This window comes from Strigops habroptila, chromosome Z (assembly GCF_004027225.2).
Source record: "Strigops habroptila isolate Jane chromosome Z, bStrHab1.2.pri, whole genome shotgun sequence".
In the NCBI taxonomy this organism is placed as follows: domain Eukaryota; kingdom Metazoa; phylum Chordata; class Aves; order Psittaciformes; family Psittacidae; genus Strigops; species Strigops habroptila.
Genome location: NC_044302.2, coordinates 66,094,060 through 66,204,036, shown reverse-complemented (window position 1 = coordinate 66,204,036; position 109,977 = coordinate 66,094,060). Strand labels below are relative to the sequence as shown.

General features: G+C 38.9%; 1 protein-coding gene across 3 annotated transcripts; it reads left to right on the top strand.

The window, feature by feature from the left end:
- Positions 1-10,934: 10,934 nt before the first annotated feature.
- FOCAD (focadhesin) lies at positions 10,935-108,352 on the top strand. Of its 3 annotated transcripts, none has more exons than XM_030511415.1 (45): positions 10,935-11,250; positions 15,218-15,307; positions 15,747-15,835; positions 18,435-18,509; positions 20,015-20,169; positions 25,004-25,108; positions 30,724-30,825; positions 32,722-32,926; positions 35,164-35,370; positions 35,825-35,912; positions 36,617-36,819; positions 37,979-38,236; positions 47,553-47,657; positions 48,052-48,153; positions 48,655-48,785; positions 49,485-49,611; positions 60,222-60,356; positions 60,749-60,799; positions 61,454-61,537; positions 62,748-62,832; positions 65,555-65,743; positions 65,995-66,116; positions 75,234-75,326; positions 77,342-77,430; positions 79,678-79,719; positions 81,987-82,095; positions 82,580-82,696; positions 84,145-84,383; positions 85,826-85,915; positions 88,514-88,661; positions 90,525-90,644; positions 91,628-91,750; positions 92,557-92,634; positions 93,019-93,090; positions 93,256-93,358; positions 94,500-94,580; positions 95,669-95,797; positions 98,596-98,711; positions 99,939-100,196; positions 100,843-100,932; positions 102,075-102,252; positions 103,744-103,841; positions 104,667-104,918; positions 106,054-106,129; positions 107,607-108,352. In XM_030511415.1, exons 3-45 carry the CDS (start codon positions 15,779-15,781, stop codon positions 107,678-107,680), a joined length of 5,361 nt encoding a protein of 1,786 aa, XP_030367275.1. In that variant the 5' UTR covers positions 10,935-11,250; positions 15,218-15,307; positions 15,747-15,778; the 3' UTR covers positions 107,681-108,352. The 3 variants fall into 3 exon arrangements, with proteins under 3 accessions (XP_030367275.1, XP_030367273.1, XP_030367274.1); XM_030511413.1 differs by having other exon boundaries at positions 62,748-62,883; XM_030511414.1 differs by lacking the exon at positions 10,935-11,250 and having other exon boundaries at positions 15,179-15,307; positions 62,748-62,883.
- The last annotated feature ends 1,625 nt before the right edge of the window (positions 108,353-109,977 follow it).

Sequence of the window (109,977 nt, the reverse complement as noted above, 5' to 3'; positions counted from 1 at the left end):
TAATATAGGAGAACAGAGAGATTGAAATTCTCAGCTAGGTCAACAATTAATAAGAAATGCTACGACAAATGTAGAATTTGAAAGAATATTGCAAAGCCTGAAGAATGTATCACATATGTATTTGCATAAGTCTGGCCTTAGGGACTAGATAGGCGTATTTCAGAAATCTAAACAGAAACCATACGAATGAGATACAGAAACCAAACTGCACATGAGAAAGCTGTAAAGCAAGACTGCTCAACATATGGATGTTTGGGAGCCAGCTAGTAATCACAGCATTGCAAGGAAGCTGAAGGTAATTTTTATGAAGGCACGGAGGGAAGCAAAACAGCATTAAAATGGTGGAAATGCTTTGCCAGCTGCTGGAGGGGGAGCAGTGGAGTTGTAGCCTGCATATTCTGACTTGTCATGCAGATTTCAGAAGCCCTTCCATATAAGCTCTGTGTGGTCCACTGAATTCAATAGATCTTATTAATAAAGCAGCCGCACTCCGTTGACACTCCTTCTAATAGGAGGCACCCCTCAGTGCACAATGAATTTCTGATGAAAATACTTTCCATCGCCATTAATTCCAGATACTTTTCCATATATTTACAGTTTCAAATAAAACTCCCCAGCTGTCCAAATGATACCCATGTAAAAAGCATGGTGTCCTGATCTATTGCAATTTCCACCTTTCAATGCTCCGCTGCCTCTTTTTTACCCATTCCCCATGTATTTGTTCCTCATACAGCATATTTTGAACTGATCAAAGCTATCAATTTTACCTGCTTCAAATTGTAGATGCATACAAATGTATGTGTAAGACATATATACTACATATACATATATACAGAAATTTAGAGAGAGAGCAATAGTTTCCCAGTGCATCATTCATCAGTAGTCTGTACTTGCATCCCCATCTCAAGGAAACCCTTGAGAGACTAGGGTACAAAGGGGCACCACTTCCTACAAAAATGGATGCCAGGTGGCCTGCAAGTACTTGGATCATAAGTCATTTTCTTTCAGAGTCCAGGTCTTGACACAGAGTGGTCAAAATCTACTTGTCCTTAAAGCCTCTCTTCAGCAGGAGTAACTTTCACAGACACTTTGTAGGGATAACTGTTGAGAGATACTAGTTGTTCACCTAAATAATTAAGTTTTAAATAGAATAAGTCAGAGCTATAATACTGTTTGGTTTAGTATTTTGTTTGCTTAGCTTTACTTGCTTAGCGTAGAGTAGCTGGATTTGCTAAAGCCTTAGCCTGCCAGCTGTGGACTTTGGCCTAGATAGGCTTTTGGCTGGAACAGAGTTAATTTTCTTGGTAATTTTCTTAGTACCGAGTTGGTACAGTACTGGGTTTGTCTTTACTATAAGAATGAGAAGGCACTGATGTTTTGGTTGTTGCTGGGTAACATTTATTCCAACTTTAAGACTGTTTTAGTTTCCTATGGTCTGCTGGCAAGCAGGTGCACACGAAGTGCAAACCAGAAGGTAAGGCAGCTACAACCCTCAGCAGAAGCTGCAACTCAACCACAAGATAAAAACAGTTAACAGCCTGCCTATATGGAGATGGAGGAAGAGTCCCATAAATGTTAGAAGACCCCAAGCCAAATATCACCACTGGACTAAAAAGGGATGTGAAGAGCATGTGAGGGGTCAGTGCATAAATCATAAAGGTATGATTGCCCAGGGATTTCTTTGTTTGGGGTCCATTCCCATAGGCACCCAGCTTAAGCTGTCCCAATTGCTGTACCATTCAATTATAAATTATTTTTTTCCTGGAATTGAACATTTGAGACTCCGCTGCAGGAAACCCAGGCTTGAGCAGGAAGGAGGAAGCCCAGCCAAGAGTTAGTGTATGTGTGAATGAGGAGTCAAAAGGGGCACCCATTAGCTTACTGGAGGCACCTGCTGCCAAGGGACTCCGATCCTAGCAGTTAAAGTTTCAGGTGGTGTGTGAATGCTCAGGCAGCAGCTTCTCCCGTAACACCAACAAAAGATGGAATGTTTGGGTTGAGGAAGTGTTTAAACTGCTATAATTGATCTTACTGCAAACACTGGAAATTGTTTCAGTGCAAGTGACTGTATTAATAATGAGATAAAAATCTGGAGGGTTCCAGAATGCAGTTTCAAACAGAACCAGAGGAAATTTTCCAGTGAGCTCAGAAAACATAAGCCATTGGAAGCACAGCTCGAAAAGATCCATTAAGAGTGTAAATTGCAGTAAAAAAGTGTAAGATGAAAAATAGAGCAAAAAGAAAAAATAATTACCAGGCAAAGACAGAAATGCAAAAGCACCTAAAGCAGTAAGAAAAAATTTTTTTTTTCACTGAACATTTTTGCAGTAGTCAGATCACTCATGTCATTAGTCTGGATGGATAAGGAGCTGCTGAGGAAACTTAGAGGGAAAAAAGCAGCTTATAAAAGGTGGAAGCGAGGACAAGCGGCCTGGGGAGAATACAGGAACATTGTCCAGGAAGCTAGGGACCAGGTTACGAAAGCTAAGGCCCAGTTAGAATTAAATCTGGCCAAGGCATGTGGAAGATAACAGGAAAGGCTTCTATAGGTACGTAGCAAATAAAAGACAGACTAGGGACAACATGGGCCCTCTCCAGAAGTTGTCGGGAGAACTGGCTACCCTGGATTTGGAGAAGGCTGAGGTTCTTAATGACTTGTTTGCTCAGTCTTCACCAGCAAATGCTCTGACCACACCACTCAAGTCTTGGAAGGCAGATGCAGGGACTGTGAGAGTGAAGACCTTAGGCCCACTGTAGGAGAGGATCAGGTTCGAGATCATCTTAAGAACCTGAACGTGCACAAGTCCATGGGACCTGATGAAATCCATCTGTGGGTCCTGAAGGAGCTGGTGAATGAAGTTGCTAAACCACTGTCCATCATATTTGAAAAATCGTGGCAGTCAGGTGAAGTTCCCGACGACTAGAAAAAGGGTAAATAACCCCCATTTTCAAGAAGGGGAAGGTGGAAGACCCAGGGGACTACAGACCAGCCAGTCTCACCTCTGTGCCTGGCAAAATCTTGGAACAGTTTCTCCTGGAAAACATGCTAAGGCACATGAAAAACAACAAGGTGGTTGGTGACAGCCAACATGGCTTCACCAAGGGGAAATCCTGCCTGACCAATTTGGTAGCCTTCTATGATGGAGCCACGGAACTGATGGACAGGGGCAGAGCAGTTAACGTCATCTACCTGGACTTGTGCAAAGCGTTTGACACTGTCCCGCATGACATCCTTGTCTCTACATCGGAGAGACATCAATTTGATAGATGGACCACTCAGTGGATGAAGAACTGGCTCGATGGCCGCACGCAAAGAGTTGTGGTCAACGGCTCAATGTCCAGTTGGAAAACAGTAACGAGTGGTGTCCCTCAGGGATCGGTGTTGGGACCGGTCCTGTTCGACATCTTTGTCAGCGACATGGACAGTGGGATTGAGTGCGCCCTCAGCAAGTTTGCCGACGACACCAAGCTGTGTGGCTCGGTTAATACGCCGGAGGGAAGGGATGCCATCCAGAAGGACCTTGACACGCTTGTGAGGTGGGCCGATGCCAACCTTATATCCTTATAGCTAACCTGAACTTCCCCTGTTTAAGTTTGAAGCCGTTACCCCTTGTCCTACCACTACAGTCCCTAAGGAAGAGTCCCTCCCCAGCATCCTTATAGGCCCCCCTCAGATACTGGAAGGCTGCTCTGAGGTTTCCATGCAGCCTTCTCTTCTCCAGGCTGAACAGCCCCAACTTTCTCAGCCTGTCTTCATACAGGAGGTGCTCCAGCCCTCTTATCATCCTCGTGGCCCTCCTCTGGACTCGCTCCAACAGCTCCATGTCCTTCTGATGTTGAGGACACCAGAACTGTGCACAGTACTCCAAGTGGGGTCTCACAAGAGCAGAGTAGAGGGGCAGGATCACCTTCTTGACCTGCTGGTCACGCTCCTTTTGATGCAGCCCAGGATACAGTTGGCTTTCTGGGCTGCAGGCGCACACTGAAGCCGGCCGATGTTAAGCTTCTCATCAACCAAGACCCCCAAGTCCTTCTCTGCAGCGCTGCTCTGAATCTCTTCTCTGCCCAGCCTGTAGCAGTGCCTGGGATTGCCCCGACCCAGGTGTAGGACCTTACACTTGGCTTGGTTAAACTTCATAAGGTTGGCATCGGCCCACCTCACAAGCGTGTCAAGGTCCCTCTGGATGGCATCCCTTCCCTCCAGCGTATCAACCAAGCCACACAGCTTGGTGTTGTCGGCAAACTTGCTGAGGGCGCACTCAATCCCATATCTAAACTAAAAATAAAAATCATAAATGCATGCATTTTAATTCGTATTGGTTCAGCCAAGAGAGCTCAATCAGGTTAAATAATAGACAAGATAAGTAATTTGGGGTTTATTTTTTTTAGAGAAAAGTTCTGCATATTTAAGGTTTAATACCTCACTCTCTTGGTGCTCTCTGCCACTCACTATAATCAAGGGTGACAGTGAAATGCTTCAACAGCGATAGTAATTAGTCTTTTCCAGGGATACATCTCAAACTTTCCACACTACTCTTCAGCAGAGAAAGTGCTGTATAGTTACAGTCATCCTAGCTATTCTGTGGGCCTTGCTTGCACCAATACAAATGGACTTTTTATCTATGAACAGCTATAGGATAAGGTTCAGTAAGGTATTTCAAGCCTAATCTTGTGAGTTGCAGAGCACTCTCTAGCAAGTGTTAAGCAATTTCAATACCCATTAATCTCAACAGGCTTTGAGGATACAAATCAGGGACTTCTTTCTCAACTCCACCCTCACACTGAACTTCCACTGAAGTGCATGGAAGCTCCGTGTGTGTGGAGCAACGGCCCTTCATAGCTGACTACTGTTTGCAGTAAAAGCAGCTGCATGTAAAAGTTTAATGAGTTTCAAATAAGCCTTAATTTTAGTAATAAAGGCTAAAGACCTAGCTGACTAGGCCTATTTGCTAAAACTATATTTCCTTATCAGTCTTTCTAGATTTAAAATAAATAGCAGGCTTTGCTGCTACTGATTTCTACAATATATTCTGAATAGTGATTTTCCTTATTCCTTTCCTTCATTTTTAAAACTAGAATTGCTTTCCGGCTTGGATAAAACTCCATATAAGAAATGAGATATGCAGATTTAGCCATTATCAGTGTGGTTGCTGTATGATTTTCATTTGGATAATAACCTTCACTGGGAGACCTCACAGCACATCACAAAACCTACTAAAAGAACCTTCTGGCATTTCTTGGAGAGCATTATCAGTGCATCGCCTGTCACAGGATGACTGTCCCCTGATAAAATAACTCAGAATGTCCTAGAAAAAGTGAAACTTGAGACAAGGACTCCTGTCTAGTTTCTCTCCTGAAGTAGAATTCAGGGGCCAGTGAGCAGGGCAGTTTTCATGCATTTACTGACCTTTGAAAAAACTCTTTGTCGCAGGAACTGGAGGGTGGAAAGCCCATTTGGCAGCCCAATCCAAGATAACTGAGCTCCACTTCTATTGCTTCCTGTATAACAAATAGGCCACATTAAGACCAACAGGAAATATGTGGCAATATGTGGCACCAGAGGTATCAAATTTCTTACAGATTTGACAAGTGAAAGCAGATTTTGCAGCATAATCTGCAGCTGGTTGAATGAATGAATCAATGAATCAAAGAATGAATTGCTTTGACTCAAACGCAGTTATGACTTTGGCGCTGATACTGCCTTCGTAACTCCGAAGTATTTCTTTTACTTTAATGGAAGACCTTGGAAGATAGGGACATCACTTCAGGGAACTACAGAAAATACATCTGTTTCACAGCCAGACTTTAGAAGAGCTGCAAGTTGAAAGGCAATCGAAAGCAGTATCTGTGAATTTAAGCATGTCCATTAAAAGACAACTTCTGCTTTTTTCTTGCTTCTGAGATCTGGACATAAAAAAAATGATATTAAACCAGATCAAGACCACAGAACAGTAAACAGTTTCATATAGATGAGATAGATTCCTTTTGTCTCAAGCCAGGACTGAGTCTTTGGAGCTACCAAAAGCCCTCTGTGAGAGTGTCTGGGTTATGTACACTCAATGTACTCATGCATCAACGTCCGCAGAAGACCTGCATAAAACTCGGGGGTTTGAAAGAGTGCTGGGAATTAGGCACCAGAGTCAATTAATCCAGAGAATGAACATGATATCCCTGACATCCTGATGCCAAGCATGAAGACACTCTGGTAAGATGCTCCACAGCATGAACAGGATCCAAACTGTCAGCAGCAAAGTATTTCACAAGGGTATATGCTTCCTTACCCTCGAGAGATGTCATTGCAATTTTCATCTAATTGAAATCCATTTTGCTAATGCCCATTTGGGCAATAGCAGACCTAGCACTGTGCTCTACAGATTAGAGGTCTCCTCTCTTGGGCACAAACATGGAGCCAACACATGTGGCACACATGCCACTATGTGGCAACAAACAAAATCAGTCTTTATCAAAGGGAAAAAAGGGAAATAGAACAGCGAAGAAGCATAGCAAACACATCCACATTCCCCATGTCTTCCTACTGTAAGAGTGGATGTGGTGGCAGCTGGGACTGATACACTCTCTGCCCCATGCGAGGCAGGGATCTGACAAGTTATTTTGTGAGTCTTGCAGAAGATACTGTATCTCAGGAGTCAGTGATCTTTAATAGGCCATGTCTGCTCTATTGGGCCTTATGCTTTAGGACTGAGAAGTCTGTATGTTATTTATGTGATCTGTAATCTTTGTATCTTTGAGAAAGGGAATGTGTACATGGATGAAGGGGTGGAATCTATTGATTCTACCAGGAGACTATTGTACATTGAGTCGTCAGAGAACCACATCAGATCTGACCTGAGCGGGTACAGAAGTGCACTGCGCTGCATGTCCAGTGTGCCCTTCAGGCCTGTGTTGTGCTGCACAGGTCACTTTGCACAGGACAAACAACCAATGCATTGTAACTGCAGAGCCTGAAGGCAGCTCCCACTTGCTGCTGTCAATTATGTTATCTGCGTGGCCTTGCCCTTGTCTGAAGTGCTGCATGTTCTCATACAAACATCCTTTATGAATAGAGTTGTTTTCTTGTAAGAAAACTGTACAGTAGCTCAAACAACCAAAAAAGAGGAATCTCTCATGCATGGGATCTGTGCAGTGTGCCCAGGGAAAATCCATCTGGGGTCTGCCCAATGCTGCATGAACACAGGATTCACACTATCTGAAGAGACACAGAAGTTATTTGCTATCTCCATTCCTCTTTCTGTCCTATCAGCTATTTTATTACACCATTTGCTACTGGGCATTTCTTACTGAGATGTAGAAAGAGCCCCACACCACCTCTCTCAGCCACCTCGTCCCCCACTTCCTGGTGCAGAAGGCAGGCACTCAACTTACACCCTCCACTACTGGGAAAATGCTCAACTGTGCAACTCTTCCACCAAGTCAAACTTACTGCGATGGGGGAAACCGACACTAAGATTCCCACAATAAATGCGTCGTTGTCCCTCAATCTGGTCAGCATGTGAGGACCTCAAAACCCTGAAGACAGTCAAATCTACTAAAAGTATTTTTTCATCTGTTTCTAAGTAGAACTAGCAAAGGCCAAAATTATTACGTGGTTTATTGCAGACTCTCCCTCTCTATTCAGTTTTTACTTCTCTAGCCTAACTGAATAATAAATCATACAGACTTTCTAACTATTCAAATATATAGCCATCTACATTTATTTATAAAAAAGATTTTTACACATATTTGAGATTAAGTGATTTCACAGACCAATACATTTTGGGTCTAGCTGTCACTTCAGTTACTGACAGAACAGGGTACCAAGCAGCATAAAGCAGGCCCAAGCCACTTCAGACAACAATGTATGTCCTACTTTGTCTCAAGAACTAAATGGAGACTATGAGGTCCAAAGTATCACACAGCACATCAGTAACAAACCAACCCATCAACAGCAAGATGCTCTTAGATGAAGCAGAAAGGATGGAATGGGAAGAGGAGACTGAATGCTGCATTTTGATTCATGTATTACCTACAGTCACCTAGAGGTTGACTGAAATACATGACTGAAAGGTCCTCCAGGTCCTTTTAGCTGATCTTGGGATACTGCAGCTCCAGCAGCAAGTGGACTTGTGAGTCCATCCTGGGCTCAGTGTATTGAACTGAAAGCCACATCATAAATACTGTACATGCCTTTTACAAAATGTTAATGATGTGGGGAATTCATATGGGGAAAACAAGCAATCTGCATGATCTATGATATCTGAGTATGATATCCTCACTTTGCATGTACACATACAGGCAGCTCAAGTGAATATATTCTCTGAGTCACTTCTGGGTTTTTCTGGCTCTTGAAGTGTCAGTGTGTGCTTTCCCACCAATTCAATGGAAGCAGGGGCAGGACCTTTGGATGCCATAAACTGTGTATGGCTTTTATTGGTGAACCTAGAACCAATACATTAAGATGCTAAGCAATTTCCTAATATTTTAAAAGTAAGAAACTGTTAAAAAAATATACAGACTTGCTTGTATTTACTTTTGTTTCACATTTGTCAGCATTTCACTACTTTCAGCTCAAACCAACTCACAGTACATACTCTCAAGTTACATTAGAGAATAATCTAGCCCTTTTCATGCAAATTCCTTTCAAAATATTTGTGATTTTTTTGAATAAATTTTTAGTGAGAGCCATTCTGATTCAGTTCTACATGTCTCGTAGAAGTTGCCTGTTGCTTCTATGTTCATGAACAGAAATGCTGTTTTGTGTTAAAACAAGAATCTTAACTGAGAATATAACCTTTCTAGCCCCGCTGCAAGGAGCTTTCAACCTGTTGGTAACACAACAGCAGTCATCAAAATATATCACAGCTGAGCTTAAATTGTTCTTCTGCCTTTGAAAAAGCTGCATAACATGCAGCACAGAGAACATCATTTATTTTTCATGTCCAGTGTCCCCCTGATGTTCCTACAGCTTGCTGATCGTTACCTATCGAAATACTAAGATTGAAGAGTTTCACTCTGCAGCAGTTTTGAAGCTCATAAAGATTTGGTTTGGTTGGGATTTTTTCATATTTAGGGAATATATAAGGAACTAACTTATACTTCTTAAAACAAGTTGTATTGCTTCACCAGCAAGAGCTCCAGCCCCACTGCCCAAATCACAGAAGATGGGAGAATGAAGAACCACCCGCAGTAGATCAGGTTTGAGATCTTCACCTGAAGGTGCACAAGTCCATGAGACCTGATGAGATGTTTCTGCAGGTCCTGAGGGAACTGGCGGATGAAGTTGCCATGCCACTGTCCATCACATTTGAGAAGTCATGGCAGTCCAGTGAAGTTCCCACTGACAGGAAAAGGGGAAATACAAGCCCCATTTTTAAAAAAGGAAGACACAGAGAACTACAATCAGCCTTTCCTCAGTGCCCAGCGAGATCATGGAGCAGATCCTCCTGGAAACTGTGCTAAGGCACATGAACAATAAGGGGGTGACTGGTGACAGCCAACACAGCTTTACTATAGGCAAATCGTGCCCAATGTATTTGGTGGCCTTCTACGATGGGGTCATGGTCTTGGCAGATAAGGGAAGAGCAACCGATGTCATCTACCTGGACTTGTGCAAGGCATTTGACACAGTCCTGTGTGACATCCTGGTCTCTAAACTGGAGAGGCATGGATGTGATGGATGGACCACTTAACAGATCAGAAATTTGCTGGATGGTTGCACTCAAAGAGTTGTGGTCAACGGCTCAGTTTCTAAGTGGAGATTGGTGACAAGTGGTATCCCTCAGGGGTCAGTACCAGGACCAACGCTGTTCAACATCTTTGCTGGCAACAGGGACAGTGGGATTGATGCACCCTCAGCAAGTTTGCTGATGACACCAAGCTGTGGGGTGCAGATGACACACTGGAGGGAAGGAATGCCATCCAGAGGGACACTGACACACTTAAGAGGTGGGCCTGTGTGAACCTCACGAAGTTCAAGGTTCTGAACATGGGTCAGGGCAATCCCAATCACAGCTACAGGTTGGACACAGAAAGGCTTGAGAGCAGCCCTGTGGAGGACTTGTGCTGATGAGAAGCACAACATGAGCTGGCAGTTGCTTGCAGCCCAGAAACCAACCATGTGCTGGGCTGCATCAAAAGCAGTGTGGCCAGCAGGTCGAAGGACGTGATCCTGCTCCTCCATTCTGCTGTCATGAGACCCCCCCTGCAGTACTGCATTCAGCTCTGGAGCCCCTAACACAAGATGGACATGGATCTGCTCCAGCATGTCCAGAGGAGGCCATGAAGATGATCAGAGGGCTGAAGCACCTCTCCTGTGAAGACTGACTGAGAGAGTTGGGGTTGTTCAGACTGGAGAAGAGAAGTCTCAGGGGAAACCTTCCAGGGCAGATTCCAGTACCTAAATGGGGCCTATGAGAAATCTGGAGAGGGACTTTTTGAAAGGCATGTAGTGACAAGATGAGGGGGACTGGCTTTAAATTGAGAGGACAGATTTAGATGAGATATTAGGAAAAGATTCTTCATTATGAGGGTGGTGGGACACTGGAACAGGTTGCTTAGAGCTGTGGCTGCCCCATCCCTGGAAGTGTTCAAGGTCAGGCTGGACGGGGCTTTGAGCAACCTGATCTAGTGGCAAATATTCCTGCCTATGGCAGGGGGTTGGAACTAGATGAGCTTTGAAGTCCCTCCCAACCCAAACCATTTTGTGATTCTGTGATTCTATGCTTCCATTTAAGTCTTTGGATTTAAGTCTCCATTTCAATTTGGATGTAAGGAAGAGCCTGAACCTGGCCCAGCACTAGAAAACAAATTCATACCTCACATCCTGCACAGAAGCCTCGGCCCAAAGCACCTGATGCACAAGTGCACGAAAACTGGCCAAACCCCGCGATGGAGGAACGGCGGGCAGGCTCGGCGAGGCAGCCTGGGCAGCGGGCGCCATGCTGACCGCACGGTGCGCTCACACAGGCACGTCCCGGAGGCGCGTCCCGGTGGCCCAGTCCCGCCTGGCTGTGACAGACTCCCACGACCGCGCTCCGGACCCGGCAGTCACCGCTGAGGGACCCCTCACCCTCACCACGCCCCGCCGCGGCCTCCCGCCAGCCAGCGCGCAGGCGCCACCTGCCGCGCAAGCGCCTTCGCCGCTGGGGTGGAGGCCGCGGTGTCACGCTGGCGCTGCGCTCCGTGTTCACTGGGAGCGGTGGGGGCGCGCCCCTGGAGCCGGCCGGGTCGATCGGCGCGGCGCGCCGGGGCGAGGTGAGGGACGCGAGGCGGCGGGAGGCGGCTGGAGGCGGCTGTGCCGGCCGAGCGGGCAGGCCTGGCGCCGGGGATGCCTCTAGTGCAGGGCCTTAGGGCGGACGGTGAACTCCCGCCGCGCCTGGGCGGTGGGGGGCCGCGGCGGGCCGCGGCCTTTCCCCCCCTGCCGGAGCCGGTGTTCGGCGACCGCCGCGATGTGGCCGTACTGGGTCGGGCCGCGAGACCCTCAGGGGATGTCACGGCGGCGGGGACACCGGCCCGGCGTCACACAGCAGAGAAATAACGATTGCTGTAGTTAATAAGTTAGTTGTGTGTGTGTGGTTGGTTTTGGGTTGGTTTTGGGTTTTTCTGGTTGGTTGGTTTTTAATTTATTTTCTTTAAACCTGGTTATTTTGAGGAGTTGTGAATTGCTGCACTTGTGACACACAAGCGGTGGGAGGGAGTGTTTGCATGTGTTGTCACTGCTGGTTTGGTAGGAGCACCAGGTTTAAACTGGAAGTCCTGAACAATGAGCAAAAATCAGTAAACGTAGGAATTGTGATCTCAGTGCTCCCAGTGATCATTTTCTGTTATTTAGCATAGCTTACCTGTCGTAATTACTTCTGATAAGCTGGTATGGACAAGATCTGAAAATGTGATGCAATGACAACTTTTCGTAACCAGGACACCATCCTTGTCTGGTTCAGTCGTGTTAGCAATGTTTGTCCTTCTTAGGATTAGGGTGCTCTGTTGGGTTTACGTGGCAAGGTTTTGGTAGCGTGAGGGCTGTAGGTGAGGGGTGGCTTCTATTAGAGCATGCCAGAAGCTTCTCCCACATTGGATGGAACCAGTGCCAGCTGGCTCCAAGACACACCCACCTCTAGCCAAAGCCAAGCACATCAGTGAGCTTGGTAGAGCCTCTGGGATAACATATTTAAGAGTCGGTAGAAACTGCTGTGCAACAGCAGCTGGCAGAGAGGAGTGAGAATGTGGGAGAAACAACTCTGCAGACACCAAGGTCAGTGCAGAAGGAGGGGGAGGAGGTGCACCAGGTGCTGGAGCAGAGATTCTGTTGCAGCCCATGGAGATCCACAGTGGAGCAGATATCTACCTGCAGCCTGTGGAGGACCCCACACTGCGGCAGGCTCCTGCTGGAGCAGGCTCCTGGCAGGCCCAGTGGAGAAGAGGACTCCACACTGGAAAAGGCTCTGGGCAGGACCTGTGGCTCCCAAGAGAGAGGAGCCCACACTGGAGCAGGTTTGCTGCAGGACTTGTGATGCTGCGGGGGACCCACACTGGAGCAGTCTATTCCTGAAGGACTGTACCCTGTGGAAGGGACACACGCTGCAGCAGTTCATGAAGAGCTGCAGCCCACGGGAAAGACCCGACATTGGAGAAGTTTGTGAGGGACTGTCTCCTGTGGGAGGGACCCCATGCTGGAGCAGAGGAAGGGCATGACCACAACCCTCATTCCCTGTTCCCCTGCTCTGCCTGGGGAAAAGTGGTAGGGAAATTGGGAGTGAGTGAAATTGACCCCACGAGGAAGGAAGGAGTAGAGGGAATGTGTTTTCAGATTTATTCTTATTTCTCATCACCCTACTGTAATTTGATTGGTAATAAACTAATTTCCTGGAGTCAAGCCTGTTTTGCCCATGATGGTAATTGGTGTGATCTCTCTCTGTCCTTACCTTGACGCATAAGCCTGTCTTTATATTTTCTCCTCTTGTCCAGTTGAGGAGGGGTAGTAATAGAGGGCTTGGAGTGCACCTGGTAGCCAGCCAAGTTCAACCCACCGCAAATGCTTACCATTCACATTGAGTAAGTTGGGAAAACAAGCAAGTGCCTCTTTTCTATACCTTGTCTTTTTTAAATTTATCTTATATGCACGCACCTCTGTGTGTGTGTTGGGGGTTTGTTTGGGGTGGGTGTTTTTTATCTCTGTGGTTGATGGTGTAGAGTACCGCTTCAGCAATGAGAATAGGAAAAATAAAGTTTAGGACAGACAAATTAAATGATCTCAGGAGGAGTGAGGTGTAGTTACAGCTAGGTAGGCTGCTGACATACGCAGGGTTAGTTTTGGGATGTTTAGTAGCCAGTGTATGCTTGCTGAGACCAGCTATTTTGGCAGGGCCCTTTGCAGTTAGGAAAGGACTACTATAAGAATCTGCAAGATAATTGTTCCCTTTCATAGTATTCCTGTACTATTTTTTGTTTCTGGAGGCAGGAAAATGAGAAGGAACTGCTTGCATGGAGCTTATTTTGGAGATGGATAGATTTGTGTCAGGGTGATGCTGCTTCCTTTGCAAGGGTTTTATTTTCTATAAGGTTAATAATATCGCTGTCAGCTGCAACATGGAAATAAATTACACAACACTAGAAGTTGTTTATCGTAGAATCATAGCATGGCTTGGGTTGGAAGGGAACTTAAAGATCATGGAGTTCCAACCCCACTGCCACAGGCAGGGACACTTTCCACTAGACCAGGTTGCTCAAGGTTAAAGAAGATTATGCTAAGTGGTTTTTTGAGACAGAATGCTCTTCCAAGTGTTGTAAGCTGTGGTAAAGCTTACCAGTTGTTTTCAAGGCTGTTGTTGATGGGCTGTAAAAACTCTTGCCAGCTCTCACAAGCCTGACCCTCCTTGGTTTTTTGTCATAAAAGACAGTTTAAGAGTAGAAAACATTGTTTTGGTGTTGCTTTTCCAATTCTTGGAATTATTGTGTGGAAATTGTGCCATTCCTGGGAAGGAGGAAAAGGGACTGCAAGAAGTACTGATGCTTACACTTTTGTAGAGAAGGGGCTTGGCATACTGACAAGGGTGTTCAGTAAGCATGGTTTCTAAAAGTAGCAAAACAGATGTTGAGAATCTTAGGTTTTTAATTATTGGAAAGTGATCACCAAATTAATGTAGCTATCTAAACTGAAGAAGGGGGAAAAAACCCTCACCTTTTTGTTTCTTTTCACAGTGTCTTAAGTCTTGACCTAATCTTGATAGCTTTCATATCTTCAGTGCCAAAAAACCAAGACACTGGCTTAAGAAAAGGGTTTGTGTTGTGGGATTCTTTTTATATTATTTTTTTTGTTCCTGCTATCTCCAGATTTAGGGAGTGCTGAGGTTCCGTTTTATAAATCATACTTGGAATTTTCTGAAATTATTTTGACTATCCTTTGGCTTTGCAGTTACTACAACAGTAGCTGCGCTTCTCTTAAACATGTTCTTCTTCCTGGCTCTTTCACATTCTGTGATCACTCTGAGTGCACAAATAATTGTATGATGTTTCCATGCAGGTGATTTGCTATTGGGAACACTGAAAATGACACTTTGAGAAGTGAATAAATAGCATGATGTGGAGGTGTGCCCAGCTCAAGAGTGCATTTAGCAATTCATACCTGTTTTCTGATTCAAGTCTTGAATGGCAAAGTTCAGATGACTCCAAATGCCAACATGAAAGTTATGTGAAAGTGTATCTCTTCAAAGGTTTCAAAGAACATTAGCCACTACCCTTTGACTGGGTACTACTTCCTTAAAGCTTTTCTTTTGGTGATTTTAAATTTGCTGAATGTGTCTGTGAACTTTTTACCTCTTCTCGAAAGAATGAAATGTTAATGGTAGTCTGATAACACTGCCAGTAATCATCTTCCATGACCTGTTTCCTGGGGGGGGGCAAAGTCAGCAGAGAGAAAAGTAAGCATTCCAAATAATTTATAGTGATAAGAAAGGCTTGGTTTTGCACAGATGAGTAACTATGAAATCATATGCGTAGATTAGGAGAACTATGAAACAGCATTTAATGTTTGTATTTTACTAGTAAGTAATAGCATTCGACAGCCTAGTTCCAAAGAGATATTCTATTAAGTATGTATTTGAGATAAAAAGCTTTCTGCTCTTTATACCTGTGCAAAATCCGTGTGGGAAATAGGTGGTAAAACAATGCATTAAAAGTGAGCTTTATTCTCCTTTTTTTTTTTTTCCTCTTCGTAATACTTGAGGTTCCTGTGTTTTGTGGGTGCCTGTATATTCCAAATTAGAAGTGTTTTTGTCAAGTGTTCCAACTACAATTACAACTTACAGTCTCAAAGGTGGGTGTTTTGTTTGTTTTACTTCTGGTTTTGCATGAAATAATTGAAAAATTTGTGGGGAATCTTGCATTTTAAATCATGTTTTAGAAACTCTGAACACTCCTTTTGAGCTGTCTGGTTTTCAAGGCAATGAGATATCCCTAAAAGGCTCTCAAGGATAAATTCTCTTAGAGTACACATGTGCTGTGCCATATGGAACTGTATATTTGCTCCAGCTTCAAGAAATGTCGATCACCCACTCTTTGTGCAAGACCCATGAGTATTCAGCATTTCTTGGGTTAAAGCCCATAAAGCAAGGTGATATGGTAGACTTAAGAGGGGGAACTCTTTAATGCTTACATCTGCTGTTAAGTACAAGATAAATCTTGTGTATTTTTTTTGTGGCAAGTAGCATGCTTTCTTTCCTAGTCCTAAGTATATTTTTAAATTTCTTTTGCAGAGTGAGGGGTAGTGTCATATGACAGAGCCAAAATGCTGGATGACATTAAGAAGCGGTTCGAATTTCCTAATGCAGTTATTCAATCACAGGTAATTTTTTTTAAAGCATTAAACAAATCGAATTGTCTATGGAAACCTTTGTTCCAAGGCCTGCTTCCTGACTGTAAAAAGGTGATAAAGAAGATGTTGGGGAGCGTGGGGGTTTGCTCCAAATGCAGAAAGCCATAGAAGTAGGGTATTGTGAAGTTATAAACAAATGCTAATTGCCTTCTCTGTGTAATCCAGACATTGGACATAGTTGCTCATCACTGTAAGGTGTCTGCAGGAAAATCAGAAACTTTCCATGACTGGAAGGTTTAAGTGGGGACAAATGGTTTTTAGTGACCCTGTGATCTTGAAAGAAGCCAGGAGTTACCAGATGTCATGTGTGAGGTTGAAATACTTGACAGTACTTTACAGAACTGTCTGTAGAACTGATCTGTTTTCTTCCTGTGTGATGAGAATAGATGAACTACTGTAGTCTTATCTGACATCAAAGAATAACTGTGTTCACCTCCACTGTGATCAGCAGACCAAACACTTTTCAGAGCTATGCATTGGCTCCTGATAATGTTCACCTGAAATTTTCTCCTGTGCATCAAGTGTTTACCATAGGATTTTTAATGGACAGTAAGAAAGAAAATAATAGAGTCTGTTTAAAAAATACATGTTCTTTGCTTTGGCCATGTCTCATTTCAGTATTAAAAATGTGTCTCTTCTGCTGTAAGTTCACTGGTAATGTCCCTGTTTTCTTCCTTTTCCCGTTTTGAATTCAGGATTAAATAAGTAGCCATTTGTTTGATGGAATAAGTTGATGTGAATGCAGTCTCTGCAACTGGTGTATCTGTTGCCTTTTCAATTCAGCTCAGGCTACACTGATTTGCAGTAATTAAGTTTGAAAGAGAGACACAGATGTCCTCTTGTGATCAGCTTGGCATTTAGGAGAGGAAGTCATGTCTCTGAGCGCTGGGATTCATCTAAGGTCTAGTGAAGTGTCTTGTACTGAAGATGAGTTCACATCATTACTAGCCTTGAAGCATAGGACTCTGCACCTTTGAACCAGTTCATTTTTCTTTGGCGCGGAAGAATATCACCATGGTACAAGTACTGCTAAAGTGTCTTGGTTCATCACAACAGCTGCACATCATTAAGAGCTACCAGTTCACTTTGGTTGATTTTGTGCCATGCTTTGGTTGTTTTGCTAGTTTCCATTTATATCCTGTGACCCTTGAAAAGCATGCTGTAATCTTCAAACTGTCATCAGGCCAGGATCCAACTTCATGGCAGATGTCTTCTCTTCTTGGGACCAAGACATCTGCTCTGCAGAGCATGTAATCTATACAGACAAGGATCAGCGAAGTGAGGAACTTAAGCATAATTTGTAGGTCAAAAAATTTTATCACTCAATCAAAAATCAAGTTTTTTGAGTGCATTGGACTAATTTACATTTTGACTTTCCTGTATAGTTCACTGCAAAAGCCACTGTATTGATAAGCCCCTTTTCCAGTATAACGAGAACGTTTTAAGAATGTGGGTGTGAATTAATTTCTGAATGTCCTTACAAGCAGGAAAAGTTAATAATAGAAGATTCACTTCGTTAGTGCCCTAAAAAAAACTCATCTGCCTGGGGACCATGTTGCTCTTGCAATGGGATAGCTGCAGAGAAACAGACACACATATCTGACCTTGTCCCATTTTCTCATTTTGTTCTCAGATTCCCAAATAAAACCCCGTCTTTTTAAGTCAAAAGTGATAGAATACATATGCAGACCTTTAAAAGGCATAATCTTCATAATCGAGGAAGGTTTAAAGTGTCATCTTTCCTGGAAATGAGAACTGTTATCTCAAGAGTGCTATTGTTTGTAATGTCAGCTTAGCAACTAGTATCTAAATAAAGTGTAAATAAATCCTGAAAGGAGAAGGAACCTGAAAACATTTAAAATAATGTGTTCCTGTCTTTTTATACACTAAAAATCCAGGAATGTCTCTATTATTTTTTTTCTGGCTGACTTCCTAATGTACTTTTTCCAAAAGTAGGTGTCTGTCCTTACCATAGAGAGTAGATGCAGCTGCTGTTCTGGGTACATTGATAATCTGAAACATTTGTATCCTCTTACTGTAAAAAGATGTCTTTGTCTCTCACAGAAAGGGTTTTCTGTGTAGCAGTATCAATGATTAAGAAACAAGACAGAGTAAGGAATTACAGATGAGTCAGGAAGCAAAAGCCTGGATTTGAACACCTTGAACCGTTTCAGAGTTTTTTGGTATCTCAGTCCACATTTAGATTTTTAAAGGCAGTTTGAGGAAATCATATGTTCCTTCTATCAAAATAGAATGAGGTGCTTACTCTTAAACTTCAAATGAATAAATATATGCTGTTCTGAGAACTGAAAATTTTTTTGGAGGACCTTGAAAATTTAGGTCTTGTTAATGATCTCTGCCACAGAATAGCTTTATGAGGAATACTGTTAAACTTCAGATGCCTTGTTTAAAGTAAATAAAGCATTTCTGGCAGTAGGTGTGCTAGGGGATATGTAAACTGCCTAAGTGAAATGATTGTATGCAACAGCAGTGTAAATTTTTCCTAATTGAGAATTAAAAAATAATGCTTGATCTGCGTATGTTCTGCTTATTTCTTTTTCTCTTTTAGGCAGTAGGTCATCTGATCGCTGCAGTACTGAAAGAAAATGTTTCTGCAGAGAAGATCAGGCAGGCGTCTGACCAGGTCTGTGGAATTCTTTCGCTTCTGTCTCCTCTTCTATCCATATGTGCTTACATTTTTTCTATGTTTTCAAATTCCCCACTGTGTAATAAATCCTGGAAGTTAACTAAGGTAGTTAGCAATATGTGTCTAGGTGGACAGATAGAAATGGTATATTTCTGGGATCAGAAGAGCACTTTTACTTCCATCGGAAGTCTTAATAGCAGAAGTCTTAGTTCTGCAGAATACCAACACCTTGCATTGCCCGGTTTAAGAGAGTTTTATTTGCCTTTATTTATGTTACTGCAAGTGAAGTGCCATATGGTGAGACATTGTCACTTGAGTAGGAAAGTGTTTTACATCACTATAAAAATTTCAAAAAGTATGGCATTTCACATACCTGTATTGGTGTTGTTTTTAACATTAGCTAAGGAGAACTTATATTTCTTTAAGAGAAAGCATAGTGCAAAGGCATACTTTGTATTTTAGATGAGTGAAGCTCACTTAAGTGCCGGTCTTTCGTGTTAACTGAGAGGCATATATAATATTGGCATTTGCAAGTGTTGCAGCAACATAGGAGGAGTATTAGTTAGGATTTGTTCTTCTGTTTTTCCTCACCAAAAGCTGACTTGTACAGAAAAGAGCAGAAGATTATTTGTGGATTTTTCCTCCCAGTCTGAAGCCTTTAAAAAAAAAAGAAAAAAAAAAAAAATCCCCAAACTAGCAAACCCAAACCTGAAAAGTGTTGAGTTTTGATGTGAGGGAATGTTGAGGGGATGTGTAGTTTCTCTAACAGAAACTCCTTTAACAGTCCAGATGAGAATCGTGTTCCCAAATGACATTCTGTTTTGAGGTACAAGCTGACTCTTCCCATTATGCTACCCTATAAAGGTTTTAAAGTGAAATACAGCAAAACCTTCTGAAACGTTAAGAAGTAGAATATTTTGCCACTTAGGCGATAGTCACCCTTTTTAGACAGGAGTATTTTGCAGTGTTCAGGTACTTCAAAATGTTCCTTATTTCTCCATTTGGAAGCTACAAAGTCATCAAATGAACCTGCAAATACAAATTTGGTATAAAAACTAAAGCAGCAGTTTTGATGGATACAGCCAAATCTTTGTGCTTACTAGCAAATGGAGAGAACTTCGTATCACGAGTAAAGACAACTTACCTTTGTATGTCTGCCTCTAGCTGCTTGCAATACATCTTGCTTAGACAGAGCTGACATAGCAGTTCCTGGGTTGTCTCCAATTACATCTTGATGTTTTTAAAGAAAATGAAATTCTTTCTTGCCTTTTCTGAGAGACTTACCCTTTCCTGAGAGACTTCTGTCCCTACTGATGACACAGGCAGGAGGAGGCAGGAAGGTGGGAGCTGTCCTGGGAAAACCTTTCTTGGTGTAGTACCTGTACCCAAGCTTCCTCACTTGTGCTAAGACTTCAGTTTTTATTTAGAAGTGTGTTTAAGATTAATTAAAAGAAATCACTGTCAGCTTTCTCATTGCTTTTGTCTCCTGCTTTTGCCTTCAGACTCCTGCTCTGAACTTACTTTGGGAGAACTGCTGCAGCGAGAATGTTGCCTTGCGAACAGCCTGCTCTGAGGGCTTGGTGGCACTTGTTGCAGAGAAACATGCTGAGCTAGACTATGTTCTTCATGGAGCTCTGAACCTAATTCCCTCAGCAAGGTAATGTTTGGTTGCCTAATGTTGTGTCTTTTTGTCAGCTGGTTATCAGTCATTGCTTTTCTCTTGTAAATACAGGGGAAGAGAAGAGGTTCTGTAAACCATGCTCTTCACATAAGCTGTGGCATTAAGGACTGGCATTGGGCTGTCACTCTGCTGAAGGCTGGTGCTTTCATCTTGGCAGTGTGTCACTGTGGGTCTGACTTAAAAACTCGGAGTAGCCTATGTGTGTCAGCTGAAATTGTTAGCTGTTCAGACTAATGCTCTGAACTCAGAACTCTTGCTCACATACAGTCACCATAAGACTGTGAGTGGGGATAAGGAATGCCATATTTTATTTCCCTGTCTGCTGAGGAAGAAATCACTTTACCCAGCTCTGCAAAATTCTGTAAATATAATGTCTGCGTCTCACAATGGTGTTTTGAGCTAGACTGGCCTGTGCAACATACTGAGAGAATGCAGTTGTGGGGGGAAAAAGGACCCTGCACATAAAATTTAAAATGGGAATTCAAATGGTGATTGGGAAGATGTTTCTATTCAGATATACTAGTCTTATAAAGTTCTTTGGGTTATCTTTGTCTCTTCTGATTTTTGGCAGCTAGCTGGATTTCTGCACTAAGCTTTCTCGTTCGCTTCCTACAGAAAGCTGGAGTTGGTTTTAGCCAAGCCAGCTAATTGGTGCTACACTTGTGATGTATGATGCTGGTGGGCTCAACAGCTGGTTGCAAAAACCATGCTGTTCAAGACATGTATTTTACCTCCTTCAGTCCTCACATCATCAGTTTTAGTCTGAGGTTTCTAATGGTCACTCTGAGCCAGAGGTGAGGTTAGGTTTGACTAAACTAGTGGAATGCTTAAGAAATAAGATATTTTTAAAGAGACTGCTTCTTTCCTTGTGACTTGATTGTTTACAGTTAGGATCTTGCTGTGATGATGCTGACTCTATACTTAGTTTGCAGTAGGTGGTTATGGATCCTTAGGAAAGGTTTTGTAAATATATTTACATGATATGAACAATTTCTGCAAAGCACTGTCCTCCAAAATAGAAAATTTTACTAGGTCAGTTTGGGGTTAAGAGAATAATCTCCATTGTTAACAAAGAAGTAAAAGCACCTGTGCTTAGACTATGGGAACCTGAGTCCTTGGGGTAAAATGGAGGGAAGGTTTATTAGCTGTGGCTTGCAGACTAAGAAATGTGAAAATCCTGTTCAGCTAAGAGTTTGTTACAGCATTAGCGCTTTATAAGGAAATGAAATGCAATACAGTTTTGTACTTGAGAAAATAAAAAGTGTAAAATGGGATATTAAGGATTAAGTTAACCTTAAAAACAAAATCGAAGTTATGTATTGAATGGGCTTGGATATGCCTCATTTCTACACCATTCTTAGATTTTTCCATGTGTGAAACCAACACGTATCACTGATTGCTTAGTAAGTGCTGTCAGATTACGCAGGAACATTTTATGAGTTTTCACCTTCTTTCCATTGCTGTCCCAGCCCCAAGCTGCTATGGGTGTCTGTGGGTTTAAAATGTCTGTAGAATCAGGAATGGACTAAACTTCAGATTGGTTCATTTCAGTGCTGATACTGGGGTTTTTTTGTGTTGACTTTCAGAATTATAGCCTGCTGTTCATCATTCTGTTCACCCTGCCAAATTTTCATCCAGGTTTGCTCTGTGGCTTTGCAGTGCTGTGTGCACAGTGTCTGTAAAAATAAATACGAAATTAGCAGCCAGTGGACAGGCATTTGCAACTGCTGAGCGCCTTTCAGTACTGAATGGAGATAGATGAATGTTTTAGTGGCAAAGACTACTCATGTTGTGTTCTTGATTCTCTTCCATTATGATGAATTTAGCAGGGATTTAGTGCACCTGGTAGGTTTTATTTTGACACATGTATCAAATTCTCTGTGCTAGAGAAGACAGTTTGCTTTGATGGAGGTGAACATGCAGTGCTTATCTGAGTTGACTTCTTATAAGATTAATGCTACCTATTCATTATACAAATGGGAATCCATTCTTACCTCTCTGGTGTATCGTTATACCATAACTGTCTCTTACACTCAGTGTTCAGTTTCCTTTGTTGCCCCAACAGTTTAAACTTCATGGAACATAGTATTTATATGTGTGTTTTTGTGTGTATGCTTGTATACAAAATATGTATACATGTGTAAATACATACATACACATTTTTACACATTTTTAAGGTTGGTCTCCAGCTTTCTATGTAGAAGATGATGGGAAAACTTTGTCGTCTGTATTCAATAAATAATGAGCATAAATAATTAAGTCAGTCTATTAAAAACCTGTGAAACAATGGATTGTTGTAATCTCTAAGATTGTCAGAAGGATTTCTGTGTGTATGTGTGTTTTCAAAATGTTTTTATCACCTGAGCATCCATGCCTGTAGGAGGTGGAGAAATCCTTGCAATATGTCATGACATTGTGCTGCTTGTGTTCAGGAGCTGAATGTAAAGCCTAAAGCAGCCGTTCTCCTCCTGTCTGGGAATTAGGACCATCAATAGAGGAGTGTTTTATGGTTTGTTTTTCCCCTCTCTGCATAGTTACCTAGTTGAAGCTGGGGAATATGCTAGCAAATTCCTATTTAACTGACTTTTCTTGCCATGAAGTATCTAAAAGGTTGTCGTTTTTTATCTCTTCCCTATGCCCATTTAAAAGACTCTCCTTCCTCTTCTGTGTGTTACATATTGGGTTTTGCAAGCCTGCTACATGACTTCCTATTGGTTGCTTTCCAGCAGAGTTCTGTCAAACCTCATGTTTTCTTTTATAGTCAGATTTCAGTGTTTGGAGAGCCAGGTGTCACAACAGCCAGTCATTTTAAAGATTACAGGCACATCTTATAACTGGTCCATTTTTGAAAGAACAAGTAAACAGAAGCATATTCTGTCAGTTTTGTTCTGGAGAGTGTTTTCCAGAACTGTTGGCAAAAGTAGGAAAGGTACAGAAGAGAGAATAGACTATTTTACCTGTATTCAGAGTATGAAACTAAGCATTAAAGCATTTAATTTAAAAAATTTAAAGCATTGTTAGGGAGGTCCACTGTGAGAATCTCCAGACATTCCCTACTGTGCCATGCCAGTTTACGGAAAAAAGTCTGTCTGCAGGGGTCATAAGTGTAGTAAAGGTCTGACAGTTGAAAGTGGTATTTGTGTGTGTGTTCCCATTTTCTTTTATGAATTATGTGAAGCTTTTTTAGGTTATGATTCTATAATCATATGATCCTTTGTCTTTGCAGTTTTTGAATCTTTAGTGAAGTGTTTGTGAATATCAAGTCATGACATTTCTTTGTGATTACATGTTGTTACCACACTTTGTTGTGCTGATGTTGGTCCAGCCTGTTCTTTGACAGAAATTGTTTAAAATTATTCAGACTTTCTGATACAGGCTAAAAGTCGAAATGTATATATATCAATTCATAATTTAGGAATTGTAGAGTATACTGCACTGTATGTCAAACAGCTCATGATGTATCTCAGTTTTCTCATGTCTTAAATGAGGATTATAGTTTGTTTGTCCTGTGAGAGGGTTACATAAATTCTGCATAGCTTCTTGTTTACAGCTTGTCATCTGAGGAGTTCCTGCAGTGTTCCGTTCATTGATAGAGAAGTAGAATTGCAGGCAAAATAGATTTCTCAGATTTTTTTTTCCTGCTAGGAAGAAAAGAAGGGGGAACAGCAAAAAGGGAAAAAAAAGCCCAAACCCAAAACAAAGCAAAAAAACCCCAGCACCCAATTCTCCTTTTCCTTCCTTATCTTGCACTGTGTGATAGAAGTAACTTTTTGTTGGGTGACTATCTCTTATAATTGTATATTGTATTAGCTCTTCCTATTTGTTATGTGAATAAAGTGAGGAGTAATTACAGTTTATTATTGTGAGTAGTAAACTGTCTAATTGATTTTTAAGGGATGATGATGCAATTGTATAACATGTTCTAGATGAAAAGTCGAAGCATTGACCATGACTTTTTTTACTCCTCTGCTTCAATATTTTCGCCTTGTGAAAAGTGTGTTTCATTACAGAATCCAGGCTATTTTCTTGAGGGACTTGAGTTGGATCTGGCATGGTCTGGTTGGAAAGGTGTGAAAAGCCCTTTATGAAGAGGAGAGCAAAATTTCGACAGCTTTTGTCCTTGTAAGCTCAGCCAAGCAGTAATAAGCTCTATACTTGAGCTTTTTACTGCATGGTCACAGAGGCTTTTTTTTCTCCCCTTGTGGTGGACTTCATTAATTTCATTAGCGTCTCTCCAGGAGAATATGGAAAATCCTATCAAAATTTCAGAAATACAGTTTCTTAAATTTTCCTGAATGGTAAATTAAACAAGATAGGAGGAGGAAGATAAAATAGCCATATGTATTTCTTTTTTTGTAGTCCTTGGCTCCTGAGATCAAAAGTCAGCGCAAACTAGGTGTCTCAAGTGTCTTTTCTGACAGTGTGATTTCAGTTGCTTTCACTTGCTAGATAGTGAAATGGTGGAGATTTGTGATGTTTACCTATGTACTTGCATTCAGAGAAAAGTTTTTAACATGTTAAAAGCACCAGTTTCAGTTAAGCTGGAGACAGCAAATGTAAGATATGGTAGAAGCAAACCATCAAAAGTTTTCATTGATGCATTAATTATTCTCTCTGCTGTTTTGCTCATTACATGAAAAGGAGAACAAAGACACATGGATTTACAACTTGTGTAGGCAGATGGGAGGAAGTCCGTAAGGAGAACTCTAGGATTCTTGAGTGTCAGTTTTCTTCCTGGTTCCTTCTTTTATGGAAGAATCAACTAATGTAACTACATATGTGACAGTAATGTATTTCTTTTTGTCAACAGGAATGTACATGGTTTAGTAAAAACTATTTTGAAATTACTACAAATTCAAGCTATTCAACTGGGAGAAGATGGAGATGAGGCTGTCTGGAATCTTTATGGCATCAGGTTAGTTTCACGTTGGTTTTATTTTAGATACCATAATAATTTTTTATCTGATTTTTCACTAGCTTTCTGCCTGTGTTTTGTTTGTTTTGTGGTTTTAGTTGTTTGGGGTTTTTTGGTTGATTGGTTTGGTTTTGGTTGGTTGGTTGGTTTCTGTTTGGTTTTATTCTGTGCAGGTAATTAAGCACTGCACAGGTTGCCCGCAGAGATTGTGGGATCTCCATCTTTGGAGATACTGAAACCTGACTGCATGTGATCCTGAGCCAACCTAATGATTCTCTGATGATGACCCTTCCAAGCTAAATGATTTTCTGATTCTAAGATCTATTTTTTTGTTGTTGTTGTTGAAAGTTTTAAGTAGTTTTTATAGTACAGGGATAAGATTGCCACCATAAGCTCAAAAGGGGCAATGGTAACATGAAGGCTGAGTGTGAGAAAGAACAAATAAATACTGCTACTTGTTCACATGCAGTAGCTTGGTGATTGCTAGTAGTCCTTTTTAATAAGTCCTTTATTTTAAGACTGTGGACCTGTTCCCTCTCACTTATTTTTCCTGCTTTATTCCAGTTACCAAAGTAAGGTTCCTAAATGCTTTTACTCTTAAAGTGGTTGCCATATAAAATAAATTATTTAAAGATGCATCCAGAGCTGTTGTATAAAGCTGCTTGTCAGGTGGTAGCAGCCTTCCTAAGGGGACATCTTGGTGACTTCATCCAGCTCTTGAGAAACCAGCAGTCAGTGCTGACAGTAACAGCCGTTATTGTATCACTTTTCTGGAGAAAGTCCCTACTTGGCAGATGTCATGAGCATTTTTCAAGTTGCTTCTTATGCAGTTAAGAGGTATCATTGTAGCAGGCCATAGCTTTAATGCTTTAAGGATGTAAAAGGAAGGAAGACAGGAATCATGTTTTAAGCAAAATTAAATACTGAAGAAAAGCAAAACAGACTGTGGAGCACTTGATGTGCTTGCATTCCTGAAATCCTGGGTGCCTTTGTTTTTCTAGCTATATCAGTTCTTTCTACAAATTGCACTCTCTTATACGACAGGTGTAACTGAAAAGGCAAGTAGTGAAGGGTAGTAAGGTGGAACACTCTCGGAAACTTTCTTTTTAACAGTAAATAAACTCCTTCAAAGTGTCATGGTAGAAGAGGTTAAGTTAAAGCAATCCAGGCCCTGTGTGAAAAAGAGGGTAGCAGGATGTGGCTGGAATGAAGAAATGGCCTTCACCCCAGCAGGGTGAAGAAATGTTACTACTTTTTGTTTTGTTTTCCCCCAGCTACCAAAAGAAAAATTACTGGAAACAGAAGGTAGGTGAAACTTGATCATCCAGAATAGTTTAAAGTAGCAGAAAACTGAAAATAAGCAGCACACTTACACTTAGACAATACATTTTTGTTTTTCTTTTCGTTTCCGAAGTTGGATTGCTTGGCTTGGTTCTGAATATCTGGGAGATCAAGGCCATGTGATTTGGAGATCAGACTATTGTTTTTTAGTGTACAGAAAGGTCTGTCTTTACTCAGTGACTTGTTACATAACAATGTTTGTAGTTGTGTTCTATCAAATGCTGTTAAAACAGCTGACCCAAAGGGATATTTTATAGCATAGGACATTGTGCTCAGCAATAAAAGCTAAGAGAAAGGAGCCAGGAATATGGAGGGCATTCATTATTAAGACGTTGTTAAGACATGTCCTGAAGCCCATTTCATATCCCAGCAAGTGGCTGGGCATTAGCTGCTGGTGAGAAATAGAGAATAAATCCTTTTGTTTGACTTTGCTTTCATGTGCAGCCTTTGCTTTTTCTTTGTTAATCTGCCTATATCTCAACCTGCAAGTTTTTCATATCATTTTCTCCCAGTTGTGGGAAGAGGGAGTGGGGGAGCAATTTGGTGGGCACCTGTAGACAGCCAAGGTCAACCCACCAGGTGGGTTTTCTGATTTCATGTGGGGAAGCCTCTGTAGTTTTAGTGATGGGATTCTCCACTTTCTATAAGCAAATTAACCATGGAAAATAGGGAATTGATTACCTCTGTTACTGCAGGAAGTGGGAAATGTTCCTTTTACCCATGTAAGTCCGTAGAAAACTGCCTCACATGTCACTGAATTTTGGAATTCCTTATTGTTTCCATAAACTGTGTAAATACAGCTAGTTGTTTTGTTGGGTTTTGTTATGGTTTTTGGGGTTGTGTATTTGTTGTTTTTGGTTTTGTTTGTTTGGTTTTGTTTGTTTGTTGTTGTTGCTGTCGTTGTGTTTGGTTTTCTTTTTTTAATAAGTCGTTTTCCAGTGGTAGATAAAGACCAAAACAAATCTGATGGGATTTTTTAAGGATGCATGAAAAATATTATATGATTTTTAAACTCACTTATGGGATGATCTGCACTGTTTGCTATGAAGTTAGGAGGTGCTGTGGCAGAGACAGAAGTAGTTTGCAAGTTGGTTTCACTGTAGACTAGAACTGAGTGTTCCCAGGGGATTTATTTCTCATATGGCATAAAGTTGTATATTTCATATGTGTATTAATGTAGCTGTCCAGTAACCTAAGCTTAAGCTGAATTGAGTGGGAGGACAGGGAAGAGGGGGTTTTTGAGAGGCGCTTGTCAGCATTTTCAGTGCAGAACTTTGGCTATAAATCTTTGCTGAAAGCTTTTTTTTTTTTTTTTTTTTTTTTTAACGTGAGCTAGTAGTATACATTGTTCTCAATGGTTACATGGTTTTTTTGTCTAAAAACTCTGGAGAGCTGCCAACTTTCTGAAAAAATTAATTCAGAGCAGGTAGAAAAATACTTTCAAAATGCGTATTTGATAAAGTGCTGTTCCATCTTTCTGAAAGGGCCAGGGTCACAGCTGCATACACAGAAAATTATGTTAACAGCAGGCATTGTTTCTTCATACAGAAAAAGCAATCTGACACTGAATTTGTGCTCTAAATCAGATTGGAGTGCTCTTTTGTTCAGAGATCTGACAAGAACACTGAGATGACCTTAAAAGTAATTTTTGTTTTATTGTTGCCCCTTACTTAAGATTTGTTTCCCTAGACGCTTAGGTGTTTACAGGTAGACAGCTGCTGTGTCTGGTTTTGATTTTTGCTTTGTCCTGAACCCAATATTTTGGCAATAATTTAGGGTAGTAGCACTGTAATGTCATTTAAAGATGTGCATTTTACGAATCTACAGTTAGTGTTAATGATAAATTACACCTACACACCTCATTTTTCCTACTGCAAATAGCATTACCAAATGGAACTTTTTCAGGATGCACATTTTAGCGTTTCATTATTAATCGCTGTTCACTATGGAGCTTAGCTTATTTCTTTCACCGTGCAGTTCTATTAGTTTCAGAAGACACAAAATCTGTCATAAAATTCTTGCTTTTTTTTCTGGATAGTAAGTAATTTCAGATTTGATGTGTCTGACTTGTGCTGACTGACTTCAGTGTCATAGCAATACTTAGATGACTGGAGATACATTCCTTTCATTAGGAAAGGTAATTAATTCTTAAAATATGACAAAGCTATTGAAATAAGCTGCTGCTATAACTCTGGATGCCTGTACAAGGCTGTGGACTTTAAAGGTCCTGGCATGGTATGTGAACAGTGTTTCTAGATTGCTGCCTGATAAATGATACTGTCAAAAACCAAAACCGCAACAAAACAAACCAACCAAAAAACACAAACAAAAACAAAACAGAAGAATCTATTCTCCTCCCAAAAAAACCCCACAAATCAAAACCCACAAACAAAAGAGAAAAAAATTTAAAAAGTCCGAGCTTCATGAATTGTTTCAGTGACTGATTCTTCCTCAGTGAAAATACATTCTCTTTTTTTCAATCTGAATTTGCCAGTTTCAGTTACCAACTTCTGATTCTTGTATGGTAACTTGACATTTCTGCTTTATGAAATTTCTCTTCTCAATGAAGGTACTTTGGCTGCGATGACAGCCCTTAATATAATCTTTATTAGCTTGTGCTAATAAGCTTAATAATGTGCATATTAGCATGTGTTTTTCCACGTCTTCATGAGACAGCCGTGAGAAGAATTAAACTTCTCTAGATTTTTAATAACTGATTTGAAAGATGGTGTCCTGATTTCAGTTGTAACAGTTTTTTTTCTTCTCCCTAATAGCTGGTGCAATGCTGTGTTTTGGCTTTAGTCTAAGAACAATGCTGATAAACACACCAATGTTTTAGTTGTTGCTCAGTAGCACTTATCCTGATCAGGGACTTTTCAGCCTCTCATGCTCTGCCAGTGAGGAGAGGCACAAGAAGCCAGGAGGGAGCAGAGACAGGACACCTGACCCAAACTAGCCAAAGGGGTATTCGTATTGCATGCATTTGTTGCCTTTCCATTTATTCATATAGCCCTGCTCTCTCACATGTTTCTAGCAGGTCTGTGGCAGTCGGCAAGACTCTTCCAACTTTTCTCACTTGCTACTAGGAAAGTTGCTTCCATTCTGAGAGCAGGGAAGCAGCATGTTGTCTGCTGTTAAGCTGTTAGTATGCCAGAGAAGAATCTACACTACTCTGCTTGTAGTTGGCTGAAGCAGGAAAGGATACTGGTGGAAAATAGGGACACTGAGGAGGCAGGTCAGAATAAGTGGTCCAGTCATAGCAAGAACAGTGGGTAAACTCCGGAAGGAGGTGATGGAGGTAGTGATGAGTCTGCCTTCACATCACCAGTTCTTCCCAATTTCCCACCTCTCCAAGGAATTTAATGTTCAGATTCTCATGTTCTGTTTTCCTTTCTTATGCTAAGTTACTCTAGTTGAATGACTTTGTTTTTTCTTATGACAAACAAATATAGTTCAGGTTCCCCTCCCCAGCTTTTCCTTCACTTGCTACTGTACAAGGATAGTCATTGTTTGACGCAAGCACCACACTTCTAGGAGGTGTGGATGGCCTTCAGTGATTGACTTTGGAAGTGGGGAAGGCATTGGTGATAGGTTCATTTGAGAAGAACATGTGACTGCTAGGCATCAATGACCTTTTCAAATGGCAGGGCGCTGGCAGTAGAGTGGAGATCTCTCGACTGGTCGTATGCTGGCCTTTCTCCTTCCCCGCTTCTTTCACTGCCTGGAGAAAAAAAAGGAAAACCAAGGAAGCTGGAGTAGGATTTAAAGTAGTATGTGGGATGACTGTCACCTTGACTGCTCTCAGGTGCTGAAGATCTGTACCTGTGCTTGAAAGACCGAACCGGCGTGTTACACGGGGTTCAGATTTTTCTGTGAGTGTTGCTTAGAGCCCACTGCTAGGGCCTAGTGCTGCTGCCAATGACTGGAATCAGGCCGCACATTTGAAGAGTGATCCTTAGACATTTATTCAAAAAATTAGAAAAATCAGACCAAGACTTTTCAAATACAGTTGTTTTGGGGTTTTTTTTGTTTGGTTGGTTTTCTCGTGTGGTGGTGGGTTTTTTTGGTTTTTTTTGTTTTTTTAATTTTGTTTCCTGAAGTTTCTATAAAATATGCTATTTTGACAGCGTAGCAGGCTTGGCAAAGTTGATAAAGGGAGTTAATACAGGGGGGTTAAATTGTCTATTTCTACAGCTGCTTTTATTTTAAAGATAGTTATTTTGCACACTTGCTTTCTGCATTGTAGATCCAAATGTGATTTCTTTGTGTTTCAGGAACAATCCTCATCCATTAATCAATGTCCTTGAAAACAGACCAGATTGCTGGCCAGTTCTACTGCAGCAGATAACAATATTTTTCCATCAGTGTCCAGAGAGGTAAGTAAATGAATAATTAAAAAATAGCAGATGTAGGCAATTGAATTGTATGAGTATAACTTTTTTTTGAAGGCAGCTGCAATGAGCAGTCTTTTGAAAAATATAATTATAAAAATTAATGACACCATTTAAAGGTTAAAAATAGAATATTAATAAAATACTAGAATTATCCATCAAAAATATTTTTATAGGTTTTTTCCTAAACTCTTGATGTAATTTTTATGGATGTGGAAAAATGGGTGTAAAATTCATAACACCTTTGAGCAATTTTGATTGTTTGCTTTGTCAGTATTTTGACTGCTATGTTACGTAAAACTTAATCTATACAAAATGGTGGGATGATAAAGGGGAAGCACAGATGATTGCATCTTACCATAAAGGATGAGGTCTTTAAAAATAATGTATGCTTCTTTATTAAAAAAAAAAAAATAGAAAAAACCAGTGGCACAGCCTTATTGTAAAATATCTGTAACAATGAACAAAGTTACCAACAATTTCAACATTTCTTTGTGCTTATCTCCAATGAACTTGTCCAATGAAGCTTTAGTGTAAGATACCAAATACTGTAGCAGACTAAATGCCAAATGTTTTCAGTGATTTTATATCTATATGTATGCTCTTCAGATAAAAACTCTCTCTTCTGTTTTCTGGAAGACTTGTACAAATCCAGCAGAATAATAGTACAGTGAAACTGACTTCCGTATTCTGTTGCTCTGAGTAAACAAATAAGTTTATTGATCTCTTAAATTTCAGTGGGCTTAGACTACATGATCAACAGTAAAGCTTTGAATCAAAAGTGTGTTTTGTTTAATTTAATTCATCAGATCATTTCAAAATATTGTTTGCAGACTTGTTCTTCCACTCAGCTACTAAATCTGGGACTTGTGAAGAGTCCTGTCAGGTGTCTGAATGATGGAATGAAATGTGGATTTTTTTCTTGGTAGCTTGTTTTAAATTAAAACAGGATTTGTTCTTGCTGCAAAGGAAAATGTCTTAAACTTCCTTTGCTGCTTTTTGTGCAAAGGTTTTTGTGGAATGCATTCTAGACTGAGAATATAGAATCATAGAATCATTTACGTTGGAAAAGACCCTTAAGATCGAGTCCAACTGTAACCTAATACCATGTCTGTAAGCACCACATCAACAAGCGCCGCATATGTTGATGTAGATGCATTATCCGGTTCTTTGTAAAGCTTTGCATCAGGGCTGAGTCTCGTTTAAAACTGACTTCTAATTTTGATTTCCTACATATTTGTTAATGTATTGATCATTAACTTTATTTGATTGTTTTAATAATGTCAGTAACAGCTTGTATTCCTGAAGTGGTTAAGCCAAAAGAATTGCTCTGTGATAAATATTTTTACTGGGAAGCCATCTTGGTTAAAGCAGTTCTTGTTTCATGTAGTCGTTTAAGACCATTGGGCAAAAACTGGAAAGGAATGGATGGCTCTTACTAATTGAAATTAGGTTTTATGTGTTTTTACAAAGGTATTTCTGAGTAGTCTTTTCCAAGTGCTGCTGCAGAATGGCACACTAGTCTTTCATGACATTCAGCAAGGCAAGTAATTTTTCTTGAGTTGATAAGAAAAAAAAACAATGGAATTAAGAGTGTCGTAATCTGTGAGTTCAGATTGAGTAGTGTTCATGCTTCAGTATTGATTCTTTTTACAATTGCACTTCATTGTATGGTTGCTATATAAGGTTTCATGACAGTACTTCATGCTAACAAGCGCTAACAAGTTTTTTGTGAGATTCACTAGTGTCTTCCATAACACCCTTCTGTTTATTGTGTCCTGTAAATTATTTCAGGTAAGGTTACATTGCTTGGGTTTTCCTTGTGTTTTGTTAAGTCTTCAGTAGAAGGCAGTCTTGGCAAACTTTCTTCTTGAACTGCAGGGCACAGAGTTCATGTGTTGGCATAATGGCTCCATTTCTAAGATACCTGTATTGTGAACCATCTCAGTTACGGGAATATGCTCAACTGCGAATGGGTTTACTTAAGATCTTACTTCAGCCCCATCGTCCAAAGCACAAAGAAGCACCCTCCCTGCTGGAATGCCAGATTCTTCAACTTCTGTGGGATGTGGTTCCCCACCTTCAGGTACAGTTGTTGCCTGACCCCGACTTTTACAAAGATAGGCTGTCAAAGTAAAGATAGTATTACTAATATTATTGCCTTTCAAGTGTGCAAATATAGCATTCTCTTTCCTTTCCTATAGGCCTGATATGTTAGATTTCCAGAAATCTAACAAACTGGCTCTTTCTGGTAGAAGATAAAGCTCTTTAATTGTTAAAATCTGATACATCTTATGAGGTGTAAATTGAAACACATCTACTGTAAATATTTGTCACTAGTTGCAACAGTAAACATAAAGTGAAGTTGTAGAGATACCCATGAGAGAGATAATTTTGTTAAATGGTAAGATATTTGTGAAAACATGCGATTTTTAACTTAGCATGGATAATACTAAAATGAAACAAACTACATGAGAAGCATGATTGAAGTGTTCCTAGATACTCCTTTCTCACTCTTGTAACAGAGGAATTAGTGGATCTGAAGACAAAACTTAATCCCTCCAGAATATGCTGAAGTTTGGCAATGTATTTTTAAGTTGTACAGTGATACTTGCTAGGAGCTAGGGATTTAATCTTTTCTGTCCCTTTTGGTTAGGGGTCTGGGGTATTGGTTAAAGTTCATAGCTCTGCTTTGACTCATGCTTTACTGTGACATTGGTTAAGCTTTTTTTGTACCTATATACCTTTTTCTTCCTCTTTAGAGCAACATCTTCAGTGTGAAATATATTCAACCATGAGGTGCAATGATATTACTGCCATAGGGAGATGGTTTATGATATCAATAATGTAAAGCATTTAGGTTTACATCAAACCTTATTGCATTGGCTTGATGAGGATATTTGGTAGAATCTTTCTCCTGAGGAATTTTAATAATAAAGTCTACTTTCCACTAGTAGCTACTTTTCACAACCTTTTTGACCAACAATAACTTGGATTATACACATTTATCTTGGTTCAGGTCTCTTTGTGGTGATAGGTACATGCTGACTTTTTCTAGTCACAGGATATTTCTGATCTTTGTCTTGATTATACCTGAACTTCAGTATAACTTTGTGTCCTGAATGTATGACCAAGCTTCTGACTTGTTAACATTTAGCCATAAAAATGGTACCAAAGACTTGTAAGATTAGTTACAAACCTTTCTGTCCTCCATGCTTGTTGGCACTTTTTTTAGTAGAAATCTGTTTGGTTTTTTTTTTTTTTTTTGAACTTAGATTAATGCTTAAATGTTTTTTGTCTTGCCTGAGAAACAACTTTCACAATGGAAAGGACAATACTTCTTTCAAGAACCCCGTTTGATGGACTGGTTTATAATGTTATTCCTTCTCCTCTTTCTCTGAACCTTAGGTTCTCCTAATCCTTCCTTTAAGCTTAGCCTTATTTAATCCTCTGTGTGGTAATGCTTTCTAGTCATTTTGTCTGACGATATCAGCCAAGCTGTCAAAGGTACAGCTTGTCACCTGCAGACTTTCCTGATGAAGAATTTGGTAGACTTTAGGCTTCTGATTAGGGCAGATTATTCATAGAATTTGTTCCAAGGGACTAAAAATTAGGATGTTTTCCTTAATGCTGGCTCCAGAATTTGGATTGGAACAGCTGGGTTTGTCTGGAACTAGTATTTTCAAGAGCAGAAATGCTCTCATCTAACACAAGAGGATTTAGAGGCAGCCTGCTTCTTGAAGTCTCTTCACTTGGCTTCCAAGTACAGAGATACTGCTTTTGGGTTTTACACTTCAGCTTCTCATTTTGTAGTAGGTAGATTACATGGTGCTCCAGAAGCAGATAACACCACCGGCTTTGTCTTTTGTGACGTATATTGATATATCTTCATTACGTTACAGAGGAAATACCTTGGAGCAGGAAGTTTCCGTTACAAGATATTAAATGCCCACACAATTTGTTTTATGTTGCTGAGAGAACCCTGAGAGCTGAATTAATTTGCTATTGCTTTTGCAGAAAAAGGGATTTTTCTCAACAGCTACCAAGAAATCTTTTTATTCTTTCATGTGTTTCTAATTTTACTTCAAAAATATTAAATAGCAGTTCATCTATTGCTTCTTCAGGGAAGTTGCATAAGAGATTCCTGCATTTAGTTTATAAATGTTTCTTCAAAGCCTTAGTAATATTTGCAATGGAAACATTGCAGAGCTAATACAACTAATTCTATACTTGGGAAATTCTCTGTGGATATGGAAGGGGAACTAAACCAGAATGTGTTTTGGTTTTCTTTTGTTTGTTCTTTTTTTAACTACCTTTCTACAGCATAAAGACTTACTGCAAGTTACAGAAGCCTCATTTTTTCTGCAAGAGCTATTCCTCAGCTTACTGCGCTATCCTGTGTTTTGGAAAGTTCAGTTATCAGAGTTTTGTCTGCAACTGTTATGCTTCTGTGAAGTGTGTTTAAATGTGATGGGAGAATGCTCATCTTTGATCTCCTTAATTGAGGACAACTTTGAGCTCTTAAAAGAGGTAAGAGTTCAGGGGAAAAAATCAGTAGTTGTATTAAATTTAAAGAATGTAATTTTTAAGACAGTAGTGGCATTGTTATATTATGTTCATCTGCAAGTGACCAGTGTTGTTTGAAAAGTTTCCATTTTTTTTCTTTTTCCTTGGCTGAAGACTTTCAGAAGGTGAAAATTTGACTGGTTCTGTATATAGCAGTTAACTATTTAGTATGGGAGTTGATTTAAACTGAGCTAAAATGGTTTGAACGAAGTAAAAAATTAAAATGTGGTACTTATTCAGTTAAAATACAATTTTTACACTATTCATATTCTTCATTGCATGTGCTGTGTCAGTGTGCATGCACTCACTATGATTCATGAAGAAACTCCATATAGAGCTTCATTTGCCACCCATTTGTACTGTTTAATTGCACTGAAAAACGAAGACGGTTCAAACCACTCCTGTTTTTTCCTTGCAGGCATTTCCAGTGGAACAGTGTATAATTGGGCTAGCACTTCTACTGCTGCAAACTCCAAAAAGTCAGCAAAAGTCTGTTTTGAGTCTAGGTAAAGCTCTTCTTGTAACAGAGGAATCTACACTCTTAAGACTGTGTCTTTTGTTTCTTCATATTTGTGTTTACACAAACGCTGTATTCCCCCAAAGTTGGATTGGGTGTTGAAATAGTGGTTTTGTTTTGGGGTTTTTTCTAATAAGCAAGGCTTTTCTTGAATTTAAAAAGCAACATTTCATGTAATGGCAATAAAGATAAATTTTCCTGCTACACTGACTTTTTTTATGAACGTTACTGTATGTTAAGCTGCCTGCTGTCTTGGAGCTAATCTGCCTTGGTTTTGAATCAACAATAGGATATTCTCAGCTGAGATTGATGCATGCTGGATCTTTTGACAGATCTTAAGAGAGCAGGTCTGACAGTCATGGCAATGTTTGGCTGAGCTTTTGATTTAACAGTTTTGATTAGTGGAGTTATTCCAGTAAAAGCAAAGGACTGTGCTGTATTCCATTATTGTATTTCTTGCTGCCATCAGGTACTTTGTTATAAACAACAGAAATGTATGGGTCTCTAAACAGAATTGGAGTTTTATAAAAAAATTTTTTGCACTTTAAGTCTAGTATGCACATACTATAATCCTGTTACTTTGCTTGACCAGGGTGTTTCCTAGAAATGTTTGTGTAGTGCCTTGAAGTACAAATATTGTTAGTTCTTTCTTGCCAACATGATCTTTGTTTTTCCCCACCTTTTCTTAAATAGCCTACAAGCTCCTTTCCTGTTCAGAAACCCAGAGCATATCAACCACAGCCTCTACTTTGGTGATGCCTGTCCTACAGATCTTAACTTCTACAACTGTTGGGGACTGCCTATCAGAGGATGATTCTGGAATTACCAGGCAGCAGCTTGCTGTAAATCTTTTGGAACTAATACAAGAGGAAGCTGTGAAGGATAAAAAGGAATTGGTAAAGTTACAGGCTTTTTTCCTTCTTTTGGGGCAGGTAGTGGGATGGATTTAACAATATTGGCATTATAGCTTGCTGAATTTTTCACATATAGTGATTGTGATGCATAAGTAATGGAATAAGTTGGTTTTAACATTTTTTAAGAGGTCATCTAAACTACAGAGGTATTCTGAATTCCATTAACCAAAATAAATTTACGTTGCATCGAACAGTGAAATTCTGTGATTTTATGGAGAACAGCTTTTGCTACTCAAAATCTCTTTTTCCCTGGTAATTTAAAGGTGAGTTAGCCCTGTGCTGTTGGAGTCTGAATTCCATTTTTAAGGTTTGTTTGGAGACCTCTTTTCAACTAGTTTCTTGACCACGATTTTTATATGAAGATTCTTCATCTGATTACTGCCTGCCAACTACTTCTTGATAACTGAAAAGCATTTCTGAAAACATGGGATTTTCTAAGAAAACAAACAATTGCTAGGAAAGAAATGGTTTGTGTTGGAATAAACTTTATTGTTTTAATTAAAAACTTTTAACTTCTCTATTAATGTGCAGGAGCTTTGTAATTAGTATACTTTTACATATATAAAAATCTGAGTTAGGAGGATTCCTCACTGGTATTTTACTACTTTCCTGCTTATTATGTTACCTTCTCTGACTGCATCTATAGAACATTTTGTTCTGAGAAGTGAAACGGTTAACCAAAAAATGTAAAGTCAGATTACCTTAAACTGAGTTGTTTTATTAAGTACTGTAAGAAGATAGAAGAATTTCCTTAGAACAATGTAGATGATGGTTACACTTTGTGATGCACCTGTCATTGTCAGGAATGGAAGCTTTTAATGTGCTCCAGTTTTATTGTGTCCATTTTAGTGGGGAGGTAGCACTGCAGTTACCATCAGGAACAGGAATGATGGATGCCAAATAAAGGGGGAACTCCTGAACAGGGAATTAGTAACCCATTCAATCATCCTTAATGTGATAATTCATGTAAATAATTGTAAAGAAATGTATTGCAGTTTATTCTTTATATTTATTGTAATAGGACCTTAAAAAAAGGATTTGTTTTGGATAACAGAACTGGATTAGTTGTATTTTTTCTTTGATCTTTCATCAAAGTGCCTTAGTTGTTTGATTGAGAATTTTTTGTTTCACTTGTTCTCAGGTGTCTTGTAAACTCCTTTACCCTATAACCAGCTCTTACAGCTTATTGTTTACAACCTGGAAGATGATAAAGCTCATGAAAGAGAAGTCTGCAGTTATTAACTGGTTATCTTCAGTTAAATCACTGCTGCCTGTTACCACTCAAGTCCCTGCCCATGTTTTTCTTCTACTGGCTTACCTGTTGATCCAGAAAGATGGAGACAGTCTTCGTGATGTACTCCAGGCTACTACAGAAATAGTCAAGGCTGATTGTTCTCAGGTAAAAACTTAGTGTTACTGGATTTTTGTTACAGAAGTTGGGATGGATTGTGCAGTCTGAGAGATACACGTTTGCCACAGCTTCATGACACCAGGTCTAAAAAGTAGTAGGACTGTGCCTGTATGCCCAGTAGCTACATCACATGCACCACATATGTACACCACATACCTCTGCTTATATGTATGTAACGCAGGCACACAGAGCACTCAGAAGAACACAGAACAGCGCCAGAGGTCTTTTCCTGCTCCACTTTCTGGCTGAGCAGGATGGGAGTCTTCTAGTGGGAATATATGTATAGTGTATGGATATGTGCGGTAGGTACAGTATGGAGCTCTCCAGCAATGGAGCATACACAGTTAGTGTGCGCAGTAGGTGGCTCCTGATCTCTGTCTCACCAGTTGCTGGCATCTGGACATAGGAACCTCTGAGGCCGCAGCTCCGTTGCAGTTGCTGGTGCAGACTGTCCCACCCATTGTGCAGACACACACCCATGCACCCCTACGCACACCTCTTGTCCCCAGGAGCACTACTGCTCTCTGGGACTCCCTTGGCAGCTAAGTAGACACTCCCACTGTGTCACTTCTTTAGACACGCATGTATACATGCACATGTATATTCCCCACGCTGGCTGGAACTCTACAGCAAAATATGTATTATGTCTCAGTTTTAGAGTATTTTTTAGGGTTTTAGGTTTAGGAAAAAAGGACTGGATTATTTGTTGATATTATCTAATAACTATGAAAATACAACATGATGAAGTTGAAAAGAGGCTACTAAGCGATTTCTGACTTTTGATGACCTCTTAAGTTATTCTTTGTGTTCTTTTGTGGTTACTGGAACGCTGCCAAGTCCCTTGTGATATTTGTGTCTTGCTTCTTAAAAATGTATGCATAGTCTTTGTCTGCTTTAGTACTGAATTCAAGCCAGAATTATGCATCATGCTTAAACTTATCCACATTCTCTGGAAAGATAAATGGGGATATTTAGAAACAGTAATAGCTAATACAGGAGGCATTATACATAAACAGTCATATCTTATTTGTGAAATTAAGCAAAATGTAGAGGCAGGAGAAGTGTTGCTTCAAATTTCAGATGTGCCATAAAGACAGGCTTTGTTTGCTTGAGTTTTTTCTGTCTCAAAGTGTTACCATACTCTGCAGCACAATAGTTGGATAGAGCTTACAATATATGCGCTTGGTGACTTGCAGTGCTGAGCGCTGTAGCTCTGATCCAGTGAAGCAGTTTAGGATGTGCTTGCTGTTGAATGCATACTGAAATGCTGGGATAAACTAGGCCTGTTATACAGTGCTTTTGGAGAAAACTGTATTTCTTAAGCCAGGGAAGATTTTAAACCAAATGACAGCTTCATCTGTTGTGGGTTGCCTGCTGTTAACCTTTTATGTCTCTTCTCTAATCTCATTCAGGGTAGTCTTTTTTTGTTTTCTTGTATGGGTGTGTTTCATAATGCACTCAAATTGATGCAGTTTTGGGAGCATGTGATTTCTTTAAAATTGTTTTGTCAATTTGACAGAATTTTGCATTTTAACTTTTATCTTTCAAGTATTGTATTCAATTCTTTTGTGTTGTAATTAGGCTTGTAGGGATTAGTAATTTAATATTTCTTCAAAATCTCTTTCTATAAATCAGCAATCATAAGTAGTATGAGTAGTCTCACAGGTTCACTAAATAGCCTGTAACCAGGCCCTGTAAGTGAATTAATTATTATCTAGGAAAAGGGGTAAGTAAGTTACTGAATATGTTGCAACACCTGCAGTAGACATGCATCTGCCCTATCCTAGGAACCTTTTCTTCAATTCTGATCCAGACTGCTGCGAGTAAGGCAGTTTCCTTCTCGTGACTAACTTAACTAGTGGTGTAAAAAGCACCAAGGTAACTCCAGGCTTTTTATTGTGGCTTTCCTGGTTTTGTGTGTAGATTGTCTGTAACTTAGTTTGCTGCATTAGGTCTTTGAGTTGTCTGATGAATCAGTGGTATAGCACAGAAAGAGGAAAGGCATAATGCTTTGTTTATTAACTATTTGATATAGTTATTCGAAGTGCAAATTGATAGTCATTCAGAAAAGCAATAAATTGCTGGCAAAAAGAATTACTGAAGAATATGGCACCTTAGCAGAGTGGCCTGGACTCTCTAGGGAATGAATCTGTTCTGAACTCCCTTGAAGTAATCTGGAATAGCTCCACTGAGTTTAAATGAAAAGTGTTAGAGACAAATTTAAATGCAAGTCAGCAGAGTTACAGAAGCTTTAGACAGATACAGAAGAGGAATTTAACCTGAACTTCTTGATGTTTAGCATGACATGAGTGGATTTACCTCCTTTGTTCTGCCTGTTTGGAAGGCAAAGCTTTCATTCACCAATGCAGTAAGATTGATGGGAGCAGCCTTTTGAGCTAACTGTGGTGCTCTGACTATTTCAGAATTAAGAAGCCCTTCAGGCTGGTGAAAAAGTCCTTCCTGGCTTTGGGAAAAATGGCTCACACCCAAATGCGGTGAGAACTTGAAGTTTGAACTGCGTCATGTTTTCTGTTTCCCTAATGATCAGCAGAAGTCCATGTGAATTAGAAACTTGTTTAAAATGCAGGACTCAAATGACAATCAGTTGATACCATCTAACTGCTCACATTTTGTTTGCTAACAGGGACTGTAAATGATGAACTTTTAGATTTTTTAAATTACTGTGGATACTAAAATGCATTTCTGCAAAATATATAGAGTATTCTCATGTCTTTTTAATAGTATCACATGAAGCAATCAGTATAATTAGTAATACAACAGGAGTTCTGCTGGGTAATTTTTGGAAATTTGGCATGAGAAGAATACTCCGCTTAATTGGGATATCTCCCTTCTCAGTCTTTAGTTAAGTGCATCCATGGACACCTAAATATTCTCCAGTTAGCAGTATCTAATACATTGCTATCTTTTAAATTACATTTTTTATTCCAGAAGATCTTAACAGTTTGAAACTGGGACCTACAGTCTGGCTCAGTTGATCTTGGGATCACCTGGCATCTGTCTTGACTCAGACAAGTTATTTTAGTTCTGAGTCTGCTTAATGGGCCCACAGAGATTATTACAGTGTGGCACAGCACTGCACTGAAAGATTAGCGCATTGTTTCTTGAAGGTGCAATGCTCTCTCTGGGCATGAGGAATTACCTCTGGTCTTGGTCTTGCAGTAGTTAGTACAGGGGGAGAAAGCATTAAAGCTCTTGGATGGGGGAAATAACCAATTACTTTAATAAACTCAATAGGCAGTATGATGGCAACAACTACTAGCATACCGATGGCAAAGTTATACTTCAGGAGTTGCTTTATTTGGTTCTGTCTTTTATTCAGTTCCACATAAATAAATGATGCTTTATAAAAGGTGGGGAAAGTAAGTGGTAAAACAGTGATCAGAGTATCCTTTAAGAAAGTGAAAAGCTCATCACATCAAATTTTTAAAATATTTTGAGTCTTCAGTTCCATAGGGTGCTTTCTGAAGGATGCAGTGGAAGGTGGTCTGCAGTATATTAGTTAGAAAGCTGTTCTGAAGAAGAGAAGAAGAAGGAGGTTGGGTGTGGAAAGAAGAGAACAAAAAATGGCTGTTAATCCCAAGCTTATTTTTAAACAGTCACCTTTATTAACTTGAATCTTTCTTTGGTGTTAGTGGCACTTGAACACTCAATTTAAACCTGAGTGTTTGTAATGGAAGGATGGTCTAACCAAGTGAATAGAGATACATTCAGAATTCCATGTCTTTGATTCATGTTCAAATCAAAGTAAACTTGGGCTGGCAGAATCTCAGCACTTAGCCTTGCAAAAGGTAAGTAAAATGTCTGAAGGGCAAAATGAAAAAGTGTCAACTTTGCAGCCAAACTGTAGAGTGCTTGTACTCCAGCAGTATATGTAAGTGCTGAGATATCATGGTGTGGGTCATAGTATAAGAAGAATTTTGTGATGTTTTTTTTCTTCTTTCTTCTTTCTTTTTTCTTTTTTAAAGTGATCAAGTTAATCAGTAATTCTGCTATTAGTGAAATCCTGTTACTGTGTGGTTCAGATGGTTAGTGGCTCTAGCTGTGGATATTAAATTGAAAATTAAATGAAAGGGTGATTGCCATGCAAAATTTGAGCTGAGGAATTGTGTTTCAAAACAGAACTGTGTCAGAAGAGAATGTGCATTGAGAATAGTATCCTCATTGCTTTCATGTTTATTACAACTCCACAGGGGGGTTCACAAACAGTATCTCCCATTTCCACACTGAATGTGTGGAAGGAGTCTATTTTCTCTGCAGTAAATTAATGGAGCATTTTAAAAACCTTGCTAGGTTTAAAAATAATTACCGTAATTGATTTTGCAGACATTGTTCTGGTTATGCTTTATTTTTGTATTTTCTTACCCTTTCCATGAAGAGAGCATATAGAGGACTCTGTGTATGTATCTCCTCCTTCCCCATTGAGTAAAAGCCTTTTTATGGTGCAAGGTTAATGATTATATTAGATCCGTTTTCAGCTGAGGCATTTTGGAGTAATGATCTGAAACACTATAGAAGAAAATCCAAAAATCTTTTTAAAAGGCTGAGGAATAAAGAGTAGTACATGGCCTTTTAGTCTATCTTAAATCAAATCACTGCAGAAGCTGCACTGACACATGATGTTCATGAAAGACTTAATACAGTCATTCTAATTGGATGAATTTTCTTGTTGTGCAAAAACTGTTATTACACTCTGTGTGAAACCAGCTGTGCTGCAAAGGGAAGAAATTAAATCGTCTGACTGAGAGGTCACTGGTGAATAGTAGCACACGATCTATTACCATTGTTAGAGGATTATGAGGCTCTAGAGGACATCTGGTCTTTTATGGTCTTTCAACTGCTGGAATGAAATATTTTAGTGGTAAATGACACCCTTCTGGGAAATCCATCTAAAGATACATTATTTTGTGCTCTTTGGGGGTTGGGAGTGCGTTTAAAAAAAAAAAATAAAAAAAAAACCAGAAGGTAAAATACATTTTTATTTGGGTAGAAAACATGTTTATATGTTGAACTGGATTTGGCTCACTCAGGTGGTGTCTGATGATATTGTTCTATGTCTGATTATGTGTACTGTGGAGAGTAGCGGTAGGGAAACAATCCCATTATATTCAGATCTTCATGGTTGAAACTTATTGGTTAGGAACCTGCTGGAGTACATGAACCTTTGAAAACCTAGCTTCTGTTCTCTAAAAAATGCTTCTAATTTTTGAAAGCAGTTTATTTTATAGCTTTTATAAACAGAAAGTAAACTTTGTTTGTGCACTTATTTAAAAACTAGTTCCTTCATTTGTGTGAATTGTTTGGTACTTCCCTCTTGTTCATTGGAGCAAGAAATGCCAGAGTACTGAAAGCTTTTGAAAGCCTGCTCATTTCACTGCATTGCCTACTGGGGAACTAGATTGTTGCTGCCTCTCTTCCAGAGCTCAGCCTGACATTTCCCAGAAATAAAACCTGGAACTTTGCAGTGACATTTATTTCCTGCTTTTTGGTTAGCTTTTTGGAGGGGTCCTGGGATGATCTTTTAGTGTTAAAATTGACCCAAATAATTAATATACTGCACACCACCTTCCACTGCATTCTTCAGAAAGTGCCCTATGGAACTGAAGACTCAAAATATTTTTTAAAATTTGCTGTGGTGAGCTTTTCACTTTCTTAATTTAGAGGACAATCCAATCACTGTTTTACCACTTACTTTTCCCATCTTTTATAAAGCACCATTTATTTATGTGGAACTGAATAAAAGACAGAATTAAGACAAGCACGCAAGCAAGGAAAAAAGTATGGTGAGAATAGTGTGAAGTGATAGCCTACATTTAGAATTTAAAATGGGGGCAGCATATGTTAATACGTATTTGGATTATTTGGCTTCTCTGACGCATCCTCTGGGGGCCTAGGGGATGCAGAAGGCAGTGTTGCCAGGCAGCATGCCTCTCCCGCCCCTGGAGCTGCTGCCTACCTACTGGGAGCAAATGAATCGTCATATCTGCGTTTTGGAGCTGTTGAGCCCTTGATGAAGATTTAACATAAATTTAATGTTGAAATTAGTCCCAGCATTATTTATCCATTACATGAAGGAGATGGAGAGAGGAGCAGCTTTGCTGTACTAGAACATTTTGGTCTTCCTCCTAATCTTATAATGTTAATATAAAGGTCAAAAGAAGTACTCTTTAAAAGACAATACCTTTAAGGAAATACATAACTAAGCATGTGCTTAGTCTTTTCCTGAGAATTTTGTAAATCAACCTTAGTATCTGTTTCCTGGATTTTAGAGTAAAAGTCATTGTAGAATTTTCATTTAATACCTGTTTAGTGTAGAATAAAATTTGTAACTGGAAAATTAATGCCAACACAGGACTTGGAATGAACTTACCATCACAGGTGATGAAGGCTAGGCTTGAGCTGACTGACTTTAAAGGGTTTGAATGCTTTTAAAACTAAGGATTATGAATATAATTTATTTTGATTGTATTTTATTTTGAATGTCATTCAGTCTGATTGCCATATGTGTAGTCCAATATAGCTACAACTGAGAATAATATAGGAAGTAGCCTGTTGAATAGAGAACTAGCTTAAGACCAAATGGAGTTGCATAAGACCCTGTCTCTGGCAAAAGGAAGAGTCACTGTGGGGAGAGATCTGAAGGAACGAACTTAGGTAATGAGTTTGATTATTGTAACAACATATCTGACATCTCTACTTATATTTTATGTAGCCTGTTTGTCCAGCAAAGGTAAACCAATGACAGCATTTATCAGGGACGGGTATGGTTTAGAGAATTAACAGAATGTTCTTACCATCTGAGCTGAGAATATTTCAACTGTGCTGCTGCATACAAAACTTTCTGGATAATATTATTAGAAGACATTTCTTCACTGTTCACACATTGTTTTAACGGTTTTATGGAAGACTTATGCATCTCAGTGGGGGAGCATGCATGACCTCCCTAATGATTTTGGGACTCCAAAATGGTGACGCAGGTTGCTGTGTTAGTGTTAATGATTGCCCCCACTCCTAGAGGTGGGGAATGTCTATTGCTTGTTTGTCACCCTGCAATTCACCTTGTGCCATTCATAGATTTAGGTAACAGGAAATCAGGTGATATTTTTTTTCTTGACACTCAAGGTATTAACAGCTGCCCAGAAATAAAACTGCTTCTGTCTCTCAAGTCTCCTAGCTTCAAGGGGATTTTTTTTTTTTTTTCTTGTATTATTTGGTTTCTGCACAAGCTTCTCTTTCCCTAAGGCTTGATTTAACCGTGTTCTGGCTTTGAAGATGTTTAGCCTTTGGTACTCAAGTCTTCGATTCTATTTAATTTAATCAGGAAGTTAATTTTAGTTTTCATCCTACGTACTAAATTAACGTAATTTTCTTTTAGGCATTGCTGTTTTCCCTTTGGCATGGGTAAATCAGGGAATACAACTGCATTGTGCATAGGTTAGTCTGAACAAATCATTATAATTGTGGGATGGGAAGGAAAGGTAAGTCAGTAAATTAAATCTCAAGTTTTGGGTGAAGGTTTCATTTTTCTGTTTTTCAATGTTCAGTTTGGAATAAACAGGTAGGAAAGTAAGCATTGTGTTGAAAGTGCTCCTAGGTGTGAAAGCCTGCTCAGATGAATACTACCTTAAATTGTCAGACATACTTACTGATTTTGCTTTGAAAGATTTACAGTAAAGCCAGTCCTCTGTCTAGAGAGGTTGTGAAGTGATGACTGCCTCTATAAATGGTAGACAGCAACTTTGGCAAACAAGGAGGGAGACGAGTCAATTAGTCAAAAATATGGGGAATAAATAGAATAAAGGGTTTTATTCTATTTAAGAGTGTCAAGTAGTATTTGGAAAACCAAAACAAAATAATGTATTATGGTTAATTCCTTAGGTGTTAAATATAGATTCCAGGACAAAGGTTTTAGGTCTTTGGAAGCCCAAATTTGGATTGCTCAACTGTAAAGATAGTGATGTCTTGTAGAACAAACAGTATTTTCTTTTAGTGTGTAACTTGGAAACAGTAATTACAGAGAGAAGTACACAAAATCACAGAGCTCTTGAATTTTTATTCATTATTCTTGCTCTGCAGTTTCTGTGTACTGAGACAGGCTTGTGTACACTGATATTTTATCATCTCAAGACATCTGCTCATGTAAAAATGCATGTTGAGAGACTGTTGTAGCAGAATTTCCCATTAATAGTTTTTTTTAACCACTACATTTTTAAACCACTCACAGATACATAAAGGGTCAGCTTTACCAGGATAAATTTTCAGAGGTGTAAGAATGTGAATTATAGATTGGATTAAAGGTTGGGTCCAATCTTGTAAATGTTGGGTTTGAGAGTTTTAGTCTTTCAGCTCAGCCCAGTATGTGTAGGATTTAATATACATTTGTTCTCCTGCTTTAAGCTTCCAATCTTGGCCTTACTGAATGAGTTTTCTACAGTTACAGTAATTTGAGATTAAAGAGGAAAAAAACTCTTCCAGGGGTGACTCACTTCAGAAGTAAACACTAGAAATGAAATGAAGAACTCTATACCCTGTTGACCACATGGGGAAAGTAATTTTCTGAAAGCCAGAAGACTCAAAAATAATTGTGTCTGCTTCCTACTGCTGCATACCAAATTTCCTAATTAGCTTTTCTGTTCTTGGGAATGACATTATCTTTTCACACAAATTTTATCTGTGAAAGACTAAGCCATGTGGCTAAGGAAAATCATTAGTACTGCATAAAGGCAGAATGTAAAGCAGTACTGTATAATTACTTCTAAGTATCCATGAAATCAAGTGGCGGGAAAAAGCAAGGCCATCCTGAGTAGTTTTAATTTTACAACATAGTGATGTGAATATGTGCAAGTGAAAACCGAAGGACCTGCAGGTATGAAAATACTGAAAATCTGGTCTGAATAAAAGGTTCCTCTGTAATGACAGAACTGAATTGGAATAGTTCCTTCATTCATTTGGTGTGGATTTTAGTGTACCACTTTCAATCACGTGTTTCTTTCAGTGTGCCTGTAACGTAATTTCAAGTAAAAATTAATTTATTGTGGATTATTGCAGTGATTTCAGCTGAACATACGTAACACGGTGCTTGTGAGATGATAATTTAAAGGGAAATAAATTGTTAATCCTATGAAATCACAAACTTAAGAATTTTCCTTTCTCTTTCCTCTTAGGAGAAAAACTAATGCAAAAGGGTAGGAGTTTCTAATATGTTCTGGCAAGTTCAGAGTCTTAGATATGATATCGTGTTGGCAACCTAGTTCCAAGTTTATTTTCTGCCTTTGTTTTATTTTAGGTCCCAAATCTGATCCCAGTTCTGATCTTTAAATTGGGAAGACCTTTGGAGCCTGCACTTTACAGGGATATATTGTATACATTGCCTACAATGGGTGTACACAAGGTCAGAATGAATGTTTTTAGTAAAAGAAGAACTGTGTCAATAAGAGGTCATTTATTTATAAAAAATTATTTAGACTGAGCAATCCATAGCTTGCTTAAAATAACTCATTTGTAAGCTTCAGCTTAGCTTTCTAATATTTTGGTTGGGATATGACATTCATTTTAGAGTGAAATGTACGTTATGCTGTATTGTCTGTACTGTATCATCATTATATATATATGTCATAAGAAGATGTTCTTGGACTTGCACTGAGGGTTTTCAGAAAATTAATTTGACATTGCAGTTGGACAGTTATCTCCTTGCTGTACTTGGTTGTAAAATAATCATTTTAGGTTAATGTTTGTTCTTGGACATAAAAAATAAGAGTGAAATTTGGTTAAAAATTTTCTTTCAGGTTTGTGTTGCTCAGATTCTACGTGCCATACACATGCTGGGGAGCGTGCCAAAGCTTAGAGCAGTTACTTTGCGGCTGATGACATCCTTATGGGAAAGACAGGTTAGAAAATTCTTAAGTGTCCCGAAGATAAGTGTAGTTGAAAAACTTCGTTGCCCCTTACCAAGGAAGGAAATTAATTTTGTAATATTGCTTATACTAGTAGCTCCTTATCAGCATTATTAAATGAGTGGTGGGGCTGGCGCCTGTACTGATTCTGTTTTAGTGAAAAATTTCAATAGTATGTCTTTCATGAAACTTGCCTTTCATTTCATGAGCTCTCAGACTGGATGTTTGAAGGACAGCTTTCTGCTTTTCATAATGTACAGTAAGAACAAGACCTTAGTTATATGGCATTAACTTGCTTCTATGTTTATAAAGTAGCGACAGACATTAAGTCTGTGAAAGCCATTTAGATCTCAGTGCAGCATTAGATTCTCCTAATGAAGAAAAGCAAGTATGGTATGCAATAAAAGAGGTATTTACAGGTCATGTGTAAGTGCTAACAATGAAAATGCTGTCATCAGCTTTCAAAGGTGTGATGATAACTTTAATCTTTTCTAGGATCGAATTTATCCAGAACTGCAGAAGTTCTTGGCAATGTCTGATGTGCCGCCTTTGTCTGTTGACAAAGATGCTCAATGGGAAAAGCTGATTGCTAAAGCTGCTTGTATAAGAGATATATGTAGGCAGAGGTATGCACAAGTGTAATCCATCTAATGTCTTTGTAAGTGAAACCAACTTTTTTCCCGCCAGAAAAGCTGCAAAATTATTTTTTTCCTACTCTGTTGTATTAATTTTAAGTAATATTTTTCTAGCTGTATAAGATATTGACTCAGGCATTACTAATCTCAGCAGCTAGTAAGATTTGGGGTTTATATTATAACTAATAGAAAACATATAAATTAAGTTAAATTAAAATCTCTTCATCCTGAAACAAAACACACATCTTGTACTGATCCAGAGTAGAAACTTAACGGACTTTCAAATTATAGAAAGAGAGTGTTGAAACATTAGAAGAAACAACTAATGATATGTCTATCTTTTGATCTATTCAAAGAAAGATTGGGTGCTTTTCTGGATTTTCCTTCCAGTCACTTCTTGAATGATGTTATATTTTAGTATACGCAACAGCCTTGGACAAAAACTTCCATAGTTTAATCTCTTGGTGATGTTTTATTTTGAACTTTGATGTGTGCTAATTTAATTCTCCAGGTCAGTCAGCCTTAAGAGCTTTCTGTCATATCCTCCATTGTATGTTTTTTTTACCCTTCAGTTTTAGTCTTGTTTAGTTGTCACTTAAACAAAAGCAACATGTAATGAATTTTGTGTCTAGAACAGAACTTGTGTGTATGCGAGAATATTGGCTTGTATCTTCATGTTTTTTGTTTTAGGCCATACCAGCATGGAGCAGACATGTTGGCTGCAATTTCCCAGGTATTAAATGAATGCACAAAACCTGATCAAGCTTCACCTGCTGCCTTGGTGTTACAAGGTCTTCAGGCACTTTGTGAAGCTGAGGTAAGAATTTGGTTTGTCCATATGTTTTGTGTTCTGCTTGTGGATCATGGACTTTTTGCCTAGTTGACTTCTGTTTTAAGAGTACATTGGATTGTGGCAGATTTGTTTGGTTTTTTTTTTAGCTTCCTTCTGACAAATTTAATTCCTCTTTTCCAAGATCAGTAAATTGTTCCTGGGAAATTGTACTGTGAATTTCTACTACATCAGGTCAGCCTTTCAGTGGATTGGTTGAAATTTTTGGTCAGCTTTGCAGTTAATTTCAGACATCCTTTCATGCATTTTCCATGAGGTTTGAAAAGAACAGCTGTTTGGAGCGTAATTCTTATTGGCTGAAAATTACGTAAAACATCTAATCTTTTGATACCTTCTTACCGGCCTGCCATACTGGGTCTCATTCATATGATGTCGAACTATTTCTAGTGGGGAGGCTTCTGTTTTATGTTTCCTAATGCATTCATTACTTATTGATAAAGAGGGCAAGTAAGCATTGGAACATCCTGCCCAGAGAGGTTGTGTTGTCTCCATCCTTGGAGGTTTTCACATTCCTTTTGGATACAACACTAAGCAACTGAGTCTGATCTCATAGTGACCCTGCTTTGAGCAGGAGGTTGGGCTAGAAATATCCCGAGGTGCCTTCCAACCCACATTGTCCTGTGATCCTATGATATCCCTGAGTTAGGAGCCAAGGGTCTTTTTTTCCACAGTGGCATACCACATGTGGTGATACAGGCAGAGACATGCAGTGAATCCCAATATAGACAAACTGTGGACTATGCAGGCCATCTCAGTTAGTGGACTAATGATAGCCTGCAGGAATATTTAATTACCCACCCTGCCAAACAGCAGTTTTAAGTTTATCCACTTCTTCACTTTTAGAGCAGTGTTTACTGCAGTAAGGCCAATCCAACAAAATCCAACAATTGCCATATTATACGTTTGAAATCACGTCAGCAGTTTAAGAGCAACATGGTAAATAGTTAGCAGTCCATAGACATCAGTATTCAATATAGTTAAAAACCTTCAGACAAAGGCTACTAAGAATCAACTTACTCAATGTAATCACTGTGTTTGCTTTTGGTGTGGAATTTGGCTCTTCTTAATTTTGCACAGATTCTTTGAATGCTGGCCTCAGTATTTAGTATTTAAGCAGATTAGTGTTTAAGCAGGATTTTCTCAGGCTGGATTATATTTAAACTTTATTCTGCAGAGAAGCAGGAGCTAGCCTGTAACAAATGTCACATTCTGCTGTGAAAACCTCATTTGGGAGCACATGTTGTGTACCCCTGTTGAGAAGTGATAGGCTGAGACAGCTCTGGGTACTCAGGAAGGAAGGAAAGAAGGAATCACTTAGTGGACAGGTACCAGTTTTTCCTGTCCTAATTCTTACATGCATCCCTCATCTTGATTTGCTTCCCCATTTTCAGATCTGCCACCTGGGAATACTTAAACTTTAATGCAGAAGTCTCTTGTTGTTTGGTACAGTAGGTAACCAGTTGGGTTAAGTAATGCAGGCTGTCCCTTGTTTAGTAGTTAGACTTTTTTTTTGTTTGCAGTTTGCAGTGCAGAAACCTTAAAGGGCTCAATCATAGAGTTGGTCAGAGAGATTTGCTTTGGTTCTTTCTCTCTCTGCCACTGCCTTAATAGATAACCATGGGAAAAGGTGCAGCTGCTAAGGTGCAGGATTTTTGTGAGCACCTAATTTTCAGTCAGCTTCTGCACCAGCATAACAAATTATGTTTTCATATGTATAGTGTTGATATAGTTGAAGATGGAACCCTATTCTCCCTGTGGCTTTGTCAAAGCTGAGTTAGCTAAGTTCTGAGAGTCTCAGAAAAGCTTCTTTGTGAAACTAATGCTATAATAAAATGTGCTGTAACATTGTTTTGTTGTTGGTTTGTGTGTTTGGTTTTTTTGTTGTGTTTGGTGGTTTTGGGTTTTTTTTGTTGAACAACATCAAGAATATAAGCTTATCTTTAACGGGTCTTACAAGGAGGCCTGCCCTCCCCTCTTTTTCTCTGATAGCTTTTAATGAATAGTGCACAGTGACTGGCATCTCAAAAATGTAAAATACATGTGATTCTTGCCAGGCTACATTTCCTATTGGTGGGCAAATATTTTGTTGGGTTTTTTCCCAGTAATTTCAACAGAAGCCAGTGAACTTCCTATGAGGACATCTATCCTGGCATCTAATCGATTTCTTGTACCAAGTACTGTATGCAAGTCAAGAAACATTCAAGAACAAAAATTATAAGCATATTTTTTAGAAGCACTTTCCAAGCTTTTTCTGGAAGTGGTTTCTTGCTGTTTATTCCATCAGTCCACATTTATTCGTTTTATTGACCAGAAAGAAAACAGCATAGCAGAATAATATAAGGAACTGAAAAGTTGTGTGAGAACAAATGATGTTGACTGAGTTTAACATGAGTAGGAATTACAAAGCTGGATGCTGTTTAAAACCTTAAAACTGTACTCTTACAATGGTGGGTTTGTGTTGAGATATTCTCAGGTCAGATTTACTCTTCATTCTCTTTTTGCCTTACTTTGTATTCTCAGCCTTGTAAGTAATTAATATCATAATACCTATTTGAACTCTTCAGCCAGTAGTGTAGGTGCAATTCCTTAGCTGTGTAGGACTGCTGTTGAAGGAAACTGCCAGACTTTATATAGGTAAGGAGTTTTCCACATACTGAATGAGTAAAATAGGTTGACTTGGAACCTTGTTGGGCTGCATTCAGTCTGACTGGTCTGGTGAACACCTACTGTCAGAATATTTGTCATTTTACTCGCTATTCTAATTACATGCTACTGCTCCTAAAAGTGCTGCTGCTGCTCTTTTTATGTTCCCCCCCCCCCAATCTAAATTGAAAACCATGTTTCCAGCTCCACTTTCAAGTCAGCTACCAAAATCCATTTCAGTGCACCTTAATCACTGGTGCAGTTTCTGGTTTTTGAAAGCTGGAAATGTCAGATTTTGTGGCAATGTAAACGTACTTTTCTCCTTTTACAAATGCGTTGTTATATCATAGAGTCATACAATAGTTTGGGTTGGAAGGGACCTTTAAAGGTCATCTAGTCACAAACAGTTTCTCCTGCTGCACCTGCCTCTGCACCCAAACTGTCTTCATTTTGGAAACATTCACTACAGTGGCAACTTCATTTTCTATCAGTTGATAGAAATCAGTTGTGGCATACTAGTGTAGTCCAAATGGTGCTAACATGTTATTTTCTTCTCCTTCCTTTTCCCAAGCTTTGTCATTTTATGTATTTTGACAGTTCATTTGTTTGCTTTCTCAAGGCTAGAAAAGAATTCTAACTTTGTCTTCTGGTTTGCTAATAATCTCTTGGTTGGGAAGCATGCAAATAAACAAGCCTTATTGTAGCAGAAGAAAATGTAATGATTTGAAGGATGTGTGTTTGTTTTAAGGGCATCCAATGAGAAATTAAACACACAAACATACTCCTGTACTATTTTAAAGTTATTTTTTGATACTTAGAGAACTTTCCTTTTTGCATTCTTGAAGAGCTATAGTTTCCAAAATGCTAGTATTTTGTGATTTCTGGATGTACCAATGCAGTTTTTCAAACATTCTTACCATAGCTGCAGAGAATCAGAATTTGCTTGGGACTTTTTTAGATCTGACACTTGGGTGTTGGGTTATTGAATTAAGTTTTCATGTTTGAGCTGGCAGCTGTCAAAGGCATCTTTACAGGACCATCTGCCTTAGGCTGGAAACTCTATTGCAAGTGTTCTTTGCAAAAGCAGAAACATTCTGGGTGGTGTTGATAAGTTTCTGGATTTCCATCAAATTAAAGGTGTTCTTAAAAGATCAGAGACATCATACAGTAGGAAAATTTTAATTAATTAACCATGCTTAATGGTTCTGAATTGTAATTATCTAATTGAATACCTCTGAACTGAAAATATTATTACTTAAACTATGATAATGTCTTTGTATTCAATTCATGGAATAAAGAGTTTGATGTAGACTGATGCTTATTTTTGTAATTGCATTGAATTGAATGTAAAGCAGGGTTTGAATTCGAAACACTGTGTTCCCAGTGTGGATGTGGCTCCTAGAAATGTGAGCAGTTCCTCAATGCAGAGCTTTTTAACTAGCTGCCAGAGTAGTATGTGCCTTTCTAACCTGAGAAAACACTGGCTTTGGAGAATTCCACTGATTCTTAACTATGTTTAGCTTCATGCACAGCTATTTAATGGAACTGTGGTGAAGATGATCCTGTGTCCAGTAGAGGTCCAGAAGGCCACACACTGAAGAGACAGGAGAATACATTAGATGGAAGCATCCATGTTCTGTCATACAGCTAAGACCCTTCAGGCTGCTCATCCTGCCAGCATCTCAAATGTTCTGCAGGACTTCAGCCTTCAATTCCGGGAGCTTGTAACGTGTATATATAAGACTGGAGCTGCACAGCTTTGGACTTTGGACAACAGCTGGTACCTTGCATCTGGGATTTTGTCTCAGTGCCTGGCCAGTACCTTAAGACCTCATCCAAAATGAAGATTCTTTTTCATATCTTTTTTCCCCCCACTTTAGGGCTTTGGGTAGTGGCAGTGTTATGAGGAAGGGTCAAATCTGAAACTTCACTGGCAAAGTTTTTTGATGGCTAAAGCACTTTCATTTTTTTGGACCTCCTTTTGTTTGAAAGCAAACCTTAAAAAACAACCCCCTTAAATGCAAATAAAGGAAGCAGATAAAATGGTATTCTTTACGTTTTGCCCTCAAGAATAATACAAGAACAGTGGTGAGTGAGGAAACCGAAACATTTGGTTGTGAGAGGCTGAAAAGACCCACAAAAAAAGTATGAATGTAATTTTAACGTTTTTTGTTTGAAAATTATTTTTTTTTTTTACCTCAGGAGTTATTCTCTCAAGTAATATGACTTGTTAGACATGATATATTTTGGGAGCATATGTCATGTTTAGTATGCCATGATAGTGACTGAGACAGCATATTGGCAGTCAAGCAAGACATTTCAGCACATGTTGAGCATGTTAGAGACTGGCAAGTCATTGATTACAAAAACAAAACAGTCAAAAGTTGCATATGCTGGCATATGTATATTGCTGTACTGAAGAATGCATCTTTCTGCAAGTAAATGATGCCTATACTCTTCAGTAAAATGTTTAGCATTTAGAAACACATGATGTTTCTTTTAGCCACTAGAAAAATTTGATTTCTGCTGGACTTCCACTTCACAAGAAGATATATGTCTGTAGATTTAAAATCAGTAATGTGTTAATATAATCTCTGCCATTTGTATGAATGTTTTATACATATAGAAGTTAAATCTTTTGTTTGAAAGGGAAAAAATCTTAAAAATTTCACTTTTTTAGTGAAAGTATTTTGGTGTTGACTAAACTACTGAAATACTATTTATTCACTACAGTATGCTAAGTACTAGATCTTGTATGGCACTAATACCGCACTTAGCATGTACAATGCTTACATGTGTATGTGTGGAAAACAATCCTCAGTGTATAAGATACCTTATGATTGTTGTAATACTGTTGGTGATGTGTGACTTAATGGAGGGCCTGTGGTTTTGGCATACTAAATATACATGGTCCAAAACCAGTATGTTGTTTCAGTGTAGCTGATAAAAAGATATGTGATATATGATGTACCTGCAGATTTCACTTAGGTCCATCTGCTGTGGGGTTTAATACTGAAAATGGTAAGATGTCTAGTTGTTCCAAACAGTTATCACAGAATGCGATTTGCCGTTGCTTGGGCGTGGTGTGGATATCTGCTGGATCTGAAACTTCTGTTAAGTTGCTCACTATTTTTTATGGCCTTTTTTTCACCTGTTAGCTGAAATTGGAGAATGTGTGTGATGCCATAGAAAAGAATGAAATGAAACCATCTTGGCTAGCTAATAATTTTGTAGGCTTCCTAAATAACAATATCAAATGAGACCCCATGAAGACACAACAGCTGAAATTCTCTGCATATTAATAAAACGTGTATTTTCTGTTTCCAGATGACTAGCTCATTACAAAGTAAAAATTTCTAGGTAGTTTAGAAAGTGCTAAAAAGTGCTGTCTGTCTTTCTGAATACTGGAAGAGATATTTTCATACTCTTGCAAACAGTGTGTTTTGAAAGATGGAAAAGCGAGACATCATTTTCACTCAGAATGTTATCAAATTAGGTCTTCCTAGCCATCAGTGGTTGTTGTTACCATAGAAACATACTCATGGGTTTGCTATTCCTGAAATAGATTAAACTCAGAAGGCATCTTCACTTTTTGTTAAACTGCACTCTGAAATGTGTTTTGCACTCACTGAATTGTCTGCTTAATTAAGCAATTGCCTGAATTCAGTGATACCAAGGATGCTGTTTTTTTCAGTGCAGAATAACAGTAAAACTGTCTTTCTTAATGCCTTTGTGGAATATGTTCATAAACATCCCTTCATTTGATTTCGTTACATAGATGGATTTGTATTTATCTTTGACTGAGTCTTCTGTTGCTTTGCATTAATTTCATAGACCTGGAAGAAATTTTCATGACATTGTCTCAGATTGTTTAAAGAAGAGTTTTGATTTGCAGCTCCGGTATGTTTTCCCCTTTGAAAGGCTGAGTATATATACTCGTACCTAGCTCTGCCATAGCTCTTTTGTTTTTTTTTTTTTTTTTTGTTTTTTTTTTTGGTCTAGACTTTGATTCTATGCCTGCATTGTTATGAGTTTGGTATGTTTCTTTGTTTTGTCGGTTTTGTTGTTGTGGTTTGGTGTTTTTGGTGTGGTGGTGGTGTTTGTTGGTTTGGGGTTTTTTGTTTGCTTGTTTGTTTATTTTTTCTTTGTAGCTCTTCCTGTTTTGCACTGTTTTTATTGCAGTGGAGCCTGAAAACTGAGAGACAAAGTGTACCAACAGATAAGCTCCAGACAGAATTATTTTAGGTATGGTGGCAAAATCTGAAAAGTGAAATTTTCCGCAGGGAGTAATGTGAGGTTTGATGAAATGCTTCAGGGAAATTATCTAAGTTTTTGCTAGAATACGTGGCTCCTTACAGAGAGAGAGCATGGGCAAGTGGAAAAACCTCTCAAGGAAAAAGTTTTAATACGAGTAATACTGTCTAGTCAAGCTTCCTCTGCAACTTGACTGCATCTTTTTGTGACTTCTGTGTAATTCTTCAGCTAGAACTGTACCACTAGCTGAGCATTTTATAGGTATTTTTCAGTGCCTAGAAATACAGAATATTGTACTGAGTGTTCATTGAGCTGTCATGCAGATCTTTCAGGATGAAGATGAGCCAGGAGAGGCTTATTTTTTATCCTGGAAAGGCTAAGTAGGACCAATTATGTCTCACTGTTGTGCTGTGGTTGGAGTTATGTAGTCATTAGTTTCTTCACTACACAGAGTTGATTAAGTTGTTACAAAAACCTAGATATATAGCAGTTACAGCCTAATAGTCTTTCAGCTTTGTAGAAAGTAGTATGAATGCGGAAAACATCACTGATGGCAGAAGCATAATTTCTAACCCTTAAAAACACTCTAAACACCTAACTGCCAATGTTACGAATGAATGGGGTCTGAGGCAGTGATGTCTTCGCGAATGTGTGAATGTTCTGAAACATGGGTGCGTTGATATCTAGAAGGCTCCTTTTCCATCTCAAATGTGCATCAGTCCTAGAGATATTAACATTTTTTTATACTTAGTAAAGAGCATACATGAATGGTTTTAAAAAAAAGAGAGGAAGAGATTGATAAGCCTTACACCAGAAGAAGCAGGTACAGAGCAGGCTTGTGCAGCATCCCTGTTTTCCTCGGGAGAGAATCACTGCAGCAGCTGGTGCAATCAGCTTTTGAAATCACTGTGTCCTCCTGCAGAACAAAAGCTGACCTTTTCACTAGGGATCTTAGAGTTCAGTCTGAATTCTGGAAGCTGTATACAAACGTAAGAGCATACAAAAAAGATTATTTGCATGATGAACAGATCTTGTGCATTGTCAGTCTAGTAGTTGCCTGTTACTTTAGCTCTCATGGTAAAGAGTGATCAGTATGGATAGAATCAGAATAGTAAAATAACTATGAATTGTTAAAAGAAGCTGTCATCTAACAGTACATGGAGGAATGTGAAGGTACTTATTTGACTGTCAAACAGGTGAATAAGTTAAATTGTTAGTTTGAGCTGATTTTGCAGTGTAAATTGTTCCTACTGAAGGAGACATAAGGAAACTGTAGTGGGAATAGGAGTATTAGCTGTGAATGGATTTGAAGTTGAAAACAAGTGTTTCACCAGGTCCCCTTCCCTTTCCAAAAGGACCAAAATGATTCTTACTACTTGAACACTTTTCATCAGGTTCCAAGATGAGAAAGGCCATTTGCTTTGACAGTGCAAGTCACCATAGATTTCCAGAAGCATCTGGATTGGTGTGAGGAACAGTCCGAAGAATTTCCAGTGTGTAGAAAATCACTCAAATCTCTTTGAGTCTTGAAGAAGAACCTATACAGCAGGCCACAGCTTAGCTTGAAATCTTCCTGTACGCTATTGTTATTCTTCATCAAATACAGTGGTGAACATAAGCAGTAGACAGAAAGGACTTTTTTAGCATCCGTAAGTGGAAGTATTCACATTTGTAAGGATACTTCTTTCCGTGTGAATGCGCTAAATAAAGCAGATTTTGTTGTCATCTGAAGCTTGAATCATGTTTTATTGGAAATAAAGCTGAGCATCAAAAATTTCTGGGTCAAGTGGAACAGTGCTGGTTTTGTGGTTTTCGGTTTTTTGGGTTTGTTTTTGATTTTATTTTTTTTTTGGGGGGGGTGTAATTGCTTTCAGCTTGCAAAAAATCCCTGTGTACTTACCATACTCATGCTGTACTGACTTGCAACACTAGGAAAAAGAGGAAAGTTAAAACTTGGATTTCAGCTCTGGTATTGCTGCACAGCAGTAATACCTTTGCTTCAGGTTAACATTCTGTCTGAAGAAATCAAAATACTTCTCTAACAATTAATCTGTACAACTCCCCTATGAGAAAAGTAAAAGCTTGGATTTCAGGTCTGGTATTGCTGCACAGCAGTAATACCTTTACTTTAGGATAACCTTCTGTCTGAAGAAATCGAAATGCTTCTCTAACAATTAATCTGTACAACTCCCCTGTGAGTACTCTTTTTTTCATTAGGAGACTTCAAAGCCTATACTTTTTTCTAAAGCTTCAACAAAATAAAAATCCCGTGTCTGCTTCCCCGTCTGCTTCCTCGTCTTCTCATATGACCCAAAAGATTACCCTTTTCTCTATATACTGTAAAATTTTCTGCTGATTGTGTGTGGCACTGATGTCTTAGGCAAAATATCTTAAATGCCTTGATGACAAGTTGCTTAACAATTTCAGAGACTCAGAATTAAGGATATTTTGGTCAAGTGCTTAAGGATAATCATGAACATAAGCACAAAAAGTGATCTTGTATTCAGTGGACTGTTCATGTATTTAAAGCTAGGCAAAATGTGGAGTGCCTTTTTGAATTGAGTTCTGAAAAGTGAATCATGTCTCCAGAAGATTCTTCCCATATCTTCCTTTTGCTGCTGATATACTTGTAGAAGCCCTTCTTGTTGTCCTTAATGTCCTTTGCCAAGCGTCACATCCCTGCATATCCTGATGATGTTCCTATGGTCCTCCCACTTGGCCTATCCCTTTTTCCACCTCCCATAAATTTCCTTCTTGAGTTTAAGGTTTGCTAGGAACTCCCTGCTCATCCATGCAGGTCTCCTACCCTTTGCCTGAATTCTTCATCATGGGGATACACTGGGCTTGGGCTTGGGGGAAGTGCGTAGTACCTTTCTGGTTTCTACGAAGGCAGATTTAAAAGGCTGAAGTTACTGTGTTCTAAGGATTTGGAAAGCAAATGTCAAGACTCCAAATTCGTTATTAACAGAATAAAAATTATTTTTGGTTTGTTTTGTTTTGTTGGGTTTTTTGGCAAGTTGAAAATTGGAAGCATGATGCTACTGTGGTTTCCCGACAGAATTACTTTGCTTATGTTTCTGGTTCATTGAAGTGATTTCTCTCACTGAAAATTGTAAGAACTGACCTGCTTAGTGGAGGGCTCATGAAGCTGTAGTATTAGTGTTTATTTTAATTTGACATTTTCCCAAAAATTGGTGTATTCCTGCAGTTTTACATTCTTCTTCTGTTCTGCAAACCTGTTTGGATTTGGTTATGCTTAAAGATTAAGAGCATTTTATTTTGAAGGGCTCCCAGGAAACATAATTTCCTCTGTAGCTTCCTCTGCTTTCATCCTGTTGAACTCCCATAAACAGCTTGCTTTTAAACTAATCTGAACAAGTGAATTGGACCAGTAATGTTACATGAAGATACATCTACAACTTTGTGTGTTGCTAACAGCATCCCGTTTATTCCTTCTGGTAGCTGCTTTATCTGGTGAACTGTTGTGCAGTATTATTGCATGATGTCAATTAATATACTGTGAGATCGTTAATGCAAGTAAATTTTTGACATGCTTGCTTTTTTTGTGAATCCTATAATTCGTGTTCCTAAGTAGGAAGAAAGGTGGCAAGTGCTGGAAAGAGATGTGTAAATAAAGTCGGGTTTGCTGTTAGCAATGGTGCCTCCCAATCTTCCTTCAGGTTGTTTGCATCCGTTCTACATGGAATGCTCTGTCACCAAAGCTCAGTTGTGATACAAGACCCCTCATTTTAAAAGCATTGAATGAGTTGTTTGCCCTGGTTCCCTCATTAACTGTGAATACAAATGAACATGAGGTATGTGCTCATTGAATAAGGTGAGTCTCTTCTTTTACTGCATCTTTGTATATGTGTTTTATGTGTACCTGCTTGTTTTTAGTATCTCTAAATTGCACGCGCTGCCTAATTGAGGTTAATCATAATGCATGTTTCCATACAGTTTCACAATTTTAGCTTGCATTAGTGAATCATGGGAGATAGGTGGAAAATTCCAATGCAAGGTTGATCAGTTTTCCCTCTCCCAGAATGTGAGAACATGTGAACGTGTCTACGTTCAAACCTGTGCCCTTTCCACTTTCCTAGCTCAGTGCATGTTGATGTGGCAGCAGTTTGTTTCAGATAACTGTCTCTATTTCAACTGCTTATTTGGTTAAAGAAAATCTGAATGTCTGTTTTGTTTGCTTTTATAGAAATTCAAAGCTCAAGTTATCAGCTTCCTTTGGAACAACACACAAAACAAGGTAGGTGATACAGCTGAAAATGTTAATTCCTGGTGTCAGCAAATGGATATTGTTTTATACCTTTCTATCAAGACAAGGTTATCAATCTCATAAGCAGTCTCATTTTTGATAGGGTTTCTTCTTGTCATTGACCATTTAACACTGTTTGTGAAGCAATGTAATGCACATGAAAGGTGGTAACTGATGGTCCTAACATCTGCCACTCACAAGGAGAACTGTAGCGCAAACTAACTTGACTCCGATGGTGGACTTCAGCTTTGGTGTGGTGAAGCATCTAGGAAAAACTGCAGCCATGAGAACTAACTTAATTCTTTGGTGGGGTATTGTAATGCATCATCACCATGCGACTGGTGGAACCAAAGTATTTTAGTGTAAATATAGCTTGGATATTGCTACATAAACTACCTTTACAGCAGTAATGGCATTTAGCCATTGTTTACACAAAGTAAACGTTTACTGTCAAGCTTAGGTAATGGATCCTGCTAGTTTGCATTGTATATATGAAGTAAGCAATTGAGAGTGTGCATCGGGAAAACATTGTTATTTTAAAGGTTTTTTTCAGCATTCAGTAGTTAGTCGGTAGGCTCTTTGTGTGTGCAGTTTCCAGTATATGCTGTGCTTGCAATTTTCTTTTTCCTCCTGTTAATTTTCTAGGATGTTGTCGTAGCCATTTCGGCCTACAGATCACTCTCGGCATTTGGCTTTGAAGAACATAAAATTCTTCATCTTCCTGAACAGGTAGCATTTTACATCTCTCTTAGAAGGGCGAGAAGGGTTTATGCCATCTCTACCAGAGAACCGTCCTCCCTTATAGAAGAAATATGAGCTCCTGCTAGTGAAATGGCATGGTATTATGTATGATTAGCATAACTAAGACTTAGGAGCAGCCACAAATGGAGACAGAGGTCTAAGCAATCAGAAAGTAGTTTTTCTTCTTGCGTTAGTTAAATCAGCAGGTTATTTTTTGGGCACCCGATTTGCATTTTACGCTTTTCTGTTGATGCTTGCAGTTGAGTCTTGACACTAGGCAGCTCTTGTGATTACTGCTTCATGTATTGCAGTCACCCTCATGCTTAGTGCTTTTGTTCCTGAAATGGGCAAGTCAGTTTGAAAAGTAGGTGCTATTTTTGGAACAACTTTTTTTTTTGTAAGAAAGACTTGGCAATAATCAGTAGTCCATTGGTACTTTATGGCGTAGTAAATACTTCGGTAAGTTTTTATTTAATGCATTATTACAAGATTGGCACCATCTGTGTGTTGTAACTAGCTATTATGAAAAGTCAGAATAAGCAACTTTAAAATTAAAAAACATACTTGCTTTATATAAATCTATGAGAAGATTTCAGTACAAACCTTACAAATGAAAAATGTATTTTGCATGGAAAAGCACAAGATAGAATGAGGGAAATCTCTAAACACTGCTAAAATACTAGATTTTTCACAATAGTACACAGCTCTTATTGGTGCTGTTACTTTACACTTGTTAGAAAATAAATAAATATGTTTTCATAGAAAGCATTGTAAATAATTGCAGTTTTTCAAATTCTGAAAACTTGTATGGGATAATAACACCTAGCACAAATGCTGTGTGTATATCAAAGTGCCAATGCCAATATAAAATACTGTTTTTCTCTAATTGAAGAAGAATCAGAGAGAAAATGAAGTTTTAGTAATACTAGTTCAGTTTTGACACTTCGAGATAAATTTTACTTTTATAGATATGGATTTACATACGCATGTGATTTCCATCAACCAGCTTTGCCTTTCCTTCAGGTAGAAGAAAAGCTTTTGTTCTTTTAGTTTCAAATTACTGAAATGGAGTGCAACTGATGAAATGAGGAACTTTTCATATTTAGTTGGTATTTTTGACACTTCATTGACACTTGGAATCATGAAAGGTAATGGATTTTGAATTTTGTGCTGATATTTTTTTTTTTTAACCTTTCAGGCACGACCAGAAGTTAACACTTTAGAGGAGGCAGACATGGATGAAGAAGAAGAAGAGGAGAAGGAAGCGGATCTTTTTGTTCCAGGTTCTTCATATATCAAGCTGTTGTCTCTAACACCAGCTTCTGTTTTAGGAGGTATATTATATTCAGTATTAGAGGTTACTTTGCAGATTTATAATCACAGTGACTATACAGACGTGGCTTTTTTATAGTGGAGTGTCATGTTAAAGTGCAGCGGGAAAATGTCATACCAAATTACAGGAAAAATATTAAAGCAAAAGTTCAGAGGAAAACAAAAGCCCAACCATTTTTAGGAAGAGGTCCTGGTGGTGGAAAAAATGCTTATAACATAACTTTTGAAATCCTTATCTGTCCTCTAGGAAAAGCAAGTTGCTTATTACTTACTTCAAGTGTCCATTGTTTCGTTAAAGTGCAACTTCAATAGGGAAGACTGAGCAGATGTTTTTAAAGGCAGCTCTGTATTTTAGCCCAGCACGGGCTGAAGGAAAAAACCGCACACCCAAAACCATAATGTTTTATAAACAGAGTATTCATAGTATTAAAACAATGCTGTATACAAAAATCTATTTAATAAATAAAGAGATCAATGCTATGCTTAATGCTTTAGTGGTGCATATTGATTTTAAATTATGCTTCAACAGATGATCTCTGGTTGATGCACTTTTTTTTGACACCTATGCAGTTGAATCACTTTTAGTATTTGGGATTTTGAATGTTCACTTGATTACTCTCATGAATGTTATCTTTCATTTCCAGTTACAAGCTTGTGATGTTAGTGCCTGGACAAAAGCAGCATTATTTCACTGTTTGTAGAATGCATGAGGTATCAATGTGGCTTGTAACCTGTAAACATGGCCATGAGATAGTAGTAGTATTTTGTAGTGTTTTCCCCCAGTGGGGGCTCACTGAAAGATCCATTCATTCGATACTCCATGTATTGGAATCTGGAGTATGTGCAGTCTCACCTGGAGAGTCTGTATGTGCTAACTGTCAAGTTGTGGAAGCTTTGTGGGGAAGACTGACACAACAGGTGGCAATTAAAGAGAGTGATGTATCTGGGTAGAAAGCTTGAGCTGTGTAATGGATGCTGAGATAGGCAACTTAGCAGGAAGATGCGAAACCAAAATGGGCTTTAGAGAGAACAGGCTGAGTAAGAAGGTGCAGCCACCATTCACTGGGGTCCTAGTTTCAGTTATAACAGTTATTTTTTCTCCTTCCTAGCAGCTGGTGCAGTGCTGTGTTTTGGCTTCAGTCTGAGAACAATGCTCATAACACACCAATGTTTTAGTTGTTACTCAGTAGCGCTTACCCTGATCAAGGACTTTTCAGTCTCATGCTCCGCCAGTGAGGAGGGGCACAAGAAGCCAGGAGGGAGCAGAGACAGGACACCTGGCCCAAACTAGCCAAAGGGGTATTCCATACCACATCACGTCATGCCCAGTATATAAACTGGGGAGAATTACCCAGAAGGGACTGATCACTGCTTGAGTCAGGCTGGGTATCAGTGGTGAGCAATTGCATTGTGTATCATCTGTGTTTATTGCTTTCTTTCCCTTCCCTTTTTAGTTTTATATTCTCTCTCCTTGTTATTTCCCTTATCATTATTATTGTTAGTGGTGGTAGTAGTAGTAGTTTCGTATGGTACTTTAGTTACTGGACTGTTCTTGTCTCAACCTGTGGGGTTTACATTCTTTCGATTCTCCTCCCCATCTTGCCCAGAATGGGGGGGAAGGGATAGCAAGCGCGTGGCTGTGTGGTGCTGAGTTACCGGCTGGGCTTAAACCACAACAACTAGTATAGAAACACATAATGCAAACAGTATAAAACTATTTTGTTCCAAGCTGCCATAGGCATTTCTTGGACCCAGAAAGGATGAGTGAATACCCTTTGGTCTCCTTTGTCCACTAGTTTCTAGTCAAAGCAGGACTGCATGTAATTTGGGAACTTGTATGCTAAAGTTTCAAGCCTACTGTGAAACAGTTGTTATAAATCCCCTTAAAACTCAGTTGTGTAACAAAAGCACTAGCAGATGTTTTAAACATACAAGGTTTTCAAGTTGCTGGTACAATTCTGGCTCTCAGTTGTGATGTGGTAACAAATACCATGCAGTTATATATGTACATATATTGTACGTGCAGAAACGTGGCCATTTTTTCTAATGTGTGCGTATAAAAGCTGTGTCAGATTGACTTCATAAATGAACAATAACTTTATATTCTGTATAATGTTAAACCTGATTAGACTACAAAATGCATAGCTTGAGAGCAGAGAACTTAAACAATTTGTACAGCTATGGTAACAGAAGTCAAGCTAATACTTCCTTCTCTCTGTGTCTGCTGTTTGCATATATACACTCCATCTACCCTCTTTGCATTGTGCTTCTTTTAAATCTCTTTTAGAACAACCTGGGTTTAGAGACAATATTTTTCACTATGTTGGTAAATATTAGTTTTATTTCTCATTGTCATTCTGTCAGTGTATGACAGTTTACTGGTGTAGCAGTCAGAAGGCAATCAATATCTCATGGAATAGTTAAGACCATTTTTCTTCCCTGCCTTAGTATCTGACTTACTCAGAGCCTCTTGAAGTTGCAGTGTGGTGTTGCAGTGGTGTCAGAGAAACTTGCTAAGAGTTCTGGTATCTGACATTACTAGTCTGTCTAAGCTTATCTCTCCTGAAGCAGGGGTATCGTTTTGGGTTTTCCAGGGTTTGTTTGGGGTCCTTGTCATCAGGGTCTGTGACATTCCCTTTCTTCTCTTCCCCCCCCCCCCCCCAATTCATGCAGCATTTGAAGTGTTTGCAACATCACTTGTGAAACAGGAGATGACCAACATGCCCCGTAGCATCTATCATTCTGCCTTGAGAGGAGGGACCACATGGTCAGACCAGGGGAAAGCCCTGGCAGGTGTTCCAAACTTCTTGCTGAAAATGTATGAAAGGAACAAACAACCAGGCATGACGCCAGGCCTTGCAGGTAAGCTGTCAGTTTCTTGAAGTTAGACAAATATGCATGCTTTAACCCAAAGATTTCTATGAATCTGAGAGTTAATCAGTTCAAGAAACAATGTCTTATGCCACTTGCCTATGCTTATATAGGCTTTTTAAATTGAAGGCTTTGTTAACTTTACTTTGCTTTGGGTTCTCTCCTGACTTCTGCAAGACTTATGAACTATTACCATGAGTATTGGTATTGACCCTTCTTTTCCCCTTCCCTCCCTCCTTAAGCTGGTATGTTGTCGTGTTACGACCTTCCAGTCCATATGGGCAAAGATGGCAAGCCTATTAATCGATTTCTGGCCAGCAGGGGCCGTAATTTCCAGCAAATGTTGGTAGCTCTCATTCATGAGGTAAGTTGCTGGTTTTCTTCCCTTTTCAGAACTGCCTTACTGCCTCATTTGTTTACGCTAATTAGGTATTGGCATCAGCTAGCAATGGCATGTATGAATGTGTGATAATTAACTACAGTTGCTGTGAGGGCCAACTAACTTAACATGTAAATGCTTTTTAAGTGTTCGTTGATGAAGTACCTCTTGTGAAAATCAGTCAGCAAACAGAAGCTGACCTTGCCTTTATTTGCCTTGCAGACTACTATACCTGCCTTATACCTGTTGAATGTAACCAGCTGTAGGTGAATAACAGGTCTGAACAACGATGGGGTTTTGTGGGGAAATGACATCTGCACCTTGCTAAGACTTGCTATTCTGTTTTAAATGTTTCAACTCCCTGACCTATTAAGCTTACATCACAGAAACCATGCAGTTACCTTTGGTGTAGTTTTGGAAAAAGGGCACTTAAACATTACAGAAAGTAAAGTGCTTGTAACAAAATCTTTCAGGGTTTAGAATAATGGTACTTTTATAGTTCATAAAAAAGTTGGTCTTTGAGAATTTTGGAGAGCAGTAAAACAAGTAAGTAGTTAAACTGGATCCAGGGAAATAAATGGTCCTTTCCCAATTTTATGCCAATGAGAGCAGTTACTAACAAAAGTGGAAGTGTATTCATTTCTTTAAAAATTCATAAAATAATTCTGTTAATACAGTCATTTTGTATTGCTGCAGAGGTTAATTGCATGTGTCTGAGGGTGAATTTTCTGCTCACAGGGCACGATGAATGTATAAATTGTATTAATCTGATACAAGCAAGAGAGCTTACATGATGATAAAAAAAATCTTCTATAAAATTTACATTGAGTCTTAGTCAGAATGTCCAGGAATAAAAACAGTGTATGAATATCTGGACATTTTAAAGACTTTCTTTTTTTCCCTACCCCACAGCAGTACTAATTTCTGTTACACTTTTCAAGGATAGAAAAGCTTAAATGCTCCCATTACTCCTTCTTTTTCTGTCCCACGTACAGGCAGTTTGGTGCTATTAAAAATAATTTTGTTGTATGCTGTTTTGTACAGAGGAGCCTTTTCTTCAGAGCATAGTGTGTTGATCCTGTGTTGATAGTGAACTAGAACTGTGTAAAATAAAAGGAAGTGTTTATCTAATACTCTTACTGTACTTGTTGCAGAAGTTGGAAGAGGTAGAATGAATAAAACACGGGTTGCAGGTGGGAGTGTGTTTGGGTCCTGATTTTGGTTTGTGACGGACACCCAGTAGACCTGGAGACTAGCAACTGCAAAATTCCTTTATGATGAATAAAATCACTGACATCAAACACTTTCTCTTATGAAGCGTAGCACAGGGTTTGAGTGGGAAGGTTGCATGCACAGGGTTTGGAAAGTTTTTTGTTTACAAACTGAAAGACTGACACAGAACACAGGTGGTCATGCAGTAGAAAATGCGTGAGGGCTGCTGCCTTCTGATACTGTGGTGCAGCTACATAGTTCTCTGCCGGCTTTGCTCTCAAGTCCTGCTTCTGGCTTGTTCACTCTGCATTTATACTGGTTCACTCCTTCCCTCTCTTTAGAGCAAATGAACTAGTTCCCTTTCTAGCAAACCTGTCTGCTGCATTGTTTGCCTGAAGTTTCCAGTCAAGCGATGTGAATGTTGAAATTGGCAGCTTCTACCTAGTGCAGTCTTCCAGCTCTGAACCATCTCTCAAACACTTCCACATACTAGCATGCATATAAAATTTTTACCTATCATACAGTATCTTATCATTTTGGTTCTTCTATACTGAAAAGCCATGAAATAATAATCATGTCTTGTGGCCGTAGAGGCACCACGTGGATCCCAGTAGAAAGTAGGCCAAGGGGTACAAGGATGAAAGCTAGGCTGCACCAGTTGTACTGGGGTATAGAAATCCCTCCCTGGTGCTCTGTTATGAAGGCAGTGGCAACAGGGTTCTGAAGTTCTTCAGATCTCAAGTTCTCTCTCAAATAGTAAAAATAAAACCGCAAAACCACCCTTAAACACAGATCTCAAGGTATCTAATCACTTCGGCAAGTTTAACAGGTATTTTCCATTTTTACATCTGACTGCAAAGGGTGAAAGCAGAAACTGGAGATAATACCCCTCATCCTCACAGAAGTGTGCAAGTGAAGTGAATGTTTTCTAACATTTTCCAATGGAGAGCACCAGGGGAAGTCCAGAAGGATACTGCAAAACGTGTCATGGAAGCAGATTTAGAGTAAGAAGTTATGAATGGTGCATGGACTTGCATAGCATGAGCTGGATGGAGTTAGTGATATATACCAATGACTGGAGACAGAAATATTTTATTAAGGATCTCAGTCTTTTACAAAGTCAATTGGTTCAAGGTGTATTAAAACTAAAAAGAAACCCAAGTATGTTTGAAATACAAACGTAAGCACAAAACATCTTCAGACAATCCTAACTGTACCCTTTTAGTGGAAATTCACAGTAACTGTAAAGTTTTAATTGGAATAACTTAGTATTTCTTTTCTGAGCTAATAGTGCTTTAAAAGACAAGTTTTTTTCTTGCCTTTTTTCCCCTTGTACAGAGAGATAGTTGGAGTTACAGACGTCAAGAAAAAGGTATTTGGGTCTTTGGTGAGAAGAGAACAGTGTCCCTGGGCTCATCTGACCAAATTTTGTGCCTTAAGTGTTTGTTTAGTCCTCAATGGTCTTCTGAGGAGCAGACTTTAACAGTAAAAAAGGGAGCTTAAGCTATAAAGCTATCAAATAGCAGTATTGGTCTAAGAAAATTGAGTTAGTAGGACCTAGGCTCACCTTTTCCCTGTACTGTGGTTGTAGGAATTGATGTGTTTTTGTGAAGTCATTGCTGCAGAGTTCAACGCAGCACGTTAAGCAGGGTTTTATTAGAGGGTTTAAATTACCAGAATGACATTCGTTTGCTACTGCTTTGAGTCCTTTTTATTTGCAGAGAGTGGGGAAGGGGGTGTTAACTCTTACAGTGACTTCTTAAGTAAAGTGAGAAGCATTTGTTAAAAAGGCTTAAAGTTGTCTTTGAAGTATTGCTCTCAGCATAAAACTCAGAGAAAACTGTGAGGTGGGTGTAAAGACCAAGAAATTACAGTTAAATGGAAGATAGCAAGCATCCATTTATTTTATTTCTTGTAGCTGGCATTTCCCTAGTTAGTGATTAGCAGTCATCAGTATAATTGCTGTACTGGGATAATAAGGTTTTTGTCTCTTCAGTGCTTTGCTTTATGCTCATATCTGTAGAATATGAACCTACAGGTTGCATATCTGTCTATATATCTGTATGCTTAGTCGCCATTATTACACTTAGTTTTTTGAAAACTGGGGCATGGGGGGGGGCTTGAGGCAACCAGTTTCATTTTTGTAAGATTCTTTATGTGTAGAAAGAAGAGTGATGCCTGAGATTCTGTTACCAGGAAAAAAAAAATTAGTTATGTGAGGTTTGCATGCAGAGGAAGGAATTTCTTCTTATATGTTTAAAAGTCTGTAAAGCATACAAATAACAAATGCATGGGTTTAGCTGCCGTTCAAATCTGATAGTAACAAGAACAGTGAAAAGGTAATTTACTGTTAAACCTTAATGGGCCAGACATATTCTATCTCCTAGGTGCTACTCTAGATGAGGGAATGCATGCAGCTGTCATGCTGATCAATACCTGTCAGCAAGATCAGATTAAGATGATCAGGAAGCAGTTTTGTTGTCATTTGGACTGGTATCTTGCAGGAGGCAGAACATAGGTTCAATAAACAGTAGTGCAGTTAAAATGCTGTATTGCTCTTTACTGGTGACTTGAAAAAGGAGGATCATCTTTCCCAGAAATGGGGATATGCTGTTTGGCCAGTGATTAAACAGAGCTTGTTAACCTCTCTTTGAGAGGACATGTAAGCTACTGTAATCACAGTGGTCAGAAATCACACAGACCATGGGTTTTGTTTGTTTTCTCTGCAGCTGCCTGGATCAACTATACAAGAAGCCCCCTGAGGTTATCACAGTCACCTGGGCTAGATTAGCTAATAATTACCTGTGTTTCAGTTTTGGTAGTAAATCTAGGAGTTTACAGGAATAATCTCTTGCCAGTTTCACTTCTGTTGTGAAAATTAATTAGGATTAATAGTCACATATATTCACATCATGCGCCATATGATTTGATGGTTCTGTAAATGTATGCTTTGGGTTAAAGTTACGAGGCTTTCAGCTAGCTACCCATCTTTTCTTTCTTTAATGGAGGTAAAGGGAATGCTTCATGCAATATGAAAGAACAGAGCAGCCTTCTTTTGGCACACAGATGGGGTGTATGGTGGCCTTGGCAATTGGAACCAGTGCAGTGCTTTTAGAATGAAGGATGGTCTTGCCTTCACATGTTTCTCAATATTCAGGTGCCTTCTTTGTGTTGAAAATGACATCGTTATTTTGCCCTAATAATTAGTCGTATTTACAGACACAATTACAAAGTTGGGTGCCAGTGATGAGTACAGTATTAAATACTGTTCTACAAATAATGATCATGTTAGGCAGTCTGTATACTCATGGAGCATTCCCTGCTTCTGTTTTGAAGTGCGTTCATTAGATGTGCTGCGATGACATGCATCTTTGAGCACTGAAGTGGAAAGCTCCTTCTGTACATTTCCTGCCTTATCCGATTTTGATGCGATCAAGAGATTTATGGCCTTATTCAAACCTTATATGTGAAGTACCTTAAGGTGATAATTGGATTTCCTAGAACAGAATTCACTGTAGTGTATTCTTCTCTGCCGAGGTATTTCTCTGGATGTAGTTCAGATTATGAACTGCTCTGTGCTGGTTTTCACTCCTGAATTTACTGAATGTATCTCCTCCAGTGATGAAATGGTATTCAGGAAGTAAGTTTGTAATCTGTAGGTTTTTGCTTTCCTCCTCCTCAGTCTAATGTGCCTTGGAGAAACTCAGACAATTTTTTTCTTACAAAGAAACGCTGGGAGAGGATTTGAAAGTGTATGCATGCAAGTATGTTAAAAAAGAGCCTCTAAGCAAAATTTGAAATTAAGAGAGATGCTACTTCACTGTTTCATTGATACAGATATGTAATGCTAGCCTCATTTATGAACTGAGGATGCAGTTTATATGCCACATATGTGAGAAGGACATTTAAATACATGCCTAAACATTTAAATGACATATGGGTGTTGCTTAAAACGTGTTTTCACACCCACACATTTGTTAGAGATGAGCTGAAATTAGGAATCAAGTGAGTTGGCAGGGCTATTGAGGTGGAAGCCTGTTGTAGTTAGTAAAAGAACTCACTGGGATTCCCAGTCTCTCTGTTCTACAGCAGGTTTTAAGATCGGCCATAAATATTAATGATATCATCGTTTCTAGGTTCTGTAGGCAGTATTCTCTCTATTAGATACCAGGGAAATGATAGAATCAGGCTTAACTTCACTGTTCTCTAACTTTGTTTCGTGTGCCCTCTGCTGGCTGAGTATCAGTGCAAAACGAGTGAGCGATATACAAAGATCGCCGGCAAACAGAACGGTACCAGTCCTGAAAGAAAGCTCATCCAGACCTTGCCATGGTGTTTGATTTTTAGTGGGAGTGCATTGGAGAGGGGAAATGACCTTCTGATTTCGTTTGCTACTATTTTTTCGTCTTGCAGACGCGTGCAAAACTTGTGCTGTGTGTATTCAGAAGTGTTGAAGTACAGGAGTAGTATCTCCTGTGGTTTGCCAGCATTTCCTGTCTTGGCATTTGGCCAACACAATCTATGCTTGTGTGTCGTGTCAGGGAAACGTCCTTAAGCTTTGATCAACAGGTCCTAGTAATCACCTTTGATTGCTAGATCCTAACTTATGCTGTTTCTTATTGCCTCAGATGTCAGGCTGCAGCTCGTCCTACTCAGCAGACTGGCCTGGCTGTGCTGCCGCCTGAGAAGGTCAGAGGACCAGTGTGGCAGTGTTTCATTACCACTCATTGGTTCAGAAGTCACTTGACTTCCATTCCCTGTGCCTCCCACTGGCCCAGTATCTTCGTACACATAAACTGCACACTCAAACAAATCTGAACTTCACTTACTGTCAGCTTTGTCTGTGCTTGTTAGTATTAGTTAATGAATGCTTAATGTAGTTGTTGTTATCATTATGTATCTAGTGATAGAGGAGGAGGAAAGACTGCTGCTTTTCTGTACTGAAATAGCGGGTATCAGCACTGCTTATGTGGTAATGTTCAGCATTATATCAAATCGTTTTCAGTCACAGTGAAACAGTGTTCTTTGTCATGTGAAGATGCTATATTCCCTCTTGTCTTTCTCTCATTCCACTTTCTGCCAAATTTACTGCCATGAAGAAAGTTAAATAATCCAAAGCTGCTCAGTAGGTCTGCTGGTCATCAAGTATATCTGCAAATTGTAGATAAGATGTGTGAGTTGCTAGTAATACGTTCCTGATTAGACCATATTGTCTAATTGCTTTAAATAAAACAATACACCCAAAGCTTTTTATTTCCTGCCTGAGCATCTGAAGTGTTTTGAAGGCCTGTTTTTAATCTGCTGCACAATAACGGATTTTGTGGTGAGCTTCATAGATCACCATGAGACAAATCTAAATGCGCAAATCTGAAATAGTTTCAGAGTAAAGACAAAGGGAAAGGCTAGAGTTGCTGCACATGCCTCAGGAACCTGAAGCAGACAATTCTGACTGGGGCCTTGAATGCTTATCAACAAGAGGTGATAGAGTCAAACTTAAACAGGGGAGATCCAGGTTAAATAAAAGGACGAAATTCTTCACTGTGAGGGTGGTGAGGCACTGGAACAGGCTGCCCAAGGAAGCTGTGAATGCTCCATCCCTGCAGTGTTCAAGGCCAGATTGGACGGGGCTTTGAGCAACCTGGTCTAGTGTGAGTTGTCCCTGCCCATGGCAGGGGGGTTGGAACTAGATGATTTTGTGGTCCTTTCCATTCCTAACCATTCTATGATTCTATGTTGGAGGAATTGATGAGCAGAGATGAGAGGGGTGTGTGAATAAAATTTAGGCTAAAAAGGAAGGACTAGCTTTACTGTTACTCATTTAAAGATGAGATTTCTTTTTTTTAATTCAGAATGTAATCATATTGGCTGTGGGGTAGAGTAGGTAATTATTTTGATTGGTTGACATTTAGATTTTATTCATTTGTATAGACGTATTAGTACTTACTCAAAACCGTTTTAGGTTTACCCCCAGCAGTGGGCATGAAGTTTTAGCATGGGTCTTTCGTTTTTGTTATAAAATCCATGTAAAGAAAGAGTATTGACTGTTTTACATAGATCATGAGGGGTGTAAAATAGAAGATGAACCACGAAGGTAATTAGCAGACAAGGAGAGTTCAGTTGTTTATCTTGGTTAATCATTCTATACAGAAGAGGCCAGTGGAGCACAAGATGGAGAAAGGAGAATTTTGAATCTATAGAGGCATGGAGTGTTTTACATGGTAACAGTGGCAAGCCTCCATAATAAAATAAAGTAGGAAGAGTGAAAAAGAAGAATAATAACTTTCTGGGATGAAGCCTCGCAAGATTAGTTACTCTAAGGGGGCTTTGCACAATTTCTGATCACAGGGTTTTTCCATTACTTGGGCAGTTTGTAATGTTCTTCTAATGTAGAAATAAAATGTGTAGGCCTTAAGCAATGGATACTGAGATACATTCCATCTCACCTCAGCCTGACATGTTTGCCTTTCCTTTATTAAATACTGATTACCTCAGAAACTGATGATATTGAGTAACTTGTTTCAGTGGAGTCTAAATGACACTGATGTCATTTTTTTCATCTTTTTGGTAGAGGCAAAAATAATTAGATAGTAGGAAGAAAAATAATTCTGTATGTCCACCTTTGAATATGATGAGAGGTAACAATGCGCACCCATAATTTTAATTATAGAGCTTGTGTTTTTTGTGGATCTGAAAACACAGCAGTTTAAAAGGAGAGAACGCCTGAACTCTTCTCTTACTATACTAAAATATTGCTGCAATTAAGACAGTAGCGGAGAGAGGGAAATAGAGACTCTTCTATTAGTTGTGATACACATTTTTTAATTAATAAATATATTTTGATTTATAAATCGCATAGCATGCAAATTGCAGGGAGACGTGTTCATATATTATGCAGGTCTCTGATGTTTGGAAAAACTTCCTTAGGGGCCTTGAATTTGTGACGCATTCTATTTCGCTTACACCTGTAATTACTTCATTAAGGTTCCAAGGGCTAGCAGATGGCTTATTACTGAGATCACTTGACTTCTTTTTTGTTTTTAAACATGCCTGAAAAAGTCTTTCAGTTAGTTTGCTATGGTACTTACTGAAGAGAACAACCTTGGGCTCCTGAAGGAAGTTTGATATAGGACAGCACATTTATGAAATTGTGTAGTTGACTGAGTTGTTACTGTGTTGTGAAGTTGAGGCTGTGATACCTGTGTAAGATTTGAAGGCAGGCAGGAAAAGCTGCTGCATACTTTAAATTATAACTGAGGTGGTCTTGTTTTCCTCTTGTTAGTTCTGTACTGGTGCTTCCTAGAAGGAAACTTTGTCATTGCTTTCTTTTTTTAACAATTAATTTCCTCAAAGGAAGTTTGAACTATGTACTTGAACGTAATTACATATACCCCAGTCATGGACACTAACTCACTAACTTAATTTAAATAATCTCCCCTGTATTTAGATAGTCAGGTACTTGTATTTATTTTATATCTGTTTAAAGCTTTTAGAAGCACCTAACATCTACAAAAACTGTGACAAACATAAATGGCAGCAACATTTTTGGTTGGAAACATGTTTATTCTGTGTGTATGTTTGTCTACCAGCGCTTCCAAGTGTGGTGCTTACTGCCACATACAATTCCACTACTCTCTCTGGGATCAATTATCTGTTGAACTACCTGAAGCAACCATCAGTAATGAAGCTGAAATTAACTTAGTGTGTTAACCAGAAAGGAAAACAAAGTGCATTATCATTTCAGTTTCCTACAGCCATGTGTAACATCCCATAGGTGTGAGCTTATAGGGTTGTTCTTCCAGTGATTGCCTGCAAATCACAGGTTACAGAACATACATTCTGCTATGTTAGACTTAATGTAACCAGTTCTACCCTTTCTGGTGTGTTGCACAGGTTAACATTCAACCTTCTGAGTGGCACCGCTCCATACTGCTGCCACACTCCTGGTTAGGATTTATGAGTCGAACCTACAGTGCAATCCTGCAGGTAATTTCGAGGTTCATGATATTGTGCACATTAATGCTCATTCAAGTGCTATGAGTTTTATTTTTACCAGCAAAAGCATTCTCACAAGTTAGAATAAGCTTGAGGTGTTTAGTAGTAAAATTTATGAAAAGAAAATAAAAATGAGTCTTCAGTTAGTCGCAATACAACCTGGGATACTTTGGAGAAGTATAACTTCTGCTTCAGTTTAGGTTCTTGCCGTTTGATTCCTGTGTCAAGCTGCAGAACGTGCCAATTCTTAGAATTTTTAGAATGTGAAATTTTAGCTAGAGGTCTAACCTATTATTTTGAGTAGCAATTTTGTAATTAGAGTACCACAAAGGAGACAAAAGCTATCAAGGAATGATTAATTAAATAGAACCTCTCTTTATCAGCATGTAATGATGTCACAGTCTGAGTGACTCCTCTTTTTATTTTTTTATCTTAATTTTTTTCCTATCTAATGATTAGAAAATATCTTAAATTCTCTTTCTCATTAGGTTAGCTGACCTGATATCTAAAGCAGAATAGTATCATTTGGTTTTTCAACAGGAAAATTATAAAAAAAACTTTTAACAAATAGATGACTTGTAGAAAGTTCTCTTTGTGCTACTAGAAAGTCTTACTTGTTTATTTCCAGGCCACATCAGCTATTTTCAATGTGAGCATCTCAGGTTGCTGGGCAAATTCTAGAAGCTTTGACAGCAAAACATACTCTGCTCTCACATTTTCAAAACAAATTTTATCTTGGCCATCAGCAAAATATTGTATTCTAAGTGAGCCAACCCCATTACAAAGCAGGCAATGGCTATTTAAATTGTAATTTCAGGTGCTAACTAGAGAGCGGGCCATTGTTGCTTGCATTTAATTACTTTTCTATTTTACTTCCCTTTTGAGTCAAGACTTCAGGAGAAGCTTGGCATTTACCAGATTTGTTTCTGAAAGCCTCTCTTGGATTTTGTGCCATTTTATTGGGCAGTAAAGCTATTTTTGTTGTTTCTTAAGTCCCTCACTGGAGACGTGGTATCTTTACTTACTCCCTTTGCTTCTGTAATACGTATCGTCTGAGATGGCCAGAAAAGACTGCAGTATAGGATGAGTAGTCTGGATAGTACTTAATTCAGTATTTCTGAACAGCTAGTAGTCATTTCTACAGTTCAGAGGCAGACATTCACAGAGTCCAGTTCACCAAAACACATGCGTGAGGATTTTTTTCCCTTTGGACACCTGAAAGTCCTCTTGTCTACTCACATGCTTAAGCACTTCCACCAGTTTGTGCATTCAGCATGTTTTTGAGACTTTCTGTAACCTTTTGGTTGACATTTGAATTTACAGGATTGACTCTCTCATATTCTCAGGTTTCTCTGCACACCCAAACTACAAGTGTTCAATACCTGACCCTGGCTATATTTTTTCAGTTAAGGCTTAATAAACTACTAAGGAGCAGTAACTGACAACCTAAACAAGCTGAGATGTAATTTGCATTGGGATGGAGACTGAACATTAAAACAAAGCTGCTTAATATGTTTAGAGAACAATTGTTATGGGGCCAGAATCCATATAATCTCCTTTAAAGTACAGAAAGAACTGTTGTAGGAGGTCACAGGGAGGTTAGATGATAGAAAGGAAAAGGATGAGGCATTCTGCTTTAAGTAGTGCGTCAAAAAAAGTGATGTTTCGCTGTTAGAATACATTTTAGCTAGCAGGCTTCTAAATCTTATTCCTTGCTTGTTGTACTCCTTCCCAAGGGAACTTGTATCTTTGCAAGGACTAGGAGAGATGTCTCAGTATCTGTGACTGTTTGTGCCATCTGCAGCTTGTTTTCCTCACTCAGAATAAAAAATTATGAATTTTTTACCTAATACATTGTATATTACATCTGAAAAGCAGTCAAGTTCACTTACGAAGTAGCCCCCCAATGGAAGACTACTTCTGTTACCTAAGTGTTCTCTGAGGAAATCTTATTATGATGATTCACTGTGAAAGATCTGTTTCTGACTTATTCTGTCATCCTGCAGGGGAGGCAGGCAGAGCTGGAGATGCAGTTAAAACATGGAAAAGAGAATCCTGAAGAGGTGCAGTACAAGCAATTTACAGCCTGGCTCTGGTAAGGAAGTGCTTATTTGGTTCTCATCACTTGTAATGGCAAGTGAGGGTGCAGAGAAGGCAAGACTTCAAGGCTTTTAGTTTTGCAAATTTGAAGACTGCATGAGCACTATTGAAAAGCAAAACAAAACAGACACTAGATACAATGGCCGAAGTGCAGGTGGATTGGGAAGAAGCTACTGAGTAACTGTCTGTCCTTCCCCTCTACAGTGTCTGAAATTTTGTAGGGTAAGCAACTGGAAGAAATGGAAAATTGTATTTGTTTTGTCTCATGTTAAAGGAGGCAAAACAAATGCAACAAGCAAAACTTACATGTAGAGACTAAGTGAGCTGTCTCGCTGAAAATGGCTTGATAAAAGAAAGGTAAGCCGTGGTATGAATGTTGTAGTGAACTGAGACACACCTGAGTTTGTATGGCAAGCTGGCCATATTGAATCTGAGGATATTGTTTGAAACCAACCATATGATGGACACGCTGATCCATATCCTCAACTCCTTCTGTTTCAGTCAGCTAAGGAGTGTTTCTCAGTCTATCAGAATTTAGCCATACACGTGCATAGCCAGGGGAACAAGGTGGGAAGTGGAGGCTTCAGGGAGAGAAAGAGCTACGTATCCATGGACTGTGTAAATACACTGTTAATGTGTTTGTTCACAAGTGCATTGGGAATAAAATACATACAGACAAATTCAAATGGCCTTTGCCTGTCAGGCAAAAAGGTGTTACTAAGTCACACTTAACAGGAATATAAAACTAGAGGGGCCTACAGTAAATCTGGAGAGAGACTTTTTACAACGGCATGTAGTGACAGGACAAGGGGGAATGGCTTTAAACTGAAAAAGGGTAGATTTAGATTAGACATTAGTAAGAAATTCTTCACTATGAGGATGGTGAGACACTGGCACAGGTTGCCCAGAGAAGTGGATGCCCCATCCCTGGCAGTGTTCAAGTCCAGGTTGGGCAGGGCCTTAAGCAACCTAGTCTAGTGGAAGCTGTCCCTGCCTGTGGCAGGGGGTTTGGAACTAGAGGATCTTTAAGGTACCTTCCAACCTATTCAGTGATTCTATGTCTGTTGTTTTATTCCAGCTAAATTTAGATTAAAGGGTTTCATAGAAAGATTAGTTTGTATTTCTGAAACAGTGTTAATGTAAGCTATATAAAAAATTAACAGAATGCCCTGTAACAGCAGAGAAATCAAAGCAATAAGTGAACGTAGAGCCTGGTGTTAGCTTTCATATCTTTACTGTTGCCCTTTAATTGCTTGGTGCTTCAGGGCTTTAACTTCAGTACCCATTAAGCATTTGTGTTGCTTACTGGGTTTAACCTGACTGTGGACAGCTTGATACAAACTTCAGTGTTAATGCTTTATTGTGCAAGTACTGTGAAATTTTGCATTCATGTTTGCTAAGTTGGTGTGTTTCTCATGTAGATGGGTTTGAAACTGTCTGCAAGTACAATATGGTTATGAAGGAAAGCCTGAGTAGGTTTCTTTTACAGCCTGAGAATAACTCGGTCTTATAACATATGTCCCTGTTTTACAAGGCATGTCGTGGACCTGTGATTGGAGAGTATCTTTTTCTGTTGGATGAAAGTCATGGCCAGGCTGGTGCTGTATGTTGTAGTGACAGAGGATCTCTTTTCTCACCCAAACTTGGCAATATAGAAGATTCACTGCATCTCTGCTTCTGTCTTGATAGGAATGCAAAAGTAAACAAATGCAGACAAGTAGCCTATTATAAATCAGCTACAGTAATGCATGAGAAATTTTAATTACTCCTATGGCTTTTATTTAAATGGATCCAGGTTACTATACTGCCTAATAGCACAACTGTCTATAGTAGTTTCCAGGAGTATAGTAAGTGTTCGATAAATTGTTATGCTTGTCATGGTAAAATATTTTCATTTTATTAAGCTAAGACATAGCACAGTGATCTGGAATCTTATGTTAACAGGTCAGTGAACACATTTATGGCTATTGTATGAAGCTGTATTTTACAAAAAGTGGTATGAAGTCAAATAAAAGCACTTTATAAAACACTGGTAGCATACATGATAATGAAGAAATATTGGGTGGTACATAAGCACTTTTATAGTTTTAGTGCATGTGATTAATTTGTGCGAAGTTTTCTGATAGCAAGATGAGGTATTTGTTAACCTAAAACAGGCACGTGTAAGGCATAAGGGGAATTCAGCTGAGTTCATGCTACAGTTTAATGAACGTGGTGTAAATTCTTTCTGTTTCTGTTGCAGGGTCAGAGATATGTTGACTGATATCATCAAAGGTGCTTCCAAGTAAGAACTGTTTAATTTATTACAGATGAGAATGAGTTCTGTTTTGTGGCAGAAGATGTAAGATAATATTTTCTGCAATTGGTTATCTGCCAGTTTCATTATTTCACATGACTGCTGTTTACGAAAGAAACTCTTCCCCACCCTGTGCCATGAGATTTTTACTACAGATTGTGTCTGTTAGAAAGGCTGATGCCTAAAGTTTTGAGTAAAACCTGGGTAGTGCTATGTGCACTATTAGTAAGTTGGGTTTTTTTAACTAGCAGCCTCAAGTAGCTTCACTTCCCTAGTCCTGCTGGTCACATAATTTCTGATACAAGCCAGGATGCTGTTGGCCATCTTGGCTGCCTGGGTACACTGCTGGCTCGTGTTCAGCCAAGCACCCACCCTTTAGATAATTATATACATTAATGAGGTCCCTTCTCAGCCTTCTCTTCTCTAGACTAAACATGCCCAGCTCCTGCAGCCTTTCCTCGTAAGAGAGATGCTCCAGACCCCTGATCGTCCTTGTAGCCCTTCACTGGACCCTCTCCAGTAACTCCCTGTCTATCTTGTACTGAAGAGCCCAGAACTGGATACAGCACTCAAGATGCAACTTTACCAGGGTTGAGTAGAGGGCGAGGATCACCTCCATCAACCTGCTAGCCACAGTCCTCCTGATACCCAGGATACTGTTGGCACTTCTGGCCTCAAGGGCACACAGCTGGCTCATAGTCAACTTGTCATCCATCAATACTCCCAGGTCCTTCTCAGCTGGACTGCTCTTGTAGGTCAGCCCCCAGCCTGTACTGGTACTGGAGGTTCTTCCTCATCAGGTGCAGTACCCTGCACTTGCCCTTATTGAACCTCATTAGGTTTCTCTCCGCCCAATTCTCCAGCCTGTCAAGGTCCAGCTGAATGGCAGCACAACCTTCAGGTGTACCAGCCACTGCACCCAGCTTTGTATCACCAGCACTTGCTGAGGGTGCACTCTATCCCTTCAGCCAAGTCGTTGATAAACAAGTTGAATAAGATTGTACCCAGTATCGGTCCCTGGGGAAGACCAGTGACTGCAGGCCTCCAAGTGGATTCATGAAATATAACCTGCTAGAAGTCAATGGCTAACAACACTAAATGTTCTGTACATAGATTGGGTAATTATTTAAGGCAAGAGATATGGGGAGATTTAAAAAAACTTAACTAAACACTTAGTTGTAATTATTTGTAAGTATGTCTTATCTGAAAGGAAATAGTTCTAATGTTCCAAGCAGGAGCGTTCAGTGACATTCCACTAAGACCTTTGTGTCCTATTTTAAAAAGCAAACCAGAAATCAATATTTTTTTTTTTTTTGGGTGAAAGTGAAATTTGTGGGTTGGAAACAGATGCCTAATTTTTCAATTTTTAAATTAAATAATAAATAAAAAATAAATAATTAAATTTTTACAGCAACAGTTGAAGCTTTTAGAAATGGAAGACTGGTGCAAAAAGTGTACTGCATACTGGTCTAGCGTAAGATTAAGTGTTCTAGTACAGTTGTATTGTTCAGCTGTTCAGTTGTAAAACAGCTAGAAGAGTTTCAGCAGGATTATACTGCAGTATGTTTTTCTGGGAGTAACTGGGATATTGACATCTATCTTTTCATGAAACTGAACACAGTTACATTCTCTCTCTTATTTGCCGGTGGCAGATTTTTCTTGAGTTCTGAAAGTAAAGGTTAAATCATGGTAGAATTTAGTACTCTTTGAAACCTGTTGTTTTCCTTTTATGTTAATGTTTTTATAGCATAAGGAAGTAATTCAAAACTTTTTTTTGAAGCTGAGATTTCAGTGATGGCTGGTCTGCTAAATCTCCTGAACAGATGCTGTTGCAGTGAAGCAGCACCTGCCTGTCTAGCGTTCTCTGTTCGAAGAACTTTTTTTGTTGTCCTTATGTAGAGATGGTACTAGCTAAGACCAACTGGTGCATTTCTGTGAGTGCTGCTTGCTCTGCAGGGTGGCAGTTGTTGTTACAGTGGAAGCAAGTTCTGTTTTTATACAACTTTGTGTGTGCTAGGCTTTATATAAAAGACAAGTAAGAAAAAAGACTGAAACACTTCTCTCCCCCATTCTTTATTTCCTGAAGATGAAGTGCACTAGACTTCTGCTGAGCTAGAAGACAGCCCAATAGAGTTGCTAGGTGCAAAGGCCTTCCCTCCTGGACCAACTGTAGCATAATTTCCATGCACTGAGATACATGTTTTGTTGCCTGCACCTCTGTTATGCTTCTTACCTGTTTGCCTTTTTCTGTCCAGAGACAGCCCAGTGGTGAAAGGAAACTCTATTTTTGCCTTAACTGGTCTTGCGGTTGCTGTAGCCAAATACGAAAGCAGCCTTTCCTCAGACACTGAAGGAATGCCTGAGGTGAGTCAATGTGGGAAAGGGTTTCTCTACTCTAAGTGGAATATAAGGAAGCGTGTTTGGGGGCCTGGTATGTGGATGTGAAGTACTTTGCATTTTAAAGTTCACCCTACTCAGTGAGTGACGTCTGGTAGCTGCTGTGTGATCTACACAAAAGGAGGCAGAGTGTGTAAGCACCTTCTCAGAAAAACCAGACTAACACATTTATTTTTTGGTTTTGGCAGATGAGATAGAGGTCTAGTGGACACTGAAACTCATCTAGCCTCCTTTCTCATCATTTTTGGTTGCACTGAATAGTACCTGATGAAAAGTAGTGTCTCAAGGATCAGCACTGGCAAATAAGTCATGCTACTTACTGTACATAAGAATGACAAAATAATCTCATTCCTCATGGATCATAACTGGAACATCAGCTGTTGAGCTTCTGTTCAGGTAGGACCAGATTGAAGAAAAAATTCTAAAGAATATTTGGGTTTGATCTTTGCAGACTGAACCTGATTTTCTTCCCACAAAACATTGGATTTCTATGGTCACAGAGACCCTCTTTAGTATTGTGAATAGCCGCTATCACCCTAAAGGTCAAGTCTTTCCATGGTTCTACCAGGTACGTGTTGTGATCTTAAAGGCAGGAAAATATATCTGTATTTCATACCTGGAGTTCGTAGTGTGGAGTTTCCTGGTTCTGCTTGCCCTGTAGTAGTTGTAATACAGCAGAATTAAAACTTTTCTTGCTTTTTCTTTCATTATGTTTTCTGCTTATATTTGGGTTTGCCTTGAGTTTTTGTCTTAATTACCGAAACAGTAAAAACCACAAAACCACGTGTGAAGATATATGAATGAAGGAAACTGGGGGGGGGGAGAGAATCAAACCCAAAATCCCTTCAAAACCTGGAATATTAGGCATGTAGGTACATAACAAAACTTTCTAACATGAACAGTCTCTCCTCAGACCACACTGTCAAACACTAGAGTGATTGTGACACCATTCCTCAGGGCTCTGAAATGCATGCTTTTCTCAAAACCTAATAGTTACAGAGCCAGTGATTCTTACTCTATGGCATGTGACCCCTGCCATCTTTGATAGGGGATGTAGATCAGCAAATCAAATGTAGTGTTAAATGAATGCTAGACTGGTTGGACGTAAAGAGATTCAACTACTTGGTCGGCACTAGCAGTTCTTGCTGAATTGTTTCTGTGACTCGTGCCTTTGAAAATAATGCTTTTTAACAAAGGTGGTTTTGAGATGGAACAATGTGACGATGCATTTGTAAAATCCACTCTGTTTAAAAATAAATAAATTAAAATCTTATGTTTGTAAAATTCTAAGGCACACAATAGAAATTGCTGTCTTGCAGAGTGCCTTACATCCTGATGGGATTTTTTTTTTCCTGCTCCTTTTCAGACCTCCATGTGGAACTTAATAAATGTACATTAGGCTGTTACTTAGAATCAGTTCATTGCTATATAAGTAGAGGTAGCTGTATGGATTTTCCATTTCAAAATGGAAAGGAATTAAAAACCTTTGAAAGCATCTCTATTCTTTATCTTGCCAGATCTTATGACATTTTGTCATCCTAGGTGTAATGCTTTTAAGTTAGTGCATTTTCTAACTCACCTTGGCATGTTGTAATTACAGAAGTACATTAACATCATGGCTGGTTTCTGTTTGCCCTTCTGATCACCCTGCTGGATATTTTAACAAGGAAAGTGAAAACTCAAATAGACCAATGTGTTTATGTGCAGACTAGCTATTAAATTCATCCCGTCTTATCCTTTGTTTACAGTTTCATGCTTAACAATCTTCACTTAGAAATTGTATTCTGAAATACCCTAGTTTTAAGCTGTTTACAAGGTAAGGCAAGTGGAAAAGTTACCATAAGCAATTCCATGAAACATTGTTTATTGACAGGTTGCAATAGTCTGTGCCACTGTTTGCTGTATAGGTGTTTATTTTAAATTCCTAGAGTTTTGAGTGTTATTACCTGGAAAAGAATTTTATTTCCCTCTCCCAAGAGGAAAAGAAAATAAAAAATCCTTTTTATGTTTTTCTAGAAATCCTATTCGGGTGAAAATACTGCTAGTAGTATAGCTCGTTCCTGTGCAGCCACTGCTTTGTCTCTCCTGGTGCCAGTTTTCATTGTATCATGCAAGGAGAAGGTTGAGGAGGTCCTGAATATGCTGACTGACAGGTTGCCTGGAAAACGAAATGCTGATGAGTCTCAAGCTGTTCAAATCCACATGGGCCTTGGGTTGGGGATGTTTATCTCACGTTTGTATGAAGAAAAAGTCAGGTAATGATTACCATATGTAACACAGGTGTGCAAATTACATTTTTCTTTTTCCTGCATGTGGCCTTAAGTTCTGAGGAATTCAGAGTATTTACAAGTCATAGGCAAATGAGTCTTGAGGGGCTTTGCAACATTTCCGAAAAGGTGTCTTTTATTATCAGTCTTCACCACCCCCTGCCCCGGTGCTATCCTGAATATTTTGCCTATTTTTTAGTATGAATGATTAATTTTCATAGTATCCTTAGATACTTGTGCAAAACAGTCAGCTAGAAGAGCCACACATACGCTTTTAAGGAGGACTAGCTGCCGCAGGAGACTTAATTTTAAAATCATTCACAGTTCTCATCCGTTCCTTTCTTAGTGGTGCTTTGGAGATGGGATAGTGTCCATTTATATCATGTGAGTTATGCACATGGGAATGGAGCTACAGGAAGTAGTGGGCTGTCCTTAAGGCATGCTGTTAACGACTATGTTGGCAGCAAAGCAATGTTCTGAAGTTGGTAGAAAAGGCCTTCTTTACCTTCTTTGGCCACAGTTGCAAACTTCTGATGATTCCAGAGAAATTAAGAAGTAGGTTTAGCTTTATACTCCTCCAGCTTCGTCACTACTAGGGATTCTGTCTGCCTGTACATCTATAATAAATGTTTAATTCATGCACAAGCACAGGTGTCAAACCGATTTGGCTGTCCGTTGTTAATTTGCTCAGTGAGGGCTAATGTTTCCAACACACCCGCAGCACTCTTCTAATCTTTGTGCTTTGGCATCTTGATGCCTTGCTGCCTCTGACTCAGCCACTCTTCTGCTGCCCTTTATAACTTCAAAGCTTAATCTCAGACATCCTTTCAAGCATTGACTTGCAACAAGAGCAAAACTTGTAGGGATGTAGCTATAGCTAATACCAAATCATAGAATTAGTTTCCATTAATGTCCTGTTCCTTAAGAAAACTGTACGTGTTTTGTAGGAGAGAGTCCCTATGACGTCTTCGGAGTGAGATGTAAATGCCTTTTTTTTTTTTTTTTTTTTTTTTTAAATCGATAAGTTAAGCAACGAGAGATTTATGAAGCTAGTATCTTAAAATACCATGTATTTTCAGCTTAAAAATAGTTACAGGTCTAGTTGAGATCAAGTTCTATCAGTAACCTCCTCCTTTTGTCAGGCATGTTCTACAAATCCTGGGTGCTGGGAGTTGTAGCTATAATGGTGGCCAGTTAAGGTGTGAATATGTTTTTGTTATTTGTATATGAGTTTGTTTATATGAATGTGACACAAATGACCAGTCATACAGTTACTGCTTACAGACTAGTACCAGAACTTGTTACAGGAAGAAAAGAACTCTATTTACTGGCCCTTTCAGTCTCAGTGGCAGATTTAATATCCTGTATGATTTAAAGAGCAGAGGTGTGTTTGGGATTTTTTTTTTTTGGTCTCCGTTTTGTTTTTGTAGTGATGTATCCGGTCAACAAATGAACTTAGTTCTAATGAAGTGCCTGAATGCACTGGAAGACTCCTGCTTTGACACCAGTCTGGAGTACAGGTGAATTTCCTTCATTACTGCTGATATTTTGTTGTATTTTGAGCTCCACTTCTTTAATTCATGCTCATATTCCTTCTATTATTCTGTTCCTTCTATTATTATATTCCTTCCTATTAATTCTACACAGAAGAGTATAAGAATAGGGTAAGAAGAGAACCTGTTCTGAGTACTTCCATGGAATCACCAACTTGTGCAGGCTGGTGAGGACCTTCAGAGGTACATGCCCTCCCTAAACACTTGGCCATGGGCTTGGACTACACTGACCAAGGCTTTACAGTCAGGGTTTGAAACCTTCAGGACTGGACACAGCACATCTCTGGGCCCTGGCTCCACTCTGGGGCTGTCCTTATCTCCATGCGAACATCTGATGTTTCAGCTTGTGCGCCTGCTGCCTCTCAACCTCTCACCGTTCAAGAGCCCAGCTACATCTCCTCAATCACAGAATCATAGAATGGTTAGGGTTGGAAAGGACCTTAAGATCATCTAGTTCCAACGCCACTGCCATAGGCAGGGACACCTCACCCTAAACCATGTCACCCAAGGCTCTGTCCAACCTGGCCGTGAACGCTGTCAGTGTCAGAAATGCTGTTGGGTGCCCCCAAAGCCATCCCTTTTCACAGATGAACTAGCTGTGGTCCCACAGCCTCTGCTCTCAGGCAAGGTCTGCAGCCTCACTGGAGACAATTTCCATGAAATTGTTCAGTTTTGTTGGTGTCTTCCCCCAACACTGCTAGCCCTCATCACTGCATTGGGTGCTGTGTTTGGCCATGACTCATCTTGTTGCCCAGCAGTGCCAGGGCTGTCCTCAAGAGCTGATGTCCAGCCTCTCTGGTCCCAGCCTGGTGCAGGACTGTGAGTTGGTGCTTCTTGAATTTGAGGATGTTTCAGCTGGTTTATTCCTTTGTGTACCATCTCTTCTAAGGGAGTGTGTCGATAAATAAATAGATATGTGAATATACATGAGTGTATGCATATGTGCCTATATTTAACACACACAGGGGTTTTTTTCTGTACACTCCCTAGTGCAAGGTGAAAAGAAGCAATGACCAGTACAGCTAATCCCTGCCAGTGAACACACTAGTAAAAACCATGGGCATGTATAGAGAACTACACAGTCATGCTCACAGGCAGTGGGAAGATACCAGCAATTCTGGGAGCAGGGTTGCTCATCTTACCTGCACATGTGTATTTTTGTCACCAAACAATAGTGTAAAACTGTGTATGGAACTGTTGTGTAACCCATGTCATTTTGTTGACTGTTCATGAATTCAGATATGCCAGTTACTTAAAAATACTAATTCCAAAGGTTTGTTTCATCATCTTTGCTGGAAAAAGAGACACCACTGCCAAGACTCCAGTCCAAGTCTAGCCATGCTCATCTTCTTCATCCCCAGTTGCTGAAAAACATTAGTTTGTAAATATGACCAAAGTTGATTTCAGAAGTTTCTTTTTTTTTTACTGAGCTGAGTAAAAGAGGTAACTCTTCCCATTTCTAAGTTGGATAGCAGAAGCTTAGAAGAATGCCTAAGATCCTAGTCTCATTTATTTGACTGCTTGCTACATGCAGTGTCTGTCATTAGCATGCTCAGAGACATGTGTGAGGGGAAAACCATCTTCATCTTCAAGTAAAAACTGCTTCTTTAAACTATTGTATATGCATGCCAGCGAGAGATTATTTTCAGGGCAGTCAGTATCTGCTATGCTTTTAGTATCTCATGATGACAGCCACAACTGTTTGAGAATTTTCTTACACAACTTTTCAGTATTATGACTGATGACCTGTGGAAACTGAAATGTGGGAGTACAGATACTGAATTTAGTAAGAGTTCTGTGGTCCAGAATGGAAATTCTAGTCAAATCTGAAAAACAGGCAGGGACTGTAAAGCTGTTCATGCCAGCAGCCGTATTAAATCATGTATAAGAAGCTATGTTCTTCTTGCCGCAATTTTAAGTGTCCTCAGCATCAAGCTGTTGGTTTTGCTGAATATGTCTGCCCTGCTGAAGCTGGACCGCTGCTGCCTTTGCTGATTTTAGTGCACGTTGGATGCCAAAAAAGGGCTGTCATGGTTTAAATCCAGCTGGCAACTAAGTACCACGTAGCTGCTCACTCAGCCCCCTGCCCTCCCCCCCTTGCAGGAGTCTGAGAGCAACAGACCCTAATACAGCGAGTGGACCTGCAATTAGTATATTTAACTGGGATATCAGAGTTTGGGATGTTGGTATAAATCAGACGTGGAAGTTTGGATCCATACTTATTCACACCAGTTGTTGTGCGTGTTGATGGGGCTATTGGTTCTTCAGGGGCCAGAAGAAATTTCTTCAGAAGAAGAAATAACGAAGCTCTATGTATAGGATTTATTATTTTTAGCACACATTTTCTTTTTATGCTCTTCTTTCATGCTGTGTCTCCTGAAAAGCATCCACCTATGTGTGAAATAAAAAACATTTGTAAAATTGACCACGGTAGTAATTATGCACAGGGCTAAAAATCAGGCAAGGCCAAGATGTCTTTTTGCTTGGCAACCCATGTTAGAGTGAAGAGAGAGTTCAGAGCAACCACAGCGTACTTAATCCTTTTTCTTTTGTCTTCTCCTTAAGCACTGGATGTATTTTGGGAGTAGGACTTGTTCTGTCAATTATGAGTCACAGTAGCCAACCAGAGTCACGAGTGCATGTTTCTGCTTCATTGCGAAAACTCTGCAAATACCTGAACAGCAGTGGGGACCAAAGCAGATGGGTCCAGGAGGTATGACATATTTTATAAACCTTCCTTTTACTTTGTTGCCTCCCTTTAATAACTAGAGACTTTTACTGAAGCTTTGTACCTGTGGTACTGGAATACTTGGTTTCTATTATTTCTTTCACAATATATGGTTTTATATCTGCTGAATAAAACAATAATAATAATAGAATAACCTGTAATGCTGCACAAACATTAAGAAACTGCCTAAAAAGTTAAGAGACATCATTCTTTCAAGTTCTTCTTTAATTCTGTAACCTCAGATTGAAAGTTAGGTCCTGAGTAACTGGGTATGGGTCTCTCTTACATTCAGTTTATTGCTTATCTGATCTACTAGAAAGCAGATAGCAAGTTACTGTCAGAATCTTAATGCTAATACTTCCTCCTTTCATATGTCTGTTTCCTTCTTTGAAAGCTGCTGTCTCTAGCTAATGTGAATCTTGCACTTGTGAATGTCGCTATGGACCCATGTGCTGTTTTCTTTCCATCTATGTTTTGAAGAGTTAAACTGAGTTCTGCTAAGTTTGTGCACCTGTTTCAATTTATTTTGCCAAGATACGTCCTGTAAGTTTTTGATGTGGTCTGTGCACTAAGTCTGTAAACTTGTTAACATAAAAATTGAGAAGGAAAAGAGATGAAATTGGAGTTCACAACAGAAACCAAGAATCAGTAAGCAGGTATTTTGCATGAAAAAAAAGCAACCCTGTACCTGATGTATGTAAGCCTGCAGGAGCTGAAAAGCCGAGTTGCATAATCCTCTGTTTTCTCTAAGGGAGTTAGCAGAGATTGGTAGTATTACTCTTTTCCTCCTCTTGATGCTGCTCTGAAAGCTCTTTATTAAAGGTCGTCTTTTATGAAGTTTAATTTTTTTGGCAGTACGTCTGTGTTGGGGATTAGCCTTTTGCAGTTTATGGTTCATGCATTAAAAGGGCTTACAGCTATGAAATCATTCATCTCTCCCCAGAGATCTCAAAGTGCTTTACTGAACTTAAACTGGGCTCAATACAGCAACTTCTGAGATGAAAGGCAGCAGCTGTTTAACATCATTAGATACTTTGGGATAAGAAGCAAAACCTAGCCTTTTCAGTTAAAATCTCTGAAGGAATAGTACAGATAATTACATGAGTAAAATTTGACCAGCACCCTAGGATTAATACTACTATATTTATGAGATGCACAAGAGGCTCTTTCAGAGCTGTAAGTGGCTGGGATATAATCCTGTACTTGAGAGGTAACTTTGGCCTGCTGCCACAAGAGGTACAATCTGAACATTACTTGTTCCAAGTCAGTTTGTTGTCAGTCCTGCACAGTATGTAAGTTCACTTAAAGCCATGTGTTGTTCTGTTGCTTAGCTTTGATGCAAAGGATGTAAAACAGTTGGCACAGTGGAAAGTTCAGACTTTGTTTTCTTATTCTCCACGTCTAAGTCTGAAGAACAGAAAAGCAGTGTCACTTGTGAATCCTGCAAGGACATGAGGCTAGTGTCATGCACTGTGTGTGTGAGGCAGTTCTACTACACGTTCCTTTTCTGGCCTTGTGGACCTGCTTGTAGCCCTGATGGGATCACAGCATGCTGTGTATGCTCACATAAATAGCAATCAGATACTTGTGTTGAGAAGAATAACTACATTTGTGTGGAAGGCCGGGAGTTTGGCCTACATAAAACCAGAAGTACTTCCAAGCTTTAGTTGTATTTGTTTCGTGTTAGTGCTAATGAAGAATCTTTCAGAGAGGGAATAAACATCTGAAAGTGTAAATAGAAAAGTCATAGCTTTTGTATCATGGTGGTACATTGCTCCATGTGCACATTGCTACAGTGAATGTGATCAGTCATCAGTTAACAGAATTAATTTTTTTTTTTTTTTTCAGGTACTTGCCTATTCTGTGGCCTGTTCCTGTGTCTCTGCTTTCAGTGTTGGCATCATAGAAGCACATGAGGCTGAGGAGGCCATGAACAAGCTACGGACCTTAGTGGAAAATAATCAGCAGGTCATAGGGCTTTGCTTCAGTTCTGGCTTTCTCTGATCTGTTTAATATTGGATACTGCTTTATCCAGACTATAATTTCCGAGAAAATTATATTGATTTACTTTCAGCATTAACTAACACTGAGCTTGTTGTGCATACCATGCAATAACCAAGACTACCACCTGATCCACTGATGCATTGTCTACAGGTGTATAGCAATTCCCAGACAGTGAAGTAAAAATAGATTTTATAGGTTTGATTGCATTTAGAAGGGAAGTTGGTACTTTTGAGTTACTCATGTCTTTAGTCTCTGCATCATGCCAATTTTTGTCCCTTTTGTAACATGTTTCTTCAGATTCTTTTTCTTACTAGGAAAATACATCTACTGTGCTCTTTTGAATTTTTTGCTTTCCTTAGCCTCCAGACAGTGCATCATAACCACAGCCGCAGCTTCCCCCAGGTGTCTGTTTCATCCCTAGTGTCCTAATGTTACCCTCTAAAAATTCCAGAAATAATCTCCATTGTCTCCAAATTACAGTGCATGTTCTTCTTTGTTACATGCTTGCTGGATAAAAAAGAAAAAAAGAAAAAAAAAAGAAAAAGAAAAAAAAACCCAAAACAAAAACACCAAAAAGAAAAATCCCAAAGCAACCATTTTGAATCAAAGCCTGCTATTATACTAATCAACTTTTTAGAATGTTCATGTGGAAAATAGGAAGTGAAAACAAGCTACCTTTGCTGCAGATTTTTAATTTGTATCAGAAAGTGCTCTAAAATAAAGGCTCCAGATCAATCCATGTGCCAAAGATCAGTATTTAATCTCAGAAAATATTATGTCACTTGACATGAGAAAATACTTGAAACAAGAACGCATCCAGTATTTTATACAAAGACATTGCTTCTAATTATTGGTAAATAATAATTAATGTTTCAATAATAAATATTTAAAAAAATACAGAATCATTTTGAAGATCTGTTTTTTAATGTGTCTTTTTCGTCTTATAGACCCATGGTTTTGCTTTAGCTCTAGGTGCAATAGTACATGGATTGTCAGCTTGTGGTCATGGAAGGGCTGAAGACCTGAGTAACAGACTAATGCCAGCATGGATAAAAACTGTGCTTGCAGAGGTAAAGAAGTTGGAATTCGTATCCTGGTTTTTGCGGGGAGAGGGGGAGTGGGTATTTTGAATGAACAGTAGGGACATAATTTTCCTTGCTTCCGCAGGAGTGATGCTAGGAAAAGTTAGGACTATTTGAACATGCTGTTTTGATATTTGGAAGCAAAAATACATCTTTGGGCTGTTGGCTAAAGGAAAAAAAACAAATCTTTCTCTTCTGCTTGGATGATTTGAGATGTGCTTATCTTAATGAGATCATAATTTGTACATCTTTACTAATTTGGAACATCATCCAAGGGTAAACTAGGTTATTAAGTGAAGATGCCTTTTGAAATTAGGTGGTACTTGCCAAAATTAGACTAACAGAATGGTGATTATAGTGACTCAGTTGTTACAATAATTTTAATTTATCTAATTGTAATAAAAATTGAGTGTTTGAAATCAAACTCTAAACTTACACATAAAGATTGCAGCTGAAGGAAAGTATCAATAAAGAAATGACATCTCAGAGTTGAATTGCACTGGCATATTTTATGGAATACAGCCTACGCTAGAAGAAGGTGATTTGTCAAGGAGCAGCGCCTGATGATTTCTGATTGCGGGGGCAGGGGAGGAAGCTCCATGTAAAGCCTTCATTCACCAAGAGTCAGATGAGTAATTATCCAGTATGCTGTAGTCTGACCTGGAAAGGTAGTTGGGATGAGAGGTGTACAAGTGATAAGACTCATGGTTTTTAAGTTGGAAGAAACAAGTGTTTTGTCCTACGGTATTGTGTGTGAGCACATTGACTCACTGATCCCGAATTAACGCTTCCAGGGTTCTCCAACAATGCAGCGTCTGGCTGCTGTCAGTGGGCTGGTTGCATTGGCGGGCTCTGAAGGAGGCATGATCCAGGTGAGAGCATGCAAGCAAATGGTACCTTTATCTCTTCTAGAAATTTGGCTAGAAGGCAATGTGGAATGACATTCTTAGAGAAGGCATTATATACCAGAGTACCACGTTTATGCGCTACTGAGTCATACTGAGTGTAAACCAAGTGGGATAGAATTACAATGTGTAAAATGGGGTCTGTTCCGTTTTCCGTTAATATGGCCTGTGTGCATTGCCAGTGGGGAAAAGCTTACAGCCATGTAGGCTTTCTCCTTTTCTCTCCCACTCCTCCACAAAAGGGCATGTGTGCAGATGTAATTTGTCTGTTCAGCACTCATTCTCTGTTTTGGTTTGGGTTTTTTTTCCTTTATAAAATTCACTCCCCCTCCCCCCCCTTTTCTTTGGCAGCTGAAATCTGAGAGAATTCAGTCCTCCCAGTTTCAAAGTAAGCTGAATGAGGTCATCAGAACCCTTACACAGGTAAGAAGTTTCCTCTGTTTCCTGCTTTGGATAATGTACTAGGGTACTGTGACACCTTGAACAACCAGGCCAAATCTGTTTAAAGAAACTACATAATGCCTGTGTCCAGCTTGAATAAGGTCATGTAGGGAACTCTGTCTAACTAGTGGCTTATTGTCTCAACAGATAATTAGTCTTTCAGGGCAGATTGGCCTTCAGACAAATGCAGCAGGACTTTTGGGACGCCTTCATATGTCCTGTTTGTCTTCTACCCAGAACAGGGCATCGGGTAAGATGCTTTATTATTGCTGCTTAAAGGACATACAGAGATAGCAGCTAGCTAAAAAGGCAGCAAGGGACACATCAGATACTATAGGCTAGACACCGAAGCCCTGTTAAATGACATGACAGCCTTTGAATGGCTGTCATGGTCCCATGTCCCGTAAGTAAAGGTTGGAACATAAAGCATGAATCACTGTGCTGAATAGGATTGCCCCTGTCTGCTTTTACTTTCAGTATCAAAATAAGGTTCTGAATTGTTCTGGTCAAATTTGTATATTGCTTCTATCTTTATTCTTTTATAGAATAAACTGTAAAAAAGTTTTATGCTGCATATGGCACATGTGTTTGACATCTACATTATCTACTCCACGCCCTGAGAACTGATTAATCTACTCCGTTTTGTTTTTTTTTTTTAAGTACTTCCTCCAATATGAAAAAGCCAACAGTTAAAACCTGATCCATAACAAGAGCAAGCTGACTTTTCAAAAGTATTTTTCTAAAAGAGATCTGCTCTAGTTAGCTGAAGTCAAAAACCAGTGTTCTGTGCCCTTTCAGTGTAGCAGTTAGCATAGAAATTCATATTTTGTCAACACATCGTTACCTTCTGGTGTTGTTTCAATATCCATTCGTAAAATTAAGGCAGAAGTACACCATTGATGGGAGGGAACTAATGAAGTGGAAGCCATTCCCTTCAGTATGAACCAAGTTGGAACAATATGAAGTATAGATAAATATCCTCATCACAGAAGAATGATTCTTGAAATTTCTACTCTTGTATAATCATGGCACATGTGCCTGAGATTAGATGGATACGGAATGTCTCTGTTGTATTAAACTTACTAAGGTTTTGAAGCTCTCCCTTTTAAAGCCTAGTGGCTGATAAATTTTGAGAAAGTTCTTACCACTGGTATTTCAGTTGGTCAACGAATTTGTTTTTTCAGACCTGGCACATCTCACCAACACAAATGTTTAACTTGCCTTAAAAGTGGAAAAGCCAATACATCTGTCTTGTGGTCTAAATGCTTTGAGTCACCTACAGAATTAGCCCAAACATAGCTCAGTTGGGCCTTTGAATTTACACGGGAGCTGAAGTTTGTAATTTCTGCTGACACGTTTTAGTATATAAAGGGATTTTTTTGTCTTCACAGTTCCTCCAGATTTTGGCTACTTGCCTGAAAACAGCTTTATTAGGGCAGCTGTTGACTTTGCCATTGAAAGTGGAAAAAAAGGTAAGAAGGGATCAAACTACAGTATCCCACTGGGAAATCTGTTACGAGTATAAAAAGTGCCCCTAATAACCTGCTTTTATTTGCCAAAACTTTTCTAAATACTAACTTGAATTTTAGTAGTGTGGGATATTTAATCTCTAAACAAAAAAATTGAATAACACTTTAAAAGATAAAGTAGAATTATGTAGTTAGGCTTTAGTTTTCTCCACTGGATTTTTATGAGTTTTTAAACTCTTTCCATTTCTCCTTGTCTCTGTGCCTGTGGGAGGATGGATCTTCCCTGTGGGAATGAAAGTCAAATTACTTTAAGTGTTCCTGTGTATCATCAGGAATACTCCATCATCAGGCAAACTTCATGCTGCCTCTTATTTCAGTGATCTTAAGATTCTCTGTAACAGAGCGGTATTCAAATGGGTTACTTCTGTCTGATAAATGCAGAGGAACCTGAAGAAAGTATGCTCTTACATGAGGAGTGGTAGTAAAAATATGTCTCTGAGTACAGTGTTAAGGGACATAAAGCAGAGGAGATTATTCCTGTGTGGAGTTAAGTGAGCTCACTGCTGTCCTATGAAGCAGGCTTTGCTTTCAGTGGAGGTAAAAACTCGAATGCCTTGGGAGCCCATGCCTTCCCTCCAACAGGACCTTCACTGAGTTAACCCCGTGTTTAAGTAACACAGTATATAACAAAGGTTAGCACCTGTCTGACACTTTTTCTGGCCTACAGGATGGGGAAGGAGGGCAGTGTCAGGAAACTTTGCTGTTCTCCTACTAACAAATGCGAAAATATGATCCTACTAAATGAGGAATATCTGTAATTAATTCGTAAATTAGCTCAAGGAGAAGAAAAGTTTCTATTTATTAGTAAAAAAAAGCTTTTTTTGATAGGACATTAATGTTAAACACAATTGTTGATTATAAACAAGTGATAGCTTCATCTAAGATATAAACAGATACACCAGTAATTTTATAATGCTTTTCAGTTCTTTATTACATATTGGTCTTCAGTGCAGTGTTAACACATTTTCCTGAGCTGCTTAGCCAAATGTGTGTGTATAAAATTCAGACTATGATTGGATCTTCTGTTGTAGGCCCTGAATCTGTCCCACCTGAGCTGGTAAAAGTAGCACTGGCACCCGTTGCATTAGTTGGAGAAAGCCATCAGTATCCACCTGTAAACTGGGCATCCATTCTTTCTCCTTTGATGAGACTACACTTTGGTAAGATGAATAGTGTTCAGTCTTTTGTACTTGTCACAAAACTTCTTTACTGACACAGCTTTCACAAACTTTAGAGCCCACTTCAGGACTTAAAGTTATTGCAGGGATTGAAGTGTTTACTATACTTTCAAGACCAACTTTTTCATCTTTGCAGGCATATATTTGTGCTCACTGTGTGGACAATTTGTTTTAATGCAAGACAAGACCAGAGATGAGAATTTTGAGCAGTATTAGAAGTTCCCTAAAATGCTGGTGAATTTGGACCAAATTTTTTATTGGAACAGTAAGAAGAGCCCCTCATGAAACTTAACTAATTGTATCTTATTTTCAGTACATGCTAAATGCTGGTCCGATACCTGCATTAGAGGCTGCAGGCAGCTTTATGACAAATTTGAACTGCTTTGTAGTTCATCTTGCTATCACTGGTATGAAATACACTTTTTACTAAATTACACTGGGTGACAGGGAAAAACATATCCCTTTTCCATCATGATCCTGTTGTTGTCAGTGCTTCTAAGAGTATTTTTACTTTGTGCTGGAGAGTAGCTGTGATGCTGAAGTGGTGTGTTGGAAAGCTTGCGTAATACTTTTCTATTCAGGATATCTGTTGGTGCCTATTGTATTTATATATAAGTTTCAAACTCATTTCCTTAAAAAAACCCCAACAAACTACTTTGCAAAGTTTTGTATTCTCTCATTTGATTCCACTGAGTTTTGTTTCTCCTCATCTATGTAACTGTTACCACTGGCCTTGTAGATTCTTTACAACAAGGCTGGGCAACTTTACAACTAGGTTAGTGCTGTTGTGTTTAAATTGGTGTGCTGTAGAGCCCAGGATATGGAAGATTGTTCTTATTCCTTTCTGGTGTTTATTTTACTTATACAGAGTGCTTGTATAAGCGCTAGAAATCATTGAACTGTCCTGCAAGGATCAACTACGTGCTAGATGTAGAAAGGTTTGGCTACGTATCAAATGTTTTTCCTTATACTTGAACAGCAACTTCTGTTTTACTTGGAATTCTTGCAGTTGATTGTACAATCTTTTGTAGGAGTAAGTGAAAGAATTTCCTATACTGAACTCTGCAGTCCATGCTGATGCAAATTTCCGTGCAACTTTATGAATAGCTGAAACTTGTTAAATGTATGGGGGATTTTCTTATTCCTGTTTTTCACTTAGGAGTCTTACTTTTGTAAATCAGGGGAATTCCAGAGAAAACAGTACATTGGCATTTATGGCTTTTTTTTATTGACTTCAAACAGCATCATGGTCTACATTTTTATGCATAATTTCTCTTGGCTGTCCCTCTGTAGTGGTGTGAAAGTTGCACATCCTTCCAGGTTGGATGGAGCCTTGGGCTACATGGTCTAGTGTAAGGCATCCCTGCCCATGGCAGGGGGGTTAGAACTAGGTGATCTTAAGATCCTTCCAACCCTAAGTATGCTATGATTCTGTAATTATATATACATGCAGAAATAGGTCTTGCTGTGTGCTAGTGAGCAATTTTTATGTTGTGCTGGAAAGCATAATGCAGAACAGTTGTATTATGACCTAACAGTCCACCTGGAAATGTGGCACTCTAACAGTTTTCTTGGAACAGAAATTCATTTTTTAATGAAAATCAGACTTATATGCCCAATTCTCTCAGATTCTCTAGGTCACTGTTATTCATGTCTGAGAATTCATGACTTTTTATGAGCTTTAAATGTTTCACAGATTACACTGTGAAGATTTGTTCATCTGTAAACATGCTGAAGACAAGAGCTTGCTTTCCCATGTTATAAGGTTTATTGCAGTTGTTACTGAGCAGAAACAATATAATGTGATTGAACTAATACCTGATTGTTATTCAGTAGAGATCTGAACAGTCATAAGCAAATCATAATCTGGTTCTTAGCAGTCCAAGTTAGTGAGAGGGAATTTCTGAATTGGTTACCAAAGTATCTTGTAACAATTTAACCCTTTCCAAGTTCTGCAAATTATTTAACTTCTTGTATAAGATATTGTATTTCAAAGAGCCTGATGCCAGACTCTTAAATCTTTGCTTTGTTCATGCACTAATGTTGGTGAACTTTATAAAAGTCATGCTATATAGATTGACACTTTCATTACTAAAAGAACATTTTAACTTGCAGTGTAGCTATACAAGTTTTATGCTGACGTGTAACAGTAATGTATCTTCTGTCAAATGGGTCAAACGCTGGTATAATAATTAAATTGTTTATCCTTACGTTGCTGTAGCAATCATGAACTTTCAAGAGAAACTAATAAGGATCCCATAACCATCATAACCTGTAGGCACAGTAAGATCTTCCCATGTGTTAACCTGGAGAATGCTGCAACCAAGCACCCACAGCAGTAACATTGACTAACCTCTGTTCTGTGACACACTAGATGAACATAGGGTACATGGAAGAGTAGAAACATGTGAACAAATGCTAATTACTCCTACATTTAACAGGAAGGAATAGTTGACTCATTTCTCCTTCTGTAGATTAAATCTTCTCTATATTTGGCAGGGAGGTTTTTTTGCTCTTTCTTTTCTTACCATTCCCACATTTTTATTCTTGAGTGAATTGAAATGAGCTTGATCAAATCTTGAGATTTCTTGCTGAAAGTGCATGAATGGGGAGAGGAGATTTCTAACATGTATGTGTTAAAAGCTTTAGCAGCATCTCTAGAAAATCAGGTTTTAATGCCGTGCTTTAGTAGAACAATAACCCTTCATTTTATGAATTGAGAACAAATTTAAAGTGAAAATAATTTCTTCATAACTTCTGTTTATTTTCTTCTGTTTTAGGTGATGAGGTAAAACATCTCTGCCTTCAGCTGGCTGTGACACAGGCCCAGTCATCTCAAAATGCCGCAATGCTTTTGGGGATGTGGGTGGCACCTCCCCTTGTCTACAGTCTCAGTGTATGTATGCCAGAAAATTTATGGGAGCTCAGCACCTCTTTTCTATAAGATTCATCAGTGATGATGTTTAGGATGTCACACCCAAAAGGGATTACTGGGTTCAGAATTCTGCAGAAATACTGTTTAGCCAATATTTACAGTGAGAGAAAGGCTATTCTGGGGCCTTGAGATTCAAAGCAGTCTTAAGATCTGCTACACTGGTTTTACTTGGATTGCTTAAGACTTTTTTCCTCTCTCTCTTTTTATGCTATAGTTCTGATAAGCTAGAGATGTAAGAAGCCATAACATGAGGGGAGAAAAAGTGTCTTTTATTACATGAATTGATAGTCTTAGAAAAAAATTCCCACCTATGTGTCCAAAAGCTTTCCTGTTTCTTCCAGCAATGTCTCTTGATCTAGTAAAATGTGTTACTTCTTGAAAACCTTGAATTAGTTCTGTAGACAATCAATAGACTAACCTATAGTGCAATCAAATTTGGGCTTATCCTCCACTACAGTGCAGTTATTCTTACAGAGTTACAACATGGGCACCATGATACAGTATATAAACCTCCTTGAATCCCACAGTACACTTGTTTATGCAGTTCTCTCAGTTTATACAAGTTGAGGATCAGGATTTCTGTGATCTTTTCCGTTATTTCAAGGGGTATTTTTGTCTTGTAATTTTTAATTCATTAGTCTTCACAGATACACGCACACTTTGTGGCAATTTTAAAATATGTTATTGGTAAGGTACCAAACAAAAGATGAGCGCCAGTTTCTCACTGCAGTGGGCATTAAAGGTCACAAAATGAGCTTGGCCACAGAAAGTGTAATCTTTGGATTCCTTTAAGGTAATTACTCATTCTTCCTTGCTAGCTAGCGGTATTAATGGTGCTAGGGGTACCATACTTCTGTCCTTGGTTGTCTAGTCAGTCTGTATGCTTTATGTAGGAATGCACTGGGCACCATGTAGGGAAATCACAATTGTCCTGCCAATACAGAGATACAAGGTTCATTGAAAGAAAGTTCCTCAGTTTTTAAGGAAAACAGAATATTGACATGTTTGAACTTTTTTTAATTCAAGCAAGTCATCAAAAGAGGGAATAAGAGTTGAGAAGTATTTATGACTTTGAATGCTTTTCTAAGTGTTTTGAGTCACTTTTGTATAATTTCGTCCTTTGTAACAGTAGTTGAAGGTCATTAAAGAGCTATAATCTGAAACTAAGCAGAAGTTTTTTCTTTTCAGGTGAAAACCCAGAAATACCTTTTCATGTCCCTCTCCCTGTGGATGAAACATGTTGCAGAAGACAAACTACAGTCTTTTACAGAAGTGTTTCTGATACAACAGTTTGGAGTGAACTGCGGAAAAACCCCAGAAATTTGCCAGTGTGTTTTACAGGGTCTTATGCAAGCAATGAAACTTCCAGACCTTGCCCAGTACTGCTGGAGCTTTCTGTGCAAGGCTGTGGAGAAAATATTTAAGCTTCTACCAAATGAGGTTCAGGTAAGGAATAAGCATGAGAGGTATGAACATTGTAACTGGATATTTTTACTGATGTTAAGTCCCATCTTTTTGCACTGACTCATCAGATTTTAAATATGAAGAGGATGTAAAATTTTAGTGATAGTAGTTAAGATGCCTGGATAATTTCAATTTTAGTTACTTTCAGATATTCTTTAGAATATGACTAAGTTGTGAAACCAATTTAATGTACACTTTTCGCTCATAAATGATTTGTTAATGGAAAAATTCAGTATAAGTACTGAAATAAATGTTACTGAAACAGAAGCAGAATACAACCAGAAGACTTGGATTTTTTTTCCTCACAGAAGATTCAGCTTCGCACAGTGATTTTTAAAAAAAAATAAAATCTAGCTACAGAAAATATCTCCAAGAAAGAAGGGCATTTTTTTCATTAAAAGTAAAACAAAATCTTTGGAAGTTTTCAGATACCATTATTACTTAATAATTAAGCAGATTGAAGACCCCAGCAAATACAGAATTTCTTAAATAGGATAAGAAAAACAGGGCTAGAAACTAGATTAAATATTCATCATGATAATTAACAAAGTTCCTGGACTCACCAGTTTTAATCATGAAGAAACCTGGAATTTTACATCTCAACATGCATTTGCTTTTCTGTTCCCAGAGAAGTGAACTGGAGATGTATGTCGATGTAGCAAAGTGTATTTCAGAAATGCCCGATTCGGAGATTGATCACATTGTCCAGTTCTCTCAGGTAATTGTGTTTTACTCCTGGTCTTTTACCATCAAATCATGTAAAACAAGCATGCCTTACCATTTTTTTGGTCACCAGCTCATTGGGAGCATAGATAGGTAAGAGTGTTCTGGCTCTAATTTGCAGGCAGCAGAGAGAAGCCAAGGTTGTAAGAGCCCATATCCAAAACTTTCTCTAGGCAATTGAAATATTACTGATTTCACCTGGGAGCTTTGAACTGCAGAGTCTTATGTAACTTGGTCAAGTTCAGGCAGGGCTCTGTTAGCAGAACATTAATGCTGTTAGATCTTCTGAATCCCAGACCAGTGATGAAAACAGCAAATTATAGTCCTCTTTGGTTAACATAACGACTTACCTGAAACAGACTGCAGATGCATTCCAGTGATTAGATGTGCTTAAATTGGTGGATCCTCACTTCTGTTAAAAATGTGAAATACTTTGATTGAACAAACTTTCATTCTTGACTTAATGTGCTATATTTGTGTTCACACTCAGAATGTTTCCTGGTGGACAAGATGGTTAAGGATGACAATAGAATGAAAAGCTTTCCGTTTCTAGCTCACCAGTGGAATCAATTAGCAGCGGAATTCTTAGCAGCTGAAGTGCTAAGTAAATTACATGTGTGGAAGGACTTGATGTTTTTAGATGAGGTTGTTATAAAAAAATCCATGACATAAAACCATGTTGTGCTGTTTACTGGCAGATTCACTAGAGAATCAAGCATTTAAATAGGTTAGGAAAGCTGAACTGTCGTTTCCTTATATCTTTGAGCTCTTATTTCCATACTGGAAAATGCCATTTAAGAAAACCATTTTTGTCACTGCAGTGAGTCTGTCTTTGCAGGAAGACTTGCCTATCCAGAACTGTTGGGCTGGCTCATTTCAATTTAAAGGGAAATGTAAAATTTAAAGCAGTATCAAAACAGTAAAAATGTACTGAGTTGTACTTTGCTGGACTATTTAGAAGCACATAAAATAAAAGTAATATGTAGTCTTCTGTTTCGTAATTTTTCTTGAAGAAAAATGAGCTAGTTAAATAATCAAATATTTTCTCCCCTTTTTTTGTAAAGGGGAACGCAGCATCTATGGTTTCCATGAGAAAGGTACATTTTAATCTAACATGTTTTTTAATTGCATTTGCAGAGCAATATAGAGAAGGCCACATTCACGAAGTTGTATTTAATTTCTCAAGGCAAACTGCCTCTAATGAACTTGAGTGCTGTGATTGATACTGTGGCAGTATATCACAAGAAAGAAAATATTTCATGGATGCTGTTGCATAGTTTCCTTCATGCTCGTATTGTAAGCCATGAAAATACAGGTAAGGTCAAGCTTAAAGAAGAATCAGTAAAAATATTAATAGATATTGATGTATCCATGGATTGTAATAATTTTAAGATGGTTTAACCCAAGTGTTTCCAAATTTCTCCATACTAGAAACTACTCAATCTTCAGAATTTTTCTGCTCTTCAAATACTCTTCAAATACCACTGGAGTCAGAATTCAGAATGTGGGAGGAATTTGAAAAAATTCAAATACTTGTGTCAGACATTGCTTTTATGTTTTTCTCCAATTCTTTGTTTCTGTGGATTAGCTACAAGTTATTTATGTTAGACAGGTGGTTTGCAGCCCAGATTTTGATCTAGCTTTGACTAGATCTGTATCTCCTAGTATTCGTAGACTTTCAGCGTAAGGTAGTGTTTGTTAGAAATGTATATAGCACATTGAAGACCAGTCATAGTGCAACTCTGATAACCGTCAGATCTACTATCTGACTTGCCAATGTGTGACACAGTAGGTAGGGGGGTGTTCCTGTGAGACAGGTTGAACCAAGGAGATAGCTTGTTTTTCTGAGCTGCTTGTACTGAGTTAACACAGGAAGCATTGTCCTTCTGCATCTTTGAACCGCATCAGATAGTATCTGGTGGGTTAATGAGTTCGGTTGGGTCAGCTAGGGCTCTAATAAAGCACTGGAGCAAAAGAAGTAGCAGGATCACATAGGAAGATAAAGGAGGAAGAAACAGCAAAGATGAAGAGAGGCAAGAATGAGGTTTTGTCATTTTCATGGCAGAAAGATCTTTGGCTGGCAGTATTCACAGAACAACTTCAAAGCATTATATTGCTAGATGCTTAGCTGCAAGCTGTGGTTGAAGAACTTCAAATGGTAATGAGTTTTGAATGTGTGAAGTGAAACTTTGCGTAAAAGAGGAGGCAACATGTAAAGAGTACAAGGAAATGGTAGTGTATGAAGTAACGTGGTCTCAAAGGTGGAGACTGTTACTAGTTTTTAGGAGGTAGAACAGATTTGGGGCAGCAGAATCCCTAGGTTGAGGGTTGATTTGATTTGTATGCCTAGACTGTATTTTACTGATCCTCTCTGCACTGTAGGAGGATTTTCGCAGCACTCACCACTGTACATTATTGCCCAATGTACAGTGACATCAGTGCTAGACTTAGATGAAGTACTGTGACAAAAATTTCAGGGAGGCTTTAAGATTCTGTAGTGGTCGTATATGCAGACTGGGTTAATGGGACCTGTAGGCTGTCATGTGAAATAATTCTTGCTCAGCATTCCTTTTTCTGTGTGTACAGTGTGTTGCCTGCATTATAAGCAAAGGGTTTGTACTGTTTAATTGCCCATATGCCTTCTGTCAGTGGCAACCATGAATCAAATGTGATAGTGGTATTCATGATCATTGTTCTTCCACAGTCAGTGCTTTGTTACTATAGTGATTCCCTATGCTTGCTTTTCAGTGAAAAAATGGTGCATTCCAGTGTTTTATGTGAGTCAATGTTCTTGTTCTCCTTCTAGGAGTGCTGAAAAGAATGGACTGGATGCTAGACCTGATGGGCTACATCAGAAATTTAGCATACAAGTCAAGACCCTTAGAAAATGTCAATCTTAAACAGGTAGATCCTGTGAAAATAATTTGCAGCTTTCAGGAAAACAGGTTTTGATGTATTTCAAATTACAGCTCAGCAATAAGTAGCGTTCCCCATGCTTTTATATTTTAGATGATTGTCATCTTACCTCCATAGAGAAACTCTCAATTTTTGTAAATGTATGTGTATTTAAAACTCATACTTTAAAATAACCATGACATTTAAATGATGATAGAAGCTAAAGGCAACTAAAGGAAAACATTGTTTCAAATCTACTGTATTTAGAAAAATTAAAGGAAAAATTTGAATTCACCAGTAGACCTGTCTAAGCAGTTCAGAACTGTGCAGCTGCTGTTTCTAAGAGGGTTTGTACAGTTTTAGGGAACTAATATTATTTATTGTACAACAAACAGCTGTTTATTCTTACATCTGTTCAGCTATTCAAGTCTTCTGGTTGAGGACATAAAACAAGCTGCTGTTTAGATCAGAAAAGCATTCGTTACATTGCCGCAATATTTCACAACCATTTGTAGCACTGCAAGGGTGACCATCTCTAACTTCCCTCAACAGTCAGCTTGCTGTAAAGAAGTTATTTCCCCATTTTAAATGAAATGTGGATCAGCATTAATCTAAACAATGATTTTTAGAAGAGTGGTTTTGCTTTGCTTTCTGTAGACATTTTAGTTTGATTGGGAGTTCAGAAAAAGGCTTCTGTTTCTTCAAGTGTAAGAGAATATTAAGATATTTTTATTTCTTGCATTTTGGATGTTAGCTGAATTTTCAGATGTTTGTTTTAAAGAGCAAGCCATCACCTGGATTTTCAGTTTGCATTTTTGCCTTTTTCCTTTTTAGTTCATAGATTTCCTCCTGTGGCTGTTTGCAGCATCTGTGGTAGCCTGGGCTGACCATGGTGCGCCATTACTGCTTGGCCTCAGTGCTAACTGGTTATCGTGGAAGAAGCAAGCAGCATTACCAGAATTACCTGAGGATCCCATTGGCAAGCACCCCATTGACAAGCTTGCTGTGCAAGAGACTCTCACTCTCCTTCCAAGCAGCATTTCCCTTTTGCTGGCTAAAGAGCCTTGGAAAGAACAAACACAGAAGGTAAAATTGCATGTAGTAGTAAGCATTTTCCAAGTGTCAGAAAACATCCAGGGTTTATTAGTCAGCTCAAGTCTAAAGTGGAATAGTTGTTTTCTCTGTATCTATCACATCTGACTTGTGATCTTGTTTTTCTTTATTTGTAATCAGATATGAACGTAGTTTCTCAAGTGAAATGTGAGAGTTGCAAAGAACAAAAATCATTAGTGTTGGAACTCAAGAGGATACAGATGGGATAGGAGAGTTGGCAGCTGCTGATAGCAAGTCAGTCTTCTAAACACTGAAGGACAGATCCTCTGCAGTTTGACTTCTCCACAGTGGCAATTTAGGGCAAAGATCTGTATGGTTTATAGTATGTGTCACTTATTTTCAGGTATAATTTTAAAATAAATGTGGAAAATCGTGCATAATTTGGCAACCCTACTGTAGATTGCTTGTGATGAAAAGATGAGGAAATATTGTTATAAACCTATAGATTAATAGTTAGCTGTTTTGTGCAAACCAGAATCTGCTAAGGACTGGTTCCTGTACACTCCCGTGCTCAGTGTTACCACTGCAGTCAGAATTCAGAATGTGGGAGGAATGCAGGAGTGGGCTGTTAATATGCAAATGCATGATTAGGCTTTAGGAAACAGTTGAGACTAATGCCCTGAAAATCATCCTGATAAGTTTGAAATACCACGTTGTCCTCCAGGCACCCTGTGCTGCTGGAAACACAGTGAAAAATGAGAGAGGTCAAAAGAGGGACAAGGGCAGTTAAGAGTTCTGAGGATTTGCAGTAAAATGTTTGAGCAAGAGCATGATAAGAAAGGATCATATTAATAGGTTAAAGGCATGAACAGGCAAGGTGGAGGCAAAGTATTTACTGTTCCATCTTCATTACAAAGAATTACTGTTTAGGTAATGAGATGGAACAAAGGGAGTTTCAGATCCAGCTGTGGGAGAAATTGCACTGACAGTGAGATGTACTCTAGGGCATTTGGATAGTTTGGGCAGAAGTTTGATTGGCCACTGCCTCTGATAGATAACTGAGAGTTTAGCTGCAATCAGATGTTGCCTGTCAAACTGAAAAGAATTTGTGGTGTTCTGATACAGAGGCTGTTTTAATTGAGATTTTCCTTTATATTTCAATCTTTAGTTTATTGACTGGCTAATCAATATGGTGGAAAGTCCTAAGGAAGCATTATCAGAATCTTCCATGGACCTGCTGAAAGGTAGGATATTTTTAATTGGGTCCTTATTTTTCCATGACTATCAGTACAGATCAAAATCTAGTTGTTAAAAGAAGTGAGATGAATCTATACTGTTAGCATGTGTAGGAGAGCTCTATTTTGCCTTAAGAAAACCCACACAGCTAACTTAGCATTCCTGTCTCTAACATCTTTTATTTGCTGTCTCATCGGCTGACACTTACAATGTACTGCTGAAGATTCAAAGGACCTAAAGGTACATATGGCCCTACAAGGGTATTTAAGTGATAGATCTGACAATTATTTTTGAGTTACCTTTAAAAATAAAATGCAACATATTATTTGGAAACCCTCCGTTAGTGGAATAGCAATCACATAACAATTTATTCAGGTGCAACTGAAGACTGAACTGTGGGGAACGGATAGGAGACAGGCAAGGAGAGCCTAGTAGAGTAGTCTCACAAGAAAAGATAGAGGAATGATGGTTGCTGAAAAGATGTGTGAAAAGAAAGATGGAAAGTACATGATATTTGAATTACAGTAATGCTGTGTGGCCCTAGCATGCACCCCATTGTTCACCTAGATATGTAGGACTGTGAATATAATCTGTGCAAGTGATTCTGAGAGGACACCACAGGTACTCTCCAGTGCAGGCAGTGTGCTCGTGCTTTTTCTCATTAACACAAGGCACCTTCTTTGAATCACCTTTTTTACTGGACTTAAATATGGCTTCTTGAATTCCAGTTATAAATTCTTTGCATTACTAGGATAATTAGCCCTGTTTTGAGGGTCTGCAATCTTTAGTCACCCTCTGATAAATTTCAAAATTCCCCTGTTGTCTGCTAATCTCCGCCAGAAACAATGCTAAGGGTTGTTGGAGAATCTCCACTGTATATCAAAGGATCCCGATATATACAGAATATTTTCAGTATGCTCTGACTGAGATGACTCACTGTATCCCTTGAGCTTTCCATTATTTTTTGCTTTTAAGTACTAGATCATAAAAATCCCGTCTGGATGACAGGAATGTGGCTGGTTTGGTTACTGGATTTTGCTTAAACACATGATCTTTTCAGATTGAATTGGAGAATCAGTGAATTGCATTTCCAAACAGTGAATTGCACAGAGGACGTAACACATTGTACTTTCTGCTTCTGTCCTTTCCCGTGCCTCCTATATCCCCTTTTGCATCATTGCTCATTGAATTCAAACTTTCCACAGTGTTGGTTGATCTGTGTGGTCCTTCAAAGTAGGAGACATGCCATAAAGCAGATGAAAGGCCTAGTACAACATCACGTTTCAGAGGGGTATAGAGACTAGTGTTTCTTGTGAACAGTGGAAGTAGCAGCAGAAACTGTCAGGCCAGGAAGTGGGAAAGTCATTAAAAGATTCAGGAAAAGAGAACTGAATCTATACCTGTGTTAATAAAATGACTAGGGAGAATACTCTAACATCCTTTCTGGACTGCACAAACTAATGTAATTTGTCTTTGTCTTCACAGTTACACTTATGGCCTTGAGGTCTGTTGCAGAGTTCAGGAAGAAAGCAGTGTGGACCAAAGCTTATGGGTGGTAGCTGCAAGCTGTATCTTATCCAATGAAGAAAACTGCACATCCTTTGAAAGCATAATAGTACTACTCAGGCATCAAGAAGACCAATTTCAAAGAGGTTTCCTATCATGAGGTTTTGGCTTTTTTTGGTTTGTTTTGTTTTTTGTTTGTTGGTTTTTTTTTTTGGTTGTTTTGTTTTAATTTTTTTACCTCCTTTTGAAGACTCATAAGATAAAAAACAGTATTTGTTTTTTCAGTGATGGGGTGGTGGTCTTTTACAAACTACTTAGCATGGTTTGTGCTGTGCTGAAGCTAAACAAGAAATACACATTCAGTTGTTTCAGTTGTATTGTTTCAGTGGCACCTGGAGAGCCTTAAAAGTTGGAGTCTGAAAAACTCATGGAAGCTTGCTAATAAGAGTGGGTGGAAAAAAATAGAAGTTTGGATTCAGCCTAATTACTGAAGTATGTTTTAGGGTAACAGACTTCTGAATGAGCATTACTTTTTAACTGATAACCCTTTTTTAGTAACATCATGATGCTCTTGCACAGTAGCGCAAGAAGGTATATTGAACATATTCAACACATTAAAGGTATATAACCTGAGTGGGGTTTATGAAATGGGTGATATGCTTGTCCATTTTGCAACAGCTGTATCAAGATTGTTGAAATAAAATAAGACCATGGAAATAAATTAATGATTCTAATGGCTGCTATGTCCCCAGCTCCAGGGCAGTTGACGTTTTCTTTCCACTTATAACTGTTCTTGTCTCTTTTATTCTCTTTTTGCAGATGAGAGCTTTCCTCTGCCTCTAGGCAAAAGTGACAATATAGCAACTCTCTTCAACCTTTGCCATCTTAAGTAGAGTAGCCCCTGCCACTTTCCTTATTAAATAATCTTCTCTTTATAAAGGAATAGAGAAACTTCCTACTTTGCAATCTTCCCGAGACAGACCTTAAAAGTGGTTTTGTATTTAGCAATCCTCACTAGTGTAGGCAAAAATTAACTGAATATAATTGCTTGGGTACTGGTCCCTGGTGTTTTCCAAAGCAGTACTAATGAGAGCATTCTTGATTTTGACCAGCTTGCATGAAACATTACCACCCTGTAATCTGGAGTCACCACCCAATGCAGGAATTCTCTTAATTTCAGGACCAGTACCATTTCCGCTGTGGCGAAAATTCTCCTCTGACTTCTTTATGGGTTTTTCTCACCTTTTCTCACCACTCTAAGAAGTTTACTGTGGGATGGCAGTGAGCTTCCCACAGTGATCAGACATTTCTTCAGACATCGGATGTGTGGAGGATTAACACAGTACATGTTTGTATTCCCAAAGTAGTGTATAGTAATGGTAATTTCTTGCTCTCTATGCAGCTGTATACTGAGAAGACAGTCTAAAGGTGAATGTACAGAAGGATTCACTGAAAAGCAGTTATCACAGAGTCAGTGTCTCCTGACATTTCCATTTGTGTTCACTCCTAAGTAACCTTTAACAAAGCCAAATATGTCACATTTTCATTGTGCCATCTCTAGTGCACTGTTTCAAACTAACTTACACCATTACTCACCTGAGTTTGCATGCGTGTTAGCCTTTTAATTCACTTTAAAAGTTTGCCTTATTTTAAAGGTAATCTCTGGGTAATGCACATATGCTGTGTTTTAGTTTGCATAGGGGAACAGTATATAAACATCTGAATTAAACCATACTGATATACAGTAGGTATTACGTATCTTGGCTTACAGTTGGTAAGCCAAGAGATGTCATAGCACTACCTGAGGGTGGCAATCTGAGCTGGCTAACGCAGCTCCAGGGAGCACTGCGGTTGAGGAGCATAACTGAAATGCTTGCACACCAGTGCACAGAGTATGAGAAACAGCGTGAACTGGAGGCGTTGGTCAGTTCCCAGAGCTGTGATGTGACTGGTGAGACTTGGTGTGATGAGTCCCACAACCGGAGTGCTGGGATCAGGGCTGCAGCTGTTCAGGAGGGGTGAGCAGGGCAGGCGAGGCAGAGGAGTTGCACTGTGTAAAAGGAGAGCTTTGACTGTACAGCCCTTACAGTTAGGGGTGATATGGTTGAGAGCCTCTGGGTGAGGATGAGGGGGATGGAAAACAAAGGAGATGGTTGTAGGTCCCTTCCAATTGGAACTATTCTGTACTAAATAGTATACTCAACAACTCTGTGTGTTCAGCCCACAGGAATAAACTAGAGCTGGCCTGAAGTAAAACCCTCTAAAAGGCAGGTTAAGTTGCCTGTTGGGTCCTCATTGTGAATCATTTCGCCTTGTAGTTCCATTCGTATTGGGCTGCTGTGCCTGCAAG

What these genes read in the sequence shown, in the direction of transcription:
- FOCAD (XM_030511413.1), top strand. Translation starts at nt 15,779, where the DNA reads ATGCTGGATGACATTAAGAAGCGGTTCGAATTTCCTAATGCAGTTATT. An exon ending in TAGTGGAAAATAATCAGCAG is followed by an intron (nt 90,645 to 91,627) that starts GTCATAGGGCTT and finishes TTCGTCTTATAG; the next exon opens with ACCCATGGTTTTGCTTTAGC. An exon ending in AAAATGTCAATCTTAAACAG is followed by an intron (nt 103,842 to 104,666) that starts GTAGATCCTGTG and finishes TTTCCTTTTTAG; the next exon opens with TTCATAGATTTCCTCCTGTG.